At 48.5% G+C, this 144,179-nt stretch overlaps 1 protein-coding gene across 6 annotated transcripts; it reads right to left on the bottom strand.

The window, feature by feature from the left end:
- Nucleotides 1-25,736: 25,736 nt before the first annotated feature.
- On the bottom strand, nucleotides 25,737-140,410 carry ZNF516 (zinc finger protein 516). 6 transcript variants are annotated; one of them, XM_057526488.1, is made up of 7 exons: nucleotides 140,225-140,409; nucleotides 90,955-92,895; nucleotides 45,264-46,676; nucleotides 39,718-39,759; nucleotides 39,268-39,372; nucleotides 38,367-38,434; nucleotides 25,737-29,945 (listed from the first exon to the last, which is right to left on the bottom strand). In XM_057526488.1, the coding sequence occupies exons 2-7, from the start codon at nucleotides 92,723-92,725 to the stop codon at nucleotides 29,886-29,888; spliced, it is 3,459 nt and encodes a 1,152-aa protein (XP_057382471.1). In that variant the 5' UTR covers nucleotides 92,726-92,895; nucleotides 140,225-140,409; the 3' UTR covers nucleotides 25,737-29,885. The 6 variants fall into 6 exon arrangements, with proteins under 6 accessions (XP_057382471.1, XP_057382470.1, XP_057382474.1 ...); XM_057526487.1 differs by lacking the exon at nucleotides 39,718-39,759 and adding an exon at nucleotides 35,246-35,317; XM_057526491.1 differs by lacking the exon at nucleotides 38,367-38,434 and having other exon boundaries at nucleotides 140,225-140,410.
- Between the last annotated feature and the right edge of the window lie 3,769 nt (nucleotides 140,411-144,179).

Below are 144,179 nucleotides of genomic sequence, written 5' to 3'. Positions count from 1 at the left end.
AGTGCCTTGAATTCTCGGTCGCCTGGCCTTCGGATGAAAAGTGGGGCTTCCTGTGCGGCCCATGGATTTGATGAAGGTGCCTGGGTGCTGATGTAAAGGGGGAGGAGGACTTATTTATTTCACACATCAGTTAGGACTCCAGGTCGGAGCAACTCTCAAAAACACTCCACGCTGTAGCACAGCTTTGCCTTGACTTTGCTCCTTGCGGCAGAGAGGGCTAAGTTTGGTTGAGCTTTAGAAACGTGTATTTCTCTTTTTCAAGGGAATATTCGTTTGACTGATCCCTGACAGTTTCGGAAACAGATACAAATGCTTTTGCTTCAGAAAACAAAGCTGCACACGACACTTAATCCATTACACTGATGGAGCGCTTGGCCGGTGTGTCTCTTGGCCGTGTGCACTGAAGGAAAGCCCGTGTGCACAGACTTTGGTTTTCGACCAACACTTGGTCTCCCCTTCAAAGTATTCCCATCCAAGACCAGGCCCCGAGTCCGAGGGGAAAATGCCTGCGCAAGAACCACCCTGCCACACAGACGTGTGGCAGGCCGATTTTTAAAATTAAGTGCAAATACACATTCTTTTCTCTACGTGGTGACTGCGGTAAACACCCAGCGAAGGGCAGCCTCCCTCTGGGTTCACGTGTGCTTGGCTGTTTGCTTGACCAGGGTAACCGCAGTGACAACACGCAATTACACTTTTCTACCCAAATACACCCTGTTCCTCAACATTTATCTTCTTCCCCCTTCTCTAGAAAACACTCCTACCCGGCAAGAAAAACACCAAGGCGCTGAAGTTCAAAACGATTATATAGAAAGAGTCTGTTTTCTGAATCCTTTTCTGTCCCTATTTCCCGGCCCTTTGTGCAGAGAAGGTATGGAACAGACCTTTGAGAACTCACGAAATCACTCCGCTTTATACTCCAAGAGCCCATAAAATGCACAGTGAGAGTCATGAATGTAACTTTCATACCCAGCTTGAATTTTAGCCCAGGCAGCAGCTCTGCTGGGGACTACTTGACTGGACTAGTTATCTGGAGCAGACTGTAGACTCCCGTTGCCACCAGTTTACTTGGCTTTCCTCTGGGGCCTCACACAGCTCACCTAAGGCCAGGCAAGCGTCTTATAAATGGAGGTTATCGGTGACAAAACACGCGGGCCGGACCATAGGGAGGAGGCCACACCATCAGAACTCCTTCTGGTCCTACTGGGGGCTGGGCAATGGTACCCTGGCGTGTACGAGGGGCCTGGAGGTAAAGGGTGAGAGATTTGAGATGGTGACAGACCACACGGCAAGAAGTTACACTCAGAGACCAAATCCAGGAGTGACAAAAGCAGACTCGGGAAATATTAGTTTTTATACCTACACTCTGAACCAGGGTCACTACTGCAAACCCTTCAAAGTGGTAAGTGGTTTGTGATTCGATCATGAATCGAAGCGCAGCACAGATTTAGAAATTCAGAGTTATAAGAAACCCAGTGCCCTCACTTTACCATCGAGCAAAGGAAGGCCTGAGGACAGCGTGACTTGCCCACGATGGTGGAGAGCAGGCTTTTCAATCCCTTATTTTTCTTACCAGCTGTGTCCTCATAAAAACACGAGGCCTTGACAACACTCTATCAAAAAAAATAGTTGAAAATGTTAAGGGCAGAAAAATAATAGATAATCAACAGGTATCAGTGTGTTATGTGTGTGAAATATGTTAATAAGCATATAAAGATATGCACATAATGATATTTATGTACACTGTGGTATTTATATATTTTTGTAGGTATTGTACCAGGCAGAACAACACACCACCCCCCCAGAGATGACCACATCCTCATCCTGGAACCTTTGACTATGTCACCTTACCTGGCAAAATGGACTTTGCAAATGTGATGAAGTTAAGGGTCTTGAGGTGGGAAGATGATCCAAGGTTGTCCTGGAGGAACCAATGTCATCACAAGGGTCCTTATAAGGGAAAGAAGGAGGCGGGAGGGTCAGAGGTGCGAAGTCGGAAGCAGCTGTGAAGAGCAGCTGGAAGGTGATAGGCCGCTGGCTTTGAGACGGAGGAAGGGGCCGCCATCCAAGGATGCAGGGGCCTCTGGGAGTTGGGAAGGCAAAGACACAGGTTCTTCCCCAGAACCTTTGAAAGGAGTACAGCTCTGCCAGCGCCTTGACCATAGCCTGTGAGACCCATCTCAGATTCTGACCTCCAGGACTGTAAGATAAAATTTGTGTTGTTTTAGGGCTTCCCTGGTGGCGCAGTGGTTGAGAGTCTGCCTGCCAATGCAGGGGACATGGGTTCGAGCCCTGGTCTGGGAAGATCCCACATGCCGCAGAGCAACTGGGCCCGTGAGCCACACTTACTGAGCCTGCGCGTCTGGAGCCTGTGCTCCACAACAAGAGAGGCCGCGATGGTGAGAGGCCCGCGCACAGCGATGAAGAGTGGTCCCCACTTGCCGCAAATAGAGAAAGCCCTCGCACAGAAACGAAGACTCAACACAGTCATAAATAAATAAATAAATAAATAAAAGAACGTGAATTTCTTTAAAAAAAGAAAAAAAAATTTGTGTTGTTTTAAACCATCAACTTTGTGGTACTTTGTTCCAGCAGCAACAGGAAACTGGAATATATATACATACATATGGATTTCAATCATTTAAATATATGTATATGTAGTTCCTCTTCCTCACCAACTTTATTTCTTCCTTTACGTTTTCTTCCTTTATATGAGGTCAATCCAGTTTAACTAATCCTTTACCCAACTAAATCTTCAGTTGCATGAACCATTGCTTTAACACCACATAGAAGAGGCCTAAATAATATATTTTAAAATTGTACTTTATAGATTGTCTCAGTGAATAGGTTCCACTCTAGACTCCTCTCTGGGGTCAGACAGCCCTGGGGGGGATTCCGGCCACACCACTAACTGGAGACTCAGGTGATCAGCTCTGGCTCCAAAGGCACGGTTTCCTCATCAATATGACCGGCACCATAAGACGTGCTTTAAGAAATTGTTGTGAGGGTTAATGAGCTTATGCACAGGAAGGGCCATCACATGTCACCACTGTTTCCAACACAGTAGCTGAGTCATGGGATAAATTATAGAAACTGCTCTATACCTGAATCCCTAATACCTTGCCAGGGTCACCCCCCTTCCCTGCCTCCCTCCTTCACGGTTTTGCAAACCCCCAGTGTCACCCCCCCCAACCCCCTGACGTCCTCAATTCTCCCATTTCCAAAGGAAAATTAACCCCTTCTGCAGCATTTTCTTTATAGACACAGAAAGTACTCATATTATGTGAACGATGGTCGTGTCTCCATTTCTAACCATGTGGCTCACACCCAGCGCTCAAAAACCGTGTAAAACCTACTTGTGTCCTTTGGGGCTCATGGCTGGTAACCCTCTCTGGAAAGGCAGGCAAAGACTTTGTCTTGGCCGTGGTCATTTACAGGTGTGACAACAAAGCTCCCTGGTAAATATCACTGTGTAGCCGTATGCAACCAATTCTGAATGTGCTCTGGATGCTTGAGGCTTCTCCTTGGCAACAGCAAAGACTCTTGGTAATAATGGAGGAGAACTCACGGGGCCTTCTCATAGCACGGTAGCCGGCGTCTCCATTTCTTGGCCATAAAAATTCTCAGAGACACACTTTAGGTGAAATGGATACATTCAAGATGTGTTCAGAGGAGAACATTCAACGTGAAAGTAACAGCACACAGGGAGTCCTTTTTTGTTTGGAAAGCTCACGCTCATTTTGCCAAGTGACTAATCGGGTCAAATGCTATTGCATCTACGATAAATTTACCCAAACCTTCCACGGAAGCACCTCTTTCTTGAGAGGTTAAATGTTGCTTGGAGCACACAACGCAGAGGCTGATACAGCTGGGTTTACGACTTGGGTGGAAAAGTCTGACGAGGTGACCTAGATGATGCTACGTAACTAATCACAAAGTAACTGATGTGTGTATGATGGCCAAGAGAAAGTCCGGCTAACTGTACATTTTAAAAAACGTAATTATCTAAAAGTCCTCAATTCAGAATCTCAACAACTTTTAAAAATGTCCCCTTGTTTATTAGGAAAATTTTAAAAGGCAAGTTTTTACAGCTCTGTTGTCTTAAGAAACATAACGAGTGAGTACACTGGCACATTTTTAAACACTCACGGGAAAATATTTTTGCCTTTTGAATGTTCCAGGGGAAGATACAGAGAGGCAGTCCTCTGTGTTAAGCTGTATTAACCTGCTTATTTAAAAAATAACTCCATGTTTGTCAGGCTACTCAGTCTTTAAAGTAAAATATTCAGAGAGTTCATAAAAAAACAGAGAGAAAACTGAAACCTTCCAAGAGGAATATCTCAATTTCTTCCAAGCTACACAATTTAATTCAAGCCTTTCTCTAATGGCCTGGATTTATTCAAAAGTGGTCTAATGCAATGGCCCTGTAATTACTGTACCCTCCACACTGATCCAGGGCTGATTACTGCTCAGGATCTTAAATCTCAGTAATCTATTTGAAACATTATTAAATATTAGGGATTCGTGTGATTTGCTTTGTCATCACTCTACTTGTAACTTCTCTGCCACTCACTGCCAAGAGATTATGAACAAGAGCTGCTACTTTAATCTCAATTTGTTACACTAAAAATGCAAAATTAAAGAAAAATGGGGAACGTGTAATATTACCAGGGAATGTGATTGATAACATTGTGTCACGTTACAAGCTTTAATATTATAAACTGAGTTTTATGTTACTCACTTGTAATAGTGACATATTTAACATTTTAAGACTGGATATAATAATTTTATGGGGTAAAATGGATATTATTAGATGATTATACTGTAGTACTTTGTCAAATTCTTGTATATTAAATACAAAAAAACTACAATAAAAATAAGAGGAAGTTCTGCCTTCAGCTGAGTGAAAAAAGACGATTCATCCTTGATTCTCTTCTTTGCTCAAGTGTTACCCTGGCCCATCTTCGGGATCTGAATCATGTCGTTTCCGTGGCATCGGATAAAGGCCACGAATGGTATTTTATCCCCATAAATAATTTAAAATCATTTGTTGCTGGTATCGTGGCTGTGTCTTCAGTTTTATTCTCAGGCAGCAGTCCCCCACCCTGATCTCATTCCTATCTTGGAATGCATTCTCAAAAGTCATAAACAGCAGGGTGTATATGGCCAGTTTAAGAAAGGCTGCCAGATGACATTGCAGACCCTGGGATGCTGAACTTCTAGAAGAGTCTCTTAAAGCAATGCTGCTTAAACCTCTGAAATTACAGTGAAAGGCAGATCATACTTCTGTAGATACCTACAACAGAGGAGCAGTTTTCTTTGGGGGCAAAGATTTCACATACTGCACACGGCAGGTAAGTGTAAGACCTGATCAGGTGAGAGCCACAGAGGTGAGATGAGAAAAGGGGAGGAATCAGGCTTTGCGCTCCCCACTGAGATTTCGGGAAATTCTAGCCCTTCCGACCAAACACGGACCACACAGGGGCGTCTGGCGGTGGACACTGAGACCAGCAGCAGTGTTCTTTTTATGCCGTTGATACCCACTCTCTTAGCCTTTACATGTGCTGGGTAGAGCCGACATTTCAAACATATTTGCACTCATCTCCACACTGTTTTAAGGGATGTGGCGCTACTACTCCTTTGTGGAATAAGGCACATTTCTCTCTTCCTCGCCTCCCTTTCTCAATACACAGATTCCTGACTCACCGCTCCCCTTGGGGCAGGAGCTCACGGTCTCATCCCAAAGGCTTTACTCTCCTCGATGATCCTGGACTAGGCAAGTGGCAGTCGATCTTTTTGCTTCCTTTTTCTTTTTGAGAAAAAAGGGAGGAAGAGGAAATTAAGAAGGTGAGGATGCCAGGAGAAAAAGCAGAAAATAAAGCCAGGTCTTCCTACTCATCAGTTCTCACACGAGCTTAAGATTTGTCACAAGCCTGAGGGTGTGACGGGGCGTGATCTAAGAAGTGAACCCAGCTGTCTTCTCAGTGTAGGGCAGTTGGTTACCTGGATAAAGGCACAGAGAAGTCCTGTTCGCCTTCACCTCAGGAGGGAGCAGGGCTGTGTCCAGGTGAGGACACAGAGAATCGCTAAGGTTTCTCCACACCAGCTCACCTGTCAGTGACTCTCCACAAACCACTGTTGGTGCAGAGGCGTTGGGTCACCCCTGAATTCACATCCATCATTTTCTGAAAACAGGAAAAGTGAAAAGCAAAAATTTCCCTTCACTTTCCTTTTTTAAAAAATACATTTATTTATTTATTTATTCATTCATTCATTCATTTATTCATTTATTTATTTATTTATTTTTGGTTGCATTGGGTCTTCGTTGCTGCGCACGGGCTTTCTCTAGTTGCGGCGAGCAGGGGCTACTCTTCGTTGCGGCGCGCGGGCTTCTCATTGCAGTGGCTTCTCTTGTTGCGGAGCACGGGCTCTAGGCACGTGGACTTCAGTAGTTGTGGCACATGGTCTCAGTAGTTGTGGCTCGCAGGCTCTAGAGCACAGGCTCAGTAGTTGTGGTGCACGGGCTTAGTTGCTCTGCGGCATGTGGGATCTTCCTGGACCAGGGATCAAGTCCATGTCCCTTGCATTGGCAGGTGGATTCTTAACCACTGTGCCAGCAGGGAAGCTCCGACCTTCACTTTCAAATGCTAAAAACACAATTACATCCCAAACACCTTATGACTGTCTCCTCCCGGCTTTCTTTTACTCTCAAACACATATATTCTGAATATTAATACAGATCTAAATACAATATGATTTGGATTTAGATACAAATCCCATACAGGTAAAGGCATAGATAGAGATTTAGATGTAAATTTTATCGATAGAGATATATGTGGTTACCTTTCTGCTAGCTTCATAATTTAAATATCTGTGGTCATAGTAGCAAGCCTAGTAAAAAAAAAAAAAAATGATCCAGTAGAGATATGTCAAAAAATAAGAATACCCACCATAGGTCTGCTTGGCTCACCTTACATCTTCTCAGCCCATTTGAGAGGAAAACAAGGCCCAGCAATGTCTCATCATTATCGTTCACTCAGAACACGTATGATAAAAGCAGGCCCTGCAATGTCTAAAAATTTCCCTCTGTTCTGATAGTAAAGCACAAAATAGGAGTGAATCCAAGGTCCAGTCTATGTGGAAAAATTCCTGTCAGGAGATGCACATGTTAAACCTCATTTCCAGTCCAAAAGACAGATTTCTAGTATGATTTATTACTTCAATAATTCAAGTTCCCTGACTCCCCTGATTAGAACGTAAAAGAAATCCAAGCAGCCTCCAGGACCCAAGCCCAGGGCCTCACGAAGATCCGGCATTGGAATTAAAAGGTGGTGATGTAACCACCTGGTCTCTTTTTTTCCTGTCATATTTGGCTTTTATGAGGCACAGTGTCGGTCAAAGTTGTCCATATAACCTTTCAAGACCAGCGTCTTTTTCCTTTTAGGCTGATCATCAGAAAAGGGGGCTTAAGGATGGACATTCGTCAGGATGGGATGGAAGGGTATTCAACAGAGTGTGGTCCAGGGATGGGAATTTGACCCAGGGCAGCAAAATGTTTGTAGAGCAGTTTTGTTTGAAGATTATCTGGAAGGCTGTATGTATGTGTTTTTCCTTCTAAAATCTTGTTAGTATAGAACTTTTCCCTTTACCTATATGGGAGAAAGACAGTCAACATGGGTCCAGCTCAAGGATCCTGGATTAACCCCAGAGTTTTGACCAAAGCATCAAGACATATTTGAATTTGAAGAAAAGTTTACTTACAGTGTTCTTTCTTAAAGAAACCCAGTCAACCTACCACACAAAGAAAAAAAGATAGAAGCCAGAACTTTGCCTGAAAACTTATATCGATATTTTCTAAAGACTAAAACAATTAGACTAGCTTCTTCGTTATACAGGTCTACTCAAAATTTAACTATTTAAAGCTTTCAAATGGCTGAATTTAGTAATCATAAGAGCAAACAAATTTGCATTTGTGCACTGGCTTCATCTGGGGCTCAGACTCATCTCGCTGGAGTGTAGGTTTTGCAAGGTGGGCCCTGTGGTTTCTTCAGGCTGTGGACCTGGGTGGGAAGAGCTGAAACCCCTGATTCAATCCCTTTCCAGTCTCCCTCGCCTCTCAAGTCTCGGCCCGGGAACCAGGGATCCCTTCTTGGGAAGCCCTCCCAGAGAGCTCAGCTGACCCTCAGGACACCTGCCCTCCCGTCCACTCACGCATCACAACGTGTGTGTCAGTGCAGCCCGCGTGTCCGTCTGGGTGCTGGGCTTCCAGAGCCAGGAACCACATCTGTCTTGTCCAGGTGTGATCAGCCTCTTAATAATGAACGGGGCCACCTTTCCATCACGTGCAGGCGACCGACACCCGTAACCGCGCAATGCTGGCTGTGTGGCCTGTGACACGAGCTCACAGAACATGCTGGCAAAGTGGATGGCAAAGTGGACAAGGTGTATGGCGGCTGCATTTATTAACAATGACTTTGAGTTCCAAGAAAGCAGCATGCACACTGTGCAAAATGCTCCCTGTGACCCCCAGGTACTCTGTAGCACTGGACAAGACCCCAGCTATCTTTAAGTTGTTGAGTCTGAGGCCCCCAGAGCATTAAAACAGCAAAGCTCCAGAGCGAAGAAAACAGTCAGTCTTTGGAACTAGACAGATGCAAGTTCCAATCCTGGTTCTGCCACTTTTCATGGGGCGACATTTGATAAGTTAATTAACCTCTCTGAGCCCCAGAGTGGTGATATTAATAGCTCTGAATCTCCAAAGTGCAAATAATAAAATCATCCTTAAGAGGCAGATATAAATAAGATGTGTATATGAAGAACACAACAATATATTTTAGATGAAAATAACTCATCAAACTGCCATGAAAAGCCAGGGTGAGTGGGAAGAGGAGAGAATGAAAGGCTGGCTTCGAACTTGGCGAGAGAAAAAAAAATTGAGAAGACATTTAGTGATTCAGCTGCACTATTATTAATGTTATTATTTATAAAGCATGTTAAATGAGCAAGACATTTTACCAAACACAGACAATAACATGGTCTCTATTTTTACTTAACCATCACAAAGACGTAAAACCAGCCTCCTAATTGTCTCAGTCAGATGTTTCGGTGGTGTTTTAAAGTAAATGTAGAGTTCACGGTGCTATTGTAATGCTGTGTGTGATTTATGTCTGCAAAGTACACCATCACACACACCCTCCAGAACACCTGGAGAAATGTGGGGAAAAAAGAGAAGGAGGCTTACTGTTGGCTGTATCTTTATCCCATAACTTTAAAGTTTTTTAATTAAAAAAAAAACCAGATTACAACCAAAGCTAGAATGGCACCAGAAATGTCGAGAAATATGAAAAATAATTACTCTTCGGGAAGAAATTACCAGAAATACCAGTGAGTGTATATTTTAGATCTGATTCCAAGCCTGGGCCAAAAGATGGAGGAGGTAGAGAGTCAAAGTTGTCTTCCATTGATGTTCCGTGTAGCAGAATCCATCCCCTGACTCGTGACAGATGGATGATGGCATCAGAGGCCCTGACGGGAGGGGTGCTTCCTTGTTTGACCCAACTGCTGTTTCTGTGGACTTTTTGCCTAAACTCTTCTGGGGGTTCTCTACCCACCGCTGCTTGTGAGAGATGGAGATGGGGGCTTCTCTTGCCCTCCCCCCCCCCCCACTGAAACCCAAGAAGCATCCATCTCGTAAACGAGGGTGTTTGTAGAGAGCGCTTTGGTTGAGTTTCAAATTGTCCAAAATTATCAAGCAGCCATTTTCGAAGTCATAGCACCACCGCGCTACTTGCAGGGACATTTTATATTATGACATGTTATGGTACAGCACGAGGGTGGCACGTGGACTTGTCAAAACAAATAAACCTCTTGTTTTTTTAAATGAAATCTATTGCACAAAGAGCTAAACAAATTACAGGGTAGAGGCAAATGTCTACCTCCCCATCAGCATTTACTACCTGGAGAAAAACAGTGGAAACGTTCAGGAATTGACTGAAAAATTAACTGAGCACAGATGAAAGGTGAGCACGAGGGCAGTCAGGATAACACCCTCCTTTATCATTCAGGGACCCAGGGGCCCACCCCACAGGCCTAGACGCAACTCACCGCTGAGACCGCAGGGGACTCTGTGCAGAGGCCCAGGAGAGGGGTCAAGGCCCTGGGGTGGCACAGAGAAGGGAAAGGAGATACTTCTCAGGTTACAGGAGTGGGTCCCTCCCTGGTCCCTGAAAGACAGAGACTGGTTTAGCATCCGAATCTCTACCTTCTTGTTTTTAACCAGAGATGAGAGAATTGGCCTTAAACGAGAATGGCAAATAGACAAGAACGAGGTAGTCAATAAAAATAAAATTTTGAAGAAAGGGGCCTGCTTTAAAACAAAATGAATGAAAATGTTTAGGTTGGGGGGCAAAGGAGCCAGAGCAGAGGAGAACCGATAGAGCCTGTCAGGATGGTCTTTGACAAAATGTTTCAATTGCTTTTTCAGATCAGGGTACAAGAAAGACTGGAACAGTGCCCAGAGATGGGTGAGCCAAGGATGCTTATCAGAGCTTTCTGTATATTAACTTTTTTCAAAAATAGAAAATAATCTATAGCCCCATCAAAACAAAACTGGTTAAGTAAATAATACATCCACAAAACAGTTGGCTTTGCAACCACTAAAAAGGATATTGTAGACAAAAATTTATTAGCATGGAAGATGTTCACATGATAGATTAAATAAACAGGTTATAGAACACATGTAAAATATAATCTCATTTTGGAGAACATAGGATACTCTATCCTATTCTATTAGCTATCGTATCATATACAAAAACTCTTTGGAGACATAGTGACCAAAATGCTAACAGCGGTGGTTATCTCTTCACTGTGGGATTTCAGATAGTTGCTTTTTCTTTTTGAGAACCAGTCTTTTCTAATTTTTTAAAAAATTAACGTGTTTAGTCTAATATTTTTTTTATAGATTTATTTTATTTATTTATTTTTTGGCTGCGTTGGGTCTTCATTGCTGTGTGTGTTCTCTAGTTGTGGTGAGCAGGGGATACTCTTTGTTGTGGTGTGTGGGCTTCTCATTGCGGTGGCTTCTCTTGTTGTGGAGCAGGGCCTCTAGGTGCACAGGCTTCAGTAGTTGTGGCATGCGGGCTCAGTAGTTGTGGCATGTGGGCTCAGTACTTGTGGCTCGCAGACTCAGTAGTTGTGGCGCATGGGCTTAGTTGCTCCGTGGCATGTGGGATCTTCCCAGACCAGGGTTCGAACCCGTGTCCCCTGTGTTGGCAGGTGGATTCTTAACCACTGTGCCACCAGGGAAGCCCTAGTCTAATATTAAAGGGGAACTATTTGGAATTTTTTAAAAAGTAAAGTGAAAAGGAAGAAATAGCCAGCCATAGTACATACTTAAAAAATAAAGAAAGAAAATAAAAGAAAAAGAAAAAGCCCACAAGCACACAGCAGAGGAGGCAGGGTGATACAGAAATGCAGCTGCTGCTACAGACAGACAGGCTTCCATCCTTCTGTCTATGATCAGCCCCATCCATTTGTTTCTAAAGTGTGAGACCAAGCACTAGTCGTGGCCTCTTTCTCTGTTTCTGAACGTAATAGAAACAAAGCCTGCAAAACCAGCCCCGGGTGACGGCAGAAGATGCCTGGCTTTCCGAAGCACATTCCAAGTTTGATAGTCCATCATTAGCTAGAGACACAGCACACATAATACTCTACCCGTTGACTTTTTTTTCCTACTAATTCATTTAAAAGAATAGTGTCAGTAAATCCAAAATCAGGCAAGGCTGCCCGGACAATAGTCATTCATTAGACAGGTGACGTGTCTTTAAAATAAACATGGATGTGTGACGCGGAAGCAGACACACACACAGATCTATAATAAGACCGTCGCTGGCAGGACGAGGGAGATGTTTGGATAAGTGATGCCAGCAGCGTTATCCACCGAGGGACAGCAAGGGACACACCACGCGCGGTGGTGGGCAGGTGCTTGGAGATGGTGGCCGCTTCGGATGGAAAAGATGCCCCTCTTCTGGGGAGCCTGGAGGCACAGGTGAGGGAGAGCCGAAGTTCAGACCACCCGGGCCCAGGACCACAGCCCCCCACAGAGAACACTGCAGCCTCGCAATCACTTCCACTCCTCGTCAATATCGAGGCCATTCCCATGGCATCTCCTGGGTGAAAAGCATTTCTTTCATTAACCTCATTTCTATGGTGAAGTCAAGCTCATTGCAAGCTGGCTGGATCTTCTATGGCTTTCTCCAGACCAGATTACTGGAAATGCCCACTTTTTTTTTTTTTTTCAAATAATTTGCATGGTTTTGGTGTTGCTGCCAAGACAAACCTATAAAAGGGTCATTTTCCAAAAGAGACAGGATGTGAATGACTGTAACAATGGCATAGATTTGCTTCCTGGGTCAACGCCCCTGAGAGCAAGCACCACCTCTCACAGATCAGCCAGAGTTCTCCCCTCGAACCCCATGTGACGGGGCTTCGTCGTGCTGCTCTGCTCCATCTGAGCGTGCTCTCCCGGGCGTCAGCCAAGGACACACACCACCTCCCTGAAAGAATCAGCCCAGCTTCGCCCTGAGCCTATGGCTAGAGAGATTTCCTGCTGCAAACGTGGCACAAAATCATTTGCACATAGGGAAAAGGACCAAGCAACTTACAACGACACGTGAAGGGCATGGGTCATTTTAATGCAAAGCACAGAAGGGCTATAACTAGCTCTTCACCTCCACTCTTGCTTTTTGGTTATTTGAGACTGCGTCCAGGTGAGTGTCTCACAGGGACACACGCTCTCCGAAGAATCCCAAACGTCATCCAAGCTTTTAGTCAACCTCGCTTTCCAGGCTGTGCTGTTTCCAGCTCTGTAGGTGAAGGACGCCCCGGGAGAACATTTATACAAGGAGAGGGACACAAAGGTTAAACAATACAAGCGCATAATGTGTCCGTTTCTGGGTGAGGTGGGCAGACAACGTGGCACCCTCTTTACCCAGTCTCGTTTGCTCGTAAATCCCTAGGGAACCCAGCAGAGACCACCAGTTCATCCTAGAACCCCAGGGAAAACAGCACACTTGAGGTTTAAAGCAGACGCATGGTAAAGAAGAAAGAGCCGAGCCTGAAGGAGAGAACCTGGGGACCGGCCAGTTCCAGCTCCAGCTCATCACAAGGGGCTATACCACAGAGCACGCCCTTCCGTGCTCCAGGTTTCCAAACTATGAAACAGAGACGAAAATATTGCACTGACTTCCCTCCCAAAGACCCCAACCCTCAGTGTGAGAGCACAGGACAGAGCCATCGAGTGTCCGATGCTGTTCACTCTGCCTCGGTGTGTCCACAGGAACACACAAAGGCCATGACATTAGAAGATGGAGAGTTCCAGAAGCTTTCTTATTGGAACGGTTGCCTTAATTAATGCACATCCTCTGTGAGCTCTGCCTCCCCTGCCCACTTTAGGAAGGGGCGTCGACAGGTACCTGGGTCATTTGGCCAATGCAGTGGGTCCTCCTCCCCTGGGGGAGGAGCTTTGGTGTGATGAGTAAAAGAGATCAAAGCGTTTTGTCCTTCACGTGCTTTTCCTTCTTTCCTTCTCCACATTAGAGCAGTAAGGTGATGTTTACGGGATGCGGAGGGGAGCCTGCAGTCCGCGAAGATTCTGTTTGGGAGTCTCCCTTGGGATGAGTCAGCAAAGGGCCGGGAGCAAGGTGTTTTGTCCCCACACTGTGGGCCAGGGGGGTCCTTTCTCACCCCCTTCAGCATGTGTCCCCTGCACATTCGACTTCCACGTCTTCTCCGTCTTCGTGGGAGTTGTTCAGATGGATACGGAAGAGCTCGGAGCCCGAGGCAGCCCCACACAAATGACGGTGTCCACTCAGCTCCACTACGCGTGGCTCAAGCCTGACCCTTGCCCTCCCTCCAGGCACCTGCTCCTCCTTCGCTGGCTCCCCCGCTCAGAAAAGGGCCCCGCGGGCTTCTCCTCCAGGAACTCTGGGAGCAGCTTCACTCCCTCATCCGGCCCCCTCCCGTCCAAAGCATCACGAGATGCTGCCACTTCTGTCCCCCGGTACACATTGGTGTTGGCCTTCCCCACCTCCACCCTGGGTCACAACATCTTCCTCTCCCCGCCCCTTTCAGTCCACTCCTCACCCAACAGCCATGACGAGCCTTCAGAAACACAGTTCAGATCACGTCATCATCTGCTCTTGAGAGCCATCCGTGTCTCAGGTTTTCACTTAAAATCAGGACCGGAAGTCCTGGCCCTGGCACAGCAACAGGTCCTGCCTTTCTGGCCGCTACACATCCTGACTCTTCCCACATCTGCACCCTTTCGTTTCCCTACTAAGCCATGCTTCTCCCTTTGCAAGCTCTTCCCCCGCCTTCCCTGGCGCCTCCCTGCTCGTCCTTCAGGATTCAGCCTCCACAGCCCTTCAGCTGAGAGTTCCCTGACCCCTCCTCCAAATCTGGATCAGTTCCCGCATTTTAAAAATATCAATTTGGGGGCTTCCCTGGTGGCGCAGTGGTTAAGAATCCGCCTGCCAACGCAGGGGACACGGGTTCGAGCCCTGGTCCGGGAAGATCCCACATGCCATGGAGCAACTAGTCCCGTGCGCCACAACTGCTGAGCCCACACGCCACTACCGAACCCGCGCACCACAACTACTGAAGCCCTCGTGCCTAGAGCCCATGCTCCGCAACAAGAGAAGCCACCGCAATGAGAAGCCCGTGCACCACAATGAAGAGTAGCCCCCAGAGTGGCTGCAACTAGAGAAAGCCCACGCGCAGCAGCAAAGACCCAACGCGGCCAAAAATAAATAAATAAATAAATTTTAAAACACATCAATTTGTCATTATAAATGTATTTGCATAGGGGTTCATTAAATATCTTTTGAGTGAACAAGTAAATAACTCATGAAGAGGTCTTTTCATTTGTACATATGTCCGGGTCATATTTTTCACTTTTCTGCAAGAAGAGCTGGTCAAATCCCTTGCTGCAGTCCAGTTATGTGATTTCTCTCTTAATATGTTCATTTACTAATGTTTTTAAAGCTTTCAAAGGAGGAAATGCGGTTAGACTCAGCATGATTGTTTCAATAATTTGTATTTATTCAATAGACATTTCCAGAATACAATGACATGTCAGCTCTGGGCCGGGAGGGGATGATGTGGAGGGACCAGTGACACAGTTCTTGGTGAATTGCTTCCTCTTCCAGGTGCTCTCACACCATCTCCTTAACGCCGTCTTCCACAAGACTGCTCAAGCAAACCGGTATGGACTGTGTGAATCTACCATCTTATTATTTTAAAAACTAGAGCGACATTTGTCTCTTTCTTGGCACTTGCTCAATTTTCACAATCCCTCTAAGGTCACCAACAGTGCTCTCATCTGCAACTTCTTTTCACGTCTTCAGGTGGAATTGATCCAGTACAGGACATTCAAAGGAATTTCAAATATCTTGGAAACACTTCTTTTTAACCCCACAAATTCTTTTGAACCCCTCTCTTTTCCCTCCCATCTTTCATCAAAGTGCCAGTCACAGTGTAAGGTATCAGACACATAAACATGTCCCTGCCCTTGAGAAACGTTTTACAATGTATCGGCTCATGGTTACATAATCTAGAATTTATCTGAAAATAATAAACAGCTTTATTGATGCCAGACATTTTATATCATAGTCACTTATCTATTTGCCTTGAAAATCATTTTAATGAGAAAGTATTCCAGTGACACTGTAAGTTCATCACAGTAGTTCCTGCAGTAAGTTCACTCTTTTTCTCCCCTTAAGTCTTAACATTATAACAGATGCTTCCTCGTGGCTTCCTGAAGTGATACGATGAAAAAAGAAATGGTCTGAGAATCTCCAATGACCACTTTCCTCCATTTAATAGTTATGTAACTGATTTACGTGGCTTCTAAATGTTTTCTATTAATAGTGCAAGTTTAAATTCTAGTTCTCCAAGCAAACATGTCAAAAGAGGCTCCTTAATTTGGTTCATTACAAACCCAGCAGGTGCCCAGCCAAGGGCCAGACTTGTACGTCTTCTGAGGAGCAAAGGCATTTGGGTGGCAGAAGTTCTGCCATGTCTGGCGCCGTGAAAGGTGCGCCCTGCACTCTGAACTCTGTCTCCACACTCCCCAGAAAGCCCACCCTCCCCATCCACAAAGGCGGGCTTCTTCCAAAGGACGGCAGCCTCTTCACGATCCGTGTTTGCCTTGATCTCACTCAGGCACGGAATGCTCCCCGTCCCGGCAGCTCTATGTCTGACCCTTAACGGCTACAGTTCCTCCACCTTCATTCCTCCAGAAACATCATCACCTAGCAGTACTTTGATCTCTTTTTCATTTTTATTTTTTCTTTAAGGAGAACACATATTTTCCCGGTTTTTGCCAAGAGTGACTAATTGCATACAAATTTTTATTTTCAATCTGACTCCCTAAATCTTAGGTCTGTGTTTCCAGCTATTTTATTTTATTCCAGGACGCTGTCATTTACATATGAGGATAATGGTAACGGTGAGGATGGTGGTGATCAGAATGGTGATGGTGATGATGGTGATGGTGATGATGACGTCCTCAGAACCTCACTCTTGTCCTGGACGGAATCCCTGCCTCTAGAAAAGATGGTCATTCAGCAGATAATTTAGAGAGAGAGAAAGAAGAACAACCTAGTCTAATAAATCTGCAGGTCCCTGAAAGATCAAGACACTCCAGTGTGTGAGACAAATAAACAACAACAAACATATGTATATACACATATACGACACATAGTGAGAAGTACCATGAAGAAAAACAGAGCAGAGAAGTGCATAGAGAATAAGGAGGATGGTTCCATTTAGGTAAGACAGCGTGGGAGGGGAGGCTGCTCTGAGAAGGGGTGGAATGAAGTGAGGGAACAAGTCAAGCAAAGATCTAGGGAAAGAGCCTCCAAGAAGCACAAAGGTTTTGTCAAGGACAATATTTATCCACCACAACGTGTAGCCCACTCCCTGGGATGCAGATAACGCTGCATATTTGTTCACCAGAATGTGGAAAAGCATAGTGTGTATATTGGGCTTTAGCAATATTTCCAAATGTTGACCCAAAAAAATTAGATATGAGTCTTTCCCCAAACCAGAAGTATTTCCAGCATTAGTGAAACTGACGGTATTTATAGGTGGACTCGCTGACAAGTTTGATCTAGAAAAATGCTTAAGTCTGCACATCTAGAAAGACCTTACAAGTCTACTCACCTACATTTCACTTGCCAAGCACTGTTTTCCAGAATCTTCCCAGTATTTTTAGTAAAGTAGGAAATGCCAGGGTCGTTTGGAGTCATTCATGGCAGACGAATGGGCTGGTTCCAAGGAGGCGACTGTGTCCTGCCTGGGCCCCCAGCTCGTGTCCTGGGACGTGGCCTTGGACCGGGAGCCATGCTTCTCGCTTCATCTTTGCCAAATTCCGGGATTTACGCTCCCCTCGCCAGGTCTGCACACCTGGATCCCGGTGGTCAGCAGGAGCCGCGCGGATGGGGCTGGCGGGGGCGGGGGGGGGGGGAGTTACTGTGTGACCCACGCTGGGCCTGGCCTGGTGTGGCCTCAAAGACCCCCCGGGTGCCCGCGCTTCTTCCCCACCCATCTTCTCCACAGTCAGCACCGTCTTCCCACCTTTAAGACGATTCACTCACTCGCGAGCCCCGGAGCCGTGAGACAAGTGCGCCACCGACCCACCAAGGCCACATAGGAGCTCCGCGCAGGGCGCCCAGTTGCCTAACCCCACCCCCAAGCCCCGCTGGGCCTTTGTTCTCGTCCCCGGGACCCGAAGGCCTGAGGGCAGAGCTCACCACCTAGGCCCGCTCGGTCCAGCCTTTGGCAGAGCGGGTCCTCGGAGGGCTGACCCCAGGCATGATGGGGGCGGCTTTCTCCGTCTCCCCTCGCCTTGTCCCCGGACGCTGTGTCCAAATGGCCATCCCCTTCTCCTCCTGCGTCTCCCCCGCCCGCCCGCCCTCTCTGCCTGGGCTCCTCTCGGGGAGATGTTCACTGTTATGGAGTGCATTGCATCCCCCGACATCCACTGGGGATGCCTAACCCCCAGGGTGACTGTGTCTGGAGATGGGGCCTGAGGGGCATGACTGCGGGAGGTCCAACAGGACCTGTGCCCTTCTAAAAACTAAAGGAGACCCCAAGACCTCTCTCTCTCTGCCGTGCGGGAACACAGCGAGGAGACAGCTGTCCACAAGCCAAGGAGAGAGGCGTCCCGAGAAATCCGTCCTGCGGACGCCCTGCTCTTGGACGTCCAGCCCCCAGACTGTGAGACAATGTATTTCTGTTGTCTAAGCTGCCCAGTCTGTGGTGCTCTGTGACGACAGCCTGAGCGGACAGATGCGTTCAGTATTCCGTTTATATTACAGAAAGATGGACAATTTTATTCCCCGAATAAAAGAGTCTGCGTCCTCTGCAGTCACACCTCCTGCACCCCTTGCCCCGGAAGAACGTGGCATCCCAAGCCCTCGCCATCCTCCCCGCCGCCGCCAGCCTCGGCCCATCTCCTGTCTCCCCACGCCGGGCTCCGTCCGGTCCCTCCTTCCGCTCACACAGCCACACCGCCCGGCCGTTCTCCCTGCGGGGCGGGCGGCCTCTTTCCCCTCATCCCGTGAGAATGTTGGAACCGTGGGCCCTTGCCAGTGCCCTCCAGGCAGAGCTGCCAGCCTGGTCCCCCTTCCCTCCTCGGCTCTCTCTCTGGAGCGTCCCCCGGGCTCTGGGCCGGAGATGTTGTGTAGACGCTGGCCGCCCCCGCTCTGCCGCCCAGCGCGCCTCTCCTGCGCCCGGCGCACACCACGGGGCTAGCTGCCCTGCCCTGTTCCCGAACCTCTAGGGATGCGAGGTCCCGGCCCCGCCGTGTTGGTGAAGAGCGCCGTGCACATGCCCCGAGACCCAGGCCCCCGTGGAGGCCTCAGGCCCGGCACAGCCCTCGTCGGGGCCCCGGGAAGCAGGACGTCCCGGGAGCCTGGGGTGTGTCCGCCCTACAGCCTGTCGGTCCTTCCTCCACGCTCGGGACCCGGGACCCCAGTCCTCGCCCGGTCTGCTCCGAGCCCGAGGACAGGGTCCTTCATTTCCACGACCCAAAGGCTTCCCGCAGGCACGACAATCCACTCCGCCAACAGCAAAGCGAGTGGCCTTCGACAAACAGGAGGGAGGTCACGCCTGCCCACAGCGACCCCCTCCCTCCAGGGTCCCGCGGCTCCGCCCCCGGCCGCTCTTCTTGCCCCGCCCCCGCCGGCCTGAGCTCCTGCAGCCCTGCCTCCCGCGGCTGCGCCGGCCTCGCGGGCCTCCTTGGCTGCGCACACCACGTGGTTTCCCCTCCAGCCCTTTGTCCTTCTCGCCCTCGGCCTGGATGTGACATTTGTCCTTCTGGAGGAGGGAACACGTCCGCAGAGGCCCTGCCGGCCACCGGCAGTCCTCTTCACGACTCCCGGCCTTTCTCTGTTTACCGCACTCATCTCCTTCCGAAAGCTGTGCATTTGTCCTTTTGACCACTGAGTGTACCCCCAGGAGAACGTAAACGCCCTTGAGAGACGAGCGCTCGGCGTCCGATGCACCCCCCGCATCCCAGGTGCCTGGATCCCAGCTGGAGTCCAGCAGGTGCTCACTTCGGGGACAGCGGAAGGAATGCCATCGCCGCCGACGGCCAAGGCCAGCGCGCCCCCAGCGCCTTCATATGTCTTCATCTTGGCAGTGCCCTCACCAGGCAGTAAGCCCACTGTCTGGCATGCAGTAGGTGCTCAATCCTTGTTTGCTGACAAAAGTGATGAATAAAAGGAGTTTGAAATGGGGGGTTCCTTTACATTCTAGTGTGACCCCCATCTGCCATCTAGTGGTGAGAGCGGGCAACTTCAGGACGACAAGCTTGGGAGAAGCAGTGAGGGAACTGAACAGGGATGAAGGCCTATGGGTACCAGGGGGACGGCGGGGTTCCCCTCACCTCCATCCTCCCGTCTGTAGGAGGAGCCCTGAGAATCCCGCTGTGGAGCCAAATCTTGCACGTTACTGCGGAGTAGGGTGGGTAACACGTTGAAACCCCAGCAAAGTAAATGATGCAAAGGAAAAGGAGCCCCAGATAAATGCACATTAAGCTTCCAGTGGTCCCACAGGTAAGACTGTGCGAATATTCGTGGTTGTGTTTGATGCTCCAGCAGGACGATCTGCTTTTCTCCCGACTTTGGGGGGATCAGATCCGTACGGAGTTTTGACTGAAAAGTACAGCAACACTGCGTTCCGAGTTTCCCTGGGGAACCTACAGACAGTGGGGGAACATTCAAGTGAATTGAGAAGGAAGGAAGGATGAGAATGAGGGAAAGGTGAAGAAAGCACGGGTTAGGAATCACAGAGATGCCCGAACGCCACACACTCAGTATATAAGATTACAAAAATGCGGTACGACTGCAAACTCCAGGTACCTGTGGGTGCGGGGGAGTCACGTGACCCCTCTGGACCCCAGCTTCCTTCGTATAAACAAGAATTTTGGAAGACGTGGTCTCTGGGGGTTTTACAACCTTCAAGTTTCCTAGGCAGATCCCTAACTAAAACCTTAATGTACATTCATGACAGGTGTGAACTTTTCAAATATCTCCTTGAATAGTGGTTTGTTATGTTTCTGTAGGGTTCACCTCAAACTGAAGGGTGCTGATCCCAGATGAAATGTTACATGATTCATTAGTACGTTAGCCTGCGCCTTGGTTATGTGGAACCCTAACAAGGCTTCGAGAAAGCTGAAAAGACACGGGATTGAGGAGATGAGGGTGGGCCTGCCACTGTGTGAGCCGTGGCCTCCCCGGCACGGGGCGAGTCAGGCCACATAGGTGGCCAAACACAGCGTCATAAACAGGCACCGAGAATCGCTGTCCGTGATGATCCACCAGCAGGCGTTTTAATAAATCCCAGGCATTACTTGACCGCAGGCTACACAGACAACCATGGGATGGGCGCCAATCTTATTCTTGGGGAAATTAGCCAAGAAGCCCTGGGGGTTCGGAAGTGGCAGCCCCTCCCTCCCCGCCCCCCCCATGCCCACACTCTCCCACACTCTCAGTGCACAGCCTAATCGCTCCCAGGTGTGGTGGTACCTACAGGGCACCTCAGCCCACCTTCCACGCCGGACGGGCACTCAAACCGTCCCAGGGCGTGAGCCAAGGCCCCCCCACCCCCACCCCATAACCAGCCCCGTCTACCACCCAGCCCCCCGCCCCCCTGCCCCACTGCCCCACATCCGGCCCCCGTCCACCACCCAGCCCCCCGCCCCCCTGCCCCCCTGCCCCACATCCGGCCCCCGTCCACCACCCAGCCCCCCGCCCCCCTGCCCCACATCCGGCCCCTGTCCACCACCCAGCCCCCCGCCCCCCTGCCCCATACCCGGTCCCCGTCCACCACCCAGCCCCCCACCCCCCTGCCCCATATCCGGCCCCCGTCCAGCCCCCAAGCAGAGCGTGCCCAGCAAGCATCCACCACCTCACTCCTGAGACTTTGGGACCAAGACCCAGACACTGGGTGATGGAAAACCGATCGAGGTTTGAGAAGAAACTCCACGGAAGGCTCAAGGAATATAAGGAATGCAACATTCCTGTTATTGTGGTTTTTAAAAATACATCCCTCGGAGATGCACAGTGACATATTTACAGTTGAAATGTCATGACGCCTGGGAATTACTTAAATGATTCCAAGTCAAAACAACCACGACAACAAACTAAAAGATACCAACAAATCTTGGCAAAATGTTGTCATTGTTGGAATCTGGATGATGAATATGAGTGAGAGTGTGTGTGTAATTTTCCATCAAGAAAAAGTTAGAATAAATGTAGAAGAGAAGGAAAAAGTAATCACAATACACGACTATAAGGGCCTTGATAACTTAGTTTTGGGAAAGCAGATGTCTGGAGCATGAAGGAAAGAACCAAGAGAGAAGGAAAGACTGAGTCTGGGCAAGATTGGCTAATGGTTCACTATAGGACCCACCTGGAACGCACACTCAGAAATCACAGTCAGTGTTTTTATCTCTATGTATGTTAGTTCTTAACTTACAGAAGGTCAGCCGAGAGAAACTTCGATATGAAACTCTGAAATATGAACTCAGAAATCCAAAATGTCTTGTTCTGATCCAGTGATGGTCCTCCAACCATCTCTTGACGGGCCATGGTATGTACACTCCTTACCTGGCGGATGGCTGCGGGGACCCACGGGATGATGGGTGTCAGTGCTTCGGAAAGCGGTAGCACGTCCCGTGAAGATCGTTACTAGGCTGCATGCAGGGTATCAGGGCAGAACAGAGCAGGGGGCTCGCAAGCCCAACACAACTGGGCTCTGATGGTGTGGCCGCAAGTTACTGGCTGTGTCACTTTGACTAGGCTGTAGCTCCTTCTCTGACTTCCTATTTTCTTTGCTTATAAAATGGAGCTAATAATGCCTGCTTTGATGAGTGCTGTGAGGCTTAAATGAGTTAAAATAGATGAAAACTCTCTACCTCAGTCCCTAGCACACGGTCCTTTAAAACATTAGCTATAGTTGTTGCTATTGTCCTGAATGCACCTCAAGACTGAAAGGTGTACCACCTAGACCTAGACTAAGACAATTCACTGTGCAACATGGTCTGACCCATGTCCTTCCTGGCCTTTGTCTTTCTTACCTAAAAGGTCTCACCTTCTGTGTCTCACGTTCAAGCTTCCCCTTGACCCCTGGATTGTCCACCCCTGGCTTGTCTCCAGTCCTTGGACGACGACAGACACACACAGGAACTCAGGACAGATGCACGAAATCTACACAAAGGCAGGCTATTGTGCTGATGCTGGGTTTTGTCACAGCAACTTCCCCACTGATACATGTTGTGGATCTTTGCCTGAAGCCTCACTTTGAGTTAATGTCATCAAGGGATAATTGACAATGATCTCCACCCCTTTCCTCTGTCAGATGTGACAATTCAAAATATGTTCTAAATGTACCGAGGGGCATTTCGCAGAATACGTTTCCTTAGGCTCTTCCTCACGGAAACTCACATGTCACTTTTCTCTCTCATATCAAGATCTTCTTACAGATGATCCAAGTCAACCAAGGTTTGATGCCAGATGCAGATTCTGTTTTAATTCCAAGTCATTACCCCAAGCATTTTATAAAACTGTTTCCAAAATTTCAGGCGGGTGCCACCCGGTCCTGGGGACACGTGGGCATCTGGTTGATTTTCCGAGCTCCTTGACCTCTCTCCCCAGGTGGACCCCATCCCACTTCCATCTACACCCCCAGAGCTTGTGGCCCTCTGGCTCAGAACTCGTGTTGACGTCTGCCTTCCTCCCCGACTGTGAGAGCGCCAAGGGCATGTGCTATTTTGTTCCTCTTTCTATCCTGGTGTCCTGACCTGCCTGTACTTAGCCACGGCAGGCGCCCAGAATTTGCTGAATGAACGTATAATGTCAAAGTTTCTGCACAATTTCAGAGAAGCCTGAAGTATTTTGATCAGATGAGACTTGCGTGTTCATCTGGTTCCAACTGCCCTCTCCGTGCAGGGGCCCTAATACTGATCCCCTCACACGTGAACGTTGAGCTTCTGTTTGACCTCTCCAGGGTCAGGGACTCTTGTGTCCTACTGCTGAATGGCCTGACCCCCAGGTCATCCTGTCTGTTAAGCCAAAGTCAGCCTGTACCTTCCGCCCACTAGTCCCACGTCTGCAATGCAAAACATCCACAAGTTCTGACTTGCTATTTCTCAGGGCAGACCTCCAATCACCTCGTAACTGCTCACCTGTCTCATGTGACACCTGTCTTCTCTGAAAGAAACCCCCTCTTTTGGTTTCTGTTACCCCGTCCTGGAAATGTTTCTAGTTTGTCTTAACCACTCTCTAGATGTCATGCCCAAAACTGAACAGAACATGACATGACACAAGGAGACTCGTGGAGCACAAAGTCAAGTGGGAATGACCCTCCTTGTGACCTGAATGCTGCTCTTCTGTTGACAAATCCCAGGACGATAAAAGGCCAGCTTCCTCTTGCCCTTACAAGATTGCAACTGTTGGCAGCAAAACTAAGGGCTCACTCTGATGCCCTGCTCTTAGCTTGGCACGTGCACACATCTGACATCCCGTTAGGAGAGGGGGCTTGCAATGGGTCTCTCCATTATGTCTTCTTTAGTTGAAAAAAGAAAGAGAGAGAGAGGGAGAATGAAAGAAAGAGGAAGGAAAAAAGGAAGGAAGGGAGGGAGGGAGTGAGGAGGGGGGAAGGAAGGGAAAGAGAGAAAGAGAGGAAGGAAGGAAGGAAGGAAACATTCTCAGTGCAATCTTCATTTCACTGCATCTTTCCTCTTCCCATAAAGGAAACTGACCGGAGAGGGGTGTGTGACCATCACGTGCCTCCAGATTCCTGCAAGACTTCCCTGACCTTGAAGCCTGCCAGGAGGGCTGGTGCATCCGTTGGCAGAAAGGAAGTCAGACATTCCAAGAACTCGTCACAGAGGCCAAGACCGGGGCATTTCACATTTTGTTTCAATAATCTTGCTGATCTCTCGAAGAACATGTCGCCTTTTTAAAAGGTAAGACTGAGAACGCGAGTAGCACAGATCAGGAATGCACCGCTGTTGTTTTCAAACAGCAAGACAGCGAGGGGGAAAGAGAGGTGCCGTCACAAGCGGAGTCATTTGCTTTGTGTGCGAGGCTCGGCCGGATTGCCTCCAGCAGGGCAAGGGGTAGATGACGGCCACAGCGAACGTTCAGGCGCCGTCTGCCACCTAAGTCCCACCGCCAAGGATGACATCACATGGGCATGCGGCAGGACAGCCTCACCGCTCTTCGGTGACCAGCGGACGGACAGAGAGAAAGCACAGCCCGCTTTCCTGAAGCAAGGAGCACGGTCACCGTAGGACACCCCAGAACCGGGGGAAGTGTCTGTCTGGGGTTTGACTCCACGAACATCCCACGCCTGTGTTCCCTGGAGGGAATTCCCCACACCTGGTGACACACAACACAGAGACCTGGGCTTGTTTTGGTTGTGTCGCACACCAAGAGTGCTACCAGGCTGGCGCTGCCCCTTCCTCATTTAGAATCAGCCACCCGGGAAGAGAGAGGTTCTAGATAAACGGAGTCATAAACCTCCCCCGTGCCAGGTTGGTTCTGCAGTTTACAAAACTCACGAGGCCTTCCACAAACTCCTCAAATCGGCATTTGCATCCAAGAATGGAGGGGCGTGAAGGGGCCACCAGTGACCCAGGCCTGGATGCTCTATTTTCTGCACCGACACAATGTGAAAGCCACGTTCAGGTCCTTACCCCATCCCTTCCTTTTCCTGCCAATTGGGACACAGATCTTTTAACTTTGAAGCACGTGTTATCTTTTTACATTAAAATTCTGTTAGTGCATCTGAGGCCCCCAAGTCCTGTTTCTGCCATCTAAGCAGTAAATCTACTGCAAGTCTCAGAACAGTGTGTGTATTTGGCATCGGGAAATGAGAGGTGCCCGGGGAAAATGAGAAATACAGAGTTACCTTTAAAAAAGAAAAAAAGTGTGCGTGTCCTGGAGTCCACAAGACTTGAAAAAAATACCGTGGCCACCTTGGCATCTTTTTTTTAGATGAACTATCTTGTGAATCATCCAAAAAACTCTTCTGCTTATACAAATACAGAGCACTAACACTTGGGTTTGTGTTCAGCCAACAAAAATTTTCAAACCACAGATCCAGATGGGCTGTCAAAGGATTTAAGCCACCTCCTGAAATAGGGGAAAAAGGTCTTACAAATCTCAAGAACTCCAACATGTTTTTATTGATTTCAGTTTCCAATAGAATGAATATGTTTTCTCTAAATATTTTTTATCACACAACTGAAACATTGAATTATTTTTTCAGAAATAGAGTTAAATACATCAATCTAGTTACAAATTCTAATATAAAGAGTACAAAATATAATGTTATAAATTGTATTTTAAAAAAGAAATACAAACTCTATGGTCTTTTGCATTTTACTGCCTCAAAGCATAATTAGCAAAGTTGAAGAATGAACATTTTCCCTCAGTCACTCCACACAGACACACTACGGGGGCACCTAAACCATCCCTTGAAGTCCTGGCCTGTAATTTTTTTATTCTCTTTCTTTTTGCTCAGTGTATAAAATGTCCTGCGATTAGAACACACCCGAGTTAAAAGCAGTGAAACAGCACACGCTGCTTCAGACACGGAGACATTCTGAAAGTGGAAAAGTAAAGTTGTCCAAACGCAGCTGTTTTTTTGTGCATCGATCACACCCCCCAGGGGGTGATTTGCCTGTTTTCAAGACGGCATGTTGGTAAAGAGAATCTGGCCGTGAAAATCCAGGAGGTGCGCTGCGTTCCAGGCACAGACCGAGAACTGCCAGTCGCCTTCTGTGACCCTGTGGGCTACACTCTCTCTCCTGGTGGAAAGAAGGTGCAGCTACCTGAGCCAGGTGCCTGGGAGACAGCAGGGAGGTGTCACCTGCGACCTGCTGGGTCCAAGGCCACACCCCAGAGGCCTGCCGAATGATGACCCTGCGTGTGCACGTGCCCCCGTGTACTGTTTGCCTGCCACTGTACAACCTGTGACAGAGCGGCCAGATCTGAAGATGGTTCTCGACATCCTGGGCAAAACCAATGCTCCCTAAGCTCACCAAAGTGGCATATATATGTCATCCCCGGGGCCATTTCCTGGAGCACCTTCAAGAAACTAGTGTCTTTCTTGGGTTTAAAAAATAAATAAGTAAATATTGGGAGGCATCTCTTAAAGCACTGAATACTTTTCAAAACCAAAAAGGCAAAATCCACTTGGTTTGAAAATCTGTACTGGGCCATGACCGAGGTGAAACGCATCCATCTGAGATGGCCCCAAGGCCTTCCAGGAACCAGGGGAGAAAAGTGACAGAACGGCTGACAAATGCCCAGAGAAGATGCTTGAACAGCTGAATTGTTCAGAGAATTTAAATGTTCATTCTTCAAATTAAGGAATATGAGTGAATAACCTGAAAGAGTCTCTAAGCTCGTTATCTGTGTTACAACAATGAGGACGAGGGTGAGGAGGGGAGGAGGGGGGGTGAGAGCAGCAGCAGGAGTATGCAAGCAGGGGCCGGGAGACACATGGAGAAGCTGCAGTGTAGACAACCAAACCCTTTATTGTCTAAGTTACATTGACGCCAACACTGTCAAATCCTGTTAAGAAACAAGGAAACAGCAGATTGGTAGAGGTAGTAGAAAGTCTGTAACAGTCAGAGGGTGACTTACAGGAGAGACCATGTGGAAATTATCAATCGAAAAAAAGTGATTCAAAACACATTGGCTAAATAAATAAGAAAAACACAAATCGTATTAAATACTATGGTCAAACTGACACAAACACATGAACAAACCAATACAATACTGTGCTCAGTGGAAGAAAGGAAGTACAGTCGGGCCCCCGGACGGCTTGCCTTGGAGGGTGGTGTTCTTGGACGCCCCCCTCGCCCCGACCCCCGTCTGCTGAATTAAGGGAAAACCTTATTTCTGTGCTCCGGGCAGAAACAAGTATTCCAACTGGCTCGGGCTGCGTGTCCGGCCAATGGGACCCCGGGACACGCCCCTCTCCACCACGCCCCCCGCAAAGGGGTCTCCGGGATGACACCTGCGGCTCTGAAGGCCGCCACTGAAACGGTAAGAACGTACATGACTCCTCCGTGTCGCTTTGGGTACAGAATTCCTCTGAATAACGAAAACACAGAGAAACAGACCGAATCATCAGCCCCTGTGCGTTCCTGAACTGTCACCCTTCACTGTCAGCCAAGAAAATAAAAGCCAGAAAATGCAGGAACGATCACTGTGGGGAGACTACGGAAATGATCAAACGTAAGTCAACAGAAAGGCATGCTGATTTCTAGGGTGAACAGAGGAATGTATCTCTGAAACTTTGCTCAAAATAACTTTAGAGGACAGTCACTGAATCGCATCTGCAAGGACATTCCTAATGACACCAACACGACAGATCATTCTGGTACATATCCGGTGTAAGAATATCAGGAAAAAATAAGTAAAAAAGTTATATATATATATACACACACATATATGCAGCTATATGTGTGTGTATATACATGTATATATATATTTATAGATATAAGCTAGCCAGTTACATTGCATTGTTTGCAAATGTTGCAAAGTAACCTGAACCGTCAAGTAATTTAAATTCAGTAACAAGTAGAATCCAGAACCAAACATTAACTAAGAACAACAACAACAATAACAATAATAATAATAATAATATAATTCAACAAATCATTAGAACAGGAAAACCACACTTTACGGTGTGTGTGTGTGTGTGTGTGTGTGTGTGTGTGTGTGTGTGTGTTTAAACAAGTCTTTGTATCAGAAGCCCATTTTCTACAAAAACTGCACTAATCCATTACTGTATTAAGTAAACTGTCGCTCTCACCAGTATTAAAGATTAGGATAATTTCTGTACATGTAAAATTATTGCTTTTTTGAAAAATATATTTAGCATGCTCGTTTTAATCCATTTCCTGCCTTTACAAAATTTCACAATTAAAAAAAACCTAGTAAAGCTTTTGCAAAAAATTTCACAGAACATTTTCATTCAAGGCAGCAGTAACTTTTGATAATGCATAAAATCATTATGTGCAAAAATCTGAAACTCTCAGAAACATTACCATCACACACGGTGTCATGGTAATAGAAAAAGAAAATATTTATATCTGTGGAATACAATTTTAACTGCGTACACTGCAAGGTTTAAGACCCTTTGTTACGGCCCTTAACTCCCCACCGCTAAAACTGGCATCTGCGCGACCGAGGAAGAGGTATATAAAGCTGCCCAACCCACGGGCCGGGGGGCCTCCACACTCCGGGAATGAAGGGACTCGTCCCATGGAGGCTCCCCAGCCCAAGAAGGAAAGACGCTTACTTGCTGGGACAGACGGACGGGAAGGCAGGGAGGGAGAGGGGCGCAGGAGGCCCCAGAGCACCAGGACCCCGGCGACCTGGGCCCCCCACGAGCTCAGGGATCCTCCCACTATGACTAAAAGGGTCCAAATCGAGGGGGGTTCAGTGGCCAGATAATTTGTTAAGACGGGCAGTCTTCCGTCGTAAGCAGTTTGCAGAATGTAGCCCTGTTACCAAAAGGTCCTGAGAATAAACAAAGAAGCCTGCTTTTCTTAGTGTTCAACTAGCTCTCTTTTCCGAAGCACAATAAAAGCCTTCCCACGGATGTGTTTCCTCTGCCGGATTCACTGAGCACAGATGGGAGAGAGGGACACACCTGGGAAACGCAGAGGGCCCCCAAGGGGATGCGATGGGACCACTGAGGAAGGAGGACCTCATCACCCGCCCGCCCCCCATTGAGCCTGTTTCCACAGCACCTCAACGCCCATCCTTCCTCTTTTATTCACTATTTTAAATACCCACTAAGACAAGGAGAGGCCAGAGCGTCAGAACTCCCGTCAACCTGGACCCCTCCGCTGTCTGTCCTGACGTCACCTCCAACGGGCCTCTGAGCATTGGCGGCGGCTTCTGTTACAGTGCTTGGCTGCTTCACTCTGTCCGACACACACGAGCATCTTTCTTCCAGTGTCTCAAACCTGTCTTGAACGATATCGATGCTTTGTGCTCCTACCGTGCCTCCCACCTCCACTGTTTGTTATAAGAAAATACGACTATGGTCGGTGAGCACGCATATGCATATAGAATATCTACATGTAATTCTAAGTCGAGCATCTTCGTTGATGTTTAACGTGTAACAAGGAGAAGCCCTCCCTTCAGCTTCCGCCCCGCCCAGCGGCTGCAGGATCTGAGGTGTCCGGTCGGGAGTTCTTCCACGGGGCGGTCGGGGTCACGGTCGGGACATCCACAAGGGAACTGCGGACGCTGTCCCGGGGCACTGGGGATGGTGAAAGCGTGTCTCTAGGTTCCCTTTCTGAGAGGCACTGTTTGGACAGTATCTGCATTAGAATGGTCTCTCCCCTGGGGAAAAAAGAGACAAGAGAAAAGCTCATTTCTGCCTTTGGTTTCCAAGTGCATTTTTCCTATTAATTTTCTTAGCAACGCCCAAAGCACGAACAGCAACCTTCGCAGAGCCACTGAGTCAGGTCGGCAGAGACCCCTGGCTTCAGCTTTAACTCACTGCACGTGAGCAGGATATGTTTCCAATGTGCCTTCCTGCCTTCCAAGGCAGCTTGAGAAAATCACCCCCAAGGATCTACAGAGGATCATTAGGCGTCTCTGTTCGGCGTGCAAGAACAGCAAATCATAGTGCCCGAACCAGCTCCGGAGGAAAGGTTTAAAAGACGGCCAGATGGGACCGGAGGAGGATTCAAAACAACAATGCACCGTGAGTAATACAAAGCGGGGTTCACACGTGAATGGCAGTGCCAGAACAGGGTTGAATCTGGGGGCCATACGAACCAGAAGTACAGCACTCCCATAGGTCTGTCAGCACCTGAGGAAAGCTTCCACCCATTTCCGTAAATAATTACCACGTTGGAAAAATAGAAGGGGTATTCTAAAGTCAAGGGAACTGCAAGATGAAAATGAGAATGAAGGAGAGCCGAAGTTTTCAGAGAAGGCTCTCTCACGACACGTGAAGCATCACTGTTTGAACAATGGAGTTTACAATCTGAGGACACAACAGGGCAAAATTAATCTTACTTAACTGCATTAACCTTCAGCTAAAGTCTCGATGAAGTAAAACCAACAGCTTGAAATTAACATGCACACATAAAATGCAGCACTCGTGTGAAATTCCAACTGATTTCCAGCTATGCCTGCAGGAACCCTAGAAGTAAGTGTGTGTTGTGGGGGGGGGGGGTCTGGTTGACATAATGAATTAAGTGCCTCTCTTTAGTTAATAGTTTCAGAAAATTCCTAAGTAAAACTAGCTCTGCATTCACGACACCTACCAGTCGACATCTAGCGGAAGTCAGAAAGATACTCAACAAAATTTTATGGGGGGCTGGGGGAGTGGGCACAGTGGTCCCGACAGTAGTTTATTTGAAATGTAGGAAACAGTAACGGAATGAGAGAGGTGATAAAACTTCCTTAAGTAGACGGTGAATTTCCTGCCGTAAACTGAGAAGGATGTTTTGCATTTTTGCACAGCGACATCACGCCGTGGGGAGATCCATCATCGACAGGGCTCATTTGGAACTGGTTCCAGATACAGTCGAGGACGGAAAATGGCCTTTGTGTTTACGGACAGAAAAACAGGAGTTATTGTTAGCTGTTAGGTGGCTGGCCTTGAACGTTTTGAGGAAGTATGTAGGCAAACAGACTTGCTGGGGATTCCATAAATGGGCAAAGAATGTGTATGAACACGTGTGTTGTGTGTGTCTACGTTCTGTATACACAATCCAGGCATCTCCTTGGATTTCCCTTCCTTTGGACCAGAATACACAGACTTGTATTGGAAGAAGGAAAAAGGATGGTTAGAGAAGAAGCATGAAGATGGCCCTCTGTCCGTAAAGGACTGAAGTTTTACACTGCAGGCTCAGAAAGTTTTAAAGCTATTTATTTTACAGGGACTCCAAAATCTGGCTAACCCGAATAACCAGGTTGTTTAATTCAGTCCACAAATCTAGAGGCACAGATGCCAAGTTTCTCTTTATAAATGAGGGGATGTGTTCAAACAGCATCTCACTTTTAAGAGAGTTGTTTTCACTTCCGATTCGTTGGGACCAACAGCTTATCCCTCAATACAGCAGTCTTATATAGGGTTTTTAAGAAATGACTGAAATTCATCTGAGAAATCAGGCCCAGGGGAAAACGCAGCCATGGAAGAAAGGAGTCACAGAAATACTTACATTAAGTGGACACATGATATCTGAGCACACACAAGTTGCTTTTATTCTCCCACAAAGAAAGAGACATCAGAAAACGAGAAACACGCTTTTAGAAAATTTGGCTTTTCTTTATTGCAGCTGTGTGAATTGTGGACTCTTCAGTAAAACTGAACAATATTTATTCAGAAATAAATATTATCTTTCTTTAAGGCGTTTCAGTGTTCCAGGGATGAATACTGACTTCTGGAACTTGATGAGGCCTACTTTTTCTTCCCCTTTTGTCCTATAAGGTAAAGGAATGCATATGTGCTCGTGCGTGGGAGTAAATGACCTACACACACAAAAGCCTGTATCCCCTGGGACACACACGAGTCTCTCGGCCTCCGTGGACCAAGGCCTGCATTAGACATGCATGGTGATGCTAAATGTTTAACGATGTACAGGGAACATCTTACTGACAAGGACCTTGCCCAACAAGCCAACAGTTAGCTGGGACTCGCGTTATTACAGGTCATTTTGGATAAATCACTAGTTACATTCACGACTTTTCATGTTATGTTATACTGAGTGGGAAAATGGATACCGTGTTTCAAGACATTTGGTTTACGTGAGTAAGAAAATTACTGAGACAAACCAGCTGAATTTTGAAATGCGATCTGTGATACTGAGAATCTAAAAGTGATACTTGAAAACAGATCATACATAGATTCAAATATACCAGCCTATGGGATTTATTTCTCCATCGTTTGCATTCTAATCTCCATAGCTAAAAATGAGACAAATTAGGTTGCCATTTTTCTTCTCATTTCCCTTTATTTTGATTAATGGAATTATTTCTCCAGCTTAACTATTTTAAAATAACATTTAGAATAATAAGAAATAAACTATTAATCATAGTCTATAAATTTTTGGCAAGGAATCCAAACAGATCATAACAACAGATTTCATATTTCAGCAAAAGACGGTCTGGTCTTTTAAATCCCAAAACCAGGGGAATGGAGGGAGAGAGGGTTAATTTTTCTTGGTTATAGAAAGACCATTATTTAATTTCTAACATTTAACGAACAATACAATTGGAAAAATACAGTTTCTCCACAACATTAAAGAAACCCCCTACTTTTTTCTCTAACATCCAGAGCGCAGTGATACCAGTATTTTAAAAAGCATACTATTTTCAAAAAATGTTCTTTCTAATGATGAATTTTGATGACTACTAGAAATTAAATGTTCAGTTGTGTTAAATCTATGGCAAAGCATCTTGAAAATGATGATATACATGAATTCCTCCTCTTATGTAGAGTTTTGCTTGGAATATTAGCTTCTCTTATGATCAGAATTATCTTCCTAATACAACAAGCACCAGCAGCAAGTGCCTTTATTGCCGAGGGCTGGAAGATTCATCCCCACAGCTCGGGAAGCTCTACTAATGATGAGGGCTCCTCGCTGCCAGGGCTCAAACCCTTTTACAATAAATGCAAAGGAACGGGATGCCTACAGAATAGATACCGTGCCCAGGAACAAACTACCTGATACCCTACTATCACCTAATCCAGACCTTTAACTTCCAACGAGTCAGTAATCCTTTCCACCCCACCCATCAGAGGAATGTGCTGATAAAGAAACTGCTCCGGGATCTCTGAGTTCAAGGGCAAGCCTGTAACACCAAGGGGCTTCGCCAGTGTGCGTGCAGAAAAGAGACCACGACCAAAAACACATCAAAACGAAACTCTCTGGGGGAGGGATGGATTGGGAGTTTGGGATTAGCAGATGCAAACTAGTATATATAGAATGGATAAACAACAAGGTCCTAATGTATAGCACAGGGAACTACCGTCAATATCCTGTAATAAACCATAATGGAAAACAAAAAATAAATAAACTGCACGTATGACCCTGTAAACACAAAAACAAAACAGGAAACTCTTTTATTCCTCCTCAAATAACTAAATTGACTGAATTAAATCCACTCCAACGTATGTATATTATGACATTAGGATTATCCCACACAGAAAATTCAGATATTAATACAGTAAAGTAAGGGCAGCTGCCATATGGCTGTGGGTACAGACGTGGCATCTGCCCACCAGCGTGATGTCGTCTGAACACAAGGCAGCAACCTAGGGAACTACATTTATGTTGACAACACTTTTCTCAAGCTAAGAGCTCTCCTATCCTCCCTTCAAGGCACAACTAACAACTAGACTGTAAAACAAAACAAGACAAAACCAGGGTGTTTACAAGCACACGACCAGGTTCTGACAAAGCAGGGAGATGCTGAGGAGAGGGAGTGGCCGTGACGACCGAGCACGACGGGCCACGACGGGCACGTCCACACAGGCATCAGCACGTGCGTCCACCTGTTTACACGCACGTGCACCGTACACATACACGGCACCCGAGTCTCCCCAGCTGTTCAGGACAACTGTTCCCTCTCGGTTAGAGTAACTGACAACAGGTAACGTGCTGGACGTCTGGTCCCCGCCAGGCTCAGTCCAGCGTCCTCGTTCATCTTCTCCGCAAGCGCAGAAGTACGTGTTGCCGTTGTCATCATTTTACAAATGAGGAAACTCAGGTGAAGTTCACCTGCCTGAGCTGAGGTCAGGGTGAAAGCCTCCTACTCAATAACCCAACATCTTAATAATTCACGTTATTGAGTCCCTTGGAGTAGAACTGGCTGATCTTGGCTGATCTTCAACGTTGAGAGCTATTAAATATTTATATGTTCTCCACCAGGATCAAACCCACTTCAAACCCACATATTCGCCTGCCAAGAGGCATCACAAACTTGACTTGAAGGTCAGCTGGAACTGGTTTTGTCCGGCTCCTCCTGCCACGTTCCAGGCTCCAGGAATGGCTCCTCCCGAGAGCTGGAGCCTGAAGCCAGAACCCGGGTCCACTCCATCCCTTCCCCTCCCTCCCATCCTGCATCCAACCCCCAAGTTCTTCCTGCTGCCAAACATCCCCACACCCATCTGCTCTCCGCAGCCCCACCCCAGCTGGGGCCGCCTCTGGGTCTCGCTGGGATGACCCCAAGCACCTCCAGAGCGGGGCACAGCTGACTGTCCGGAACCTCCGCAATCCATCCCCCATCCAGACCAACCCGACTCTCCTACAGACACAACACTGGTGACGTCATCCCTGGCTCAGGGTCCCCACTGCCCTCAGGATGGAACTCCCACGTCTCAGCGCTGGTACCCAACGGCAGTGTGTCTCCCCCAGGCTCATGTCCTGAGCGCCTGGCCACCCGCCCAGCTCTCCCCGCATACGATTCCTCCAACGAGACATCTCTTCCACCTCCGGGGTTGGGGTCGGGGGGTATCGGCGGGGGCATCTGCCGGCTACCCGCACCCTGGCACAGTCTTCTCGACGCCCCAAGCCTGGTTCCAGGACCCTCACCCTATCACAGCGCTGCACCTCTCTGCCCTGTGTTCTTCTCTAAACCACCCACTGGACCTCAGGAACCATGAAAGCAGGAAAATTATTTACCTTGTCTCCCAACATCCTCGTTATCTCCACCAACGTGACAGAGCCTGGCACACAGGACGTGCGCAATAAATACTGTTAATGAGTGAATAAATGATTATTGCAAAACTGAATTCCCAAATACTGTTTCAGTTAGATAATTTAACATCTATTATGTATATCTGTAGAAGTCCATCAACTGTTACTGTTACATCAAATAATTTATGCGTGAATACAGTGTTGTGTGATTTTAAAAACTCCCCTGACCCACAGCTTCTAAAGCCCACGGGAAAAGAATGATTTAAATATTAATTAGTTAATGTTTGTAAAGCACACTACACATGAAAAAGAACATGGCTGATAAGTATAATGAGTCCCGTTCTAGACATAAATAACCACAGAACTGTCCTATGAATCTATATCGTATTCTAAATCTAAGACAGCAGTTGTGATTTTTGTAAACAGTGAGAACTCCAGAATAAGAAAGAACAGTAAGATATAAGCCGATACCTACTACTGCTATGTTTTTCACTTATCCTGGCAGACACATCTCTATGAGAATTCTTAAATTCCAAAGTACGTTAAAGAAAACAGAATTTCCTTCAAGAACCAAAATGTTCAGTGATTAATCAACAAAAGCTACTTTTAATGTAACAGAGGACAAAAAGTACTTCCAGGGGCCATATCTCGAATATGCCAGCACGAGAGGTGTATAAATCCAGCTCAGTTTTGGTGTCACGGGCCTGACAACCACGGTCAGGAGACTGAAAAGCAGGACAGCTGACCCACAGAGGCCTTGCAACAGGAGTAAATAGTTCCTAAGACCACAGTATTGAGTCACTGTACACGTGAAACTAAGAGGTTGGCTGGTAATAAGTACGAAATTGCAGAACTTGGGTTTACAGAGACAAAGACAAAAATATAGATACATCTTTTCTCTTTCATCACCAAGAATGGGGAACAGCTGTGATGAATTCCCAGCATAACTATAAGTAACATAGAACTGATTTAAAATACAGTCTTAGTGATTGGCTTTGTTGATCTATTTCTCCCTGTACCAGAAGCCTTTTAAAGAGGCTCAGGTAGAATCCATGTGCACCAGATAAACGGATGTGTGTTCCTGAAGAATCTCACTATGTTATTCAGAGACCTGCCTGGTGCTCCCCGGCCCCGTCAAACACTCTTCCGGAAAAGCCGCGTCTCAGGTGGATTGAATGGGTCGCTATGTCTGCAGGAATGCTCTGGATTGACTTCACTTGTACTGTCAGTATGTAATTCTCCAATTACGGCACGACCCCGCTGCTACTACAACCCACAGACGCATCACAGCGTGCCTTGTCGAAAGGGGGTTTTACTTCTGTTTAAAAGGCGAGTGCTGCGTAATTCGAGCTGAGGTCACATGTGTCCAGAAATCATTTATATTCTGCGTTCAGTGAGATGTTATTTTTTTCATCAATTGTCACAGCATCGTGAAGTAACAGCTTTCATTCTAAAACTATGGGTTTTTATTGACAGAAGTCACTTACTAAAAAACTGTAACAAAGGGCAAGGCATTCTGTCCATGATATATGAAGAAAAGGCTTTTAACAAAAAACAGGGATTCTGAAAATTCGATCAAAAACAAAACCAAAGCCTCTGATCAGGTACCGTCCATCGTAAGGCCAGCTCGACCATTAATTAGCAGCAGGCTCTGGGCAGTGTTTTTATCGCTCACTATTCTCTTCTAGAGAAACGGACTGGAATTTCTGGAGGTTCTTCTGACATCTATGCCACCATCATTGTCAACGACCGTGAACCCCACACGTGTCCGGGCAGGGTGTGCTAACTGGATCTGACCACCTGGACCGGATCCTGGATGTTTATTCTGGCAGCAAGGAAACCCCTCTTCATTTACAAGGGGGAGAGGCTGCAGTTACAGAACCTTCTACGGCAACCAATCAGAAAGCAAGAAGGTTATGGAGAAAATGCTTGTGGGAGAACGAGGACGGGTGTGACATCCTGTCAGGGGCAGAAAGGAAGAAGGAGAAGAGCTCTGAAACCACATGCTCTTAGCCCAGGATGACGGGACAGACCACTTAGGACGGCGTGCACCCCCTTACTTCAGAGCTAAAGACCGAATCCCACAGTCACTCCTGCCCAGGAGCTGGTCACCTTTTGTGGATTGAACGCACTAAGGCCACACATCTACGGTGACCCACGTTCTATGTACACGCACACGGGTATCTTACGCATTATGGCCGAGCCGGTGGTGTGCGTTAGACAGAGAATCAAATCAGGACAAAGAGGAGGCCCTGAGACACCAAACTCAGCAGAACGCTTCTTATGGAGTGATTCAAAAATACGGTTCTGAAATAATGCCATGTGCGGCGACATGGATGGACCTAGAGAGTGTCATACAGAGCGAAGTAAGTCAGACAAAGATGAATATTAATCGTATAATATCGCTTATATGTGGCATCTAGAAAAATGGTAGAGATGAACTTATTTGCAAAGCGGTAATAGAGTCACAGATGCAGAGAACCAACTTATGGTTACCAAGGGGAGGGACAAATTGGGAGATTGGGATTGACAAACACACACTACTATATATAAAATAGACAACTAATGAGAACCTACTGCATAGCACAGGGAACTCTACTCAATACTCTGTAATGGCCTATATGGGAAAAGAATCTAAACAAAGAGTGGATATATGTATAACTGATACACTCTGCTGTACACCTGAAACTAACACAACAATGTAAATCAACTCTACTCCAATAAAAATTTTTAAAAATACGGTTCTGAAGACAAGAGACAAAGCCTAACTTGTTCTCAAGCTAACCTCCAAGCAAAACATCTTGAGTGGAAAAGTGTGACTTTCTGGTGTTTTCCGTCACCACCGGTCTCTACCAATTCCGTCACTCGCAACAAGACCCAACGCAGCTGCATTGACCCCGACCGTGTCGTTCACGGCCTGAGCCGCCTTCAGTGATTATCAGGCACCCACAGACTGTCCCGCAGCCCTGGGCTCCGATCCGCAGCAACGCAAAGCTACGTACACAGCTGGTAAAACACCACGTGGTACCCTTGTGATGGCCATCGTGACACCCCTCTTCCCAGCTACCACGTGAAAACCCACACACCCGTGAGTCGGGAGACCTACTTGTTTGGGGGCGTCTGCAGAGGTGGCGTGGGCTTCAGCACCTCGGAGGCCGTTAGACTCAAACAGCACTGTGAGAACAAGGTGTACATTAGCAGGAGGACACTAGCTTCCCGACGCCCCGTGACACGCGCCCCTCACAGATTAAGCACTTGCACACACAAAAAAAGACCCAGCGCCCAGCCTGTGGCCGGAAAATACCAGTTTACCATAACACTTACTGTAAGCGACTGAAAACGCTGCCTGGGGCCGCTGCCCTTTTTAATTCAGGCTTCGTCGCCAAAGAGACCCATCAGTGACAACATTAATTAGCCAGGCGCGTGCAGAGAGCCCCTCCTTCTGCGTCACTTACCGTTTGGCCCCTGTCACTTTGCATCAGACCCGACCCGGGTATGGACGCATCCTTCACGCTTGGGATGAAGCACCCCCGGCCCCGCCTCGCCCTGGCTGTGCGGTGTTCCCACCACACACACACTGCGTCCCCCTGAGTCCATCTCAGGCAAGCTCTTGACAAACAGGCCGAGGAATTCTGCCACTCAGCACCCACCGGTCCACAGAGGCCAGCTGGTGCCGATGAGGAAAGCAGGCAGCCGGGTGGCATGCTGATGGGGGACCTGGATTTCAGTGCGCCCTGGTGGCAGCATAACTCATTACCCTGTGCACTTCTGAGGAGTCCACTCTAATTAAAGTGGAGCATTTGCAAAACAGGCTTATCTCAGATTAAACCGCACGGCGCTTGGATGCAAAGAAAAAATCATTGCAGGTGCAGGTGCCGGATGGGACAGCCTAGAGTGTAATCCCAGGAGAGAAGGCCTGACCCCTCACCTCACCCGGGAGAAATCTAAATACGTCACCGACTGCGGGAAACAGAGACTGTCCCCCCCGGGGCCCCCCGGGCAGGTACCTGTGTGAGCCCGCGTGTGGGCCCGGAGGTGGCTGGGCTGGTGGAAGCACTTTCCACACTCCACGCAGACGAAGTCTCCCTGGTGGGCCGGCGTCCGGAGCGTCCCTGGGCGGCGGTGCAGGGGTGGGGGAGGGAGGAAGGGGGCGAGAGGAAAACATCGTCAGTCCCTCCGCTGTGTCCTGATGGCAGGCACCTCCAGGCCCCCGGACAGCCCGCACGCGCAGGACCGCGAGGGAGCACAGAGTAGAGAGGATTAAATTCCACTCCCATGATGCGCTCTCAGGTGTGTGGGACCCGGGCAGCTGGTGGCCCGCATCCGGCCGATGGAGTGATGCGGCCAGACCAAGTGAGGGACCAGGAAGCAGGGCTGGGCCCTGCCCCCAAGGCGATGCTGGGCCACACGCCCGGGAGCTGCACCATCCCCACCTTCCCCCACTGCCGGCCGCTTACCTGTGTGTCCTGCACATCCCGGGCAGAGCACAGACGGGACACCTAGGAAGGAGGCCGGTCTTAGAGCACCGACCGACCTCCTCCTGTTCCCTCCTGACCCTAGAAGATGTCCGGCTTTTGCTAGAGAAGGGACGCAGAAGACGCGTACTTGTCTGTCTGCCTTTTCTGGATGAGGGCATCTCTCTGAAGAAAAGCCTAATTTTTCAAGTAACAGTAGCTCTGAAATGACTTTCCCAGCCTGATCTTCCCATCAGGCTCAGTGGTAGCTCAACTCAGTGGGAAAACAAAAATCAAAAATACTAACTAGAAAAAGGTATGCCTATCACAACAAATCTTTTTAAACAATGTTCCCTGAGCTGAGTATTCACACACCTAAAGTCTGACATTTGAATGTAAAAGGCGAGTGAAAGGATGGCCAAGGGTCTTAGCCAAAACAGCTAAAACCAAATCATTCTCTTGTCCTAATTCAGAAGCCACAACACATAAAAATAATATAAAATTGTTTCTACATTACAGGTAATGTTTATGGAGATAACCGCCAAAGAAATGCACGAATTGTAGGGCAGATCTTGGTGGATTTCTCGTTGGACAAGTCATGAATGTGAGTCTCCGAGAAAGAGAAGAATTTGCCCACAAAGTTCTCAGCTTCCTTACCACCTCCTTCAGGGATGCGAGGAGAATGATAAGACACATTTTAACTCGTGCCCTGTCATTAGTAAAAGATCAGGGTGTCAGGTTCCCGGTAAAACACGGAAAGTGTCACCCGGCCACGCGACCCCAGGAGCCGCGGGCTCATGGGCTGAGACCACCCGCCTCCTCTTTCCTGGAGTTCCTGGACCAGGCCGTGTCGGGGGAAGGAAAAGCTGAGGAGGGCGTCCCTGGATGACTGACCGACGGGCCCAAGACGGGGGCCGGGGCTCCTGAGTGCGCCGGACACCCCAGTTCTTCCGATCACAGGCAGCCAGCATGAAGACGGCTTCTACCAACAGCTAATATACTCAGCCGTTCAGGGCGGTCCCTCCCTCCTCTGATTCTGGTCCAGGAAAATCTCAACTTTATCCTCGCTTCTGTTCCTCCCTCCTTTTCACTGTGAGCACCATCCAGCCGGGCTCCTAAGAAGACCCTCTCTGACAGCAGCTGTGGTTGCCTGGACTGTCCCAAGAATAATGGGGCTGCATCTAGATGCAGGTCCTTAAGGATGCCTCCAGGACACCCACCGATGATGACGACTTCCCCCATGTGGTCTCTGCATCTAATGGTCACAACATGCAAAACTAAGCCATTATCGTACTTTTTTTTTCTAAGTAATTCCCATCCAAACTAGCAGCAGAAAAAAGCACAGCCCTTGTACCCACTCACCCATTCTGATTTCCTTGAATTCAGTACGCATCAGCACACATGCACACACACACACGTGCACACAGACACACACACACTGTCTCCCCATGCATTCTATCATATCATTTTCTCCCTACTTTTTAAAGAAAAGACCCTTGCCCTTTACGGTCAATAATATCATGCCCTAGCTACTCCAAAATTCTGAGCTAGTGAGAAAGGTTACAAACTTCATTTGAATTGAAGGCTACCTGGTGAGCAAGCAGCTCTGACACTCTGACCTCAAAAGTAAAGTTGTGTATAGAAAGTGGGCTCAGAAAGGAAAGGAAGAGGCCTGGCGGGTCTTCGGGGGCACCTGCAGACTCTCCTCCAAAGCCCTGTCAACACTCATTCAACTTCATTATGCTGCAAGAGGTCCTCCCCACCCCTGCCAGGGGAGGAAGGAAACTGAAGGATCCTGCAAAGATTCTACCGAGATTCACACAAAGGAAGTACAAATCTTCTGTCATCATCCTATTAATATGTCTTGGGCATACAAGATTTTTTTAAAGTCTCAACAAGAAAAACCTTATATATTATCCTATCCAGAATTATCCTGTTCTTTTATTTTCGATTTTTTTAATTCTAAAATCCGTATCATCCTCTACTACAGGCTGGACACAAATTCTGGAAACACAGATAATTTACTATTTTATGACTGTTCCATCAACAAACCACTCACGTTACATTCATACCTGTTTCCAGCCTTGGGCTCCTACACAGCAGAATGATCACAGGAAATGTAGCTTTTTTTTTTATCCTTAAAGGATTAGGCTTCGAGCCCCTAAGGGAAGTGACGATGATCGTTTCCAAGTAACATCTTTTCTCTTTTGGCAGAGTTTCCAGACTATTCATTTCTACACAAACATCATTCGGTCAAAACACAAGTGGGGAAAAGCTCTCTGAGAATTCTCTCTCTTAACCTCATAAAACCTTGATGTCTCAGAGACGTCGCCCGAGAGCACCTCCTCTGTCTCAAGACAATACCTCCCTCGAGACTCACAGGGTCACACCTCCAGCACCACAAGGATCTCGTGTCCACAACAGCTGAGTGCCTCTTCTTTTACAAGATTCCCTTCTGCACGCTTCTGCCTTCCTACCGCGATACATGTCACCCACGGCCCGCGTGGGGAGGCTGCGATCTTCACTCACAGACGACACCCCTCGGGGAAACACAGCAAGACTGCATCGGAGGACAGCGTGAGCCCCCAAAGTGCTGAAAGACTCGTGGAACAGGACAGTCGCAGAGATTATTTGGAATGGAGATGAATTCGCTCAGATTCTAGACTCTAGACTCCTGATGCCAAAGTCAACCACATAGGTACTCGAGAAAAAAATGGGTACTCAGCACGGAGTAGAAACCAAAACCTTGAGAGTTTAGTTACTGCAAATTCAGTAACATGTCGGGAATGTAATTTTTGGGAGGGGGCTGCACATCGTTCCTAGGCTGCAATAGTAAACATAGAGTCTCCGTAACAGGAAACACCACTTCTCTATTCACCTCTCAAACAGACCTCGCCACACCTGCTGGGTTTCCCTGCAGCTACGACACTTTCAAAGCATCATAAACAAACACTCAAAGGAGAAAGGAACCAGCGAAGGCCCCCCGTAGGCCAAGCAGGGACTGATACCCGTCCGCCGCTGGACCAGGAAAGGGATGCAGGAGAGGCAAAGGACAGGGTTTGAAGACGCGATGGGCCGGAGATGAGAAGAGTTCTGGGCTTGCTCTGAACCACCCCCAAGTCCAGACCAGGAGCCAAACCGAGTCCATGAGGGAGAGAAGGGGCCATCGGGGAGGAGCAATTCCCCCCTGGGGGGGGGCATTCAAGGTAAACTGAGGCAGGCCGACCAGGATTTACACAGCTGACCTCAGTTCTTCCCTAAACCCAAGAGCTTCGATTCTCAAACCGCACCTATGAACTCACACATCAAGGCCAAAAAATTTTAAGCACTTCCACTAAGAAACCCAAACCAGGGTGAGGGAAAGCACCATAAATCTGCAGACTTACACCTGACATGAGAAGAGTAAATCATCCAAGAACAGCACACACGCTTTGAGGACGATTTAGCATTTTTCACATTTAAAAGATAAATATCTAACCTCTGTTTAAGGGGAGGGGGGAGCCTTAGAACCATTTATTTAAAAAATCTTAAGGAAATGGAAAACATTTCAGGCTACCTGTACTTCAAAGTCTGTCTGTCATCTGATATTCTCTAAACCTTAACTTAAAACTCACTTCTACTTTTTTGGGAAAAAAAGCAACAACAAGGCAGGTCCACACACAGCACAGAGAGCCTTTAGGAAGTGGGCATGTGGGCCGCTTACTAGGTGCGAACTGTCAGGTTCAGAGCTGTGATCCGGCAGGCCGTGGGTTGTAACAAATGAAGTTCAAGTCGGGTTTACTAAGTGGAAGTCATCCAAACACTGGTGCAGACGCCACTCGCTCTGCAGGTGGGTGTAGACTCCGGGAAGCACTGGAGAAGGTGACCAGGAGCACGGCGCCCACGAAACTCACCATCATCTATATCCAAGTGCTCTCCGTTTTAGGGTCCACGAAAACCTGTATCTAGAGAACTGAGGTTGGTATGAGATCCAGAAGGCGAACCAATATATGTTTAATTCCATCTCAGAGCAAATAATCTGCACGACTGGGAAACACTGCTGAGAACGTGGAAAGCTCACTAACCTTAACAACATCCAAAAAGGTGGAAACGCTAAGCTACGTGGTAGCAGCCTTTTCTCACCTACCAAGGACCGTGCGCCCAGAGCACCTGAAGCACAGGGGAGGGGATGAGAGTCTTAACCAGGACACGCCCTGTGCACCGCATCTTATGAAAGCCTCCACCACCTCCGGGCAGCCAGGCCTCCGCTTCATTCTAGAAATTCTCGAGAAGCTCTGTCTCTGAGCCACAGCCCCAGAAACACCTGGGGTAAGGACCCCACTGGCAAAATCTCGTAAGCTCGTGGAACGCCTGAGTTTTCTGCTAGTCGAAAAACACCTTCGTTTTTCTCGAAGGGTCAACACGGACCAAAGGCCTCCTCGTCACACCAACGTGGCACTAGCGACGGAGCTGGGCAGGTTCCAAGTCACAGGAGGAGACCAGGAACTGAGAGACGCACACCCGCCCGCCACCAGGCACCCCACCCAGCGGATCGGGCGCCTCTGTGCACGTGACTCCCCCGATCTGAACTCTGTCCCCCGAAGGTGCTTCTGAGCTCCTGGAATCTGAGGGACTGGATCTCACAATTCATCTGAAATGGTACCCTACTCTAATAAATTACAGATGCTTGATGTACAGTTGTAGCCAAAGAAGGGTTAGGACCACCCAGGTAAGGTAACTGAGAGCCAGAGCCCCATAGGGGTTTTTGTCTATTTATTTTTTTAATGGAATTACTTAGATTTCCCAGTGTTCCGGATATTAACTGAGAGCTACCTTCAATTGATAATCAAGAACGAGAGCATCACATCCCATGCAGGCATTCAACGGAGCCTGTGGAAATTTGTTGACAATTCCTAATTATTATTCCTATTAGGTATTAATACCGAGGTACTGGGAGGAAAGGAAGATAATGATCTGAGGTATACATTTTTCCAGAATTTTAAACATGAGTCAATTCTCCAAACCTGGTAAGGGACATTCACATTCTGCAAAGGCTCTGCTAACGAATGCTGCAGTACTGATGCGTGCTTTTAAAATTATATACGTGTAAAGATAAAACTTAAGTAACCACTTCAAATGCACATCTTGTCTTTGGAGAAGCATGAGACAATGAACATCTACCGATTCTTGTTTAAAATAACCAAACGGAGGGACTTCCCTGGCAGTCCAGTGGTTAGGACTCGGCACTTTCACCGCAGAGGGCCTGGGTTTGACCCCTGGTCAGGGAACTAAGACCCCCCCAAGCTGCGGGGGGGCGGCCACAAAAATAAGAAGAAGAAAAATGAGATAAAACGACCAAGTGGAGAAGTACCACGGAGGCAGCCCGTCAGCGTGGAGGGGACGAGACTGGGTGTGCCGGGGACGTCACCAGGAGGCCGGGCACAGCAGCCAGGGCGCTGCGTCGGGGCTCAGACACAGCCAGCGGGCACGCTGTGCCCTGCTAAGGACGGGCGCCCCCGTGAGGTCCCAGGGCCCCCAGGGCGGGCGGGGAGAGGGCCCGCAGCCCTTACCTCTGTGCTCGAGCGCAGGGCCGTTGCCGCCCCAGCTCTGGTAGAGAGAAGCAAAGTCCTTTGGAATGTACGTCTTGAAGATGTTGAGGATGTCCAGGCGTTTCTCGGGGCCCTCGGACGCAGGCTCTTGCTTGATGGTGTGCAGGACGGGCTGGGCCTGCGAGGCCGCAGTCCCTCTGGAGCCGACCTTGGCGGGGGGCTCTCGGGGAGGTAGAGGGGGGCCCCCGTCACCTTTCCCATGCGGCTGACCCTGAGGCTGAGGGCTGAATTTGGCTTTGGGCGGGTCCAGGGCACTGTGCTTATTTGGGGGACCGAGGCCGGCCCCCGCTGGGGGGAGGCCATACTTGTCCCCCTGCCTGCTGTTGGCCGGGGGCTGGGGAGCCGCCCGGGCGATGACGGTGGGCGTCGGTGTGGCACTTCTGCTGAAGCCCCCGCTGCCCGCCGCGGGCCCGGCTCTGGGGCCGGCCTCCTGCTTGGGCTTGGACGGGGGCGGCGGAGCCCCGGGCTGCTCGGGGCCGGGGCCGGGGCCGGGCTTGGTCTGCCGATGCCCGTCGGGGCCGGCCGCCCAGAGCGCGCAGGGCCCGCCGGGGTGGCTCTCCTTGCTCCTGGGCAAGCCGGCGGCTTTCGTGGGCATCCCCAGGGGCGAGGGGCTCCCTTTGGGGCCCGGCACCCCGCCCGGCACCTGAGTGCGGGTGAACCGGGAGATGGGCAGCGGCTGGCACTCTTTGCCCCCGAGGGCAGGCGGGGGGCCCGTGCGTCCACTCCGGGTGAGGAAAACCAAGTTGTTTCTGATGCTTTTGTAACCGTTGGGCTGCATCCACTGGGGGGCCACGGAGTGGCAGCTGACCTTGTGCCAGATGCGCTTGTGCATCCAGAGCACCTCGGGGTAGTAGGTCTTATGGCTGCAGTAAGGACACGGGTGCACGGCCAGCGCAGCCGGCAGGGAGGAGGCCAGCTCCTTGCGGCTGGGGTCAGCCCGAGTCGACCGCTCACTCAGGTCCAGCGGGATCAGGTCGGGGGCCGGCGCCCTTTTCCCTCCCCCGGAATGCTCCGTGTTGTGCAAATCGGACAGCTTCTCTTGCGGGTGGGCGGCCTGGCTCTCAGAGGGGAGCTGCAGATCCGCAGTCTGAGGGGGACGTGAAGGGAGGTCCGCAGCATCCCTGGAGCCGGGGCCTTCTTGCTTGGGGTGAAATGCTGGCATCTTTAAGTCCACAGAAAACCTAGGCTGCTCTGCTCTCTTGGAAGTGTCTCTGCTACTGCTTTCAAGTACGGACACAGAAGCTGCGATCCCCGCGCCGGGCTCCCTGGCAGCTCTTCCCGATGGGTTATTTCCAAGTGTGTGACTTTGGTCTCCGTTGGAGAGCGCACTGGAGGCTACTTCTTCAGGAAAGCAGCAGCGGTGTGGCTTTGTCCCTGGAGGATCGAAATGGAAAACGTGACGTTACCATTTCTCTTCAGAACAGAAGACAGAGAAGCACACCCAAACCGCCACGTGCACATGTGGAGGGAAGCGTGTGGGTCTCAGGAACAGTGCGATCCAGGACCTGGATCAGTAAGCTCTGTTAAGAGCGGATCAAACTTGAGGGCAAAATGGTGCTGTTTGGGGTGAGGCTTCTTTTCCAATTAGATGACTCAGTAGACTACAGGGGAAAATAACATAGCTGCCTATCTAGTGACATACAACTACACTGTTACTAGTTAACAGAGGGGGACTAGTTCTATCAAAAACCAGGAAAAAAGACTTAATTCTTTATAACAGCATAAAGCTTTCCGTGACTTTCAAAGAACCCCTCAGCCCGTGGTCACAGAGAGGCAGGGCTGGAAAAGTGTGCTCTCCCCCCAGGGATCCTGCAGCTGCCTCAGAAACTACGGGCCGATTCAGGATGGGCCCCCGTGACTGCCTAGTAAAGTCCAACATTCAGCTCCAAAACCTGGACACCAACAGTTTCCTTTGGAGGCATGAGAGGGAAGGGGGTGAGTCACACTCTTCATCCCCGCGCCTCCCAGGGGGGAATGCCCGGGAGAGACGGTGCTCCCTGGGTGGGACGCCCACTGCCGCTCCTGTGGGGTCTGCCTGGAGCCTCCTACAGGAGAGCTGGCCGGGCACGGGTTCCCTGCCACGGGGCGGCCTCGCACCCTCCCGGGCGAGTGCCGGCGACATCACCCCAAGTGCAGCCAGGCTCCCTGAGCTTGGGCACCGAGGCTGCAAAGCTTCTCCCCGACCGGACTGCACTGCAAGTGGATTCGACACGATTTAACAAAAAACCCACTTGAAGTCTGCACTGACGACCTTGGGTTTATTTCAGTTAGAAGGTGCACAAACGTTTCTGGATGTCTTAAACCTTTCCAAACTACAGAGCGTGGATTCTTTCCATCAGTACGAGCTCGGAGGTGTTTTTTCTCATTACAGGTGTCATAGCGGGGATGGACTAAAATCTTAGGTTTTCTTTTATGAGAAAGCCCAATACTGTGGGTTTTTAAATAAGAAGTTTTTAGAGATTTTAACATTCTCATGGAATGTAGGTATCTGTTTACATAGAATGTTCTTTAAAATTTTTCTATACTCAATGTTTTACTATATTTTTCTAAAGTTAGTATTTTACTATACTCAATATTTTGTAATAACCTATAAGGGAAAAGAATCTGAAAATACATATACACACACACACATAACTGAATCACTGTGCTGTACACCTGAAACTAACACGACATTGTAAATCAACTATACTTCAATAAAAAACAAAAAATAGAATAAAATTTTTCTAAGTATATTTTTCGAGTTAAGACAGTAATCACATCAAATTGGTGAAAAAAGAAAGAAAAAAAAGTGTATTCCAAAGCGATCTTCAGGAAAGCAGGAAAGTGCCCTTCACAGAAGGCATTTACCAGAGACCTGAAGGAACACAGTGAACAAATATTTAGTGAACACCTGAATGAACAAATATTCATTTTCAATTAGTAGGTAGTTATAGAGCCACTTACAAGCAACTTTAAAGGATTACGTCCACATAAGAAATGTTACCAGTATGTAGTGATCGGCAGAATTGGTCAGGAAACAAGACAAAAGAGGAATACATTTTCTGATCCTATAGGCTCTGAAAAGCTAACATTTAAATAAAGTTAGATATACCTGCCTGTCATGTGGGTACCTAGCGTTACTCAGAAAGCAAACCGGGCGGCCCTGGAAAGCTCTGATGATAAAAAGGGCATTTAACCTGGAATTAAATGCAGGGGACCGTCTTGGCCTTTGTTTAATTCAGGCTGAGGCTCAGTCTGTCAAATTCACTTTTACACTTTCAAAGAGAGTCAGGACGGCGGCTTGGGGGACCTAGTTTTTCCTGCATTAAAGGCATATGGATTTATGAGAACACACGCCAAAGCCTATTAGTTGAAACAACAGGGCTGCTGTACCTGACACTACACATCTGCAGGTGTTCAGAGCACATCTGTCAAGAGCCCCCAAAGGTTATGTGCTCCCACAAAGGATTTCAAACATCACGAGAATCTCCAGTACCTCTGACCAAAACACCAAGTGAAAAATCACAGCAGGCCCTCCATCACAATAACGGAATTCAGAGACACGGCTCCGAGGATCCCCGCACCTCATGGTGGGCCAGCACACCTGCGTGAGGGTTCCGAAACGCCTTCCTTAGCTCCTCACCTCTGTGCATGGGTCTTAAATTGCACTGAGTAGCAAAGGAAGCAGTTTGTAGCAATGTTAACGCAGATCAAAACGCACTTTTCAACTGCCCAGCTGAGAAAGCAGATTAGATCCATTCTGTGAGCCTTGGTATTCTGGTTTATACAACAGGTACCGTTTCAAAATATTTTATCTCTGGTTTAGGGGGTAAAAAGCAAGAGCACCGTAAAAGCCCATGATTCCCTCTTTTGAGAGGCTTACCACACTGGTCATTTAGGGGACAGAAGGACACGTGGACCTGGTGCCTCCTGACGGTCTTGGGCACAAGATGAAATGTGCCCGGACAACAAGGTAGACTGGGAGCTGACCCGACCCCCCCGCCCAGAATCCACAGGGAGGAAGGTCTCCTAAGGACGCTACAGCCTCGGTCCTCCCACAGCCCCACCATCACCAAAAAAAAAGACAGAGATTCCAAAGTTTTCAACAGGATGGAACAAAGGCTCAAAACTAACAAGAAGAAACGAAGTGCAGGAAGTGAAAGGTCTGGCTTAAGGGCTGTGCTGTGAAAAAGAGTCCAGGCTCCTAGGGGACCACAAGCTCAGTGTGAGTCTCCATGGCCCAGGGTTTTATTGATGTATCAAGGTAAAGCCACAGCCACAGCCAGGGAGGCAAGGGCACCGACAGTGCTCACCTAGCTGCAGGAGCCCAGTCTCGGCTCTGAGCCCCATACTAAGAAGAGCCAAAAGCATATCCAGGACAGGCTCACGGAGGGAGGTCTCCGGAAACCAAGTAATGTGGAGAATGACTGCAGGAACTTGGACTGTGCCACCTAGAACAGAGGGCTGCTGGCTGGACCACCACGAACTTTGACATTCAGTCCCTGGGTCCTGAAGGGAGGGAGGGAGGGCTAGTTCATCCACAGCAGCATTCTGGCTGCCCCCTGGCATCATCTGCAAAGGACGTGAACCATCGCTGGAAGAAAGACCCAAGGCCAGTGCCGAGACCAAAAACCAGCCTTTGGGGAAGAAGGGTCTGCACGTTTTTTGAAAGAACCTTTGGGTGATTCTAACTGTGGCCACGATCAAGGCACGCTGGGGTCGACAGAGGACAAATAACTGGGAGTCACGGAGAACCGGATTTCAGGAGAGGCCGAGACAGACAAAGAGCTGCCACGGGGCTGGAGGTCAGCTCCCAGCAGGCGGTGGCGGGGGGGCGGGGGGGGAGCCGGCCTTCCGGGGTCCACAGACTGTCTCTCTCTCCCTTCAACTCCAGGGCTGGGAGGATTATGCAGAAGGGACCAACGACCACCAGAAATGAATCGTCGGCTTCACAGGTGCCTCAACGGCCTCACAGCTTTTCTTCCAATTCAGTGGACTCAGATGTGGTGGAATCTGCACAGGTATGTCTGAGTGATGTAAGGGGGAAACACACTTCTTTTTTGAGAAAACGCTCTGTCATTGCTTCATGTGTAACTTTAAAAGCAGCAAGTTAGCACTTCGCTCTGGGAGCGCGGGTGCAGCCATCACACGGAAACCTGGGATGGGCCACAGGGAACGGCTTCAAGTTTGGGGACTGAAGGCGCTTTTACAAGAAGAGCCTCATTTCTAAACCTCGGTTATCATATATCACCTCATCAGGTCATCTTGGTTTAGTCTGTCCATTTAGCATATGACTGTGGCTCTTTGCCTCTCTTTTTATGTTTATTATAATTTCTTCGCTTCCCACCCTGGGTTAAAACAAAAAACAAAACAGAAACTCTCAAAACAGAAACAAAAAACGAAACAGAAACTAATGCAGCACAAAACCCTGCATGCCTTTACCTTACGGTGGGCCTTCCCCTGGCACGAGTGTCCCGACGGACCCTTCAGTAAACCTACGGTCACTGCAGGCAGCCGTGTCCTGGATATGGAGGGAGGAGCTTTATAGGCTGACTTGTCCCTGCCGTCAGCTGATTCCTGACCACTCTCCCCAGTTTCTCACCCCAGTTAGTTATGCTGTGAACTCAGGTGACTCATTCTGACAGGAGCCTAAGCAAATCTCAGAGGATGTTATCAGCTACTAACGTCTATAACGGGATCGAGAGGAAGCAACAGGAACGTGGATCACCAGTCCCGCCTGCCGAGACGCGGCTCTACGTCACCAGGGAGGGTCAACTGCTGGTGGCGAGACCTGGTCCCCGGTGCCCGCCGGCCTGGTTCCCCTAGGCGAGCGGGACGTGCTGCCAGACGCCAGCAGCGGTACCCGGTCATGGCTGACCACGCCATCCGGCCAGCATCGCCCAGCCTCGCCTAGGGGTGGCGTGGCCCTGATGGGGTCCCCAGGCAGCGAGGGCCTGGCTCGCAGCAGGACCCACACAGACGTTCGCTGTCGCCCTTAAGGGGAAGGAGGCGTCCTGGTTCCCGCCGGGGAGCTGCCGTCCAGCCGGGAGCACCCAGTGCGGGGCTGGGAGGAGGACTCCCCCTTCCCCCGGAGCCAGAACCCCAGCGGAGCCGTCTACACCCGCTATCACCTCTCTCAACACGTCCAAGAGGTAATGCTGCTCCCCCCCACGCTGCAGGTACGGAAACTGGGGCAGAGAGCAGCTTCCAGAAGGCCTCACTGTGGCTGGGGGAGCCTGATCCCTACCCTGGCCGTCCGGCCCTCGCCCACCCGCTGCGTCCACGGCTGGGGAGGGTCCGCAGGGATGGAGGTGACCCTGTCCGGTAACTGCTGGGGGAGAATCAGAGGCTATGGGGGAAACCTAACTTGACTTTTCCAAAAACTTACCCGTATTTGGGCTGGGTGCTCGTAAGGTGAAGTACTGAGCCTCACGTGTGCAGCAAGTTTCTAGAACTTTTCATACTGGACCCCAAATGACTTCAGGTCCTGCAATTCTAGAAGACGAACTTTCTCTCCAAAATAGGATGCACAAGCGCATGGTCACGCAGGAAAACTCAAAGTGGCGGCCAGATAAAGCAGTTCACAAAGTACTGATCGACCCTGGTCACGCTAGAGAGGGCCGCCTGGCCGCCTCCCAGGGCCCAGAGGTTTCCGAGCCACGGCCTCCCCGCCCCCAGCGCCTCATGCCACCCGGCCACAGGACCAGCGCGTGGCCCCAGGAAGTGTGCAAGCTGCAGAGGAAACAGGAAGAGATGCTCTCCCCTGCGGCCCCTCCTCCTGCCCCAGGAGGTGACCTGGGAACAACCTGAGTATGAGATTCCATCAGCAGCCCCGTCCCTGAGTTAAAACCCAGATGTAACATCTGTAGTGATGACCGCATACGGCAGCTGGCGCTCAAGGCTGAGAGCAGTCTGCGTATTCAGGTAATTGGTTCTCCCAACCCCAGTGGCTGTGACCATGAGATTGTCTTCATGCCCCTTCCTAGCCGTTCCTCTTCGTTGAAAAGAAAGATCCACCAAACTAATTCCACACACAAGTGTATGAGGGGGGAGTGGGGTTGAGTAGGTTCTCGAGATAGAAAATAGCCTAAACCCAAATTATTCTTGTGATTTGAGCCTTATATGGGACAAACAATAACCCTCTCCCCAAAGATACAATATGCCAAGTACAGTAAGCCTGAAGAATTCTCACAATTAAGAACTCCCCGATTAAAAGCAATTTTGAGATTTCAGAGGTTATTTTTAATATTTGTGAGTTCCTAGTAACTTTTTTTTTTTAATTATTAGCACCTTTAATTATTATTTATTTATTTATTTATTTTTTGGGCTGTGTTGGGTCTTCGTTTCTGTGCAAGGGCTTTCTCTAGTTGCGGCAAGTGGGGGCCACTCTTCATCGCGCTGCGCGGGCCTCTCACTATCGCGGCCTCTCCTGTTGCGGAGCACAGGCTCCAGAGGCGCAGGCTCAGTAGTTGTGGCCCACGGGCCTAGTTGCCCCGCGGCATGTGGGATCTTCCCAGACCAGGGCTCGAACCCGTGTCCCCTGCATTAGCAGGCAGATTCTCAACCACTGCGCCACCAGGGAAGCCCCCCTAGTAACTTTTATAACACATATTACCAGTTACCGAAAACTTCCTGTGACACCAAGAACATCCGTTTTTAAATAATGTTTCTCAGAAGACCCTTCTTTTCTAATTTTTTTTACCCTGTCTTAAAAAGGGAAAGCTGGGGCCCTTCCCTAGTGGCACAGTGGTTAAGAATCCGCCTGCCAATGCAGGGGACACGGGTTCGAGCCCTGGTCCGGGAAGATCGCACATGCCATGGAGCAACTAAGCCCATGCACCACAACTACTGAGCCTGCGCTCTAGAACCCGCGAGCCACAACTACTGAGCCCATGAGCCACAACTACTGAAGCCCGTGCACCTAGAGCCCGTGCTCCGCAACAAGAGAAGCCACCGCAATGAGAAGCCCGCGCACCACAACGAAGAGTAGCCCCCACTCGCTGCAACTAGAGAAAGCCCATGAGCAGCAACGAAAACCCAACGCAGCCAAAAATTTAAAAATTTAAAAATTTAAAAATTAAAGAAAAGGGAAAGCTGGTAACAAAAATAGATACAGGGCAGAATAAAAGGTATGATGTTTTGAGAGAAATGAGAGCCATTATGCATCCAGATTTAGCTGCAACTTGAGAGTTAACTGAGACAATTAAAACGCAAGAAATTAACAAAGAGAAAACTGCATAGGTGTCTGGCGGTGGAAAGAGTCCCTGGAAAGATATTTCAGCTAAAAGAATCTCAGAAACACTGAATCTCAATGAAATGTGATGAAGAGGATTATTATTATCGTAGGATGTCTTGGATACAATGTAGAAATGACTTAAGAAAATGTTTTAGCTGCAATATCGATGGGGCTTTTCGATTAACAAACGGCTTAATAAGCTTTCTGTGCAAGTGAAGCAAAGGAAATGCTGAAAAACACTGCCCCGGGCTGGTTCAATCTGGAAGTTCTCCTTCTGGGAAAATAAAGGAAAATAACCAAGGGGCAAAGACACGCTTATTATTGGTCGTATACAGAGGGGCATCCAGAAAAGCACGTGACCAAGTGACCTACTTGCGAGGCTGCTTTAAGGAGGGGTTACAGCAAACAAGGAAATCACCAGGGCTTCCAGGCCCAGGAACAACACCAGCACCAAAGTGAAAGTCCCAGCTCTGCCCCACTTCACCCTTTGTAAAAGGACAGGCTTTGTTTCCATAGAGAATAATACAGAAACTGCTTCTAATGGCCCAGTATCCATCAAGGACTATTCAGCTCTATGGTCAGAAAGTCTCTTTAAAAGAAGTGTTTCAAAGCTCTCTCACTCATTATACATATAATGTGAACTATAATAATTAATAATAATAAAGTCTCAGTAAGGAAACCAGACAGAACTAGAACAATGAGTGACAACTGAATAATCATGTTTTAAAATTTTTATAAATGAACCAATATTTTATTCCCTAAATCGTTCCTGCTTGTTTTTCTGTCTGTCTGAATACAGTACAGGAGTTTTTCATTTTAAGTAATTAATCTATTCACATAAATAACTCACAAAACTGTAATTTATTTGCGTTAATGGAAAAATATGTAAATATCTTAGCACTTTGGAAGCCGGATTTTGATTTCTGAAGAAAAACAGTTACAGATTAAATACAGGACTTCTGACTAAACAGTGTAACCACAAGGACACTTAAAGCCTGAAATCTGGGAAATAATGTTTTCAAGAACATTCCTATTCAGAGAGTACAAAACCAACATTTTAAAGGTTAATCAAATACCTCGCGTTTCCACCCAAGCTTCCAGTAACTAGAGGGAAGTCCGTCCTGCCATAAAACATAATCACATTCTAGAAATCTAGAACTTACTAACTGCTTCCTCACTGACGCAACCATAAAAATGTGTCACTCGGGTCATTTGTGTGTGTGTGTTTTTAAATCGAAGCCATGCTGAAGTGAACAGAATTCAAGTCTAGTTTCACGGCTGCTGTCCATTTTATACACCCTCCTTCACCCCCCAAATCCTAACAGAAAGTATAAACTCGTCCACGTGACAAAATTCAAACAAATGTAAAAATGAAAAGAAACCATTAAACAAAACTTTACAAACCACGCTCTGAAGAGTAATGAACATTTCCACTTTACAAAGGCAAAGAGAAAGTAAATCGAATGTTATAAAGAAGTATGTTGAAGCCGAAGTAATTGTAGACAGAAGGTATTTGTATGGCTTCTAGATTTTAAAACGTCATTAAGAAGGTGCATAAGGAACAGTCCGGGGAAGCTTAGCACAGGATGCTTCTTTTGCGTCCGTCATCCTCCAGCCCTGCTGCTTCCTAACGGGCAGGACCGGTATACCAGCTGCTAAACCCCCACAAAGAACGCACGTCCCTTAAACCGCCTTCGTTTCTTCTTCCACAAGCTGCGTTTTAAGTAGACCAAGCTCCGAGCAAGACTTCGGCAGAGAAGTCACCCTGTAAATCTCCAACATAAAAACAACTACAACAGACACAAACTAGCATTCACATGGTTGAAAAGTTTGTCTGCTGCTTAATTATCCCGAGATACAAAACCCGAGTTCTGTGTATTTACAAACAAATTATAATGACCCTTTTTAAAGAAACTGGGACTCTTTATCAGGACAATCTTTCAGATGTAAAACCAAGCACGTGCTGACCTGCAGAACAAAGGCCACTCTGGGGCACACTGCTGGCCGGGCTGGCCCTGCAGCCGCGGCTTCCGGCGCCGTGTGCGGACCTCACCACTAGATGGCGCCCGCTCCCAACGCGAGACCCCCGCTGCCGGCGCCCGCGCTCCGCGTGGCGTCCCGGGTTTCAGAAACGGACCGAGGAGGCATGACTTTTGAACAACAGGTACGTGTCAGCCAAAGAGGTACACCGACAACTTGCTTTACGTGTGCATCAGTAAAGTTGTGCATATTTCCTCTGAAAGGGCTTCGCAAGTACCGAATGTATCTGAAATGGGTAAGAGTAGTTCATCAAAAGCTCTTGAAGTGTCTTACATTTTTATGTGTCTGTTCCCCAGCATTTTCAGAGGTTAAAATGTGGAGAGCTGTAAACTGGTGATATACTTGGATGATCTGGCTAACTCAGGTGAAATGATCTGTCTATGCCATTAGACCGTGAGGGTCCGATTACAGGCAGCACCTATCAAGGTCCAATTTTTGGACAGAAACACACAGAAACCGGGGTGCTTCAAAGCGGAACCGGCCCAAGACAAGCACGACATGGCCTGATGTCCTTCCACACAGAACTCTGTCTACATGAAAACCAAAATTCTTTTCGTTCGTGGGGCACTGTCATATGTGCCTTCAGATTGCGGGTGGGCAAAACATTCTGGGGACACGATTTCTGAGCACTTGGCATCTACACGCCCGCAAAGTTAAACTTTTATTATTTCACGAAGCTGACCGTATACAATAAGCATCCCATCTTGCCTGGTCCAGCATCCCTCCTCCTATGACGCCAGCTGATGTGTAACAAGGATGGTCCTGACCTCACACGGAGTTAACTGTGAACCAGGAAGCCGTGAGCCCGGGAAGGAACCGTGGAGAATGTTAACTAAGCAGCACCAGCTTGTTTGCCTCGTCATCTCATCCCCACCAGAAGCTGATTCTCTAGCCTTTTATGGTTATAAATGTATAAGTGAGTATAAAATACAGAGATTTTCTGTATCGCTCACATAAAGAGTTCAAACTATTTTATAAATATCATATCTCAGATGTTTCACTCCCCCAGAGACACTTAGGGACAAGAATTATTTTATATTTTACTTGATAATTTAAGCAACTATTCCCAAATCACATCACTAAACTGTTTCTGGACTCTTCGGCAGGCTGCCCAGGCCTGCTGTACAAGGGGTTGTAGTTATACTGTTTTCCATTAAAATGCAAAAACAAAGCATACATACATTTCTTCTTCATGAACTTCATTCTTTGGTTTTCACTTTCTCCCTTGTTTTTTTTAATAAAGAGGAAATAGCTGTATTCCTCTTTCTTGCATATCTTTGGTTTTTCTCCTGATAGCTCACCTTCAATTTATCCAGTTTTTTAAAAGTCTAGACAAAGAATTACAACCCCGATGGAGCAATGCCGCACAGAAAAATCGCAGGAAAGCCCCAATTACTAACGTTTATTTTCTCAATCCTTTAGTCATATTTCTATTTTGAGAAGCAGTTGCAATATCGTATTTTTGTGACTGTTTTCCAGGAGCTCATTGGCTAAGTGGGAGCTGTGAATCTATGAATTAAAAATGTTTACAGCTAAGTAGAGGGTTTTCCGTCAAATTCTATCAGCTGAACTCAAAAGGGAAGGCCCTCCACCTGGTCCCTCTGCTTCCACGGGCTTGGCATCCCATCCGAGGCCGTCTAAGGGGACCTGCAGCTGTGGGATCCCGCCTGCCCAGCCCGAAGTAACTCGCCCACCCGCGTGGAGAGATATCGGGGTGTGGGGGGGGGAATCAGCAAACACACTGGTCACCAGTGTCACTCAGCCCACGACAGGCCCTGCTGCACTCAGGCGTGCTCAGCACTCTCTGTGCACCGGCTGAGTGTGGGCAGCTCCTTGACAGTGATGTGTGCACGTGCGTGTGTGCACGTGTGCCTGTGCGTGTGTGCACGCGTGGGAGGGGGCGGTGGCCACCCCAGGGGGTGGGGACGGCTCTCGGAGGACATACTCTGAGGACACAAGTCACGTCTCAGCCCCGTGTCTTCCACTCGCTAAAGGTGCCACCTCGGTCAACACTAATTAACTTGTTCGCTCTTTGTATAAAACCTAGGCGTGACTGCGATGCTTCTCGCTGGACTCAGTCGTGAGCTGGGCACACACGTGGCCCTCACGAGAGCTCCCCCAGCAAGAGGGCTGCTGCTAATCAAACCGCCAGCGGACAAGCAGACTCGCGGTGACGAAGGCAGCGGCCCGGCCACGCGCCAGGGTCCAGAAGGTTCCCCCACGTCCTCTGCTCTGCCCGCCCTACCATGCCTGTGACCTGCGTTCTCCCTCCGCACCCACCTCCCGAGGCCCCTTGGGGACAGGGACCCGGATCCTCCCCGGAACACTGAGTTTGGCCTGGACAACAGCAGGATGTAAGATGGGAAGTGATCTGAAAAGTCACCACTGGTCTGAACGTCTAGATTCTGTGACCTAAACCCACTTTTTAAGAACGGCAGCCACTGACGCTCTCTCTTCTCTCTGACCTAAAAAACACCCTCACCAGGCTGCTGGGGTTCTAGCCCCCTTAATCTATAGCCTCCACGTCTCTCCAGATGCCGGCAGCTTACAGTTTTATACGGGACTGAAAAGATGTACTGATCCTGGCGGCAGAGCTGAAGCCACAATAAAGCAAAGATGCAGCGTGTTCATGAACGTGATTTATCGGCAGAGCTGCCGAGTCATTGCGGGGCTACACTGGGAACCACCAGGCCCAGCCGGCACCCTCTCCTGTCTGTGTCCGTCCGTCCTGATCCTTCCCTCCTCACAGGCGCAAAGGGGACGCACGTGCGGGCAGTCACGTGGCCACGCACACTCACAGTCACGTGTGCGCAGATGCACGCCCAGCCACAGGCATGTACGCAGTGCACACACAGGCTCACACGCACATGCGGTTTCCCACAAGGGAACGGCAGCGTGTCTGGGCTGGAGGACCGCCGGGGGCAGCTACTATCCAACCAGATAATTGCCCACGTGACCCCGAGTCCTGAGAACTCGTTCCCTTTCCCACAGCCAGACAATTACAAAGTCCAGAATTCAAAACCCAATGAATACACCATTCTTTAAAAGGAGAAAATGTGTGTGTGTGCGTTGGGGCTATTTTTAAAAGCTGAGCGCATCAATGCATACCCTGAAAGCCTTCAAGTGGCCAAGCTCAGCACCGCCACAAGCCACACACGCAGGAACCCAGGGTCCCCACTTCTCTCTCCCACTCAGACTTCGATCAACTTCTCGATTTCTAGAAAACACATTCACCAAACCTAAGACACATAACTGCAAAACACGAAATGGCTATCACCTTTAGAATCTGGGAAAAAATGACACAGCCACCCGCCCTGGTCGCTGTGTCTTCAGAACCACAGCTCCGTGGCGACACATCCACGCGGGTCACCTCGGGTCTCTGCGCACCAGTCAAGGCTACCGCTCGGCCAGTGTGCCACGAGTTCCCTGGACGCACCCGGGGCACCAGCCCTGGGGCCGAAATCGCCCCATTTCCGCTCTGCGGGGGCAGGTGGCCAGGGCGAGGACCTCGGCCTTCCACTCCTGCCCAGCAGCTTCTGCAAAGCACCCAGCAGGCACGGACCGACCTCTGGGCCTGAGCTAGACGGCAACACCGCTCAGCAAACGCCGTGAGCAAAGCAGGGACCGCGGAGGCCAACCGCTTCTCCTGCCTCGCTGCCAGCTGGGCACGGGGGACGTTCCATGTGCGGCCTCACCGCCGCTCCAGGGGACCCTCGGTCACCGTCCCTACTACCCCCGCAAGCCCCGGTGACCCCGTGGTCACCCCGTGTGCATGTGCACATGCATGTGTGTGCCCCCGGGTACCTGCATGTGCACCGTGGTCCCCAGGAGGCCGTAGGATCTGTTAAGCCATAGGAGACGGTGCATCCACCCCCGTGGTCCCCGGCAGCGAACTCTGCGGTACACACCTGCCCCTTGCTCCTCGCAAATCTTCCAAAGCCACAGCTCAGGCGGGCACAGGGTCAGCGGATATGAACTTTCCTTGGAAGCGCCTGGTGAAACGGCTTCCCGGCGCCAGGGCAACGGCGCAACCCATCAGGCAACAGGGGACACAGTCACCCCCAGGGGCAGGGTCTGCAAAGGCACCACGATCAAAGGCAGCCCCGCGCAGCCCCTCACGCTGGACCCCGCTCAGACGCTCACACAACGTCCAACGGATCAGCAGCCCAGAGGCTGCAACGCGCCCCCAGCGCCCAGGACAGCCTGGCCACAAAGCGATGCGGCCAGCGTCACACACAGGGGCTGAGGGGCCCCGGTCCCGGCTCAGACTCGACCCCGCCCGCACGTAGAGCCGCTGCAGCCCTGTCTGCCGGGCAGGAAACCCAGGAACGGCTCAGAGGTTCGACACGGATGGGTCTGGAGATGAGGAGGGGCGGGACGACGCCGGACGGGCAGGAGACGTTGTTAGGGGGTGGTGACGAGGACAGCCTCTCGTCCCCTTTGCCTTCCAGACGCTCAAGGCTGTTGTGTCCTCAGAGTGGCTCTGCTCACGGTTAATTTAAAAACCACAATGAAGCGTCCACCCATTACGGACAACCCCAGTCATAAATCCTTCCGTATTTTTACACGTCGGTCTGTGAGTCTGTGACTCACCCACACAGCACACGAGAAACACGTGTCGCTTTAACTGCAGAGCCTCATTGCTGGGTTCACGGAGGAAAAGGCCTGTTGCGTCCCTGGGGTCGAAAGGCCGTTCCCCGTGGCTTGGAATCCCACCTGCAGTCCCCTGGGGCGGTGGGCACGCGGCGAGCCTGGTACTGCACCAGGCCAGGGGTCTGCTGACCGCCAGGGGTCCATCAGGATGACCGGCTTCCATGCCAGCCAGCCGGCACAGCGCCACGCCACGCCCTGCCACGGAACGTCCACAGGAGAGGCGTGCTGACGTCGGCGGAGCAGGCCACGGAACAGCAGCGTCCTCGGGGGCAGCACGACCTCTGGGACCTCTAAGCCGGCCTCTCCTTCGGGGCCCACATCCCCGGCTGCCACATCCCCATCTCGGTCATAGTGAGGAAGCATCCCTGCCCGTGGACACTGGACTCCTTCGCCACTGGGTACCGCCTGCCTGCTTCTGCACCTGAGGCCTTGCTGTTAATCTAATTCTTCTTCTTAAAACAAACAGCAGAGCCTGTGAAAGCAGCTTTCACGTCTCGCCAAGGCCTTCCCTTTCCAGGCTAACCCTTCACGGTTTTGCTGACCTGTCAGCATGGGTGAGGATTTCTGGGCTTCTGCTGAAACTTTTTTGTTGACCCAAGAGATGTACAGATGCCCAGGTGTCAGGAACACCCCCTTTTTCACCATCAGCGGCGGGTCCCACCCAAATCCACGGACGATCCTGAAACAGACAGGGTGTCTCTTTCTCAGAGTCAGAGTCGCAGGTCGCAGAGCTCTAAGTGTGCAGGTGAGACTGTAACCCGGCCGCCTCTCTGCGCCGACCTGGCCCCTACCTGGGCAGCCTCGGACACCCAAGCCTGGGAGGGTCCCTCCGCAGTGAGACCCACCTGTCGGAACCCAGGCTCTCCTGGTTCCAAGCAAGGGTGCACAGGTGTGAACTCGGAGCTGCGCTCCCCCCTCTATACCAAATGGGCTGACACCTCCGTTGTGAGGGGCTGAGCCCCAAATCAACAGGACACGAGCCCCCGACGGCCGTCCCCTCACAGGGCAGCGGACACCAGCCGAGCCACCTGTCTACCGTGCCATCCCAGGAAACACCTCCATCCCCTCGAACTCGTTTAGCCTCTTTATGGTAAAATAAATCAGAGATTCCGAAAATACACAAAACCAGTTCACGGTTCAATAAGTTACTCTAAGGCGATCGCTCTCGTAACCGCACCCAGGTCAAGAAACAGGCGCTGCCACCCCGCAAAGCCCCGACCGTGCCCCCTGCACACACGCACGGAGCCTCCGCCCCGGGCTCTGCGGCGCTCGCTCCCGCGCTCCCACGTGCCTCTGCAGGTCAGGCCCGCGCCCCCGGGAACCGGCCTGGCCGCACCTGTTCTTACGGATGTGCCTTTCCAGGCCCTCTGGCCCCAGCTGTCCCCACCCCGCCCTCCTCCTACCCCCGTTTCTACCGGAACATCCCCGACCTGCGGGCGGTCAGCGCGCTCTCCCGTCCTCGGCGTTGGTGCCACGTTGGCCTGGCCGCCTTTCCCATGAATTCACGGGGTGACAAGGACAGAGGAGTGTCACCAGAACTGAGATGAGACCTCATGTTCCGGGGGGTGAGTAGCGGTCTGGGTCCTGGGGGACGAAACTGGTAGGAGGGGAAAATACGCTCCGTTTCGGATCACGCGTCACGATGACCTTGCTGTCATCGTCGGGACGTGCGTCCCTAACCACACACTGCTGTCCGAAGCGGATGGCGGCTCCCGGCAGAGCTGTGAGCCGGTGACCCGGAGCCACTCCGACTCCCAGCCGCTTCCCGGGACCCTCAGTCCTGTGTGACCCGCCCCCGGGGAGCTGGGAGGACCCAGGACCGAGGGTGACTCAGCTCACCCCGAGATTTAAAGAGTGGCGTCAAAGAACCCGGAAAGGGGAAAACGCCTCAAGATGGGAGGTGCAGACAGCCGCTGTCACCATGAGGAAGCCCGCAGGGCACTGGTCACGAGGCTGCATCAACGTTATCCCCCAAAACCCAGAGGGACCAAGGCAGCCGGGCAGGGGACAAGAGAAGTCCGAGAAGAGGCTTCAAAGCTGACAGCTGTGCGTGTTTCCAGGCTGACTGTCTCTGTTCTCTAATTGCTATAAAACAACCTCTACAGGGCTGTCCTGGGTAGCCCTGTAAGGGGCTGCCTCGGCAGACAAGTTTTCCTATTAAAGATTCACCATAAGCATTCAATAACCTATCTCCTTAACACCTGGAAATAAGGTCACCATGAACACTGGGACCCACATCATTGATAGTAGCTCCGCTAAACAAGGCCCAGCCACCCATTCACAAGCCAAGGCAAAATGCATGAACAGAGACAGACATCCTTATCTGTCTAACCTTCAGAAAAGAGAGAGCTGTGAAATACTAAAATTCAATTAGAATCCCAATTTGGAATTTGAGATTAACATACACACACTACTATATATAAAACAGATACACAACAAGGTCCTACTGTACAGCACAGGGAACTCTATTCAGTATCTTGTAATGACCTATAATGGGAAAGAATCTGAAGAAGAAGATGTACATATATATCTATATCTATATATATACACACACACACACACACACACACACACGCGTGACAATCAATTTGCTGTATGGCTGAAACACTGTAAATCAACTATACTTCAGTAAAAAAATTAAAATTAAAAAAAATCATGACACATTAAATGAGAATTTTTTTGGCCACTGACCCTGTGTTTCACAATTTCCCATATTCTGTAGTTATATCTTTTCACAATAAGTGGACAAACATAAATTATAGTGACCATTAAAAAAATAATTTAAAAAATTCATAGAAGTTGTAATTTCAGAGAATATACAGCAAATGAGTAGAGATACATATATATATGTCTACTTCCAATTTAAGCAAATACAAACAAATACACAGCCTGAAGAGAAGTGTACCGAGACAAAAGATTTCAGGACAATTAGGTTGAAACTTTCCTAAATGGGGCAGTTCACCCAGTTTCCTCTGCATGGGTATGTACTGTATAAAAATTCTATTTTCTGTAGATCAAGGATACTAGAGTAGAACTCCGATGACCAAATTTTCATTACCGAATTTAATGACAAAAATTTCATTATCAAAATTAATACAATTCTATTTCTTAACCTTGCCCTGAAAAGACTACAGTAAATGCTACCACTGGCACAACTCGTTTGCCAATTGAAATTAAAACGAAAAAAACTCTAAGAAGATAATTTTGAAGTTAACACTATTTTGAGGGGGGAAAAAAAAGGCAGGCACTTGAGTACCACCTGAGGAGAAATTATTTTCCTGGTAGGAACAGTACCATTCACACCAGAGTGAATTACACCCAGTATGACACCAAAAACACTCCCAATGGCCAGTCTCCAAAAGCCACACGGCCCTGCAGCCGCGTTTGATGTTCCAGGTCCCCAAATGAGAGGCCCCCGCGGATCTGGACCCAGGCTCGGCCCCCGGCGGCGGGGTGTATCTTTCTTCCAGCAGAGACAATCCTGGAATGTCTGGGAGCCGTTGCAGGAGGCCCAGCCTAGACCAGCCCCTCAGCCCACCCACGGATCCTGTGACTCCCTGTACTGGATGCCTTCCTGCTTGAAATACCTGGGGCGGTTTCTGTGTCCTGCACTGAGCCCTAACAGGTAAAACTGCCTTGCTTTGTGGAGGGAGGGAGGAACCTATGACTCTGAAAACTTCAAGTCATTTTGACACAAGGGAAACTTTTCTCTTGCAAATTAATTTCTGGAGTCAAAGATACCGTCATCCACCTGTAGGCAGCAGTTTGTGAGTCAGGACAGAGGAGGAGGAGAAATCCTCAACTCAGATTCTTACACAGGCTTCATCTCCCCCAATTCACCATGTCTCAAGGCATGCAGCTCACACCCAACCAGCAAACACCTCCCAGAGGAGGTGAGGTGATTACAAGTTCAGGTTGTATCCATTTAAGTACATCAAAGAGCAAACATCCATCCACCCAACCCTCTAGGGACTACACTGTTCCAGTGTGCTCATCTCACCTCCAATGACGCAAACCTGGGATCCTAAAAGGAGAAAAAACTTTCAGGGCTCAAACAAGAAATAAGAGCAGCTGCAATTCCAAGACAGTGTCTGGATTTTAGAGGCCGTGTCCCTGAGACAATTGAGAAGCACGTGGAACCCCTCAAGCCAGCACCGTCCGACAGAACTTCTCCAATGATGCAAAGGCCCGATCCGTCTTCCCGTCCTGCACGGCAGCCTGACGTGGCTGGGGGATCAGCATATGGGACCAAGCAGCCTTGGGGGTCACGCGCCCTCAGGATAAAATCTCAACTCAAGCTCATCCACCTTCCTAATACGCCCAAGATGGACATCCCCCAGCACACCGGCCACGGCCAGGGCCTCTTTGCTGCCTGATTCTAGACAAATCTCCCCCCAAATCGGAATACAACAGACTTGCATCAAACACCACTTAGTTCAGGCAAGAAAACTTCCAAAGAGTTAAGCAAGTGGGACATAGCTTAAACTAAATATCCCTTAATCGAAAGACTCATTCTCAATTTCAACTCTTCATTTAGGATCATGATATCAGAGTTTACAAACAAGACCATGCTCCCCGACATTAGGAGACCGGCAGCAAAAGTAAGGAGATGAGGCAAAATCATCACTGTTGAACACGCGTCACGCACTGTTAACCCCCGGACATGATGGAAATTAGAAGCGTTAGGAACTCCAAAAGTAATGACAAAATACAAAAACCAAAAGCACCAAACTCAGCGAGTTCTAAAATTGTACCTTAGCCACAAAGAAAGGGCCGCTCTGGACTCGGGAGGCCTGAAACCCAGTGTTAACCTTCCGTCCATAAAAAGAGAACACAGCTCCAGAGCTCTGAATCTCCTGTCGGCTCCGAGGATGCGAGGCGGTGGCCCTCCTGTAATATCCAGGTGTCGTCTGCGCTCAGGCAAAGTGGAAACCCATCTGCACACCTGTGCCACCTCCGGCATAAAATGTTTTTAACAATATGTTAGGTATCACTTTTTATTATCAGATACTTAGATAACGAAGCTAGCAAAGCAGGTAGGTCATCTTAACCTTAAAAGAACCTGAAAAATCCCGTAAGATGAAAGTGTCTGAGACCCAAGGAAGTCAAACCCAAGCGGGTCAGAGACAACAAAACACACCGTAGCCCAGAGGTGCCAGGTGGAGTGGCGGATGGGCACCGTTGCAGCGGTGTCACCAATCGTTTTCAGAGTGAATGACACCGAGGTTCACTGCCCCCTGACGGGGCCCCATTCCTGAGAGCGGGAAAAGGGAGCCAAGTCCTCACAGCTCCCAGTGCCTGCAGGGCGGGGAACTCTAGCTCCACGCGGTGGGCGGAAGACATGGGGGGAGGGGAGGGGGCCTCGAGGGACACCGCAACGGGACAGGAGGAGGGCCACCGTGCCCAGCCACTGCCTGCACTCCAGGGCTGTCACCCCACCGTCCACGGCACGAGTGTGGCCTGGCAACCCCGCCTCGATCTTCAGGAGAACTGGACTCCGCAATCTGACCTGGTGACCCATAGGGTCAGCCCGGGCGAGAAAGGGGCCACGGTTTTTAAACTCCTGTTGCCAGAGCTGCTGTATGAGGGATTTAATAAGGGGATGAAAGAGGAGGACCGGCCAACAACAGGGAGGGCATGGCCCTTGAGGAGAAGGCGAGAGGCCAGCCCACTGCCAAGATGCGTCCGCAATGACAGAGGTGACCAGTGGCACCTTGGTCACTCTCGACCCTTCCACCTCCAAGTCTTCTGAACACAGTTGCAGGCAAGTGTGGAGGCCTAAAGCACACTCAGTTCACTCGTATTCAAGAACCTGGGTTTCTTTCTCAGTCTTCTTTTTCATGCTGTCTTAAAAACCCCGAGTCCACCCCTCCTTATCCCCACGCATCCCCAGCCCGGAGTGCCATCCCACCAATGACACCAGCGGTCAAGCCCGGTGGCCCCCGCCGCGTACCCCTCCTTGCAGAGTCCCTCCTCTGACACCAGATTCCACGTCTGGGAAGAAAGAACCTGGAAACCCAGTCTTCGTCCGTGAAGAACCGAAGACAGAAGCCAAGTGCGGTGGTTTGGAAACATGACGTGCTGTGTAAATGACCACAAACAAGGCAGGTTCAGACTCAGAAGGAAAGCTTTTCTGTCTCTGAAGTTGGCTCCGTTCTCCGCCCTCCCCCAACCCCAAGCACCCAAACCTGGCCAAAAAAATGTAAAGTTGTCTCTGGAGCACCTGAAGTGGAATTTAGTACCTAAATCTTACTAGTTCAGGACTTTAAAATTATATATACATATACACATACCAGATGTACATAACATACATTGTGTATTTATGTCTGGACGCGCACGCATGTGTGTGTCTGTGTGTAAAATGTGTGGATAAATACTAACATATCCCTAAATTCTGAACATGATGAATAGAAAAATATTAAATATCCTTCTCTGCAAGACCATTAAACTCCTTAACAATAAGCATCCAATGTTACTGGTCTTTAATTCCTTGCAGCCCCACAGCCAATAAACGTTTGTTGAATGAATAAATCAATCGAAAGACAGATACCAGGACTAAAGGAATAAAAGGACCCATGTTTTCTCTGCAACCACATAGGAATCAACCAACTAAGCCCATTTTTTAGAATTGTATGAATAAAGGGGGAAGGGTGAGCTGGGACGAAGTGAGAGAGTGGCATGGATATATATACACTACCAAACGTAAAATAGATAGCTAGTGGGAAGCAGCAGCATAGCACAGGGAGGTCAGCTCGGTGCTTTGTGACCACCTAGAGGGGTGGGATAGGGAGGGTGGGAGGGAGACGCAAGAGGGAGGGAATATGGGGATATATGTATATGTATAGCTGATTCACTTTGTTATACAGCAGAAACTAACACACCATTGTAAAGCAATTATACTCCAATAAAGATGTTAAAAAAAAAAGAAAATGCTTGATATGGATTATAGCATGATTTTGATATTCTAAATAAAATATTCTCTAGCCATATTTTGAAAGAAAAAAAAAGAATTGTATGAATAAGATAAACTGCAAATTTCCAAAAAAAATTAAATTGTACAATACTGGAATTTCTAATTGCCTAGCTTTTTCCTCTTGTTTTCTACTATTTTTGAGGCATTCCTACGTTGTTTATTCTATCATACGACCACGATCTGATTTTACTCTCTCAAATAATCAAGCCCCCAGACGCCCCCCCCCGCCCCCTCCATGGTGTCACCCCACAGAAACTGATTTTATGCTAAGATAGGAAATGTTTTCTTAATCTAACCCACTTCTGGCATGGGTTAAGTGTAACTGGATAAAACTAAAACTGAAACGGGTCTTTAAAGAATGATGTAATATTAGTGAACGATTTAAAAATCTTCATGAAATCCCGTGAACGAAAATGTTCCAACACAACATTTATGTATGCAAAATTAGTGAACATCTGTTCATTTAAAAGGTTTTGTCAAATGTTTTCTCAAATTGATACACTATTTAAACAGCTTATATAACTACCAAGTAGCTTAAGGAATTTTACTTAACTTTTATTTTTAAAAAAATTAAATATTTGAACAAAAAGGATTTTTAGAGAAACTGATAGCACCAAAAAACCACATTATCCTCTGCCCTTACTCGGAACAAATTCACTTTAAAATTGTACTTCTAATAGAATCTGAAAGACTTCCACGGACATATACACACATACATTCCTAAGTACTTAAATAAACTACATCATTTATGACTGCTTGGCTTTTGGCATTACTCATTGCTCACAATCTCGCTGTGGGGAAAAAAACCCTATTTCTTCTGAAACGAGGCATTTCCCTTTTTTTTTCATGAATAGCACATTAGCACGTACTTAAGTAAGATTTCATTGAAAAAAATAATCTTAGGTAAAGCTGGCATACCAGCTATGATTTTCTTCATTCAGGGAGCTTTTTAAAAGTCTGCACCCCTCAAGTGTAATGTGAGGTTTTAAGAGTCAGCTGATCAGAGGCAGATACCCTAGCAGGGGATGGCGCAAGGTGGGCACCCAACAGCCTTCCTGGGTCTGGTGCCTTTCTTAAAGCTCAGTGTTTGAGTCCCAACCTATATCCCGATCTATTCAGAACTGTCCGTCAAAGTTACCTTTCCTTAGGTTTTCTTAGACTGGGTTTACCTACTTCATTAGCACCGAAGCTTGTTAAAGCGCTCTTCATCTTGCCAAACTGGCTTAGAATCATTTAATTATGTTAAAGGTAAAATAAGTCAGTAAATTCCAGTTTTGTTCCTAAACAACGGTCTTAACTTTTTTTAATGGCGGGTCATGAGAAGGATGATATAAACGTGCACGTGCCATTCCGGTTCCCACTAAACATTTGACACTAAACACACAGCGAGTCCGGCCTTGAATCCTTTTCTCAAAAGAAGCGATACACGTACACACACACACAGATGCACACGCACACAAACACACACAGACACACACCAGTCACACTCACAAATGCACACACTGCACACCCCATACACGCACCGCGCGAGTGCATCCTGAAGACAAGGCTGGTTTCGGAGCTTCTCACTCCAGTCCCTCAACAAAGCACTTCTGGGAGAGTCAGTATCAGCCTGACTGTAAAAGGTAAGGTCCTCGCAGCCGTTTCGGTTCCACCCAGCAAGGAGCTCGGTTTGCAAAGGGGTAAATGCGCTGTTAGCAACCTTCTCCAACACCTGGGAATACCTTGCTAACTTCCACGAACAGCGTGAGCTGCGCGAGCAATCATCCCTCCGTACTAGACATACGGATACTGTGAAGGAGAGACTGACTTCCCATACCTCGTGCTGAATCACTGCGTCTCACGGAGAGGGAAGGCCAGGCCCCCAGAAAAGACAGACAAAACTTTAAGGATGGAAACCGCAGGGCACTAAGACATTTTATGAAAGGGATGAAAGCTTCATAGTTGGAACACACTTCAGTCCCTCTGGAGGAGGCCAGCTCCACAGGGAGACAGGTCCCCTGTGTGTCACACACATCGCAGAAGACGCACGGCCTTCTCTCTTTCAGGCGGAGCTGGGAAGCCCCCCGAGCCCAGCTCCGTGGGCACCTGGACAGTCGGTCTGGGAAGGCGGCACATGCTTCAGACCATGTCAACGGCCCTGAATTTGCCCATCAGTGACCAAAGCCAAGATCTGCAAGTTTTCCAAACTTACTGTTTGGGGCTTTCTGGTCTTTAGTCAAATATATAATCCCGTTTCAAATCATAAGATGTAACCCAAGCCCAAATATCAGATTAGGAAATTGCGATTTATATTCTCTATAGGCCTTAAGAAACAGAAGGCAACAGTTCCTAAACTACTTACCCTGAGACTTCATCTGAAACATCTTTGAACAGTCAATGTAGAGCCATCTTTGATGGGAAGTAACTACACATCGAACCTCCACAGTAGTGGAGACCAAGGCTTACAGAGTCATAGGAAGGAAAACTTGGGGAAAGACTTCATCTTTGGCAAAAAGTATTTCTGAAGATACACGTTTCCCTCCATCTTAAATACTGCCTCCTTCCCAAGTTGAGTCTAGATAAAAAAACATGTACTCCATTTCTCCACTCTCCCTCCTCTAAATTAATCTCCAGTTTCGGCTGCTGTTCATCAGCAAGCAAAGAGGAAAGAAGGATGCAGGCAGGGACGTCCATCCGGCCATTCCCATGCTTGGCCAACATAGCCCCAAAGACCTCCATAAAGAACCTGGAGAACACAGGGTCAGGACGGCCTGGGATACTGAGAAATAAACAGATTTTCACAATGCTTCGCAGCTTGCGACCATTTGATGGTTGCTGTAAAGTTTTGAAATGAAACTTGGCAAAGGGTCTCCGCGAGATGCCTTTGAACTCTGAATGCTTCCACTCTGTAACAACTTACCCAGTGGTTCATCTGGCCCCTGATTCCTGACTTCAAAGAACAGACTGTCCCCGTCCCCGGCAAGGGCAGAGAGCTGGGAGCACAGTTTCAGCCTTAAACGTTTTACTTCACGATCCTCTCAGCTCTTTCCGCATTTTATTAACCCATGAAAACGTGGAAACCAAAGCCATCAGGACAACTCCAGGAATCCTGAACGTTCAAAATCTGAAAACTTTTCTGCCTTCACCCAATTTGAAAACATTTCATGACTTTTTGTCTTTACCGAGGATATCCGCAAGCAGTGCATCGATTTCTCTAACTCACGCTTTGTTAAATATTTAAATAAGTGCATAATCCAAGAACAATTTTTTATGACTTTAACCTATCCCATTAAGTAATCCTCAATAAAAACCTGTTATCTCAGAATTCACATCTGACACTTTTCTGCTATTTAAAGCCAAGAAATAATAAAACTTGAAGGAATTTTTTAATCCCTTTTTTTGATGTAATTAATTACATTAACTTGGTAGCTTTCAATGAGAGAAAATACTGCATAGGAGATTTTATTATTCCTAAAAAAGAAAGAAATGCATAGTTCCTTTTATGGAATTACTGCTGTCACTAAGTTTCTGCATACATTTCAGAAGTTCCTAGGTCAATATTTACATCTCTAAAGAGAAATGCTATTTAAACACTCAAAGGACGAAAGGGTGCTAACCTATTAAATGTGAAATCCTACCACTTAGCTAGTTTTCAAGTTGCAAGTTTCTCCACTTAGGGGTCAAATACAACTGTGAATTTTTAAAAGTAAATTATAAGCAGTCTGTTGGTATCAATAAAATAAGTGTGTCAGTAAAATACAGTCTTTTAGAATTTCTCTTTCCCAATGCTTTTGGGGTCCCCAGTACATGGTTTCACCGCTGAGAAGGGCATCCTTCATCAACAGTAACTCACTCAGATCCCCGCCTGAAATAAACTGGCCTCGTATGTGGAAAAAAAAAAAAAAGGGAAAAAGAAGATTGTGTTTCTTGGACTAGCCTTTCATGTGAGAGTTAAGGTGAAAACAAAAACGCTTTAGCAAAAATTTCATTCAAAATGTAATTAATCTCTATTTTCTCTTGAAAACCTGTAATATAGTGCTAAGCAAGAGAAAAAGGAACCATCGCTTTAAAAACATAAAGAATTTAGTTGTGCGTCAAAAGCTGCACAAATAATGACAGACCCAGTTTGCTACTAAGTGAAGATACAAATGTCCTTCTGCTTGAGGCAACTACAGAAATGCCACACAGAAGAAGCAGGGGCTGCGGAGAGGGGATCTGGATGGGACCCGAGGCCTCGCTTCCCAGGTAAGAAAAGAGACACAACAAGTCTGTGCAGAGCCGGCGTCCAGGAGGGGCGGGAACCCCGTTTCGACAGGGCTCCTGTGTATCTCACGCGGTCTCACAAATAGAGCCCGTCAGCTGGGAGAAGACCCGTTAAGTCACAGGCTGTCCCCTCAGTCTCCGAATGCCAGGAATGAGTTACACCTCCAGCTTCCTAGACCCCGCGGGCACCAACTGTCCGGAATTGTACATTGAACTGTATGCAAAAGCTAATAATATATCAAGTTTTAAAAAATGGGTAACAGAACTATTATTTGTCAGATGTGTGCAAGTGTAGGTGTATATACGCACTCATGTAAGATATAAATGTGTTTGTGTATAAAGAGTGTAGCCAAAGGAGATGCACAAGAAGGCACAGCTGAACCAAAAGCTCAACCATCGCTGCCTCTGAGTAAGGATGTCACTTTTTTTTCCTTTTTCCTCATCTGCATTTTCTACAAGGATTACACTGTACGTAACATAACAATCCAGGAACGTTCATCAGAATATACGTACTAAAAATACGAATCATCTCATAACCATCATCTTCTTACATTCGTTTATGCCCAAATGCCAAGGAGTCGGGGCTGTGCGAGGCCCCGTGGACCAACAGCCCGGTCTCTTGGTGCCCAAGCCTGGCAGAGACAACAACCCTGGCCAAGTCAGCACGATGGCAGCCAGGTACCGCGGTGGCTCTGACACCGCCAACAGCTCCAGGGGCGAGGATGCTTTTTGTTTAATATTTGTCTAATACCTGCGTTTCTGTAGTTTTTCATTCTTAGGAGTCGCTTATTGCTGCTCTCATTTCCTTAAGATCTCTGCTCGGCTTGAGATTTAAGGAAGCTGCGCATCTCATCTCCAACCACAACTGCTCAACTGTCTGAAGCTGTGAAGTCCTTCAAAGCACCTCTTACCTACGGCCCCCCTCCTATCACCATCCCACCCCCTCATCTCGGTAAAGGGCACCTTACCACATATCCGAGTCCCAGAAAAGTAACCTGTCAAACTGCTAGAATCGGTAAAATACTAGACGTGGGAGAAAACCCAACCAGCTGAAGCTATGGTCATGTAGATTTCTCATTTTAAGGGCATATACACTATTTGGGGAACTATTTACATGTGGGGAAAGGCAGAAGCAAGGGCAAGGGTTACATTATTTTATGGAAAACAGCAGATACCTAAAGAAAATAATTTCTAAATCTGAGAAATGATCAAAAGAACTTGGGCACAAAAGCAATTCCTGTAGCTATAAAAGTTTATGCTTCACATGCCTTTATGCCGTCTTAAAATGCTGGGGGGTACACCCCCTGAAAGTGTTATATTCTAAAAAGCAAAGTACGTATAAACCAGTTGTTCAAAAATAAAATTACATTTTTTTCTCAAAAAATTTTATGTTGGGCAGTTAAATTCCCAAGACTCTCCCCCAAATGGGTACTTGACCCAACAGTCGCTGAAGGTTACTGAACTTCCACAGACTATGGCGATCTTTTGAAGACACTAATAACAGACCCAAAAAATTTTGGTGATTCCCTGCCCCCCACAAGAAAAAGGATAAACAGAAGAGAACAAAGAGGCAGGAGACCTCTGAATTCTGAAGGTCAAGTGAAACACACCCAAGGTCACTGAAACACTATTCTCACGTGTATTTCCCACCGTCAAGGGAAACCAATGACTCAGAAACGTTCAAAAGCGGTGACAGCTTAGGAGTCACCCTGAGTTTAGGCTGAGGCACGTCGGAAAGGGGGACGGAGACGTGGCTTGAGGTGACATTCAGGGTGCCGTAAGCCCTGAGACAAAGGACGGGTCAAACTCCCCCGAAGAACACAGCTCTGGCCCGGCTGCTGCTGCTTCCCTGGCCGCCCAGGCGATGGCCTGGCCCACGTGCCGGCTGCACAGGAGCAGGAAGTGGGGTGATGGACACAAACCTGGCAGGTCCCAGGTCAAGGCCTCCTGATTTAAGGGACAGGTCACACGTCCGGGGCACGTCCTGAGCCCTCGGGCTCCACCCCGTCTCCGAGCTGAACAGAATCCAGCCTGGGCCCCTGGTGAGGTCTGTTCTGGCAAAGCTGCCACCTCGTCCCCCCCTCTGCCCTCACAGAAACCTGCTGGACAGCTCAAGGCAAGGGCTGGCTTGCAGGACACACGGGGCACTGGAGTTCCCTACTCTGCAAACAGCCGGTGTCTTCAAAACACCCGAGCAGGACCGATGCGTGCACATCAACCTAAAATAAATCCGATGAAACTTTCCCAAGCCCACGATGGAGTTACTATGTAAGAACTACTCTGAACTACACAGAGGGATGCCTGTATTTTGGCAACACTTCACAGTTCTTTGGTCTTACTTACAGTAAAAAAGTATATACATTGTGCCACAGAATATGTATTTTCAAGAGAAAAAGGAGTTTTTGAAGACATTTCCATAGATCTTACGTCACCAGGCAGATCTGGCACCCGAGCCACCATGGGTCTTCCTGTCTCATGCATGGGTCAATCTGTATAACTTTGGCCATTTTAAGGCAGGGGTTTTTTTTTTTTTTTTACTCTTAATTGATTAATGCACCAGACAATCAATGATTATTATTCCTATTTTAAGTAAAAGTACGGCTACTTGAGCAATTTAAAGTAAATCCCAAGCAGACTGACATATATACACTGCTATGTATAAAATAGGTAACTAATGAGAACTTGTTGTACAGCACAGGAAACTCCACTCGGTGCCCTGTGGTGACCTAAATAGGAAGGAAATCCAAAAAAGAGGGGATATATGTATATGTATAGCTGATTCACTTGGCTACACAGCAGAAACTAACACAACATTGCAAAGCAACTCTACTCCAATACAAATTAATAAAAAAAACAAAAATGCATGAAGAGCATGCTCTTTCAAGAGAAAAAAAAAGCCATCAGCCATAGGGAAGCAAGGATATGCATTTCCTTGGGCATTTGTGACAAGACTGCCAGTATCCTGACCTCCTATGGATTAACCCTATCAAACTGATCATTGAATACCTTTTTTTCTTCGTAAGAGAAAAATTCATAAACCACAGAATTTTAAAATTAAAAAAAATAAAATAAAATAAATCCCAGCCAAATTCAGCCGAGTTATTATACATGCTAATCATGCCAACCTGGTCTCTGGTGGCGTTGATTAGAACCCAGTAAGTCACTGCTGCTGGCTGCGGGTGTGGAGGATACGGCCTAAGTGAGGCCGGGGCGGGCACTTGGCGGAGAGAAGCCAGGGGACAATGCCATCCCGACCCCCAAAGGGCTGCAGCTCCAGGTGGCAGGTCTCAGCAGCCTCCCCTTCAGGAGTCAAGGGTGAAGCGCACGCCCTCCCCCTGCTCAGCCCTCAGGGCCCGGCTGTGGACCCAGACACAAGCAGGGCTGTCCCTGAGACCCTGAGACTGGGGACTAACTTTCTGGAAACCGAGGAATCAGAAGTGCAGGTCAATGCAACAGTCGAAACAAGTATGGTCTCGAATTGAAAGAACTAAGTACGAGGCAGTTCTAGGACTGTAAGACAAATGTCTCCATGTTTATGGCGAGGTGAGGACAGGAGACACCCAGACAGCGGCTACACGGAAAGGAGTCGTGGACCAGACACACCTGCGCGCACAGACACAGCGAGGAGGGTGAGGAGGACAAGCATGGTGACCTTATTAGGGAGAGGAGAGGTGTGTTTCCAATTCTGCCAAGAAAAGGACAAGCTAAAGAGTTTAAATTACAGGCAGTAAAGGCGAGAAGGAAATCTCAGATTATAAAATACGTCCAACTGGAAAAATAAAACCATCTAACATAATTCTCCTCTGCACAAGTCTTGAAGATATGCAAAGATAACTCATGTTTGTAATTGGCTGGTTGAGTTTTACCTAATGAAAGAGCACAAGCGGTCCTGTCAAAATCGTACGCGGTCCTGCAACCAAATGTGGCATCATCTTGCAGACTGGCATCGGCATGGAAACCCTGTGCTGAGCACATCTCAAGGCTCAGACTGGGATACGCTCAGAGATGCCAGAGTCTGCCCAGCAGCAGGCAGCCCTCCCGAAAAGGTCAGCGAAAACAGGTCTCCACACCAGGGTTCATGTGCGGTCTTTCCAAGGGAAGAAGCCCCAGAAGGAAAACACCCACAAGCCCTTTTACAGGCTGGAAAAGGAGAAGTTACAGGGATCACACTCTGCGGTTCTGAAGTCCCTCAGGGAGAGAGATGCAGCTCAGTCCTTCCTGCACGTTCCCACAAATGCTCCCCTGATGTGACCCGGAAGGACCTCGCCTCAAACACCAGGTCAGCGACAAGACAGGACGAGACATCTGTTGGCAGGAGATAACGCTCACCTCTGAACCGCATTCAGGTGGAGTCAGGACCTTCCGCTGACTCAGGAAGGCCTCATCTCAAGGTGACACCAGACTCCAGAACCTTCCATTTCAATTACAGACCAATCTTTTAAAATGAACTCGGGAGCCCTCTGTATACTCTGTGACGTCAGAGGGATGGGAGGAGCCCCACTGCTTTGGGGACGTTTCCAGGTGCATCGTGGAATCTACAACTGATAAGTCAGTAATCCTTCAACAGTTCAAACCAGGGACAAAGGACTCCCAAGGCAGTGGTGATTTGCCAGATTTTGTTTCACATGTTTACGGAATATTTTCTTAACCAAAACTAAATAAGGGTAGATCACACACAGGCAAAATCAATTCAGAATCAGAAGAAATACATCCAGTAAATAAACCACTTCAGGACTAGAACCGAGTTCCTTACGCTGCTCTGGGGGAGGGGTTGTCAGTCGTCGGTCATGACTATTATTTGTGAAAATCACAGGCTACAGATCACGGACCACTGAGATTACAAGACACGTCTCTACATCTGGGCAGCCCAGGTCTAGAGTAGGATCTAAAGGAGCCTTGGGTCTCTTTTTATTTTGAATTAAGGAGATAGGCCCGTGTGTGTGAGCTAAGTTTCAGCGGTTAAGGCTGGAGTCTTCTATTTTTACACCTTGACTCTTAGCAGATTCTTTGGGGCATCTGCAAGGGTCCCACAAAGTCAGGGCAAAGCCGTGACCCCAGTACTACACCCACCACGGAATAGTGACACCCCACCACGGAACAGCACTGACCCAAGAGACAACAGCAAGCTTCAGCCCAGAAGCTACCAAATTCCAAACAGAATGGAACTTTCCGTTCTGATGACTGACATCTGCACAGAGAAGCAACCCCCTGCAGTATTATTCTCTAGGACGGGTTTCAGTAGCTTTCAGCATCATGGTTCCCTCATGCTGTGGGAATGCTCAAATGTGTCACGTCGTTCTGGCTCCAGGTGCTTTGTTGAACATTTTCTGTGTTAGAAAACGCTAAGATTTTTTTTTCATCACGCAAACAGACTGAAGGCAATTATTGTTTTCTCTTGAATCTCTTTTTCCACGAGCATTGTTTTGACCCTCAACAGAGCTAATGCACGTGTTTAAAGTATTAATGCGTGTAAACGATAGAAAGAGAGGTATCTCTACCAGAAGGCCCTCCCCTTTTCTTCCTCAGCTAATTATCCTTTGAACATTCACAGCCTGAGGTCCCAGCATCTCCATCTAGTAGTAAACAGAGCTGCTGAACAGGCCTTAGTCAGCCAACAAGCAGGCCAGGAAACAAGACCAGATGTTTCCCGGGTGCCCAGAAATAACCACCTGCCAGAAGATTCACCCAGAGATAGGCACCAGGTAACACACAGGCTAGCCAGGTAATCTGAATTTCACACCGAGGACAAGTAACTTTTAGCATATGTCTCAAACATTTCACGGGACGTGCCTATACTAAAAAAAAAAAAAAAGAAGTATTTGATGTTTATCTAAAATTTAACAGGCACCCTGTATTTTTTATTTACTAAACCTCTAACGTGTTCTCAACTAAACAAATACATTATTTACATGAATGACTTCAAAGGAAACACTGTGTGAATTAGACGCACGGTCCAAAAACAATGTGTGAATGCTGATGTAAACACCAACGTTCTGTATCACGAAGAAAATTACTTTTCATCTAGACGCAGTATCGTTCGTTTACTGAGAAGAGCTGAATGTATTCATGGAAAACAAAGGAGAAGCCAGTATTACCTTCAAAGGACCCAAACCACAGGGCAGGCACTTAACTAATGACTCCTAGTCTCTCCTGTGATGGGGCCTCTCGGAGCCTCAGTGACTCCAGTGGTCCCTCCCATGCAAGTGAGGGCCTACCTGCAGCCCCTCATTCCTGCACCTTCTCTGGGCAGGTTGCCAAGACATCCCACCCCCGGTCCCCGGCCCGAGGCCCTGCTGCTGGGCTGGGCTTTGGGGCAGAGCACGGCTGGGAAGGGGAAGATCAGGACTGTCCAAGAGCCAAGGAGAGAACAGGCACGACTCTAGCAGGTGCAAGGTAGTCCCCCACCAGCTCCTCCTCGGTCCCCCCTACCTGCCTCTGCCCAGCCAATGCAAGCAGCGTAACAGAACAAGCTCTTGACCTTTGGAGTCACTTGGCTTCAAAACTTATAACTGGTACAATCTGGAGAAAGCGTCCTTGAACCTCTAAACCTCAGATTCCCCACTAACACCCACACCCCACTGCGTTAGGATGGTTTACCAAGCCTTCAGATGCTGGGTGAAGAAGCTAGCACATGGACATTTGTGTGTAATAAGGATATTTCAAGCCAGCGGAGGAAAGACTGATGATAGAACAAATTATGTTGGAAAAACTGGACAGCAATATGGAAAAAATGTGAAAACGTCTCACAGAACACATTACAAGTCCCACGTGGTGAGCACAATGTGTAATAAGGTAAATGTAATCAGGCAAACTAGCTTTATTCAATGAAAATATTGTAACAGTAGGGTAGGGGGTGCCTTTCTAAGCATGTACAACTGAAGAACCATAAAGGAAAAAGACTGCCAATTCTGACTTTTTAGAACTTCTGCAATAAAAGACTTCATAAAAAAGTCTTTTATTAAACTAGGAGACAGTATTTAAGGCAAACAAAGATTCATATCCACAATATATGAAGCGCTCCTGTAACATAATAAGAAAAGGACAAACAACACATTATAAAAATGGGCAAAGTGCATGAACAGGTAAATCACACAAGAAATACAAATGACCAACAAACATGAAAACATGCTTATTCTCACAGAAACTATGAAAACAGAGATGAAAGCAATAAACGTGTATATAACACTTTTCCTTTGGGGCAGCAACTGTAGTACATTTATAACACCCAGAACTGTTGAAGGTCTGGGACAATGGACCCAACTCATAAACTGTTGGTGGATGTGAGGATATTACAACCTATCTGGCAAAATCTTCTGAAATATGAAATGTGCAAACCCCTCAAACCAGCACCTTCATTAAAGAAATCGATCATGAAATTCTCCTAAGTGTTCTCAGCACATTTACTGCAGGCTCTACTTGTAATGAAAACTGGGAAAAAACTTCCACGTCCACCCAAAGGCAAATAAATTACGATCACGTTCCGTTTGACGCAGGTCAGGAGACACTCCATGGATGTGGCCGATTCCCAAGACATGCTGTTTGCTAATCGCGCAACAAAACAAATAAAATGATCTTATTAAGTATCAAAACAAGAAAAAAATTTGCGCACGTGTATACACTGCATATGTAAACATTCTTTAAAGACCTGAGGGTACAAAATAAACATCTCCTGAGTGGCTGGGGTGGGGAAGCACGGCCGCGGATTCGCCACGTATTCACCAATGACTTGTCCGTTTTGCAAAGAATGAACAGAATTCTAACATCAGTTGCATGTGCCAGCCGGGACCCGGCCCGTGAAATGTTAGCCCTTGCTCGTCCACCTCCATCACTGCCCCCGTGACCCATGGGGGCCGGGGACACAGGCTCTGGAGGAAAGAAGCAGAGAAGAGTCAATCATCAGCCTGGGCACGGGGCTGGACAAAGGCAGCCTTGGCCGCTCCCATCCTCACCGGGGGGCAGGAGAGCTAGGGTAGCGCCAGGAACAGTCCTCAGGCAAGAAGACCAGGTCTGGGGGACCCTAACCTTGCCCTGGAAGGCCTCCCCCCACCAAGGGCATCCGAGGGAGCTGCGAAGTGACACTCCCCCTGCAGGGCAGAGGGACAGGGTTGGGGGTTGGGGGGGGGGGCAGATGGCAGTGGAGGTTCCCAGAAGGAGGCCTGTGGGAATGACAAGGGCAGGGTCACGGCGATCTGTTCCGGGCACACTGGTCACAGTCTGGGATTCTGTCTCTGGCCTTGGGACACAGACAAGACAACAAGCACAGGGTCCTCTGAGACCGGACAGACTGCCACGTGGGCCCCCTGCTCCACTCCATCAAGCCTGGTCGTGCACGCCGAGCACTGCGTGTGAGCTGACGTCCTGTTTCCTCCCACTTCCTTACTCCGCTTTGCCCGTCTGCTAAGAAGAGGAGCGAGGGGGAGGAGCAAAGGGCCTGAACGGGATGAAGCTGACCAGCGGCCAGCTGGGCGGGCATGGCTGACGGTGGACCAACAGATGGCGGGGAGGAAAGACCAGCCCCTCACCTGCCCTGTGCACCTGCTCTGGGAGGCTTCCAGATGTGGCACTGCTCCGACAACTTCTACAAACTTCTACTACACCCCCCATACACTAGACCTTTAAACTCAGAGGGAAAGATCTTCAACACAAGAAGGAAAAACCCAAGAAATTCGGACCCAGAACGGAAAAGAAATGTGGACATTTAAAAAGGGATCCAAGAATCACGTCTGCCCAGTGCTATCCAGCTCACCAGGCAGCTCTGTGTAAGCGATTTCATCTCTTCCCAGCTAACTTTCAAGCACGATGCTCTTTTGTAACTGGGGTTTCAAAACAATATCAAGAATTTGTTTCTGAGTTGTGAGTAGGTTGTCACCATGGAAACTGCAGAGACTCTTTTCTCTCCTTGGTGTTAACACACAACCTGTCCAGAACCTCGTGTTCAGAGTTTCCAAAATTTCCCAAGTCAGGACTTTGCAATCCCTTTCTTCACACCTGAAATTCAGGAACTCTGTAAGTCACCTCCAGGTGACACATTTTAACTGCACTGTGAGGCCAGTACTGACACTCCTCTGTCAGCCAAGGAGCTTTACAAGAAAAACGGCGTTTAAGGGTTTAATGCTTGTTTTCAACCTCATGGCCCTGCCCTACCAAATTTCATCATTTCTGAAAAAACAGCCCCAAATCATATTTCTTAAAGATGAAAATGTTCATTCCACCCCATTACTATGCATTTCAAGTCCAGTACTGGAACAATCTGTATAAATCATATCTCATGAATTCTGCAGAGATCAATTTTTAAAAGCCAAGAACATCATAGACAAGTTTTAAATCAAAGCAGTTACAGTACCTAGGAGTCAGACTGGGAACCTGACCATCATCCCAACATCAAAAATGATGTTCTCCAACGAGCCAGTCCATTGATGAACTCTTCCATCACTGGATTATTGTCTGCAGGAACAACCTGACTTCATGATTTTGGAGGAAGCTGCCATTCCCCAGCAGGTTTCAGATATTAGGCTTAGGCACACGCGGCATTTTCTATAGGGTGACCAACCCGTCATCAGAGGGTACCAGTGGGTTATCACTTTAAATGATCTATTTCAGTAACCAATCAGGTCATTAAATGAAAAGAGTAGTCATAGTAAAGCTGGAACACAGTTGAGTCCCAGTGCTGAAAGTAATTATTCTGGAGTTCTCAAAAAGAACATGAGTAATACTCAGATCTGGCACATTGTTAGGGGAACATATTTGGCAGCCAGCAGTCAGCCCAAATGTCTTACTAATCTGTGAAAAAACTTCTCTCAAATCAGTGGCTGCCTTTGTAAATAAAACAGAAGACAAGGCATCCTTTAAGTGGATACGACTTCACTGACCGCACACACAGATACCGGTAAAATTCCAGTAATGAAGGTGTGACCTTCTAATCTTTAATCCAGAGAAGACTATCCCTAGCTTTTTCAATTCCAGTAAAATATAGATCTGAAACCACAATCTGTTTTAATACGCAAAGGCTTTAGACAAACCGTGTATGCAAATACTGGATCACATCAGCAGCCTACAAAGGTTTCATGAAAAACCAGCCTCAGATTAGGTCAGGCACACAGGAAATTAAGAACTTAAAAAAAAAAAAAAAAAACTTAAACTTACAAATGAAAAATTAAGAACTTGTGCCAGAGACATGTACACAACAAAAACACTTATCGAATAAAACCTAAATGCTTGAGAAAAGAGAATCTCAACTAACTAAATGATTCACTGTACCCACAATGAACACGCAGACCAAGGATGATACAAATCGAATAGCACCCACGGTACAGAGCTGGCTGAGCCAGAACGTGCCACGGGAAGGACAGTACATCCTGAAAGAAGGGGCCGCCTGAGCTCTGGGTGGGTCTGCTTCCGAGGTCACGGGCACTGACTGTGAACTTCAGACTCCCAGTGGGCTGGGCCAAGGCAGGAGCAGGAAAGGGATGCTTTTCTCAGCAGGGCCGGGGCGAGGGCACAGGGTCTGTGCAGCTTCTCAGCATCTGCACATCGAGGATTCCCCCAAGGGATCCAAGTCCCAGCGCCCCACACAATCCCTAGACAGTCCCGCAGCTTCTCACTCTGCCTCGGTCTTGGGCCCTCGAGCGCCAAAGCTGTGTCCGTCACCGACTGTGCACCAGGCCTACCCTGCGGTCACAGCCCCAGCCCGGGTCAGGGATCAGCCCAAGCGCACGTGTGGCACGTGGACCCTGAGCCCCAGGGCGGTCAGGTGGGCGAGGCGTCCAGAGCCCCAGGCCCCGCTCCCGATCCTTCTACGGCCGCCAGGCACGGGGACCCTGGCAGTGAGCTGGGAAACGCTCGGGGACCTGAGTCACCGCATCCTGGGAAGCCAGCCATGACCGTGAGCGAGGTCAGAGCTGACCGCACACACACCAGCTGCCGTGCACGTGGCCATCCAGCGCTGGAAACGCAGAACCCGCTTCAGCTCCTCCAGTGATAAAGGTTCACAAAGAGCCCGGGACGCAGACCCCAATCACGGCACCGACAGGAACCACGCAGGATCAGAAGTTGTGAGAAAGGCTCCTCGCAGAATACCAAACTCACCAAAAATCACCCCAAACCTAACTAACTCCAGCCCATCCAACAAGCCCACGATATCATTTCACGTTGAAGCGGCTCTTTCAACTTAAAAACATTGCGGGATCACAAGAAGTTCATGTTAAAACACTGTTGGTTGAGCCATGGCTACTATTACTAGTCGTTGCTACTGTTACAGACGCGAGGTGACTAGACAACTGGGTGAACTTCCCCGCTGCTCCAGGGCACAGTCCCTCCCAGGAACACCCCACACCTCTCCCGGGAGTTCACCGGGGACGGAGGATGGACCTGACCGACCCCTCCTGGCGGGGCTGCCGGCCACTGCACGGTCAAGATCACCGCAGGGCGCCAGGACGAACAACTGGGCCCTGCCCGCCGAGAGCACAGTTCCAGGAGAGGGACGTGCCCACCGTGTGGGGCACGAGGCCGACGCCACGAAACTGCAGAGACGCAGAAATTCCAGGAACACGGCGGGTCAGGGTTGGAAGTGAGAGTCCGGGCGGGAGGGACTTCCAGCCTCCAATGTGCTCGCTGGGGAAACGGGATGCTCGGGCCCCCAGAGGGTTAAGTGGGGAGCTCTGGGCAGGGCATTCGGGGCACAGAGAAGGTGCAGCGGGGGAGACGGGGAGGCAGGTCAGGGCCACGGCTGTGGTCCCAGGAAGCCAGCGTCACGAGCGGGAACTCCTCGGCTTGCAGTGACAGCATCAAAGGGCTGAGCAGATCAGCCACCCGTGCGCTTTCAACCAACGGTACGAAGAAGGGGTGCTGTCAGGTGTGCCCCATCACAGGCCCAGACAAACATTATGACCACGCTTCTGAGCACAAACACAGGCCGGGGCGTCAGTGCTGGCTGGAATGACGCACCTAAAACAGCTGGGACAAGGCACCGTCTCGGGGGTGACACCCGGCTCAGCAGGTGTGAACCTCGCTTCCGAAGCCCAGGGTCATTCTCCTGCAGAGCTGACCGGGACACCCCCCCACCCCCACCCCGCCACTGATCAGCAACGGATGGTTCAGAAGCAAAATCAGTTCAATCCACCTCTTCACATGTAAGGCCACATCTCAGGGGACTGGGGTGAAAGACCCAAATTCAGTTGTTTCTACTCACTACTGATGGGTCACATCTACCAAGAGGGGTCTCATGCTTCACATGAGAAGTCACAAGCTCCTGTCTGAACTGGAGGAGACCAAGCTCCTCTTCACGACACGTGAACCACAGGGAAAGAGCCGAAAATCGTAGCCAGCGTCATCCATACCGCAGACTGGGGAAAACTAAGTCCAGCAGGGCAACAGGACAGAAATAACAGGATTTAGCATGTGAAGCAGAGACGGAAAAGACTGAACAGCAGTCACATCAAACAAGACTCTGTAAACACAGTGCAGGCATTTTTCCTGGAATCCAGGAACATCGTTAATTTTGCCTTCAGACAACGCCCACTCGACGTTTACCCCGGGCAGGCAGCCTCCTAGTGACAGAGTGAAGCCGGCATCCCACGCCGCCAAGCACGGGCTTCCACAGAGCTCGGCAGGGCTACCTCCATCTCCGTCGCCTCCAGGGTGGGTGGGAGGGGAGACCGGGGATCCGGAGCCCTGGACGGGGCCTGAGCCATCCTGGGACCACACGCTTCTGCCCCTCAAGTGACAAGCCAAGACACACACCCTCTCCTAGGCTGGGAGACGGACCCTGCGGACCCCAATTCTGGTTCTAACTCTTGTACCAACAAGAGCCGTGTGGACAAGATGTGCAGACCATGCCGGGCACCAAACAGGGACACGGTGGCAACAACCCCGCTGGTGGCGACCCCAGCCCCCATAGTGCCACCCAGGAAGCCAGACACCCAGGGGTTGAGGACTGAGGACACACAGCTACTTCGTGCAAAAGGAGAACCACAACCTCGGCGACCCCGCTCTCGTGCCTTCCACCACCCACGCTGTCCTTGGGCAACAGACACACCTGGCGGCTCTGGGCAAATTACAATGATTCCCCTTATGCCTTGGTTTCCTCTCTGTTAAAGTTGGGGGGGTGGGCAGACCAACATCCCTCAGTTTCTTCCCAGCTCTAAAATTCTATGATTCTATCTCGTGTGAAAGAGAGAGATGGAGACAGAGAGACAACGGAATCAAATGTTTGAACTTTGCTAACAAACAAAAGGGTCTGCATGGTGTCGGCTTAACGACGCTGAGGACCGTGCATCCCACGTGTGTGTCTCAGTGGCAGGAAGAAAATCCAGAGTATAATCTCCAGAGTCTAACGCGTTTCACAGCATAATAAATTCATTCTGGAAGGTCGGGGATGCAGCGTTGTGTTCCAGCAAATAGGAGCATGCACCGATGACCAATGTTTGAAGAATCAGAATACAATAAGCACACTTCTAAGGCACTATTCTCATCATAATGCAATCTTCCTGGGATAATTCAGAGGCATATCAGGGGACCACAGGGCCAGTGAATAATTACCGTCGTCTCCGTGCGCATGCTGACAGAGATGCTTCTTGTTGCTAAGAAGCTGACTAAACCACAGGGCATTCTGCAGTCGGCTGTCAAGTGCGTCTGGATATTTTTCGTAAAGAACTTCACTGCACTTTCCTACTGAATAAGAATTTAATAGGAGGGTTTTCAAGTCTCACTTTATTCCCAACTAAGTAAATTCCTCGATGTTCAGGACAGCAGAAAACACTAAGGGTGGTGTCACCCTCACATCTGGCTGAAAGGCATCTGTCTGCATTTTACGGTCCCTCTCCTGTAATCTGGAATCAACCAGCTCTTCCTTGATCTCCATCTCTGCCGTCCGGATTCTCCTTGTCACCGGTCCCCACCCTGGTGCCGTGCTCCGGCCGCTCGCTGTCACATGGCAGAGAGCCTCCCAAGCTCTGTGGCCTGGCACCTGCGCCAGCATCACCACGGCCGGGGCACTTCCAGAGTGGCCGACCAGCCTGCGTATGGACATTTATTAGGTATCGCTCAAGATGCCTGTGTGATGAGGAAACTGGGCCCGGCGAGCTGGACTGAACAGTGTCCGAGGAGAGCTGACCTCCTGATTTCACTTGTACCAATTCCGCAGGCCCCTATTTAATGGGGGGCCCCGGTACCACGTAGCACTGACGCCGCTCAGGATCACAGGGTTTGTAATTGTTCAGGGTTGTTCCCAGATGTGCCTGCCGCTTTCCCCCGGTTACACGCATTCTATCTCCCATCCTCTCACTTTATTCATGTTCTCTCCTCCTTGGTCTCCTACCCCTTGTTCTTTGTGGTGTCATTTTTAGCCTCTTGGGCGGGGGAGGCGGGGGGAGGCACAGATGAAGCCCTGCGTTAAGACAAAAGTCCTTCCCGGGCTTCCCTGGTGGCGCAGTGGTTGAGAATCTGCCTGCCAATGCAGGGGACACGGGTTCGAGCCCTGATCTGGGAAGATCCCACATGCCGCGGAGCAACTAAGCCCGTGCGCCACAACTACTGAGCCTGCGCGTCTGGAGCCTGTGCTCCGCAACAAGAGAGGCCGCGATGGTGAGAGGCCCGCGCACCGCGATGAAGAGTGGCCGCCGCTCACCGCCACTAGAGAAAGCCCTCGCACAGAAACGAAGACCCAACACAGCCAAAAATAAATTAATTAATTAATTAAAAAAAGAATCCTCAGTGTCTGATCATTGTTTAAAAAAAAAAACAAAGTCCTTCCCGATCACTGAGCATCAGAGATGGGAACCGGGCGGGGCTGCAAACAGGTCCCAGCTCCCCTGCTCGGAACGTGCACGCCCTTCACCAGAAGGACGATGGGGAGAATGCGTCCCCTGGGAGCTCCCTCTGCTCTAGCGCTAAGTAAACGCTAAGAATAGGTAACAATAAAAGCCGCCCGTCCCAGCAGGCCCGGCCGCCACTGCAAACACCACCCCCAGGCCCACCTCACACTCCACCCTCTGACCTTTGTCCCTTGATTCCCCCTAAATCCTGCTTCAATGGGACAACGTGTAACGACATTTGCTCCCTAAGCTGTTCTGATGACCGTCCATGGTCTATCAAAAAAGTAAAAAAGAAGAAGATGATTGGCTGGTTAACCTTTTGGAGAGCTGCATGACCACAGCCTGACCCGCCTGACCCGCCGCGCACAAACGTGGACAGTCGGTCAGTCTCAAAGCACGTGCTCAACCAACATTTTATAATCAAAACACTCTGGCTCTTCTTGCAATGACGACATAAAGAAGATGAGCTCTAACACCCGAGAGTTTGGCCTGGTGGCAGCAAGCGGAGAGATACGAGAAAGTGGAGGCTTTCTGAAATAAATCCATGACTTCCTTCTAATTATCTTTTCTTCCCTTGACTGTATTTTTTTTAATTCTGAAAACCCTCTCCTTACTTCTCCCAACTACATGTAACACTATGGCACTTGCTCTAAAAACTTTTTATTCTATTAGGTTGAGCCATAGTGTTTGTCAGTCAAAAACAATCAAATATTTGCAATTTCATATTTGCAATTTCAAAACTTGGGGTTTTACTATCAATTAAGTTACAATCAGTATCCAAAGATATAGAGAGAGGGTGGGCTCAACAGACTATACGCTTGATGCCACAGAAGTGAGGATAACAAAAAACAGTCAAAACCAAGGATATACTGTACAACACAGGGAAACAGAGCCATTATTCTGTAACAACTTTAAATGAAGTATAATCTATAAAAACACTGAATCACTATGTTGTACACCTAAAACTAATATAATATTGTAAAGCAATTATACTTCACTTAAAAAAATACCTGGGGTGGTCACCTAACTTTTAGCCGAAACAGTATGCAGATAAACAGCAGGAATGGGTTCTGCATCAAGGCAAGGCCCCCAGCACCAGGCAAGGCTTCTCCCAAGGGTACCACGTCTTATAGTACAGGGACTTCATGAAGAGAGTCCTTTGAGACACAGTCAGCAGGCTTCTACCACTCCTAAGTCATCCTAACGCTTTCTAAGCAGAATTCCACTTTGGCCTGTTGACCTGTCCTCAGTACTAAATTCTGAACACCATGACTCTGCTTTGTGTTTGAAAATGTTAATTTTTCTAAATTTCAACTATATGCCCTTTCAGAGCTCCTCTTCCCTAATTAAAAGGATTAATTTTTGTGAACGCCAAAGGGGTACTTTCTATCAGTACCACATCACTTTCTCAATGAAGATTTAAATCTAGCTCAGTAACACATCTTAAGTTATTGAATTTTATTCACAACTTCGCTCTTAAGACTATTTTAAGACTGTAATGAGGGCTGCTGGGAGCCGGTCTTATGTGGAAATAAAGGTAATGTGACAATCAGAGCTTTCCAAAGGAGTAGACGCAACACTCGACAACGAATATTTCATGAAAAAAAGCAAGTTTCTTTCAATTAATCTGATAATGCAAATTGTCTCTAGATCCAGGAGCAGCATTCAAATCCACCCCTGGATGTCCAAAAATCTGTGGGGAAAATCATAGCACAATGGGGACTTACTGGAAGGGGCACAAAGGTCTGAACTCTAACGCCAACTTTGCTACTGCAAGTAGCCGGATTCACTCTTCTGAGAACTAGTATGATCTTCTGTCCCTCAATTTCTACATGTTTCCTCTAATCATTTTAACCGGTCATCCCATCAAGGTTCTGAGAATTTAGAGTCATGTCACTGTTTAAAGATCTAAGTCATCTTTTAGTGACAAGAAAGGCAAGTATTTTCCAAAGCTAAATGCATTTTTTAACAAGAGAAAGGCTCACTGCAGATCAAAATAGAGGATTCAACATACCCACTTGCTCTTCCAAAGTGGCTGCTTCCAAGGCCTTTGCCAATCCCTGCTAATGAGACTGCTTTGTGAGTATTAAATCCATATAACACATCTCTCTCTTTAAGGGGCATCCATGAAGCAGCGATTTAATGCCAGCTAGAGCATTAAAGGCCTGCCATGATATAAAGTTTGTGTTTTTAGGAGGAAAGCTACTGTCCTTTGGGGCTACAGTGACCCGAGCAGACCTACAATGTTCTTCAACATTTTATGCCACTGTCATGCCATAAATTTCTTTTTCTAGTCTCTCAGTAAGCTACCGTATTCTATTGTCAACTTGTTACACCCACACCATATATAATCTTGTTATGGAATCACCTGAGGTATCACGTTTCTCAAAAAGTTGATTAATACAGAGAAAAGAGATATAATCTCATTAAAAAGTAAATGATAATCTCTAGAATTTAATGAACCTGAGAAGGAACAAAACGAGTAAATTCCAACTTACAGTGGATGTAATTTGATCTTTCCCACATCTTGACATTAAAAGCACTACTGAATTAGCTTATTACTAATCATTTAACTGCCATCATAATATATAGGGGTAAGGACACCTTTCCCAAATATTAAAAATATTTCTCCTCAAAGTAGGAAAACAATTATTGCCAGCTTTAATATTTCATCCAATGTGCTCCAAAAAGCAGCCACAGTACTATTGGAACGTGACCAGTAAAATCTATAGTTGTCAACATTTTTTAAAAGGAAAAACAAAAATTAATCTTCAAAAATGCCACCCAGGGGCTCACAATTGGGTTCCCCACGTCTTACACGACAAGCTGCTACAAGAACCCAAAAAAGCTCACAGAACTAGCACTGCATTTTCAGAGAACAGTATATTCTACTACTCCTTCCCAGTTAATGACTAAGAAATGAAATGCAAGATATGAGCCCCCGCTCTCCGCAACTAGAGGAAGCCCATGAACAGCAACAAAGACCCAAGGCACCCAAAAATAAATAAATTAATTTTTAAAAAGGGGGGGGGGGGCTTCCCTGGTGGCACAGTGGTTAAGAATCCACCTGCCACTGCAGGGGACACAAATTCAAGCCCTGATCCAAGAAGATCCACTAAGCCCGTGCGCCACAACTACTGAGCCTGCACTCTAGAGCCCACGAGCCACAACTAGAGAAAGCCAGCGAGCAGCAACAAAGACCCTATGTAGCCAAAAATAAATAAATTAAATAAATTATTTTAAAAAACGTTTTATTTTCATTTACCTACATACACATATGTGCAGATTCAGCATAGATTGATTGCCCTTATAGGAGCAAAGAAACAACTTTTTTCTACACTTTTACTGACTCCACATATACTTGAGTGTATCAGATGCTCACACAATACGTTGTATAGACCTGTAATAATTAAACTCTGTTCAGGAGAACTGGCTAAATCTTTAATGAGGGAAAGGTGACATATGTTTGTGGGTTTTTTTTAAGACATGCATAGGGGAAGTCTTCCTCACTACAGAATATAAAAAGCCCAACTGAAGCACCTGGATCTCTATCGCCTCTGACCTTTCAGTAAAAGCAACATCCATTAACCAGTTTTCAGGGAGAAGAGAAAAACATCCCTGGCTATAGCGGGGAAAGTTACAAGTTTGTAACTGAAACATCACCTTACACTTAAAAGAATTACCCGAAACAAAAAATTATGAAGAAAATATCAAAATGTTTAAACATTTATTTTAAAAAAGTAGGAAAATGATGAAAATAAAGTTGGCCAAGCATCTTTAAATACTTACATAGCTGCAATTCGGAAAGTAATCTGGTTCCAATTAGCCGTCTCTAAGCCCACAGGGTTACCTGAATCTAAGGAGATTAATTATCACTGCGCACAATCCCAAGTCCCTCTTTCACTCCGCTGCCTGGCGCAAGGAGAGGGGCAGAGGGAAGCGTGTGTGCCCCAGCTCACGGCGAGAAGAGAAGGGCACACCTTGGAGGGGCTCCGTCACCTGTTCTTTGCTCAGAAACGTCTGATGCCGCAGAGAGACCATCACCTCCACAGCCAAAGGTGCGAATTTATGCAAACGCTATGGGCGGTCAGCAAGCAGGAGCCTCAAGTGGAGCTGGGGGCTCCAAGCACACACTGGGCGCAGACCACCTGAGTACCAGTCTACCAGAGCCTGGGACGCCGGGGATAGGGCACCAAGCGCAGGGTTATCTGGCTGTAGCGCCACCTAAGTAGGAAGCTACCTGAGCACCGAGACTATGTGGGCCTGGGAAACCAAGGAGCCGGGTCACCTGGGGACAGGGCTAATTGAGCCCAGATTCCCTGCCCATGAGATCCTGGGCAAGGGTTAGCTGGACCTGGGTCACCCGGGGACAGGGCTACCTGAGCCTCAACTACCTGGGCATGGCTGATGGGCGAACCAGGTCTACCTGGCCTGGGCCACCGGGCGGCAGTCTACTGGGCCTGGACTTCCCCGGCTCAGGACCATCGGGCACAGAGCTCCCTGAGCCTGGACCACCTGAGCGTGAGCTACCTGAGCAAGGGCTTCCTGGACCTGGGCCACCTAGCTATGGGGCGACCCAGACACAGGGCTACCTGAGCCCAAGCCAGCTGGACGTGGGATATCTGGGCAAAGGCGACCCAGGCACGGGGCCACCGGGACCGGGACCGCCCGAGCCCACCGTACCCGCGCCTGGACCACCCGGGCGCACGCGCTCACCTGGTGCAGGGTGGGCCGCGCCCTCCTCTCCGCTCTCGTAGGCGGCCTCGTCGGCCAGGCCGGAGCCCGGGGAGTCGGCGGCGGCGCAGGCCGAGCCGGGGCTGCTGGGCTGCGAGGCCGAGTCGCCCTCGCTAAGCGAGCCGCAGCGGGCGCGGGGCGCGCGGTCCCCGGGGCCGTCGCGGTCACGGTCGCGGCGCGCGCGGCGATGCACCCGCGAGTGCAACACCATCTGGTGGTACGTGCGGAAGATCTTGCCGCACTCGAAGCACTCGGACGACTTGCCGTGGCCGGCGGGGGCGGCGGCGCGGCGGCTGGGGCGCGCGGCCGGCCGGGGGTCCGGGGGCCCGGGCGCGGGGTCCCCGGGCGCGCCCGCCCTCTTGCGTGGGGGCCCCTGCGCGCCGGGCTCGGGCTCGCGCTTGCGCTTCTCCTGGCTCACCAGGATGAACTCACGCCGCTCCTTGTCGAAGGCCACGTCCCCAGCCAGCGCCTCGTCCCACGCCGCGTACTTGAGGTACTCGGCCGGCTCGGCCACCCTGCCCCGCGTGGCCAGCTGCCAGGCCTGGTAGCTGTTGACCGGGTCCAGCTCGGCCACGCGCCGCCCGGCCTGCCCGCGGGCGGGCGCGCCAGCCGCCGGGCGCAGGTTCAGGCACTGAAGGAAGAGCTGCTGGGAGTCGGCGGGGCCGGGCGCCGGGCCCTCCCCGACAGGGGCCCGCGGCCGGCCGGCCTCCACCCGGCGGTGGATGGCGTTGTGCGCGTTCAAGCTGTCCAGGTTCGTGAACAGGTTCCCGCACTTGGCGCAGACTTCGTAGAGGCTCAGGCCGGCCACGATCACCTCCTCCTGCACCACGTTGTTGATGGTGGCGATGGGGTCCAGCTCGCTCCGGGGCTTGTTCTTGCTCCCCGCCTTCGGGCCGTGCGCCTTCATGTGGTTTTTCAGGAACCACGGCTCCTTGAATCTCCGGCCGCAGATGTGGCAGCCATGGTCGAAGGAGCCCCTGTGCTTCTTCATGTGCGCCTTCAGGAACCAGGTCTGGCTGAAGGCCTGGCCGCACACCTCGCAGGGGAACTCGCCGGGGGGCAGCTCGGGCTTGCCGTTCTCTGCGAAGGCGTCGCCGCCGCGGGGCCCCTGGGCCGTGATGTGGTCCTTCTCGATGTGGCTGAGCAGGGACTCCTCCCGCAGGGTCACGTAGCTGCACAGCCGGCACTTGAAGGGCTTGTGCGCCTGCTGCACGTGCTGCTCCAGGTCCTTCCTGCGCTCGAACTTGCTCTTGCAGAAGGCGCACTGCCCCACCGCCGCCGCCTTGGCCTCCTCCGCCGCGCACGCCGCCCCCTCCGCCCCCTCCGCCTCCTTCTTGCTGCTCCTCAGCAGGATCTTGCCGCTGTCCACCTGGGTGGCGCCGTTCAGGATCTTGTTGCAGGCCGAGGTGCTCTTCGTGGGGCTGGCGCAGCCGTCCAGGCCCTCGGACACGCGCGTCTCGCCCGCCTCGGGCTCGTGGCCCTGGATCAGAGTCCCCGTGCGGTGACCGCGGATGTGGATCTTCAGGTTGCCCTTCTGGGAAGCCCGGTGGTCGCAGTAGGGACACTTGTAGGGCTTCTCGCCCGTATGCTTGCGCATGTGCTGGGACAAAGAGCTCTGGAAGGGGAAGCTCTTGCCGCAGATGCAGCAGCTGTGGCTCAGCGCCTTGTCCCCGTCCGCCTCGGGGCTCCTGCCGGCCCTGGGTGGGCTGGGGCCCCTTCTCAGCTCCATCTCGGCCTCTCGGGGGCGGTCCATCTCGACGACGAGGGCTCGCCCGGCCGGGGCGGGCACGGCGCTCGGTCACGCGGGCCTGCGTCTTATCTCTCCATGTTCAGGCGAGCCTCCCACTTGCCGGCTGCAGAAGTGCGCCTGCCCCGCGGAGGGGCATGTCTTACCTGGAGAGCATGGCAGAGGGCAGCAAGGACCTGGAACAGAAAAGACACGGAGATCTTAGGAGCCAGGTTTCCCCGCATTAACAGGGGCCCGGTAACTTCCGCGGACAGCGATCTGCACGCTCCTTCAGAAAGCCAATCCCGTCCAAATGAAAGAAAGGAAGCATTCATGAAAGTTTATAAACAGACGTACAAACAGCTGCTTCCCTTTAAAAAATCAGTAATTAAACAATTAATGACTGATAATAATTGTGTGCTAAATCGTTAAAATAAATCATCGTAAATGACTGCGCACCAGAATAATTTTTTATCAAAGATATCCAATCTTTAAGGAAAGACTGTGGTGAGGGAGTTAGTGGGAGTGTGAGGAACACGGGAGACGGGACAGGAGCGCGTCTGAGAATGAAGGACAGAGACACAGGCCAGGTGGAGGACGGCAAAACGCGGGGGCACGTGCAGGACACGTGAGCTGCGAGAGGGCGTTCACAGCCGGAAAAGGCGCTTTACAAATGTATCTTTGTGTCTCGGTGAAACAGATGATTTAGTGAAAGAAAGGCCGCGAAGGGCAGGGGCAGAACCCTGAGGTCCTTCCAGACCTGGGCCTAAATCTGCTGCTCTAGCACCTGGCGGCCCACGCCAGCTGCCCCGACGGACACCACTCCCAGGGGTGTGTGGCCACCAGGCCGTTTCCACCGCGACGTTCGGTCTTCGCTGCCTCTTAGATAAAGCCCAGACTCCTCGGCCGGCCTCACACTGCCCCTCCCGACCTGGTCCTGTCCCTTCTCTCCTGCACTGGCCGCGGGGCCGAGTCCTACCCCAGTGCAGTCACCCTCCCGACCCCGGCAGGTCCTCACGTGGGAGGCGGGGTCTGAGCCCAGCAGGAGCAGGGGTCACACTGTGTAGTCACTGTCGCTCGCATGCTCGTCCACCCCCTGGAGAATGAGGGGCCGGGGCAGCTCCGGGCTGCTCCTCCAGACGCCTGGGCGTCTCCCTCACCGGTGCACCGGCGAAGGGCGAGTGGACGGGGCTGCCCAGCACTGTACCTGGCACGCGTCGGGCAACGATCTGGGCTGCAGGGAAGCCAGCCCAGATGCCTGTAAACTGCCAAACAGGCCCAAGACAGTACACACTGACAAGCGGCTATCTCAGGAATTTCCATCTGACTCACGATAAGGAGAATAAAGAAGACAGTCAGCTGACCAGAAGGGATGTGAGAGCTAAAGTGTCTTTCTGGACGGTATTTTGATAGGTATATATATATATGTATAACTGAGTCACTTTGCTGTACAGCAGTGATTAACACAACACTGTAATTCAACTATACTTCAATGAAAAATTTTTTTTAAAAAGAGCAAGCAGGGGTGCGGCAGTGGGGAGAACAGCCGCACACACAGGCCCCTGGGGCCCAGTCTGTTTATCCTTCTTATCTCTCAACAGAAGTAACTAAGTTAATGATTCTGAGGGTCTCCCTACTGGGGGCTCCAGACTTGAACAGAGAGGCGCCCAGATGGACACATTTTCTTTTCTAAAAAAGCTGTAACATGTAGAAAGGAAGCCACATTTTTTACAAAGTTTCAATCTCATGCACACTAAGAACTCAGGTTTGAAAAGCAACAAGATGTGAAGAAGCCATGTGTTTCTGGTTGTCAAGCAGACAGTGTACAATGCACATCGTTTGTTCAGAGACGAGGCCAGGCAGCAAAACGTTGTTTGCTCTGGGTGGTCCGACCTGCCATGTTTTCCTCAGAGCCGACTCAGAGAAGGATGCTGATGGTGGAAGGCAGGGGGCGGGAGGGTGTGACCCAAACATCCCCAGGGGTTCCAATAGATGACACTCTATTCCTCCACTCACCACAAGGGACAGACGCCTTCTGAAAAAACAACACACCTCCTGTTCTCCAAATGCCTCCTCCCGGAGACCCACGCCAGAGGCAGAAATCTCATTTAGATGATGTATTCTCAAACTTCTTTCGAGAAAGCCTCATGCTAGCAAGTTTCCCAGGCACCTAATGAAACCAGCTCAGTCTGAGCAACAAACTCTGGAAAGCAGCAGGAAGCACAGCTGCTCACAGATATTCCTAACTCTTTACACGGATGGGTACAGAGCCACTCCCACACCCCAGGAGAGAGGGAGAGAGGTGAGACAGGAAACTCCCAATAAAATAAAATCTCCCCTAAACCTGGATAAACAAATGAGGTGAATAAGAACACTTCTTCATGACAATTTAAGCTAATTTGTTTTTTCGAGCTGTTTTGGTCTTAGACGGCTGCATATTATTCACGATGATTTTATAAGACAAATGATTTGCATGCATCCCCTGCCATCCCAGGGCTTATTTCAGTCCCCCAAATGTTGAATTTGATATAATATATAAAAATATAGATGAAACATACTATTTACATTTAACTTAGTGACCTAATCTGGGTACAAAAACCTTCCGAGTTTAAAGAACCGTCTAGAATAAATTTACAGAGGAAAAAACAACCAAAACACCAGAAATTGGTGTCTCTGAAGTAATTTGACAGACTTCACTGGACCACTAAGTTGGTTCATAAAGAATGTTAAATGTCAGAACTTCTCCAGTTCACGGGAATTAAACATCCGAAACCCGGCCACGAAGACAAGATTCACAGAGCATGAACGCTCAGCTAGCTAAGGTTCATAAAAGGCAACCTACAAATGCACCTGGAAATAAAATGAAATTGTCAAGTGAGAAGAGTTGTTCAAATCACCAAAAACACGCTGTGTGAGTTTTCCTTCCTTCTCTGCTACTCTCCCTGCCATCTGGGGCACTGCCGGGGGCCGTAGAAAGTTAAGGGCTCTCGAAGCCAAGAAGCTGCGCTGGGGATCCGCACAGAGACCCCACCTCCGTGCCGTCCAGGTGTGGCGCAGAGCCCAGCCCGGGAGTCCCGTCCCCCGTTTGCCAGTGTGTGAATTTCAGGAGGTGTCCTTCACACCCAGGCGTGCCCTCACCTGTCAGGTGCCGGGAGTCAGGAAGGGACATGAGGAAGCCGTGTGACACCGAAGCCCCTTGCAAGGCACCTCCTCCGAGTGCCACTCAGACCCCCCGTCACAGTGCAGAGCGAACAGTCCACAGACAATAGAACACCTGCCCATCGGGGCCTCGCTTCTCCTATCAGGTAGCATCCCGGCTGGGCGAGCCCAGAGCACAGTGCAAAGAGGATCAGACGTGAGCACAGCCCCCCTTCTTCCCATGGGGGACCTCAGTCTCTTCTGCACATTTAAAAAGGCTTAGCGCTGCCATCTTTGCTACCAGAGAAACCCACATCCCATTTCCTCATTACGGCCTTGATGTGTAAAATTTCTGATTCCCCAACACCCCCAAACCCCCAGCCAAAGCCTAGACACTTCCCCTCAAGAAACCCAAACACTAGAGAATATACTTTTCATTTCTTATTCGGGCTTCCTGCAAAACTTGCTTAAAAGCTCGCAAAGAAAAAAAAAAAAAAAAAAGCTCGCAAAGGCAGCAGAGCCTTGCAATTTACAGGAAAATTCTCAAGCAAGGGCCTTCAGGGTGCCCATGAATCAGCACTACCAGCTCTTCTTTCTCTCTTGTTTTCCACTTCTCTGCCCACCCCCATCTTTCAACCCTGAGCCCTGCTGTCAATCCCTGTGAGAATGACAGGGGATGTCTTTTTAAAGAACTTAAAAATATTTGGAGGGGGAAAATGGAAAACTGGAAACATACCATAAGGGTAATGACCACTTAAGCTCAAAATACCATTATCTTAAGGAAATCATAACATCAACAAAACTGGCTCCACTTGAAAGAGGCCACTAAGTGGCCCCCTTCCTGAAGCCCACAGTCTACCCGCAAAGTTTCTTGCAAACCTTTAAAGAAACAGTCAAAAAGGAATTCCCCACAACTGGCTTTCCTTAGTCAGTGGCCAAATCAACAGATCTTCGTGATCATTCTTTGCAGATGCAGGCAAAAATGCTTTTCCCCAAAAGAACAAGAATGGGGTCCTCAGAACTTCCAATGTGAAAATGCAGCGGGGCAGCTGCCCCAGTTAGAAGACGTAGGGGAACCTTATTAGCCCCATAACCCATAGCACTAACTGGATCTGCTATCCTTTAAAAAAAAAAAAAAGCCCACCAGCCTCTGTGAGCCAGGAGGGTCTCAGATGGTTTGTCAACATTGATTGGGGTCTCTGGTGGTGAGAGGTTCTCATCCAAACACCGCCCCGTGATAAAGTGTCACACTACCTGGTTTCAGCCAAATACATTCCGGTACCGAGCTGCCCCTATTTTATTCTCACAGGCAAACGCACGCCAAGTGCGACTTGGTGTTCCAACTTTTCCTGAAACACATTAACCTAAAGATAACTAGCCTTACAAAACGTGTAGGTAAATGCTAGCTTTTTACTCAGACCAGAGCGATTAAAGAAAGTCTTCTGGCAACACAAATATTAGGAGGTAGAGGGGAGAGAAAATCCACACATGTGTGTTTCAGCTGGCATATGACCCATGTACATACACACATAAAGCACAGCCCCATTTGAATCATATTTTGCCCATAATGAACCACAGTTTTGTTGTTATTATATTACAAACTTTTTCCAAGGCTGTAATTGGGAACTTGCCAGAAAAGCCTGTAATTTAATTGTTTAGGCATAAAAATGGCTTGCTGATTAGGGTTTTAAAATAGATTTCCAATGCATCTCTGTGTGTGTGTGTGTGTCTCATAGGGATGTGACAAACAGTCTGAAACTACTTTTTTAAAATGCCTTCCATAATTTTGGAAATAAGTTTCTTTTTGAAAAATTTAGGTAATTTCATATTACATATTTATATATATTGCCTATATAATTTTATGATAACAATTATAACAACAGGAAAAAGTAAAATGTTTATTACAGAAAATATAAATCTGTATTCATAACATAAAATGCATTATCATGGAGATGGGGGAGGGGTTTAAGAGAGGGCAAAATATAAACGTTTTGAAAATAAAATATGTAGCTAAACTTTAAGACATCATCATGTGAGGGCGTAAATAAATAAAGCACCAGGTCTAAATGCATATATGTAAGGGCACTGCCATACCTTAGAGAGATTCTTTCTTTTCATGCCTGCACAGCACAAATGAAATAAGTTGACTTTCTCAAGACTGCTTACACTCACTGGATTTGGGATACATTTAATCTGTGGGTAAAGGTTTTAACGAATAACTCACTTCTGTAAGTGAGGACCCTGGGAACTGAGTCTTGGACCTAACAGAAGGCAGGAAAGTCACTTCCTGCAGCATCCCTGGTGACCTTGTGAAACAGCTCCAAGGACCTGGTTAACTCCACCTGCCGACAGTAACTCCTTTCAGAACAAGCCCTGCAGGGCTGGGATCCAGGACACACACCAGAAGGAAAAGCCCTGTGATGAAGCTGTCAGATCTGTAAGAACCCACGTGGGACCACAGTCCGTCATCGTCCCACACGCCCTCCCGTGATAGCTCCCACGGTGGAAGCCCCACGGCACGGTCGCGGGGCGAGTTCATGAGGGTTTCATCACAATCCCTGAGAGCTACTGGGCGCCAGGCCACTTATGGGGCCTAAGGGCTCGGATAACTAAGCAACAGGCTTGGCTTCGAGGGACCCAGACATCAGAAAGAAACACGTAACCACACAGAGAACAGCAGCAGAGCAGGGAGGGAAGTGATGACCTGCCCTGGCCGAGGGTGGCCGGGTCTCCCCAGGGAAACCCAGGTGGCTGTGAGCCCAACTAGCCTTTACAGCAACCCCCAGCCCTCTCACCCAGACCCAGGAGTAACCCCATCATCCTGTTGGCTGGACCTCCAATTCACACTTGAATCCACACGCTCCCCTTCATCGCAAACCAAGATCATCTTCCCAAATGCAGAGCTGGGCGACCTCTTCAACCCTTCGCAGGCTTTTCACACCCTGAAGATGAGGCCCGAACTCCCCCAAGGGGGCTTCTAAGGCCCTGAACCCCCGTACTGCTGGGGTCCCTGGGCCCCCAGCCAATGGCCGTGCACCTGCCCCGCACCCCAGCTGGATGTCCGTTCACTCCCACCTCGGAACCCTCAGGTGTGCGGGTCCCACCCGCCGTCCACCTTCTCAGGTGTGGTCTTTCTAAGAGACCCTTCCTGACCCCCTTCGCCCTGTGACCGGGTCAGGCTCACAGTCCCCACTCCCCACCCTTGGCCCTATCCCAGCTTGTGCCTGGACATGCTTCTATTACCGCTTCTTTAACTGGTCACTCGGGTGTGAGGCAACCTACTCTGTGAAGGCAGACCCACCAAGTACCACTGAGTCCTGACACCAGCGCAGGGCCAAGCAGGGAGCGGGCATCACGGCACCATGAGAGGTGGTCCAGACAGTGAGCTCCGAGGTCAGGCTACCCGAGATCCAAACTCAGTTCTGCCACTCCCTGGGATCAGCTGTGTGACCGGGAGCAAGTGTCTCAACCTCTCAGTTCCCCAGTCCATTTCTGCATTTTTCAAATGTAAACGATGGCAATGGGAACTATTATTACAGTATTTTTGTGAGACTTAAAGTAATGCATGCAAGGTGCAATGTTGAGCACACAGCAAATGGCCAATATATGGTAGGTATTATTATAAATTAATAATTGCTAAATAAATGAATGAGATGTCAGTGCCGTACCCAAAGATACCTAGTCACTGGCAGTGACACTGTTTGGTTTAATAAATTCAAAAGGAGGAAATAATAGTTTAGGAAGCTATGTTAGAAATGGCTAAATAGTAACCCATATGTATTCACAGGTTCACCACAGAGGTTATTTAATACAATTACAAAGTATTCCACGAACAGCTATCAACCATCCACAGCACACAAGTTCAAACCTGTCCCAGCTCCAGACTCCATACAAAGTCAGCTTTAATATAGACTGGATATTAGACCATATTTGAGAATTACTATTACTTTCGTTAGGTCTGTAACACAGGAGAACTTTCTTAGTTTTTGGAGATATGTAATGAAATATTTTAGAGATGGTTTACAAAAGAGAGGAGAAGGCAGATGTATCATGTTAACAACTGCTAGGGCTAGATGGTGGGTGTATAGATGTTCATTAGTTACTCTTTCCATTTTTATGGGTTTTGGATGTTTTTCACAAAAGAAGTTAAAAAATAACTCCCACTTGCAACTCCAGTAAGTAGCACAAAGGGAAGCAGAGCTGCTCTGGGGCAGCCCGATGGGCCCTCCCCCAGCCCTCCCCTCCCCTCCCCCTCTCCAGGCCCCCAGGAAGCTCAAAAGTCTCTAAGGAATGCACTTTGGGAAAATTACCTTTTGTTAAATTCTAGTATTTGAAAGTCAAAGAAAGAAAAATCATCTGAATAATATGAAACTGTCCACAGGAAAGCAGTATTTTGAGAGGTTGCTTGCTGGTGTTTCAGAGGCTTGCCCCCGGAGACATTCAAGGGATCTCCCCAAAGCTCCACGGGGCCCAGCCTTGGTGCTGACGGTGCAAACTCAGCCATCGCAGCCAAAATGAAGCAGCCATGAAGACATGGGCGCTCGGGAAGATCCTCCCATCGCATCCCAGGGCAAAAATCCAGTAAGGCTGCCGGGGTTTATCTTCCCCAGTTTAAACAATCATTTTCTGACCAACTAAATGTGGCGTTGTCAGGGGGAAAAGGTAGAACATCCTGTATTTTTACACAGTAAGCATGGCTCTGACTCTACAGGAAATCTTGCCATTTTCTGCTCTGTGAAGTAAACCAACACAAAGCAAAAGCCAAACCGTTTTGTACTGATTTCCTCAAAACCATCGAAGTCAGTTCTGTCGAAGTCATATCCTGGAAAAGGAATCAGAAGGCTGATTTTTTTTTTAAAAATAACCTCTAGTATTTAGAGTAATCTGCATAAAAAAACAACTGTGCAACTTTCTTTAAAGGGACCCAAACCAGACTGCAGACCTCAGGGGGGCACGAGGGGCTGCAGGAAAGCTGGAAGGGGCGTTTCCCACACTGGGTCTGCTGCCCTTCTGTTGACAGAAGCAAAGCCTGATGCTCGTGCTGTTTGTCAAATATGTCTCTTCAATTCTAGTTCATTAATTAACCACATCATGATACTAAGAGATAGTTTGGCTTCCCTGACGCCCTGTGGTCTCTCTCCTTCTCTCTCCCCTGGTCACCGGGGCAGAGGGGGGCTTCCGGGAGTCAGAGGGATGGGGGCTGAGCCCACAGCGGGGCCACTGTCCCGGGGGCGGGGGAGACAGGAGAATTCAGGAAATGTGGGGAATCGGTGCTGTGGGGAAGATGCCCTTACAAAGAAAACAGTTCAGGGCAGATAGAAGGCTCAAGATATTTACAGGATATTCTGGCCCCAGAAGGCAGGTCATAAAATTTAAAAAGTGGCCTCTTGAGGGCGGCCGTGAGGCAGTGAGGCTGCAGGGCCCGTGGGTGCTGCCGTCAGTTTCACATACTGCCCGTTTGTCCTCCAGCAGACAATGCAATGGGCCTTCCCAGTGACACTGTGGTCTTATGAGCCACAAATTAAAATACACCATTAACATCCTGCACAAGCTTATCTACTGCAGAGACAAAAAGCCCATTCTGTGAACAAATGGGGAGAAATTCCATAACAACAATGAGGAGTTCCTCTCCCCACTCGCCAATCTGCCCCAGATTAACAATCCCAGGCTTATAGTCCCCAGACGGGGTCCGGGCCGCCCCATGAAGTGGTGCATTCACTGCCTGGAGAGCCAGGGCGCTGATGGCAGAGCCAATCAATAATCCATTATAGAGCAGACCCCGTTTCCATCTCACAAGGAGAAAGGAACGCAAGCGACCAGAATCGCAACGTTCACGGGGGAGTCCACCCCGCCTCCCTCACTTGGGCAGAAGGACACAAACCCGCTGTCCCAGAGTACGGGGGGCGTTCAAGTGGACCCGGCAGACCTGTTTCCAAGCAGCCAGAGGACACTGTGCTCAGACTTTTCTGCCAGAAGCACTCGTTTTAAAGGTAAACCTCAAAAACGCTTTGTTCAGGACACAGGTGATGTGAACAAAGCACGGACACAGTGGTGACAAAAGTCCATCTTCCGAAACAAAGGTTTCCTTTAAGTTATTTAACACCCCCAAATAAATCAACGCGAGTGCCAACACGAGTCCCCAAATGTAACTAACTGTCCATATAATAAGGGTTTATTGCGCAAACTCCGCGATCATTTAAAAGCAAGACTCGCTTCCATTCTGTACCTCAGACCACAGCTTTGGAATCATTGCTCCATTTACAGCAGAAATGCAGAGAGGGCCTAACCATTATTCCACAAGTAGGTTATCTTTGATGAAGTTGTTTACCACGATTTGTCAAAAGCCCAGTAAATTCCTGGTTGAGCAGAGAGAGAGGCCATCTTTAGCTCCAGAGAGAGGAACATTTCCTCACAGTAAAGACAGTATACAGAGATACTTGCTAAAGAAAATATAAATTAACATTAATATATAAGCTACCCACACGTCCTTACTAAAATACAAAAATTCGTAGTAAAATCCTACCTTACAGGGGAACAACAAAAGCAGATGAATACACAAATACAATTCTTGATCACATTCAGAAAAGGCCAAGAATAAACGGGGGAGCGTGCATTTCCATATCCTGGAAAATCCAAAATGGTTATGGACACTTAATAAAGAGGCATCCACGTGGAAATAAAGGCAATGGATTTTGTTTAATCTCAAAAGAAAAGAAGCATCCCTTTACTTGCATTTTCTCCTGCTCTCCAAAATGAATACATTACTGATACTTGTTATTTACTAGTTCCTAAGTTTCATATTAAGTAGTGGCCTTATCAATCTATTTGTCCTTACAAAAGGAAACTTCACAAAGCCGGAAAAAAAGAAAAGTCACAGGAGCAGGGGCTTGCTCTGTAATTTTCTGCAGATAGGTGTCCTGCTGGAGCCCCGGGTCCACCACAAAGAGCTGAGATCTGGCAGTAAATCCAGCTTCCTGGAGGGGCCAGCACTGCCCGCGTAGTTAATGATCTTGTCAACATTTCCATTAAGAGCCGCATTGCCAGAAGCTCAGAACTGCATCTCCCCCAAACTGGGCGGCTCTATGAAATCTGTCGTCACCGAGGGGCTTTACAAAAATCGAAGAAAATCACTTGCTATTCAGTACGGGAACCACAAAAGCACAAGTTTTTATTTTCACTCTTTTTCCATCCTGCACCAAGATGATGAAACCCAACGTTTCCACTAATTCAGAAACACTGAAAACTCGGGGAACACCAGAGAAAATGAAGACTCATCAATTTCTTTTTTTAAAACAAACATGGAACACCAGAAGGCCTTAGATAAACAGCAGGGAAAAATCCCTTTTAAAAGTGGCTTATAGGTTTTTACTCAGCCTAACCTCAAACGTGTAGAAACTGCCACCAATTCGGTGTCCAATTTTAATTGTTTTTAATTTTTTTTTGTTGTTTAGAAATTACCAGCAGTGAAAACAAAATAGTCATGGGCAGAAACACTGCACTGCATTTCCTATGGAACACTTCCTTGAAATGTGTATTAGCTGACTGTAAATATATTTTAACTGAAATCTGTTTCTAGAAATAAGCTGTATTTTATTTCATGTAAATCAACAGCAAAGGGCAATATTCACCTGCAACATGCATACACCGACCTGTTTTCCAGCCTCTTACCTAAAACCAACATTTCTCTCCCAGTATAAGAAAACAGATCACAATCAACACCTATTAAATAGTATCTCTTTCTTCTGTGCTTTTTGTGAAAGCACCTTGAAGTCCCCACCACCAAGTAAAAGAAAGAATTGTGTCCAAGAATACAGAAGGAGATAATTATGTGCAGTAAACCATAAACCATTCTGTTAAACATTACCCTCCAAGGTAGTTCTGTTTAGCAGAGAACTCAGCCCCCAAAAATCCCTTCATGAAGAGCACACAGCAGATAAATACTTCAAGAATCAATTTTAATAAATTCTAAGCAACAGCTTACCAAACATTTCCTGTAAGAATACAGGAATTGATTGAATTGAATCCATTTTGGTAGGACAGCAGAAAGGTATATCATGCAAGAAGTTATTTAAGACTTGTTTGCCATTGTACCAACACCAATCAATACTGTAAGAGGATCAAAATTATAAAAGGACAAATTCTTCCCCAAATGCTTTACTAGATAAAGCGCATACACCATAATCAGTTTAAATTTTCCAGATCCCTGACTAGCAATACCTACTGTAACATGACCTGGTTTATCACTAACCCAAGCAGCGCCTTTGAAAGCAGCTGGGTAGTTCAGCCTCTTCAGGAGAGTGATCTATCAGAGAATGTTTACCAAGAGCAATTCTTGACAAGAACATGATATCACATGGCTGTCGGATTTATTCTGCCTTGCTTGTCTAAAAATATATTTTCAAGCACAGTTAACGACACATCACTGCAAGTTCTAAGTTCTGAAGATAAAAGACCATCTATACTTTCCTTGCAAGGATAAAAGAATAAACAAGCAAAATTCCACTTTCAGTCCCCATAATAACATTATTGTGTGATTCAGCTACTAAGGTTAAGAAAATTCTGCACCTGAAGTGATCCTAAATGATCTTGCAAGAGAAGAGCAAGGGCTTTTTCTAAGCCACAGCATCCCACCCAGCAACAGCTTTTGGAAACAGTAAATATAAAATACAACCAGGCACATTTCTGAATTCCAAAGCTCCTAGCTCCTGCCCCCTCCGTCCCTGGAGAGAAAAGATATCGAACTTGAAATCGAATTTCTCCGCCGGCAGCCCAGCCTGGATTACTTGGGAAGCGTCGTGCTTTATGAGCACCGGGCGGGCCTGCGGTGAATGGAGAAGGAGCAGTGAGCACATTTTCCAGGAACCCGGAGACCAGGACCCCGCTTCAGCGACCGCAGCTGGATCATCCGCCTGGTTCCGGCCCGGAACCAGGGCCATACGGGAGGGTGCTGGGGGTGCCCGTCCCATCACACCGGTGCCCCCTCCCTGCCTTCACTCCCCCACCTCCACGCGCTGCTACACATCCACGCCCGGAAGCCCTTCTCGCCCCGTTCCACCAGGTGCTGCGAGCAGCCCTGCAGGCGTCGCGGCAACAGACAAGGTGAGGGGCCGCGTGGGCACAGGTGGCGGGGTGAAGGCAGGTGACCCAAAAGCCAGGGCGGCGGCTCTCGTGTTCCCAGGGGCTGTGACATCCAGGTTAGGGACAATTACTCAGGCCTTAGAGTTCACCGACACAAACCCTGCCAACACCTGTTTGGTGAAAGAGACAGTTACCCATAAACTTCGTGTCGTTTACCCAGGACACAGGTCAACGCAAGTCTGTCGCACAACAGGGCCACGTGACTACACACAGGTGTCCCGTGAGCACAGACCTGGAGGAGAAAACAGCGGGACATGCGTGGCCTGCCCACAGGATTCACATGAAACGAAACAAAATGCAATTGCTCTAAAGTATGCGTTTCCAGCTCAGTCGTCTGAATGAGCTTCTATTATGTTTCTTGATAAATACAGCTGATGATCAGAGGCCGCCTTGACCTCCCGTCTCCCAACCAGAGACCAGGCACGCGGGTCACTGCAGTCTGCTCCCGCCTCACTTGAGGAGGACGCAGGTCCCAGTGACCTGAGATGCCGTCACAGGCCCTCGTTCCTGGAGGAAGATGTTCTGGCTCCCCTCCCCCCCGCAGCGGGCTCACAGCCAACGGCACCGCTCCCTTAACTCCCGCTCTGAGCCAGCCTTGCCAGCCTCCATCTAGCAAAACCCTTCCACCCTTCTGGACCCGCGACGAGCAGCTGTACCATTTCAGGGACCACGCTCCAAAGCCGGGTCTGGACCATCGCGTGGGACTCGTAGGCAAGAGGAGCAAAACACATTTGGGGTCTCGTTCAACTACAGGCCCGAAGCTCGAGCCTCTTTCTACCCATAAAAAACCGAGTGCAAGCTGGTCAGCGGCAAAATCGAAGGACGATTAGATGTCCGGGGGTGACTCACGTAAACTGTCAGGTTCCTCAGCTGCCGCCCCAGGCACCACCGCTCCCCTGAACGAGGGACCAGCCCAGGGCCTCGAGACCCTCAGACACACACAGGCACATCGTGACGTCAGCCAGGGGTGCCCCGGGATGTGCAAGCATCTTCACTGGGACCCTCAGAACCATGGACCAGTTATACCCTAGTTACACACCCCCATGCAGTCTCCACTCACTGATTCACTGGGGGGTGGATAGGCGCTGTGACTTCTTTTTTTTTGTTTAATTTGTATTTATTTGTTTTTTTGGCTGTGTTGGGTCTTCGTTGCCGCTGCGCGGACTTTTCTCTAGTTGCAGTGAGCGGGGGCTACTCTTCGTTGCGGTGCGTGAGCTACTCTTCGTTGCGGTGCGTGAGCTACTCTTCGTTGCGGTGCGTGGGCTTCTCATTGTGGTGGTTTCTCTTGTTACAGAGCACAGGCTCTAAGCTCAAGGGCTCAGTAGTTGCGGCTCGAGGGCTCTAGAGCACAGGCTTCAGTAGTTGTGGCTCGCGGGCTCTAGAGCGCAGGCTCAGTAGTTGTGGCGCACGGGCTTAGTTGCTCCACGGCATGTGGGATCTTCCTGGACCAGGGCTCAAGCCCGTGTCCCCTGCATTGGCAGGCGGATTCTTAACCACTGCGCCACCAGGGAAGTCCTGGGTTGTGACTTCTGAGTCTACAGTACTGCCGGCTTCTCAGCTCTACACTTAAAATCATATGAGCAGGGACTTCCTGGTGGTGCAGTGGTTGGGAGTCCGCCTGCCAATGCAGGGGACATGGGTTTGATCCCTGGTCCTGGAAGATCCCACATGCCGCAGAGCAGCTGAGCCCGTGTGCCACAACTACTGAACCTGCGCGTCTGGAGCCCACGAGCCACAACTACTGAACCTGTGCTCTGGAGCCCACGAGCCACAACTACTGAGCCCACATGCCTAGAGCCCGTGCTCCGCAACGGGGCAGGCACCACAATGAGAAGCCCATGTGCAACAAGACCCAACACAGCCAAAAATAAATAAAATAAATTTATTAAAAAAAAATCATATGAGCAAGTGATTCGTACAGATGTACACCATAAAACTGCTTTCGGTTTGTTTTACATTTACTCTGAGTTTTGTCTTTTATTTTTTTCCAAAATGGGCTTGCCGCACTAAGGGTGCCCAGTTACAGGGGCTGCAGAGGCCACGGGGAGATAAGCCACCACACTCGGGCCTCAGACTTGTCCTTCCACTGAATTAAGCCGGCAGGGCTCACGGGAAGGTTACGGAGACCTGCCAGGAAGACGCCACACACGCAACAAAAGATGCTTATTTTTAAGAATTCAGAGGTCAGTGCATATTACACCATGGGGTGGGCGGGGCAAAGAAGAAATCTGCATAAGTTCCTTGCATGTTAGAACTTCCTCCTTGGAAAGTTCTCAGTACTGAGCTGCAGGATTTGTAAACACTTAAGCTTTTTCTCCTTAAACTGAACCTGCCTGCATTTTAGAGAAGCAAACCCTAACTGCTTTCTCGGTTAATGGGAGTTTTCTCAAACTAGTTCTTAAGTCTCTCAAGGGAAACTATACTAAATAAGCTAAGCAAGTGACAGGAGACCCTTCAAAATTAGAACCGAGAGTAAGACCATGCTCTCTTTAAGGTGTGACGTACAGAAGGAATAATTGACGTGTTCTGTTTTGTTTTGTTTTAACACAAGGAGGCTCCTTTCACAAGAAGATGCTCATCCCGTCCTGCAATCAATCAGGATAATTCCTTCCCATGCCACGCTCTGAAAACACGGCTTCACTAGGAAGCAAACAGGAAATCTCACTTCTCTTCTGAGGAGGTAAACCTCTCACTCACTCACCTTCAAGTCCCGACGTTCAGCACAGCTATTTGTTAGAAAGGATACCCACTGATGGTGGGTCAGTTTCACCCAGCACGTGTGCACACTGCACTTCTCCACGTGTGCAGGACCGTTTGCTCCAGATGCTTCATAATCATAGATCATTTAGCGAATTACCCCTTGTAGCTCTGATTCCTGATGTCACAAGCACTTACGGAAAAGCCACGCCGAAAGAAACTTTCAAAAAGAGCATCTGCGTCGTGTTGAGTTACAAGGGTCCACAGTTTTCTCAGGAGCTCACGTGCTGTCACCGGCCCGGCTCCGGGCCCACACCCTCACCCCAGGCACGCAGACGCCAGAAGGCACCTCTTCCCGCCCCGCCCCCAAGGGCTCCACGAGCAAATCCCGCGTCTGGTCTCTCCTTCTCTGACACTGAAAATCCAGTGATTTTCCCCAAATCCAGAAAGAAAACCTATGAGCTCTCCCTTTCCACCCTATTTTGCACCGTAATATCTTTCATATTAAAATCACATTTAGTATTTTCCTTCAGGCTTCTAAACCTATTTCTCTGAGCGTTTTTGTCCCAGCAGGGCCGTCCAGGCTTCCCCGGTGAGCCTGCCCATCGCCACGCCAGGCACCGCGTGGGATCCTCCTGGGGGAGGAATGTCACCTGAGCTTTCCGTTCTTCAAACCCAGAGACTCCTTCGTACAAATTCAAATCAAACCATTTCATGACTTTAATCAAAGGACAATCCACACGATTACTGGAGAAAGAGGAAAAAGAGTGTCACCACCGTACACCTCCTTATCAGGAACTGCAGGCCCAACATACTTAAGCATCTAGAATGTCTGTTTAGGTGGAAACACCGAAGCCACAAAGGCATGAGGCCACACATGTCGGGGCACACAGGGTGCAGAAAAAGACCTACAGCCCCTCTCGTTAAAGACCAGCCATAAAAACCAAAGATGGAAGCAGGAACATCCCAAAGTTTATAAATGATCGCATTATTGCTTTCTGCACGGAGATGGCTCCTCCCAGCAGGGAAAGGTCAGCTCTCTGCATCTCGGAAGCGCTCTGCCCAAAAATACCTTCCCAGGAGCAGCAAGCTGTGCAAATGTGGGGAAAAAAAAAAAAAAAAAAAAAATCTTACTCCTATGCAAACTAATGTCCTTCAGCAACACTCTCCCAGATAATAAAAGTGAAAGTCCTCATACGCTCTGTAGATCTGCTTACACAGCTGCCTCTCAGGGAAAAAGTCTTGAAGAGTTTTGCTCAAATTCACTCTATGATCCTTTGGTCCTAATAAAAAGGAGGTGGTGAGAGGGCTTCACAATCAGGTGTTCGTGCTCAGTGATTCTTCTATTTACCATCAAACGCCTTTTAACATGTTTCCAGCTAAGCCGGGAAAAGCCGTCCCACACCAAGGTCAAAGTTACAACGTGGTGCTTAGCCTGCCCTCAATCCCAGGTCTGCGAAACCGAAGTCCGGCGGATTAAATAGGAAGGAATTCTAATGGAACCAAATTTGACTTGCCCTGAACGTCTTCAATGAAGTAGTAAGCCCCCTCATCTGACGCTGGTGCTCTGGGGAAGAGACAGGACTCTCCTGGCCTCTCAGAGTCTGAAATGATCAAAAGTTGGTATTACAGTATCAATAATTATCTTTTTAAGAAAAGTTTGCTATTGGTTTTCTTTAAGAAGGAAATAAACTGCTGCAAATGCACAGGGCCTTTCGTTTCATAACCTTGACTGTCCGCCGACACGGGCTGTCACATGCATCACCAACGAAGACCCGCTGACGTGCCTTCCTGGGCTACACTGTGCTTCCCTGCAGGTCGAGCCCCACCAGAAACACCGCACCCGGGTGGCGGCTCGTCCCGGACCTTGGATCTCAGGGCATCTCCATACCTCATCCTGCCCTGCTCGTCTGTGTTGACAAAGCAGAGCATCGGATCGGGAGTCTGGGGCATGCTACCGTCCTCACTGCGTTCAAAAGGGCTTCCGTAGATATCTGACACCGAGCTTTAAAAACAGCACTTGCACACATCTTTTAAAGTCTAAAATGAAGTATTTCTGCTGCATGAGCCACAGGCAGTGCATGCAAGTCGATCTTCTTAATCATAAATTAAACATACTATTTTATAAATGGAAAAAGGCAGGCGAGGATCCCCGGAAATAAGAGCTCCTGGTAATTTCCCTTTCTTTACATGATCACGTGACGTGTTGGCATCTCCAGGCTCAGGAGCGGGAACTCAGACTACATCCCACGAGCTAGCGGCTGGCGTCCAGGAAGGGCTGCTGGGAGGCACCAGGGTCCCCAGGGTCCAGGAGTGCAGAGCCCCGCAGCAGGGTACCTGCAAGGCCTCTCCTGCACCCCAGGCCTGGTCATTTCACTTGTGAAGAGGTTGAGACATTTCCTTTCGTTTCTCCCCTTTTAAAGAAATTACTTAGTGGACAAATCTTTTAAGACCTGAGATGTATCTTGGGCCCCTCAGGACAGTGCAGCAGGGCCAGGGAGAAAGGATGATATCGTCCAAGCAGCATCAGCGTGCAGAGAAGCCGCACTGGGTGTAAGAACGACATTCGGTGGTGAATTCACTGCCGCCTCAGCACCAGGGGACCTCGCAGAGGCCCTGGCCCCCACCAGGACCAGGAGGCCCCCGGCCAGGACCAGGCTCTCTAGGTGCCCAAAGGCTCTTCATCATCTCACACCAGCTGGATGACTTGTCTCCAACGTTTGAGTTTTTAAAACTAAGCATGAACTTTTTTCTGACGGTTTTTCCTTGACTGAATATCTCAGAGTCACGTGTGTTCAGAGGTAACTCCCTGTTCCTGGACACAGCAGGTGAACAGGGAGAGGAAACATAAAAGATTTTACTCTTTGGCTGTGATTCATTAGTCAAGGAAACTCAAAGAAGAAAGAGGCCGTTTAAAAACTCTATTTACCGTTTCCCTTGGGCCAAGGGAGCCAGTGCACATCGAGGACGGCTCTGAGACTGTGATGCCCCATGGCACCTGGGAGGAAAGTTCCAGATTCGGCTGAACAGTCAGAGGGGAGAATCTCAGGGCCAGCGCCTTGACGACAGGCGCTTTGTACCCTTATCTGTAGATTCATTAAGCAGTAAAAGACAAAGGGGGGCTTCCCTGGTGGCGCAGTGGTTGAGAATCTGCCTGCCAATGCAGCGGACACGGGTTCGAGGCCTGGTCTGGGAAGATCCCACTTGCCGCGGAGCAACTGGGCCCGTGTGCCACAATTGCTGAGCCTGCGCGTCTGGAGCCTGTGCTCCGCAACAAGAGAGGCCGCGACAGTGAGAGGCCCGCGCACCGCGATGAAGAGTGGCCCCCACTCGCCCCAACTGGAGAAAGCCCTCGCACAGAAACGAAGACCCAACACAGCCATAAATAAATAAATAAATAAATAAATAAAATTAAAAAAAAAAAAAGACTCTTAATCTTCTTTTAAAAAAAAAAAAAAAAAAGACAAAGGAAGCAGAACTGGAAAGACCGTGAAGCATAAGTCAATTTTTAAAAGACTGACCCCTGACGTGATGTGATGTTAAAGCCTCCCCCCACTGTGGTCTTCCTCCCAAAACCCTCAGCCCAGGTCTAACGGGGAGGAGGAGATCAGAGAAACCCAATCAGAGGCACAAACTACGAGACACCGGACTGGTCCTCCTGGAAAGTGCCAAGGCCAGGAGAAGCGAAGGGGGACCAAGGAACCATCCCAACTGGAGAAAAGTAACCACCAGATGCGGCGGGGAACCCGGCTGGGGCAGAAGGCGGACACTCACGGAACTGCGGGTCCCAACAGGGCCCAGAAGTCAGCCCCTAGCCACACACCACTGCAGTTCCTGCAGGCCTGACAACAGCACTGATGTTGTCTAAGGTGTTGCATCAGGGGAAGCTGGGTGAAGGGGAGATGGGACGCTCTGAACTACTGTTGCAACTTTCTGCAAATCTAGAATTAGTCCAAAATCTAAAATAAAATTACATTGCCTTGCATGCTGTGCAGAAAACCATTTAATCACCCATTAAAATCAAAATAAAACATTTTATCAGAGAGCATAAGCTTTTACAAAGGCTGTCTCATTTCAATGAAATGTTGTCTATCTGCCAAACAATAAATAACAAACAAAATTACAGAGAGAGTAGAGAGAAGGCCAGCATGTGAGAGGCGGAAGACACAGGTCCCTCCAAACAAAGGAAGACGCGAGCACCCCTGGTGTGGTCCAGCCAACCACACGATGGACCCGCCTCCACAGAGCAACATGAGGGTCCTTGCGGCTTCTTTCCGAGATCTCCCTGCAGGCACCTGAACACCACCCCACGGAGGCTGCCACTCAGTGGACAGGCCACAACAGCTAACATGTTTTGAGGGCTTGCCAGGTGCCAGGCATGAGCTCAACACATATTCCATCTCCCCTGTAAAGTAATTATGGTCATTCTCTCCACTTTACAAATAAGGCAAGTAGGGCACAGAGAAGGCAAGCACATGGCTAACGTCACACAGCACCGAGGTGGCCAGCCAAGGGATGGGCGGGCAGGGAAGCTGGGGGTCTCGCTCTGACTGGGGAGAAGCAGAGGGTGGAGCTCCACACTTGGATATTTAAGAGGACACCTTGGGCTTCCCTGGTGGCGCAGTGGTTGAGAATCTGCCTGCCAATGCAGGGGACACGGGTTCGAGCCCTGGTCTGGGAGGATCCCACGTGCCGCCGAGCAACTAGACACGGGTTCGAGCCCTGGTCTGGGAAGATCCCACATGCTGCGGAGCAACTGGGCCCGTGAGCCACAACTACTGAGCCTGCGCGTCTGGAGCCTGTGCTCCACAACAAGAGAGGCCGCGATAGTGAGAGGCCCGCGCACCGCGATGAAGAGTGGCCCCCACTCGCCACAACTAGAGAAAGCCCTCGCACAGAAACGAAGACCCAACACAGCCAAAAATAAATAATAAATAAATAATAAATAAATTAAAAAAAAAAAAAAGAGGACACCTTGGAAACAAAGACGGCAGAACAGAGAAGATGAAACGGAGAAGACAGACGTGGGTGGGAGGGCGAAGGCCCACGGAGGACCAGGCAGGGAGAAGCTTCTATCTACGGCTGGAGGCACATGCCAAGCCTGGGCAGCGGGGAGGACTGCAGAGACCCGGTTCTGCCCATACTCTCCCGTGCTCACTGCACCCTGGGTTCAAGCTTTAGAAGCGCAGAGGCTTTTTGGATTCAAAACTGACCCGGGCTTCCAACCGCTGCTCCTCGGACTCTCCCTGTCCCCTGTGACTCGTCTAAGGCTTGCTGGAAGTTGCCGAGGTCCCTTGGGAGCGAATATTAATTCAAGCTCCTTCCATATTCTTGATGTGTGACACTGATTACATTAATTGCTGTTAGGGTCCTGCTGAAAGACGGGCACAGGGCGCGTCTGTGTGGCTGCCGCCACCCGCCGGGGCCCTGATGCCCCTCGGCTGAGTCAGGGGCGGTGACATCACCCGGGGGACACTCCTCCCCTGCAGCTCCAGGGCCTCCTCCACCTCCCGTCACCTCCACGCCCAGTTGGCCCCCGCCCGGCCCAGACCACCCAGCCTCCTGCACGACGGCCACTGTCCACACGCGGACCCTCCTCCTCACACGGGCTTCACCCTACAAGCCCCGGGCAGCGTGAGGAGGACCCGAAGGAGAACCCCGCCCGGTGCGTCAACTCGGCCCTGCATGCTCAGCCCACGGGGAGGGCGGAGGCGGGGCCGTGCATGTGGTCGGTTCCAGGGAAATCAAGCCCAAGGCACCAGGGGTGGAGGAGGGGCTCCAGCAGATTCGCAGAAGGAGAAGCTGCGGCAGAGCCAGAGGGCGCAGGGGACTTTCGGGGTGCGCACCCCAAATCTGGGGAACGGAGTTGGCGAGGCGGCCCTGGCAGGGAAGCAGGCCCCAGGGGAGGGGACCATGGCGGGGAACAGGGGGCAAGTGGACAAAGAAGGCAAAGGTGATGAAGGCCCTCACTGCCAGGATGACCTGAAGTCAGACTCTCAAGGACACAGGAAGCTACCATGTGCTGTGGCCATGGGAAGAGGGCCAGGGAACCTGCAGAGCCCGGCCCGCGGACCCTGCAGCGACACGCGAATGGGGCAGGCGGGGCAGGGGCCGAGGACTAGATTTCCAAGGAGAAGCTAAAACACAGGCCAGTTCAGGGCCTGCCGGAGGCTCAGACGTGAGGCCTTGGGGTCCGGGATGTAGCGTCCATGAGAAGCAACCTTGGGTCTCGGGGAGCATCACCTGGAACCTGGGGCCGGGAGGAATGTAAGGACCGCTGGTCCCGCTTCTCTCACCTCAGAGAACAGACAACTTAGGTGAAAGCAAACATCTCCCACCAGTCTCTCTGCCCAGGCGCACCCCTCTGAGCACCGGGGGCAGAAGTGACCCCTCTCCGCCAGGGGCTGCAAGTTACAGCTGGCTCAGAGAGGGTGCTGGCCAGGGGATGTGAAGCCAGGTCCTGGCCCCGGTGCTGACTGTGACCTTCAGAAAGACACGACACGTCAAATCAATTGAGAGTCTGAGCCTCAAAAATCTTTTGCAATCTGACGGGCAGCCTCGTTTTCAAAGCAGAAGTTTAGTAACTTCCTGCATCTGCAGACATGTTCAAACTGTAAGTACATTCAATTCCTGATTTTTCTGTTACCAGAGAAATGCATTTCCCTGAATAAGGTAACCACATGCATCACAGACCCTCAAGGCAACTACAGAAACGTATGAATAGATGCAGGGCAGTCTGAGCGCCTCTGGCCACTGCCTGGTCATCTCTAGCTCCCTCTGTCCTGCCGGACAGCCTCTCCCCAAGAGGCACCATAGCCTATTCCAGACTTGAGCTTGAGAACAAGGGGACACCTTGAGTAACTCTGGATGGCCGTAAACGCAGCCCAGCCCATGCCCATCTGCACACAGAAGCCTCAGCGCCACTTCCAGACATGCTGACAGGCACCTGGAGGAGGTCTCCTGGTGCATATGTGACAACACGACACTGAGACTTGCTCTCGTGGACCAGAAAGGTCGAGAAACGGGCCATCGATCTCTGCTTCCCACTTTCGCAGAAATGTGTTTATTTATCTGAAATTAGAGACAGCAAAATTAAGACTGGCAGTGTCCTTCAGCGTTTGTGATTGGGGACAGGCCCACGTCCGCTTAATAAGAAAGCCCACCACACTAGGTATTTATGAGACAGAAACTCTCACTCGGGGGAAATAAATGGAAACTTCGATCCACACTCCCCTGTTAACCTACCCTGTTTAGACCTCAAAAAAGGGCCCGGGGTGTACAGATTGCATTTAGCAGTGCTTCACATTTTCTATGCTTCCCCAACCATGAAAGATTCTGAACCATCAAAGTATAGCACTGCAAAGAAGGAATACAGCATTGAAAGAAAACTTCCAGGTCTCAAGCCTCCAACCTCCCGTATCGATTGTAGAGGCATTTAAAGTTCATTCCTGAATAGTTTTTCTTAAATGAAGTTATAGTCTTTCCACAGGTTTAGCTCCGTCTGCCTGAATATAAATAGCTGATGTAGTCAAGTCAGGCTGTGCTAAAGTTCCCTTGCCCTGGAGAAAGGTTTTACCTCCTCCCTGCAAAATGTAAAATTAGTAAACCGTGCAGCACAGTGAGGTCACCAGCCCAAAATGACACCCAAACTTATTATTATTAGGGACTTGCTGTCCTGTTTTTATATTACTAAGAAAGCTACACTCATTACACCCTTATATTTAGAGAGCTCTTTAAAAATAAGTTTTAGTACAGATCTATGAATGTATGTATTGTACAGAGTGGACAGTTAAAAGAAAGTACTCATGATTTCAGGTTACATATTTTCCCTTCCACACTGAAATAACCAAAAACCTAGTAATAGTTTCCACTACTGCATTTAGGGTAAAAGTGCTTTCTTTCAAGGTAAAAAGAAATTAAATAAAATTACTGAGTTGGGCCAAGGGAGGAGATTCACTTTTCAGGTAAAAGGGATTTTGGTAACTTTAATCTCCTGACCAGAAACTTTAATATTTTTAAAAATATAATTTTAATGTTGGGACTAAACAGAGACTTCACTTTCTATTTTTATCTTCTTTTATTCTCAAGCCCTGGAATCTGAAAGGTTAAGTCACACTGTACCTAGAAAAATCACGGTGTTGTCTTAGGTTCCTTTCAACTAATATTCACTAATTAAAAAACCAGTGTAGGCACTAACTGTACATTTAAAAATCGTTACAATGGCAAATGTTATCTTATATATATTTTACCACAATAAAAAGCCAAAACAATGTAGAGTTTAAATGCTTAAAATCATTTAAAATGCTTGAATATTGTACTCCCTTAAAGATCATAAGACAAGACATTAAGTGAATAATATTTACAGGCCTCATGAGGTCAATAATCAATTGTTAAAATTACTTAAAATACGTTGCTCTGGAAACAGTATTATCTCAAATGAGGATTAGACCTCTGGATGTCGGAGGTCATCACTAGAATCCACCAACTGCTTAAAAAATATTTTTCTAGATGAGGCAGCCAGTTTTCATGGGCCGAATCTGGAACAGCCTGTTTGTAAATTCCCTGTTACACTTCATGCTCTCTGCTGAGTTGTCTGGGCCAAAAACTTACAGAAAAGAGTCCCTTTTTTTCCCCCCAATTTTAACTTGGCTCTGGAGCAAATCAGAAGTTTTCAGAATACAATTCTAATTCGAATATGGAAAGAAGAACCCCATAAAGGGTATATTTCTATCCGGCACAATATGCTTCCCACAAGTGACTCTTTTTTTTTGCACTAACGGCTTGAGAAATTCCAAGTTCAAGTTATTTTAGATGCGGCATTTAACTGACACTGTGCAGCGCTCTGATCCAAGGAGCCCTTTTATAAATCAGCTTTGGAACGTCCCACTTCTTCCTGGGCTGGAAATTCCATACGAATCCTCTTCTGTGCTCTCTGGTTTATTCTGAGAATTTTAATCCACTTCACTTTTTGGTAACAAATATGTGACAACCATCCTCGGCCAAAAGCAATGAAGTTCTGACCCAATTCACATTAAGAACTTCTTCTCTGTGATTTTATGTAAATCCGACATACTGCACGGCTTACCCTTCCCTTGACAATGTTTCCATAAAGGCCAATAAACCTGATTTTTTAAAATTCCTTCTATATTCCTTTCTCCTTCCCAAGTAATTTTCTTAAAGGTATTCTTGCAAGCTGATTAATTAGAAGACAACTTTCAGATGCCTTATTCTACCCACATCAAAGACATGACCTACAGTCTCCCTCACCAACCTGCTGGCCCAAAGAAATTAGAATCAGATAAAAACACTATTGCTATTCAGAACTTTTAAAGAATAATTTTACAAGTATGCACAATGGATCATCAGTTCAGAGGTTATGACAGTCATCAAACCCTCAACCTCCTGAACTCAGAAGGCAGGCATCCTCTGCCACCAGCATCCTGGTGGGACAGGTGAGAAGGCTGGTCTGCATCCCCTCCGACACCTGGCATGAGACAGAAGCAACCCCTTGCAGGGAGCTTTCCTGGGCCTCATCCCCCTTCTCTGTACCGGGATGTGTGGCCTCTGCGTATTTCTCTGGCCCTTACTGTGCCCGTGCGTGGACTGAGTGCTTTGTCACCTGCCCACTTCTGTCAGGGGAGCAGGGAACACAAGTGTTTCTGGGACCCGGAAGGCCCAGGCCACTGCTGTCGAAACATTCCCGCAGGAGCAGTCAGGTCTCTTCCCGAACATTTGACGGCCTCACAGAATTGCACGATGTAACTGGACAGAGATCCTGGCCCAGCGCAGGAGACACTGCCAGTCTTAGGAAGCTGGACCACACTGTCTGGGTGCAGCCTCTACCAGGGTCAGACCTGGAGGCCCGGGCCCCGCACTCACCACGTCTACACTGGGCCTCCCTCCATCTCCCACCGGCCCAATCCGTCACCACGTCTCCAGGACCGCACCCTCCAATGCCCCTCTCGGGTCCCCCTTCTCCAGTCTCACGGCCACGGGTCTGGCCCCAAGCACCACCCTCCCTCTGTACTGCCCTGCGCCGTCTTCCCTAAACAGCTCCGTCTTCAGTCCCCCCGCCAGCGAGCCCCCTGCTGCAGACCACTGAGGGGTCACCCAGAACCCATCACCTCACCACTGGTGAGAGCCCTCAGGATGCCCACTACCCTGTGCACAGAGCCCAGCGTCCTCAAGGTCACTCACAGCCCCAACAATCTCTCAGACGGCACCTGCCGCGCTCACACACGTGTGCACACACACACGAGCACCTCGAGTCTCTCTTGGGCTCTGCCCATTGCCCACTGCTCGGTCCTTCCCCAGCACCCTCTCCTGCTCAGGGAACTAACTCCAGCAAGGACTCCTGTCCTCCCCAGAACCATCCTTTCCCATCTACTTGGAAAGGGAATCCAGCCAAACAAAAGAAGATTCAAAGAACTCACAGGCAAAAAACTAAAAACGAAAAAAATCTGGTAATGATCACTAAACCCAATAAGCAAAGAAATAAGTGTAAACAGAATCAAGTCTAAGTAACTGTGACATACCTATAAACGTGTAATTATTACATTTCTTGCAAGACAGTATATACAATGTAAAAATAATAAATTAACAATAGTAGACTAAAACAACATCCAAAAAAGGAATTACAATACCGTGTGGGGAGAGGGGAAGAGATAAAGAAAGGGAGGAAGGTAACAGAAGCACTCATTTCTTCACCCTTCCCAAAGAGGAAGTCAAATTATATTGTTACTGAAGTTGATAAATTGAGAAACAGGGGTTTAGGCAAAAGTTATAAATATAACCACTAGTAAAACTGAAAACATTGGACTTTCTATCTACCTTCTGATTTCAAGGATTAAAGGAGAGGAAACATAATTCATACACCAATAAACAGAAAACAAAGAAAAAAAGAAGAAAGCATAAAACAAGATAAAAGTTTTTTAAAAAATTAGGAAAGAACACCTAAGAAATCTGTTTCAGCAAAAAATATAAATGGAATCTACTTATTTAAAAGACTCAATGAAAGGGTTAAAAACTAAATCCAACTATTTGCCTCGTACAGAAGACACCCAAAATGAAGGAACTCAGAAAATTTGGACACACAGACAAAATATACCAGAAAAATGCAAACAAAAACAACAGTGAAGATAGAAATATCACTAAAAGTTTAATTCATGGTTCAAAAGGCATTCAATTGCACAAAAGTCATACTATAATGATTAAGGATAAAAAAAAAAAAAGAAATCACAAAGAATAAGATTGTCCTACACCTTTAAAGTCACATAACAGAGAACAAAATACACAAAGCAAACACCCCAGTGAATACATGGAAAGATCAAAAGAGAGAAAATGGATCTGGGAGAATTAACAAACCTCTCTTAAACCTGGCAGATTAAAGAGGCAAAAACAATAGCAGACTTGAATTAAAAAGTAGAGTTGAATCTAGTATGTAAGTATCAAACCCCACACCAGCCACTTTGCTAAAGTGACAACAGGAGATAAGCTGGCTGCATGCTGACCACAAAGATGGGCTCTAACAGTTCCTTAAATCAGAAACAGCACAGATCTCCCAAGCTCCATACATAGTACTGTGATGCCAAAAATTAACAAGTGAAAGCAAAAACAACACTAACAAAAGTCCACCCATTTGGAAAATTTTAAACTCTCTGTAACAACTCCTGGGGCAGGAGGAGATCACAGGGCAATCGCAAAACTCTCCTGAAACTCCTCTGTGTCAAAATTTATGGGACACACAGAAAGCTGAAAGTATAACCAGCTGCAGGATTTAAAAGTAAAGAAAATATGTAAGTGAAATATTCAAATCAAAAAGTAACAAAGAAAAATTAAAATCCGTAAATTTGAATTTTAAAAGGTTACCACAAATCAGAAAAAGAGAAAAAAAACAGCAAAACTGATAAATGCAATCCATAACTGGCTCTTTGATAAGCCCAATGAAGGAGAAAAATGACAAGCTGGCCTAATCAAAAGAAAAAAAGGCAGGGGCTGGGGAAAATCAGGTCTACTGACCACCAAAGGAAGGAAAATTAAAAGAATACAATGTTCTTCAAAACATTAATAAGTGTGATAATATTGAAAGAAATTACTAATTTTCTAGTAAAATACAAATGTCCAAAATCTATCCAGGAATCAAGAGAAAAAGTAACCAGAACAATAATCAGGTAAGAAATCAAAAGAACTGTTACACACTCCTTCACCCACTCAAATGCAAAAAAAAAAAACACCTCAGTTTCAGTCACACACCTTTTGAGAAACAACTCAGATGTAGGCTATTTGAATGTTTGGTGAGCGACAACAAAGCACAAAGCTACTGTCCTAATAAACAAAATGTTCTTACAAAGCAACAAATCATGAATAACTCAGTGGAAAAACCGACCAAGTAAGTGAACAGGTGGTTCACAAGAGAAATAATAGTCAACAAACGTTAAGAAATGCTAAATGTGGCTTTACGGTTTTAAAACACAATGCGGTGTTTTCCCTATCAAGTTGCCCAAGACTTACACTGATAACACCAAGTGCTGACAAAGAGAAAGCCACAGGTCCCTGACTGCTGCTGGGGCTGTAAAAGGGCATTTTGATATTCTGTTGGGAAATGCGTCAATATCCATCAATGAAAATGCCCCTTCCTGCCAAAAATTCTGTCTCAGGGAACTAACCCCAAAGAAACATTCTCACACGTGCACAAAACTGTGTATCACAGAGGTTCACTGCACACTAGGAAATGGGTAGCAACACAAAAGTCCCCCACGGGGACAAACACAGCGCAGCTTCCCCGGGGCGACATCCACCTGGCGGGAGCTGGCCCACTCCCACTGGCTGATGCTCACCCCAAGTTCCCTTCCGACGGGTCAGAATGGACCACACTGGGTACTGGGCATTCGGAAACCACAGACGGGGTGTGCAAACATCTGTACTCCACCCATCCCTTAAAGAGTAAGTTGTGAGGTTATGTTAAAAAAAGTAAGTTGCAGGGACTTCCCTGGCAGTCCAGTGGTTAGGACGCTGTGCTTCCACTGCAGGGGGCCCAGGTTCAATCCCTAGTCGGGGCACTAAGATCCCGCATGCCGTGCAGCGTGGGCAAAAATAATAAATGAAGATTACAACATAAAACACTTTTTAAAAAAGGACTGGGCTTCCCTGGTGGCACAGTGGTTGAGAATCTGCCTGCCAATGCAGGGGACGTGGGTTCGAGCCCTGGTCTGGGAGGATCCCACACGCCGCGGAGCAACTGGGCCCGTGAGCCACAACTACTGAGCCTGCGCATCTGGAGCCTGTGCTCCGCAACAAGAGAGGCCGCGATAGTGAGAGGCCCGCGCACCGCGATGAAGAGTGGCCCCCGCTTGCCGCAACTAGAGGAAGCCCTCACACAGAAACAAAGACCCAACACAGCCAAAAATAAATAATAGATAAATAATAATTTTTTAAAAATTTTTAAAAAAAGGACTAATTTGGGAAAATAAAAATTTTTTTTAAAGTTGCAGGAAAACTCACGTAACATGGTCAGATTTTAATTTTTAAGTTAAAGTTTATATATGTATATTAAAAATCTACATATATTCATTAAGCTATTATTGAATTTAAATGCCTAATAAAGCGACTGGCATCTAGAAGGCATTCAACAAATTGTAGCCTGCATAAAATAAAATTACATTCATGTTGTGAAATCTCTCACACGTTCTTTTTTCTCAAAATGCAATTTCCTCTTTGGATGGTAAATATCTTGCCGGCAAAGATGATGGAGTCTTTGCAGTCTACGAACCTTGCATTTTGTATAATTATCTGAAAAGGAAGAGTTTAATTTAGGCAAGTGGAACGCTATCCTAAGTATTTGGCTATAACTCAATTACTCAAATATGTGGCTGAAAATCAATTAACGTGTTATCTGCCGTGAATTCCACACCACCCACCCCTAACGGAAAAGTGCTGTGTCTTCGTAGCATTTTGTGAACTTCTACATAATTTATTTCTGAAAATCTCTATGTCTTCAAAGTGAAGTACTGTGTGTCTTTACCCCCTTACACAAGAGAAATACCGTGTAAGACCTCGGGTCCCAGCTGTCCACGTTTAATTCTGGTTCAATAGTTTAAATGTATAGCTTCATATTAATTCCCTGGAATAATGACATTCAGATCAACTCCCTTCCAGCAAATGGGATGCTACACAAGAAACAAAGTTAAAGGGTAACGGGAAAGGAACCCCACTTGCGCTCAGCTACTACAATTCCTCTCAGTTAAAAACAGGACAGGGCGGGCTTCCCTGGTGGCGCAGTGGTTGAGAATCTGCCTGCCAATGCAGGGGACACGGGTTCGAGCCCTGGTCTGGGAAGATCCCACATGCCACGGAGCAGCTGGGCCCGTGAGCCACAATTGCTGAGCCTGCGCGTCTGGAGCCTGTGCCCCGCGACGGGAGGGGCCGCGATAGAGAAAGGCCCGCGCACCGCGATGAAGAGCGGTCCCCGCACCGCGATGAAGAGTGGCCCCCGCTTGCCGCAACTGGAGAAAGCCCTCGCACGAACCGAGGACCCAGCACAGCCAAAAATAAATAAATAAATAAATAAATAATCAAGTAAAACTTTAAAAAAAAAAAAAAAAAATAGGACAGGGCTTCCCTGGTGGCGCAGTGGTTAACGATCCTCCTGACAATGCAGGGGACACGGGTTCGAGCCCTGGTCCGGGAAGATCCTACATGCCACGGAGCAACTAAGCCCGTGCACCACAACTACTGAACCCGCGAGCCACAACTACTGAGCCCGAGAGCCACAACTACTGAAGCCCGTGTGCCTAGAACCTGTGCTCCGCAACAAGAGAAGCCACGGCAATGAGAAGCCCGCGCACCACAACGAAGAGTAGCCCCCCCTCGCCGCAGCTAGAGAAAGCCCGCGTGCAGCAACGAAGACCCAACACAGCCAAAAATAAATAAATAAATAAATTTATTAAAAAAAAATAGGACAGAGCTCATATTCGTAGTTCCAACTTCAGACATCTTAGAGTGAATTAAACAAAGTGACTTTCAAGTGAACAGGAAAGAAATTCTGCCCTGAGTGATTCAATGTAAGCCTGCAGTCCTGTGTCTGTTTTCCACTAACCTCCAAACCCAGCCATGGTTTGTCTAATAAAGGGATGTTTTAATCAGAACACTTGCATTTACTGTCATACTGAAGCCCATCTGACTAGCAGATCCTCAGGCAAATGAATACCCATAAATTTCACGTGACTGGGTAGAACTTGCCTAAGCTCTTGAGTTCCCCAGATGTACGGCTAATTTGGGGTGACTGGCTCTGGGGCCTTCAATCATTCCCTAGGTAAGAGCCAACTTATGAAATCTAACTCGTTGAGATGCATGTGAATTTAGAAAACTCTGCAAAGAAAGTCAGGCCCACACACTAAAGAACAGTGATCCTAACACCAGAAGTTCTCATTTCTCCTTCGAGCGGAAGTATCCCTTTGCCTAAACTTGCACACGTCTCCAAAGCACTGTTCTGTTGGGCCAATGAAACAGAAAAAGAGAAACAGTGCTTTTTATCAGAGCTGAACAATGTCGATCTGGACTTTGTTATCCTACCTGAACGCTAGTGGATCTTATTTTTTTTTTAAGTCCGATAAGTTTCCTGAACACTGATACTAGGAGTCCACAAGCAAGAGAGTAAACAGAATTCTAGTCTGTCTCAACACCATTTAACTATCCAAAAGAAGCATTTCAGTGACTGATAGGGCAAGATACGGAACGTGACCTTCAGTCTAAATAATAAACTTGCTGACCTGAACCTGGATTTACAGGCAGGAATAGCAGGTAAACCACAGCATCGTGGCAAAGGGCAGGACCAGCCCCAGGATGAGGAAGCAATTTCACCAGGTCTCACCTTCAAAAGGTGACAAAACTTAATAACCAAACGGAACAGCAGTCTTGAGACACATGGGGATACAGACGAGCTTTGGGCCGTCTCCTAAAACGGCAGGGTTTTGTGCCTACCTGTGGCAGGTAATAAATATCCCAACACAACGTGACTCCCTTTCAATTTTATACCTATAAATCCCCTTCCAGCTGGCTGCCAAACCACCCCCAAGCATACTCTGCAACACTCACAAAATGGCCCACTGTGAAGTCCTTCAGGGCAGGACCTGTGTCTCTCGCTGTAATTCCTAACAGCACATGAATAATATACGAATCATAGCCAAAAATACTGCTGACATGAAGGAACAAAAATTCATGACACTGTATTTAACCCTCATCTCCTTTAAAGAAGCATCCTTTAAAGGAGATCATTTGCTTTGAGTTACTTACTTTATTCTTCCCTCTGAGAAACACCTTTTCTGAACCATTATTGTTACCCATTTGGGGAGAAAGAATCTTCTTTTTTCTTATTATTAACAGTATTATATGGAAATGACCTACTTTAAAGAGACTGATGAAACACACTGGTTCCAGATCCATTTTGAGGAAAAGAAGTTTTGCCTTTCCATCCACACGGCCCTCCTAAGTGAAAACCCCCTACGTCAGCGCTTTCACGAGCTTTGATACAGAGCTCAAAGTGTACTGAGCTCTCATCCAACAACCGTATTTCACATCCCCAGGACCTGGGAGCAGAAATGAGATCGGCACGAGTTCATCCATGAAGAATGCAGGGGGAGGCCCTGCAAAAGCACAATCTCAGAAAAATACTCTGTTCCTCCAACAAAGAGCATTTTGTTGGTGTCCTACCATCATTACAACAACGATGTACAAAATAATCAATGAACTCTGCCCAGGGTTTTCACTCCAGATACACTTTAAGCCCCCAAGCGAAGTTAACAGTTTCTATATTTTATAAAGTTGCTTTTTATATTGTGAGGTTAACAAAGCAAAAAGGTGGCAAATGAGGATAAAACAGGTTTAAGGCTTAATATGCTCAACATAAAGTACATCTATCTAATTGAATTAGACCATAATTCTCACCTCCTCTGTAACATAAACAGGCGATTTTTTTTAATGTGCAAAATGTAGGAAGAACCAAATGCTTTTTTATGCTGGATGTAAAGTTTAAACGTTTACATATTACCACTAGATGTGACAGAGAATAAACTGGAACCATCCTTCTGTGTTCTGAAATTCTCGAGTAAGTGACCTTCATCTGTAATTTAGTCTGCTTTCCGCTCCCTTTCTTTCGGGTACAAGGCACATTGTCCTTTAACCGGCCCTCGGGGGAGGCCAGCATCTCACCCCATTTCACAGATGAACAAGTAAAGGCATACCGGCTCCAGAACTGGCCAAAAGGCACCACGACTGGATGTTGGATTGGAAGCCAGAGGCAGCCTCTTACACTTCAATTCCTTCCCACACACCTGCAACCCGGGATTAACACTTCTGAGTTTCTGGATGCCTCAGCAGAGGCGGGGCTTGGCAGCAGGGAACAGGGAGACAGCAAGGCTTCTGGTTCCCAGCATGCTGGGCCAACTTACCAGGGACTCGCTGAGGGACAGACATGATGCAGCGTCAGGCCCCAGCCTCCCTTCAGCGCCCAGCGCCCCCCGACCCCGGCTCCTGGCTTGAGAGTGGTAAAAAAAGAACTTTTTCTCCCTTAATTAAGCTGCTCGGATTCGGCTGAGATATTTCCAAAGTATCGTATCTCCCCTTAGAGTTCTTGTCTACCAACAGCTGAACTGGAGGAGTGAAGGTTCCTCCTCGACCTCAGCACCAGGCCCTGGCTGACGGCAGGGGCGCCCGCCGGGGCAGGACCTCCAGCCCCGCAGCTGTGCGATCTCCACGGGGGCTAAAGGGGCGAGTCCACATCGGGCTGAGCCCTAAGTGTGAGATCCACGCCAGATTTCCGAGGCTTAGTGTGAAATAAAGAGCGAAGACTGACTCAGCAGTAACTTTCATGTCATTTACGTGTTCAAGGAACATTTTGGATCTACCGCGTTAAATAAAACACATTATTAGTTTTACCCACTTCTTTAACCATTTTCCATGGGGTAACTAGAAAATTGAAAATGACAGCAGCATTGTATTTACCAGGCAGAGCACTGTCTTAGCGTGCTGGTCAGCCTATTGCAGCCCCAAGGCCAAAGCCAGCCTGCCCACCACCTATTTTTGTGTGGCTTGTGAGCTGAGGATGGTTTTTACATTCTTAAGTGGCTGGAAAAAAATCAAAGGGAGAAGAGTATTTTGTGACACATGAAATGACATGAAATTCCAGTTTCGGTGTCCACAAATAAAGCTTATTTCCTCACTGATGTGTTGTCTGTGGTTGCTTCTATAACTGCTACAAGGCAGAGTGAATTAGCTCTAACAAGAAGTTCTGGCCCACAGAGCCCAAAATATTTATTATCTGGCCCTTTACGAAAAAAGGCTGCCAGTGGGGAGGGATAAATTGGGAGATTGGGACTGACATATACACACTACCATATATAAAATAGATAACTAATAACCTGCTGTACAGTACAGGGAACTCTACTCAATACTCTGTAGTGGCCTATATGAAGCTAAAAAAAGAAGAGTGGAGATATATATATATGTATAACTGATTCACTTTGCTATATACCTGAAACTAACACAACATTGTACATCAACTATAGTCTAATAAAAATTTTAAAAAAGAAAGAAAGAAAGGAAGGGAGGGAGGGAGGGGAAGGAAGGAAGGAAGGAAGGGAGGGAGGGAGGAAGAAAAAGGCTGCCGACCCCTGCCCTAGAGATTTGCAAATACAGACCCCAGTTTCCCAAGCTCAGGGCCCTCTGGGCTTTGGTGCAGGCTCCCGAAGCCGACCAGGAGAAGAGGCGGCTGAGGTGGGCCAAGCCCCCCTAGCTGGCTGGACGGCTGGACGCTGATGCAGGAGCTTCCCTGCTTCAAATCCCCAGACCACGCTCTTTCTTGATGGACTGATTACTCGAAGTCTCCGCTCACCTTCACAACAGACATGGCCATGTGCTGAGCGGGGGCCCACACGCTCAGGTGGCCAGTCCCAGCTCAGGGCACCCTTGACACTGGCTCCCAGCTCCTCCTGGGGATCCACCAGTAACCCCGGCCACCTAGAAAGGGGGAGAGGCCGGGAGGAGGAACACTGGCCTTCCACGATGTGATCTCCACGGTGACACAACTCCAGATGGTTCAGACCAAGACTCAAAGTCTCTAGGCTTCAATGAGCATAAGGAAGGTCAAACTCAAGGTGACTGCCCAGAAGATGGTCTGCTCAGATAACCCAAGTTCCTTAACCGCGAGAGTCTCAGTGGTTAAGGAAGTGGGGGGCAGGGGACTAGAATGACTTCCTATCTCCTAACTGTTACGAATACTAAACAAAATACACACAGAACGTGGGAGCCTTGCTCACAGCGGGTGTGAGATGGATGTTTGTGGAAAGGAAATGAGCCTTGGTAGAGCATTTATGAGCTATTTATTTGGGGGGCTGGTTTTTCAGGCATTCACCCAATTTGATTCACGTCTATAAGTCCTTGGTAGTAAAAATTAAACTTCTAATATAGCCAGAAACTGTTAATGCTCAATACCTGGGATCGTACTGTCATGGTGATTCAAAAAATAGCTCTCAACGCGGGGTACTACTGTGTTCTGATGCCCTCGGCTCCTTGTACCAGGGTAGCTCCAAGGAATCACCTTTGGAAAGCCACCGCAGACCTACCCTAAGAGCGTCATTGAAGATCGTCTACATGAAAACACGTGGCCTGTGAAAAAGGTCAACATACAAATCAACGTGAGGAGTCTCCTTTAGGGTTACAGGCTAGAGAAGGCTTCTCTTTCACAGAACCGGTGAGTTTTGCCCGTATTGTCAATTCGACATATAAATGGCCCTGTTTCACTCTTGTTTTAGTGACCAGAAAGCTCAGATTATAAATTTTGGTCCAAGTATATACCCACAGGACGGAACACGATGATCTGGATATGGAATCCTATTTTCCCCTTGTCAGGACCTATTATTTCATTTCCTTGTTCTTGACTTTTATTTATGTTTTACTCTATATTTAATGTAGACCTCAAGTGTTACCTCATACTCTTTATGGAATGGGGATAAACAAGCAAACTCTTCCTACCAACAGACGAATAACAGGATTTCAATCACCAGATTCTCCAACAAGCCTGCCAAAATCCTCACAGAAGGGCATACAGGATGATGTCCATACACCAATTAAATAAATCTCTACAATCTGAGTTTACATGGGTCATTACGTATTTTGAGAAATTTCTAGAAAGGCAGCAAACTACCTAGGGCATAGTGTCAGGTAAATAATGAAAAAGTACTCAGTACTATCTTCTTCAGAGAAGGGAAAACAAATGCAAAATCTGGGTCTCAGTTTACTGATTTTTCCCCTTAAGAGAAAACCTAGAATGTTGGCTATGTTTGCCCACGTGGAGAACGCAAAGGAGACAGGTTTTCTAAGCGGCTCTCGCACGATGAAGACAAATTCACTGCACCCTGGCCCAGCTCCCAGTTTGCCGGAGCAGGCAGAGGGAACGGATCCCCTATACAGCATCCAGGAGCAGAGCGAGACCCCGCCAGCCAGGCCCACGGGGGCTGTGACCACCTGTCTGAACTACCATCACCAGCAGGGCAAAGGGAAGCGTGGTCTCACCGTGGTTGGCTTGCCCCTCTCCCCCACCTGTCTTCCTCTTCCTCGCCATCTCGTCCCACCTGCGCCAAAGATGTGCACAAGGGAAGGTGCCCACCTGCTCTGGTCTCCCCTGTGGCTCTCCCCAACCCACCTGGCAGTCACCTGCTGCGTCGCGATGAGAGCCCAGCCCTGCACGTGCCCTGCTCTGCACCAGCGTGCACTTCACCTCTGCCGCGGCCTCAGACAGGAGGCCCACCAGAGACTGCGGGTCTATCTCAGCCATCGCTGGTCCTCAAGGACCCCTTTCCCTGCAATGTTTTGCTGGCTTTTTTCTTCTAGGACTTTCTATCCCCTGCTGGTGATTTGCTTTCTGTATTTACTCTCTTACAAAAAGTGATGGGCTTCCCTGGTGGCGCAGTGGTTGAGGGTCTGCCTGCCAATGCAGGGGACACGGGTTCGAGCCCTGGTCTGGGAGGATCCCACGTGCCGCGGAGCGACTGGGCCCGTGAGCCACAATTGCTGAGCCTGCGTGTCTGGAGCCTGTGCTCCGCAACGGGAGAGGCCGCTACAGTGAGAGGCCCGCTCACCGCGACGAAGCGTGGCCCCCACTTGCCGCAACTGGAGAAAGCCCTCGCACAGAAACGAAGACCCAGCACAGCCATAAATGAATGAGTAAATAAATAAAATGAATAAATAAAAATTAAAAAAAAAAAAAAAAAAGTGATGAGAGTAGGGTGTTAACCATTGGGATACCCGAGAAAATCTGTACCCGGGCCCCGTGCTGAGCTGGGAACGGGTGCCCACAGCTGCCAGGCCTTGGGTGACGACAGGGCTTCCCCGTTTCCTCCCAGTCTGAGCTCGGTGATGCTGGGTGGCCTTGAAGTGGGACAGTTTATCCAGTTCTCCCACTAACACGATATCCCCATGGAGAGCTGCAAAAATTTAGTCAACATTTTTTCTTCTCTCTGGAGACAGATTTAAGCAACAGAAAGTGAAACTGAAGTGAAGCCCTCTCCCTCCTGTCCTAAATAACCCACCACTCTGCTAGGTCTACACTCGCAGAGCTCGATCAGCCCTGCACCTTCTCGACAAGCTCACTGTGAACTCAGACGGCGACCTCACTTTCTTCTGTGCGCTCGGCACGGGGTACCAGGAAGAGACCAGACTGCGACTCAGGAAACCTGGGTTTGAGCTCAACTCCATCACTGTGGCCTCAGCCAAATCACTAAGTCCTTCTGCAGTTCAGTACCTGTAAAATGTCCAGATTCACCCCCAAATCATCTCTAAGTCAGCTGCAAATAACACACATATAACTCTCAGTATGAGCCTTTTTAAACAAGTCCAAATAGAAGTAACATAAATGTACAAAGAAAGGTAAACAACCAGGAAAGTAAATGTTTCCCTTCATGGTCATTCTGTTGAATCAATTGAAAACTCCCGACAGACATGAAAACCCTACTCTGGAGCAATGCACCCCCGTAACCTGCTCGGGCCACGAAGGTACTACAGCTCAGTAAGCGTCTAAATGGTGCCTTTGTGGCCCCAAAGATCTAATGCACTTTCCAAAATAGTCTACTATTTCCATGGACACTGGAAAGACCTAATTTAACCGCTGGCTGAAATGCATACTCTCAACCGCCCTCTGAACGTTTGTAGCTAAATGAACACGGATGGTCAATGGACTCCCACGTGCACAAAAAATCCCTAATTCTAACTGCTGTAACCTCTTTTTTTTAACCAATCCCTACAGATACTTTAAAATGTGTAGCTATTAGAAAAATTAACCTTCCTTTGTAAAGTTCAAATTTTAAGCAGCCCATAATCTTTCATCAACCTAGAAAATAACTGATAAGCCAATCTTCCTGTAAAACCCTTAACAGACTCTGCTTTTCTGTCACCAGGGTAATTTACTGAGGCCAATTTTAATCCTACCACTAAACCACTAATCCCATGACTCTGCAGAATTGTCCCAAGTTTACGTTGCTATGGCAAGTATTTTTACATTAGGAATTCAGTTATTTACTCATAGTTGTGTTTTTCAAGTTGGTTTTAGAAATGAGGTCATCGTCCTTGCCTCTTGTTTTAAAAAGTAAAAAGCCATGTCTGAACTAAGGAAGCCACTTGAGCACCTGGCTGGGTCATCACAATAACACTAATTTAAATTACGCTTGGTGTTACTCCAAGGAACAAATTATCACCGTTATGCTAATGGTCATGCTAAAGACACGAAAAGCTCTGGTATAATGAATCTCCATCTGGTGAGACTATGATTATCAATGTGAATGATCATATTTTCTCCAAATGGCACAAAAATCGCCCCAGGTCACTGACGGTGTCAATATAAATGATGTGTCACCCAAAGCAGTCTTCATTCACACCGCTCAGATTCTCTGAGAGGTACCTTCCCATCCACATATGCACACATACGCTTTACAGGCAACACACATGAATGAGTATAAATGTGTTTACTTCTCTCCTTAAAACAGGAAACACAGTACGATTAAAACTAATGAGACAGATTCAGCAGGAGACTATCTGGACACACATGAGCTTTGGTGGGCAACTCCACAGCCATACGGGACCTTAAAAATGGAGGCAGAGATCTTGATTCTCCACGTCCACAGCTTCCTGAGACGTGGCACCTAGCAGAGGAGCTACCCTTGTGATTAAATCCATGTCTATCTGAAAATTCAAAATAACACGTGTAAACAAAACAAGATGAAAACATCCAGATAATCCCAGAACAGCACCACAAAAGTTTAAACTATGGAAGAGGATCACCGATCTGTCCATTGGTTCATCCATCCATTCAAAAAAAAATAGCTAATTCTTTAAGGGGGAAAAAAAAAAACACATTTTTTTTTAGCTCTAGGTTAAAGTCACCAGAATAATCAGGAACAAAACAGTGAAAAGTCCTGTCTCACTAGTCCAACTTCCAACCTATTTACAACCAGCAGAAGTTTTAACTACTCACTTTGGGCTGTGTGTCTTCCTGAATCAACACAATCAGCCAACATTTAATGTCAAACTCTTTCCCACAAAAATTATTTCAGGAAAAAAAAGTGACACTTGCTCACAGCCCTCAAATATCAACAGAATGAGAAGCTGCTAGAGACAGGACAGCCTCTCAGCACATCTCTGGATGCATCCTTCACTGCCCTAACTTTCAAAGAACATTCTGGAGCGCTGAAATGAATCAGTACCTCATGCAGCCCAAGTCAGCCCAAGTAACGTAGGTTAAACAGTGCCATATGGCAAACACAGGCACATGTTGCCCTTTTCTGAGACAAAGGACAAAAATTCCTAAACAAATATCCCTTCCTTTCACATGGGAAGAGGTGAAGAGGGGAGGGTTTTTCAAGCGAGACCAAATAATGCTGAAAAAAGCTTTCTTCCTTAATTCTTAGTGCCTAAGAAAAAAACTAGAGTTTTACCAGAGAACCTCAGTTTTTCAGAGTCTCCCTTCAACTACGTCCTGAAAGCTAACACCACAAGTTAGCCTAGCTCCCCATCCCCTAAATGAGCAAGAAAATAACAAGACAGCTGCATCCGAGGGCTGAGCTGACAACAGCAGTCCTCCGGGTGCCAGAAACGGTGCGAGACAAGCCTACCTGCTTTTGAAGGAATAAAACACCAGCTTACTTTCGTCTTGAAAATAAAATACATTAATATCTCAACCGACTTCCAACACTCCATTGAGTTGGTGTCTGAACCTCACAATCACATAAAATACATGTCTCTTAAAGTCAGTTTTTGGAACGCAATGACTTGATTAAATTCCTGACAGCAAACCATCATCAACAACAACAACAGAACAGAAAGAAAAAGAAAGAAAATCTACCGAATGAACACATATTTGAAATATACAGTAAAACGTATCTAAACCCAGTGGAGCTGCTTTGTAAATTGATTTTTTCGACTCACCGGTGTGGTGTTTTACTCATCATTTTACACATATTTACATGTTTGGGTTCTAAAAATAGTTGCGTTTCTAATTACTTCTGCTTTGTAATTTTCAGTACCATTGGCACTGAAGACTAAATGCCAGCTCTTTTTCGGAAAACTACTTTTAAGGGATATTGAAAGCCACAAAATTATACTTCGTTACGATTCCGATGTATGCTACTGGAAAACATTTCATTCTGGACATAAATATGACAGCCAGCACTAGCTTTGGAAAGAAAAGCTTCAGCTGTTCAAATCACGTGTAGCCAGATGCAAGGGATAAAGAATACACAAAACAGACAGTTGCAACTGCTAATTTTTACCAGTCTCTCTAAAATATACTTGATATACCTTAGCAGATAGTGTAAATTTCAAATACAAGCAGTGCATTTAATAGTGCCTATATATGTATCCTCCCTATGACTATTTAAGTCATAACCCTCAAATAGTCCTCTCCTGAAGAAAATTAATTTTAAAATAAAGGTGCTTTTAAAAGAACTGGATGAGACATTTTAAATTTATGGTGAAAGTTTTTCTTTATTTTTCCCATAAGGTTTGTTGTATTAAGAAATTCTTCTTTAATAAACATTTGATGTGACTTCTTTCTTAACATGGGCTCGTGACAATTTGCCGATATTTCTGAAAACTGTAAGGTATTCATAGCTAGAGTCAGAGGATAAAGAGGATGCCCTCCCATAAATCACTCCCCCCTCTGGTGAGAGAGGTATGGCGGGACCTCAGCTCACTCAGGGCAGAGGTCACCCCTCCATCAAAGAGAAATGTCCCACCTCCCTACCTCCCCCCCCCCCCCACAATTCACTTGTTCCTGGGTCCAGAGAGAATGGAGGCAAAGGCTTGAATCTAAAAAATGCTGTCACTCTTGTGGTCCCAAGGCGCATTCAAACCCTAACAGGCTGCTGCCAACATACTGCTGGTCATCAGATGGAAAAGGTTGGGGGTGACATCCCCAAGGAGAAGACAGGAAGGAGAAGAGGGCCACCGTCACCTGTGTGACTCATGCCACCGGTTAGCACCAAGCCCAGCGCAGAACAAGAGTCGAAAAATTGCTGGTACCCAAACTCCAGAGCAGACAGAATGGCAGCCCAGGGATGCACACCCACACTCCACACTCACATCTGCCTTCTCAAAGCTCCATCCTGCTAGCCTATCTCTATACCACACGTGGAGATGTATTCCAAACACCACCTGATCAGACTTCAGAACAAATCCACCTCCTGACACGGCTCTATTCACTTGAAAAATGCAAATCCAAATGAGATGATGTTTCCTACCAAGAGCATAAGGGTCTGGGAGCTAAAGACAGTGATGCAATGAATTCTTCCTGTTTAGACATTAATAATTCCGGAAGAAAAGATCAAAGGTGCCCAGTGCTAAGCAAGCCAAGGCAGGTCCATGTGCTGGGTGCTAGTTCTGCCGTCGGTGTAAGTACAGTGAGGGGGACACAGGCAGCGGGGCCAGGGCAACGCAGCACACAGGCCCACTAGTATCCTCTGGACGGCATTCAGTAAGAAGAGAGTTAATGGAACTTTCCCCACAGCCTCTAGAGCTTTTGAGGGGGAGGGGTTAGGGCAGCAAAGAGATGCATTTTTTGAAAGAATTGATTGTGTCAGAAAAAGTCCATCCAAGTGCTAAAAGGCATAAACATTTATAGCATGTAAGATGTCTGCTTTTGAAGAAGGAATGTTACTTCTATGTTCAAATATTTATAACTGCAGATATCTGATCAAATACATTTCACTTTCTTCTGCTTTCTACCATTAGTTCTATGCCTTCACCTGAAACCTATGCCTATCACCGAGAAAGGTTAGCTGTCTCCAGCTAAATTTGGCCATCAAACACCAATGAAAAAGTTATTTGTTTCCTGCACAACAGAGTTGCTTTATTCAGTTGGAAATCTAGCTACATTATAAGCAAAACATCACTTTTAATGATATAAGTAAAACCAATGTTGAAAATGGAATAAAAACCAGAAGAGTGCAGTGTCTTGAACACTGAAAACAAATATATTATGAAAGGAAAGTACACACGTCTGGACAAGCTCCTTCCCGCCGAACAGAATCAGCTTCTATTTCAGTTTCCTATTTCTATGCCATTAAGGTATAATGCAGCTGAAACTCTAAACACAATCTCCAGCCAGACTTACAGCCACTCCCACAAAATTCTTAATAAGAGTCCTTCTGGTAAATTATGAATAAGACCCATACGTATCCTGGAAAATGAATAAATAAAAATCCACAGCAACCCAATAAACTGAGCACTGGTTTTTCAAGAACTATCCATGACTAAACTCGACTTAAATTCCTAGGTCACATTATCATTTTTCCCTGTTTAGTAACGCTGAAAACCATCTGTTAGAGTTTACCCCACTTTGAGTTCTTCTTTAAAGAAGTCTCCTTTTCTTTTTCACATAATTGTTGCTAAACTTAATCTCCCCATTAAATGCTCCACCTGTAAGACTCAAATATCTCCACGCAGGAGCAAGTAAGGTAAATGAAGTTAAAGTTTAATTCACGGAAGTGGAGACAAGGTGATTTCAGCATCGACCTGTTTTCACAGACATCTCCCATTCTATTCACTCTGGGTTGGTCTCTGAGATGTCTCATAAAGTTAGAAATGTGGGACTTCAGAGCCCCAAGGAAACTTTAATCTCTAAATTAGTCAGTCAACTTTTAAAGGTCCTCTACAAATAACAATGGGATTAAGACTAGTGATGAAAACTATTCTCAAATCATCACTGACTAGTATCAGTTACACATCCAAAAGTTAAAAGTCCTTGATGGAGCAAGTTTCAGTATACTAAGCCATTTGGAAAGATTATGCTGACAAACAAAAGCTTTCGGAAATGAAACGAAGCAAAACTCCTCTCTCTTTTCCCACTGCTGAATCCTGTACCTACCAAATATGCTCCTTGGCTGTTCTGTTTCATTTTACAGACATTCCCATTCTTCTCAGTTAGCTTTATGGTACATCCCCTGGGCTCGTTATTTTTTTTAGAATGTTAATGTGCTCTAAACGTTTCATTTTATTCAAATTAGCAAGTTTAACAAAATAAAGCCTTTCTAATGAACTAAGACAAATACAAGACATAATATATTTGTACCTTAACACATCAAAATTCTAATTCCATTACCAAAATACTGGAGTCTCGCGCAGAGCTCAGGGTCTCCCAGGGTCCATTCAAGACAGCGTGAGAGTTGCTCTCGTGAAACTGTCCCTCTCCAGGACCCGAACTCTCAGACCCAGGCACGGCCGGCCAGCTCCGCACCCTCCAATTTCGCACACAGGCGGGGAAACTGCGCAGCAGTGGCATGTGGGATAGTTAATTCTGGCCAGTCTGTGTCAATATAAATAACACAGCTATTTTGACGCCACAATCAAAGAATGCAAGAGAAAATGAAGGAGGAACAAACAAATGATAAAACGACCTCTCTTTTTTTGCGCGGCAGTAGAAAGATCCTACCAAATAGCATGCATGCCTAGTTCCTTAAAGTAGCACTTACATTCCTAAACCAAAATACTCCGATCATACTAACAGGAAGGCATGAAAAATAATCTGGCGACGATCCTGCTAGGGGAATAACCACCCTTGCTTCTCCTCCGGTCAGACCTTTAATGGTATTTATCACACCGCCACGGGGTGGGAGCGCCTCAATGTTTAAGTCATCTTTAATCAAGACTGGAGACCTACGGGCAGGTTCATGGGGGAAATGCCGGTCTGTTGCACGTTTAATGAAGACTTTTGTGACCTGCCGTTAGGTCGGCGCGGTGCGCGGCCCAGGGTCCCGCAACCCTGCCCTTTGTTACGCGGTGGACCCCGCCGGCAGGCCCGGCCCCCAGCCACGGACACCCCGGGGCTTCCAGCCGCAGCCCAGAGTGCACGCGGGCTCCCCACGGCCGACACGCACCAGGTCCCACGCGCACGACGCAGCAACTCCACGCGCGGCCGCCCCGCACGGGGACGCCCGGGCCCGGTGCCCACCAGACCCTCGCGCCCAAATCCGCGCGCCGCCCGCGGCCCGGCACCAGGTCAGGTATGAACACTTATGTAATCGCCCGGGGGCCACGCCTCTCCCACCGCCCCACCTCCGCCAGGACAAAGTGAAGTTTAAAATAGAAACCAATTACCTGGCCTCCGCCGCGCCTCGGCCCCCGGAGCGCGGTCCGCGCCGCCGCGCACACCCCCGCCCCAGCCGGGGCCCAGCGCAGCCCGCCCCCCCCCCGCCCCCCGGGCCCCCGGCCCGGCCCGGCCCGGCCCGCACTCCCCCGCCCCACGCAGACCCCGCCCCAGACCAGGCCCTCACCCCCCGGCCGGGCCCCCCAGTCTCCCGCCCCAGAGCAGCCCCGGGCCCTGCACTCCCCACCCCCAACCTCATCCCCCGCCCCCTCCCGCCGGCCCGTTCCCTCCCCAGTCAGACCCTCTCCGGCCCGCACGGACCCCGCCTTTGTTACGGTGCGAAGTTGGGCCGTGGGTCCCCGTCTCTTTCACTTCTTGGGTTACAGTGTAGGCGTGTGACGTCCGCTCCACATGACGGGGGCGGGGGGCGGGCGCCGGGGGGAGGGGGGCGGGCCGGGCCCTCCCCCACCTCCCCGCCCCGCCCGCCCGCCCCGCCCACGGCCCTCCCCCAGTTAGCCGGGCCGCGAGAGGCCGCCGCCCCCGGGGCGGGCAGGTAAATGCCCCCGCCCCCGCCCGGCCCCCGCCCGGCCCCCGCCTGGCCCCCGCCTCCCCAGGCGCCCCAGGCCCAGCGCCGCACCAGCGGGAGAAACAGAAATAGGAATGATTTAATCTAGCGACGCCTCCCCCTTCTGCCCATTCCTCAATCCGCGAGCTCACAGAGATTGGGGGGCGGGGGAAAGAGAATCGAGTCGTACTCGGATTTAGGGGGCGGAAATGGCCCGGGCGGGAGGCGCGGGGCTCTGGACACCACCTTGTAACCGAGTTAGGATCTTGATGGGAGAGGACGAAGGTCGCCCGGGGTCGCCCGTGGACCCTCCGGCAGACCTCCGCGCGGCTCTGCAGCCGGACACACCGTGCGTGAACCAGGCCGGGTCGCAGGGTGCCTCCCAGGGGTCTCGGGGAAGCAGGGGGCACACGTGGGTCCTTAACCCGTTCCCTGCAGCATCGCCATCCATCCCAGAGCGAAGCAGCACAGCCACTCCAATACTGAACAGAGATGCTATATGGCTAGTAGCATGTGTCCACACACAACACTACCAGTATTCCTAGGGAAGTTGGTGCCGGGTTAAACCCGTAGGAAACGTGTGGCGGCCCGTGACGCGCTCCGCCCGTGAATGTGCCCATTGTGCGCGGGAGCCACGGCCAGCCCTTCGCATTCTCATAAGTCGGGTGGGCAGCAGAACTCTGACTGACCATGAGCAGGTCACATTCTAGCCTTTGCCATGGACTAAGTATCAACTGCCAGCGAGAAAATAAAATTTGAAGTTGGAAGGTCCATGCTGCCCTTCACTTTTACAGTTAACACCAGTTTCAACAATCCTCGACCTGGCTGCGCTTAGCGCCCGGCGAGTGGGCTCCATCCCTCCGACCCCAAGAGCGCAGGGCGCGCCTGCCGCGTGGGAACGTGACGGAAGGACCCACACATTTCGATTCCCCCGTCTCTGGGAAGCACAATCGCATCACTCCTTTTCTTCCCCGTCTGCAGGTTTCGACTTGAATCCGAAAGCACTTCTTACGCCCATTCTTTACGGGGGGGGGGGACACTCGGAGGAGGGAGGGTCTCCATTTGGACTGCCACGTGCCCACCTAGCTGCAAAGACTCAGATAAAAGCGTGTCCACGTCTACAGCTCACAACTGTGCAAATCAGGAGCCTGAGGACGCGCGGGGCTGGTCGGATTTAACAGTGTGCAGACACATGGGCGCATGTACGCGCGCGCGCGTACACACTCACATCCCAAATTACCTCCGGGATGGAGAAAGCCGCTGCGGATTGGCCGGGAGAGCCGTCACTCACACCCAGGGGGCAGGGAGACTTCGCAAGGCTGTTTCCTTTTTTTCCCCTTCCCTACCGTTTCATTTATTGGTAAAACAACAGCAGAGGTCTGAAACTTAGCCATCTGCGCCGAGAGAGAGTTTGCCTTCGTTAACGAGGGGGGGCGTCAGACAATATCCGTTTAAATATATTTTGTACTTCCTCAATGGATGAAAGGGGAAATTAGCAATCGGGGTGGGGGAGGACAGGGAGAGCGCAGCGAAAAGGAGGGGGTCATCCGGGAGGGGATGGACGCAGGGTGAAGCTGTTCTCAACACCCAAAAGGGACTTTGACCTTTCATTGATCTCGAAATTAAAAAATGTTCTTCACAGGTCAGATTAGAACAAACGCTGGTCCTAATTTATGAACTCATTATTTTAATTTTATTATTTAAGCATGCGCCAGCACTCGTGTTTCCTTAAGAAAGAACTGACCTATTTTTGGCTGGAGATAAACGATCATGTTAACAGATGTTAATCTTGTAATCTGTTTTTCCTGTAAGCACTTTACATACCCGGGTTTTAGACCTTAAAAATAACATCTTTTCCAAAAAGACCTGACGTCACAATTCACTCCCTGAAAAATCACTCCCCCTCTCCAGTTTTTTTCCTCCGCAATGATCTCAAAGACATTAAATCTTTTCCACTTTATAAACGCTGATTTGTTCTGCCTCGACTCCCACAGGCTTTTATTTGCATTTCAAATTCCACAGGTTACACCAGTCGCCTTTTCAAAAAATGTAAACCAACAATGAAGCAGCAAATGGCTTTTTGTGCATCTGGATTAAATAAGGCACAGAATGAATATATTTTAAAAGAGGGCTGAGCAAGTTGATCTTTGCACACCCGGAGACCAAGTAATTCTTTATCAGTAAGCCCAGCGGAATGAGTAAAACACAGACACACAACCCCAGAAGCCCTTGGTCACATCCCGGTCTGCTGCGGGGAGCTTATTAACGCTGATAATAAGCGAGGCTGACTTACAGACCCACATTTTTCGGGTAAAAGGCTCGGTCTCTCGGGTCCCTAATAGCAAGGCTCCACCGGCTCCCCAGCCCACCAGGGCTGATTGTCACCGCACACCAACCTTCCTTCATGAACCACTGTTTTAAATACCCAACTCGGCTGTCTTTTAACAAACTTATTCATACAAAGTTTCTTTAAAACTCGACGAGGCGGTTCAATCTAAATACTGATCGTAACTCTTCAGTAGGTTAGCTCCCCCTGGAAATGGCAGAGGAGGAGCTTTTGCACCCCCCCCAACACACACCCCAAGTATTCTTTTCTAGTATATACGCGGGTATACAGCGCGATCACTACCTCCTCCGCCCCCAGCCACGCCAGGCTGGGTGCCTCTCCGAGGAGCCCCTGCCACGCAGACCCCCTCTCCCCACCCCGCCTCAGTCACTGCGAGAACCCTCGTCCCCAACCCCACCCGGGCCCTAACTTCCCTTCCGGGCTCTCACTTCTTTAATGTTAGGGTCACTTATGCGCTCCCAGCTGATGGGCACGCAGCCAGGGGAGGGGGGGGGAACAACGCCCCTCCCCGCAAGCACGTCCCCGAGGCAGCAGCGCTCGGTGCCCACTGGCATCGACCCCTTCAACCAAACCCTTAATAACTGAAGCGGCTCCTCGGGCCCCGAGGCCCCATCACCCACCTTCATTAGCCGGAGCGTTTTTACTTTAAAGTAAGGCAATTTGCTCTTTGTCTCCTAATGGATGGAGAGCGCATCCGAGCTCCCCTCCTCCCGCGTCGCCTTTGACGAAGTGTACAAAGCCGGAGCCTCCTCCGCGCTCCCACCCCGCCCCTCCACTGCGGTAAAAGCCACCTCCCGGGCGCTCGCTGGGCCGCCCGAAGTTGCATCTTCCCTCTCCCGGAATTGCGGAGCGGAGCAACTAGCCAGCGGGAAAGCGAACCGCCCTCCCCGCGCCCTGGAGTCCCTTCCCGGAGCCCCGACCCCCGCGGCGCACGCCGGGTCCCCCACACGTCGAGGCCTGGTCCCAGCGCCCCCGGCCCTCCCGCGGGCCCCGCCGCGCCGCCAACCCGGCCCCTACCTTGGCGGGGAGGCGGGCGGCCCGGGGAGGAGGACGCGCACGCCCCGCGCCTCTGAAGGTGAAGCCGAGCGCCCGAGGCGCGGAGCCGAGCGCTGCACTAGACCGACCGCGCCAGCTGCGCCCGGGCGCGGGGGACGCGCGAGGGCGCGCGGGGCCCACCACGCGCCCGGCCCCCTCCCCGCGCCGCCCGCGCGCGCCCCGGACGCGCCCGCCCCGCGGGGACCCCGGCGCCGGCCGGGCTCCGGGGGTTGCGCGGCGCGGGGAGGGGACCGGGCCCCAGCGGCCCGGCGCAGGCCCGAGGCTTCCCCCAGCCCCGGAATGGTCTGCCCTGTAGGAAACGCACACGCTCCACTATTGTCTCATCAGCACAAAGTTCTGCCACACTGCGGGGAAAGTCTGGAGGCTCGCGATGACTCAGACACTGATAATTCTTCCCCCAATAGCACTGAATCCCGATCCCAGCGGCTAGTTGTCGCCCCTTATTCCCAAGGACTAGCGCTGCCGCAGATCCAGTTACGGGAAGCTGTTTACGCGCACACACGGATACACACACAGGCACGCATCCATACGTGCAGGCGTGCTGGGAATGCATGTTCAGCCGGCTTGGGCACCTGAGCACTAAGCCTGGAATCCAGATTTATAGGCGGGTATCCTTCCGGTGGTCCCAGCCGCGCGTGCTTTACAAACCGCTTAGGGTGTGCGTTTCACCTAACTTCCTGATAAAGGTGCTGGGGGTATTCAGACACAGGGTATCTTTAGATGAAGTCCGGAATCAAGATGGGGTCCCACTGGAAAGACTTCAGAACAAGGATTCTGCTGTCTGGCAATTTTAAAATGCCTGTTGTTTTTTATTTTTATCCTTGAAAAGTTCCACTTTAATTTTTGTTTTTCAAACTCCACTTTCTCACCCCAATTACTACTCTCCGTGGGCCGTAGTTAGCTGCACTAAGTCGAGTCTGAGAATGGAAATCCCAATTTGACTCCAGAAAGCTTTAAGGGGGGTGGGTGGCTGCAGAGGAGAAGGGGCGGGAGGGGGCAGATGGAGGGGAAGGAGGAGAGGTGAAGGGGGGAGGCTGTGGGAGCGGGAGACACCCCCCCACCACCGCACGCGCGAGCCAGGGGTGACGTAGATCCAGGGAGCGGTGGCCTGCGCGGAGTAACGTTGCCCTCTCCCACCAGGCTCCTGGCCGTGTTCTGCTCACCTCGTGACAATCCGCAGTGGAGATGGATTGCATCCAAGATACGGCCGTGGCTCTGCTGTGGAGGCCGCGCTACAGTCCAGGCCTTACCTTCCGCGGTGGCATTTCTCTCGGAGCCTAACGTTCGCTAATGTTCACGGCTGCTGCAGCAGCTCGGGGGCCCGCTCCAGCTCAGGGCATTTACAACAGAAACCACTACGGACCAGCGCCCAGGAAGGGACTTGTGCCTGCAAAGCTGGACTCTCAGCCAGTGGGCCATTCTGCATGTGTGCAACGTGAGTGCAGGGTGTGTGATGTTTGTGCGTGTGTGCGTGTGTGTGCATGTGCGTGCGTTTCCACGAAGCAAGGGAGTGGGGGGTAGAGAGACAGGGAGGGAGCAAGACGGCTGAGAACCTTTGCGAGAAGGATCCCTGGTCATAAAATATGATTAATGATCTGCACTAATGCGGAGAGCAGGCATGGTAAAGGTCGTTGACGATTGTTGCTGGTTTCAGCCTGAATGCCTAAGTGCGATGTATTCTTGAACAATCAAATTTAAGCCCGATTCACAGAAAAGTATTGAAGTGCCCACAATTCTTTACAATGCAGAGTAAAAATGCACAAATAAAAGTATCCCCCCGTTGCAACTGATTACATGGATATAAATGTCATATAGAGACGTACTATCACGTATATATGTATGCACCCCCAAAGAGATTAAAATTTGCCTATTGAAACTTTAATACTTTTTGTAGTATTTTGGAATGGATTTGAGTCCATGGTAAAAATTCTTACGTCTATTTAAGACTACAGGATTGCACTAATAACTTCCATGTGTGGAAAATTGACAAGTTAGACCAACAATCAGTGAGCAAAACTGCCACACTCCTCCACATAAAATTGTGATTTTCATGACTTGCCTTCTTTCTCCAGCCTGCTTATCACCCACATGTGATTTCACTCAGGGCCACGCGGGTTCTACAATAATAGTGTGCTTTTCTTCCCCGTTTCTCTATAATGCATGCAGAATCTGAGAATGTAACTTGAGAGGCCGCAAGAGTTACATCCTGGAAAATGGCAGCTTGAGGCGGTTTTGTTACTGGTGAGAGCGCCATTCGTGAGCCGAATGTGTTTACATTACTGTTCATTTGTCAACACACTATTTTAAAAATGGTATCAAAACAAAATATATGAGTTCTCATACTACTCCTATAACATATTCAGCATTGTCAAAATTTCAATTTCAATTTCATTGTCAAAATATTTAGCTCTCTGAACTAACTTAATATCTTGAAACATTTAAAGTCCCCATTAGAGATTAAGGACACTGCTTCTGCACAGAATATACATCCCTGAAATCGCCCAAAAGAAGTCCTCCTATTTTGAAATGTTTAGGTAAATTACAATATTTGGGTGGAGAGAAGTCAGCAAGACTGATGGATTAATGGTTGGATATACATTGGTTATTTATAATTTTATAACAGACAAAAATTCTGGTTAATGAAATAGATGGAGAAAAAAATACTTATTTTCCCTTGTTATGGTCTAATGAATTATTTGTTCAGGATTTGGGACTCTGTCCCTTCAAGCTAAGGAAAATGGCATTTTAATGAAACAGTGTTGAATGGCTTGTCTGCATAAGTCAGCCAATGGTGTGTGATTATTGGGCATTTAGATCAGAAAGGTTCCTAAGAGATTCCATTAAAGAATAGTTAAAAGTGAAAAGCAGACAGATACCAAAAAAAAAAAGAACCTCCTAAAAGGCCTTGTCCGTCTGAAAGCTGGAAGTGAAACTCTCTAAACTATAGTGTGAAGTCTAAGACAAACTAAAAATATTTATTAAATATGCATGCTCAAAATTTTAAGTGCACTACTTATTAGTAAATATTTAATGTTAAGTCTTTGTGTGAATTTCTTAGGATTTTCTAAATTATGTCTGAGAAAGGAGAATGACATCATATACCTAAGTCCAGGTATAAAATATTTAGCTCTCTGAACTAACTTAAATTTAGAGATTTCAGAGTGGATTAGGGATAAATTTGATTTAAATTGTCAACAAGTATTCCTAGGTAAAGGCTGTTTTAAGAGCAGTACAGCTGCTGCCTGCCTTTATACTGTTTGGAGTAGGTGGTAATTTCACGTATAAATGGAAATTGGCTATTTATTCAGTCACTGATGGTTTCAAAAACATTACCGCAATCCTAACGTGCTGTTCTTTCCTAAAATCTTTCCCTTCCGTAGAACCTGGAGACTCAGAGAATCCACTGTATTTAGATTACGGAGGAAGGGAAAACAGCCATCCGCATGAGTGATTCAGTATGGAATTTAACATATGGTGACCCCCTGCCCTGATGAGAGGCAAAGTTGTGATTATATTTTAAATAGTCTTTACAAAATGGTTTCAGGCTGCTTGAATCTGAAGTTAACCAACAGAATATTTTTAATCGTGGTGTAGGAAGCTATCTCAGTTGTTTCTTAAATTTTAATTCTTATGGAAGGTGATGAATACTGTAGTAGTGAAATAGACACTATACGTTTCTTCTAAACACACACACACACACACACACACACACACACACACACACACACACCCCATTACCTCTAATGTGATCCATGCCCAGATTCTCCTAGCTTCTCACTGAGCAGCTTTCTCTCGTGCTGTCTTTTGTGTAAATTTGACAATTTGGGTCAGTCTTTCTGGGCTTTAGGCTTAGTCAGTCATGGTGGAAACCTGCATTTTGTTTGAAAGACTTCTGTGACGATTTCTTCACCTCTCC

The sequence above is a fragment of the Balaenoptera acutorostrata genome, chromosome 13, assembly GCF_949987535.1.
Source record: "Balaenoptera acutorostrata chromosome 13, mBalAcu1.1, whole genome shotgun sequence".
Classification (NCBI taxonomy): Eukaryota; Metazoa; Chordata; class Mammalia; order Artiodactyla; family Balaenopteridae; genus Balaenoptera; species Balaenoptera acutorostrata.
This window is presented reverse-complemented; position numbering and strand designations above follow the sequence as displayed.

What these genes read in the sequence shown, in the direction of transcription:
- ZNF516 (XM_057526487.1), bottom strand. Translation starts at nt 92,725, where the DNA reads ATGGACCGCCCCCGAGAGGCCGAGATGGAGCTGAGAAGGGGCCCCAGC. An exon ending in CGCGGCCCACCCTGCACCAG is followed by an intron (nt 46,677 to 90,954) that starts GTGAGCGCGTGC and finishes TCGATCCTCCAG; the next exon opens with GGACAAAGCCACACCGCTGC. An exon ending in CTGCAGACGCCCCCAAACAA is followed by an intron (nt 35,318 to 38,366) that starts GTAGGTCTCCCG and finishes ACTCATTAACAG; the next exon opens with TATTTATTGCGCACGTCCTG.